Here is a 144,179-nt window from a genome sequence, read left to right on the forward strand (position 1 = left end):
GGAACTAAAGGGGTGACTGAACAACTCTGCTACATAAATTAAAGGAGGCCTCATGGGCCTCAACCATACCAGCAGGGCATTCAAGGGTCGTCCTATTCATATAACAACCCTAATCAAAACACATCCATTCCCTCTTGATGCCCCATGCTCATCCCTATTGGTCTACACATTCTCCCTGGTATTTTGCACCTCAATAGCATTCCTAATAGGCCAACTAACCATTTCAGCCATATACTCCTCCACAACCTCTGTGGAATGCACCACCCCAGGGGTGGAAGCCCCCATACAACAATGCTACAGTTGTATTCCCTTCACCTCCATATCAACCATAACTTTTACACCCTCATCCATCTAAACAACCTCAGATTCATGCCCAACCAAGCCCGGACCCGAACAACAGACAGGCACAACAGGCCTACAATGGAGAGACATCCTAGCCTGCCTTTGCTGTGGAAATTCATGAAATTAACCTTAGGTATGGGAAAGTGCTCCTAGATAACCAATCTCCATCTCCACCTAGGGAGAGTGAGGAGGAAAGAGAGGAACATATGCCTAGAGTAAATCCACAACCCTTTCCTGAAATATTAACCCATCCAGTCCAGCATACCCCAGAAGAGACTGAATTTCTAGGTGAGTTGAAAAATCTGTGTCAAAATCCCACTTCTACACGCTATTAAAGGTGTACCCATTTACAACAAGCTGATTAAAGAGAAATGTTTCAAACATTCAAGAAGGAAACAAAGAGACACCCCTACCACTAATGTTATTGGATAGTTGTCCGAATTAATGTTGGGGTGGGTAATTTGCTCAAAGTATCTATAACCTGGGAGCATTGTAGTAGATGTACACATCGATGGCACCATTGTCCCCCATACCTTGATTGATCTTAGGGCTGCCATCAATAGAATGACTAAGGACACTATGCTCAATCTGAATCTCCATGGATCATTAAGGAAGACCACGATACTCTTGCAGCTTGCAGACCGATCCACAATAGCCCCTCAGGGGATTATTGAGGATGTGATGGTCTCATTGATTCCAGGGAATACCCTGCAGAATTCTTAGTTCTCCAGCCTAAGACCAAATTAATGGTTCTCCTCTCATCCTTGGGAGGCCTTGGTTAGCCACTGTCGATGCCTACGTAAGCTGTAGGGCTGGAAATATGACTATAAAAAACAAGCATCTATCCAAGCAGTTGGTCCTATACCCTCATACTCAACCATCTATGGAACATGACTTACCTTTATGGCTAGAAGAGGAGGAAGAAGATGCATTCTACTCCTCCCAAATCTTTACTCTAGAAACTGCCATAGGAGAAGGACAACTTGATGAAGATGATTTGATTGAACATATCGTCCAAAATAAAACTCCCGACACCATGTCTCTGGAGGAAGTAGTGAAGGAAACCATGGGCAACCATCAAATTGATCTATGATTAGCTAAATCAAACCCTACTCGTGTTAAGACAATAGAATTCGGCGCTGAAAGAGCATTGAAAATCAACCCCTCTCTGTCTGTACACCAAGAAGAAGAGTTATGTAATATGCTAAGAGAGAATTTGGATGCTTTTACCTAGAATTACAAAGAAATGAAGGGAGTGCACCCCTCAGTGTGTACTCACCACATTTACATCAAGGAAGGTTGCAAACGAGTCTGAAAACCCCAAAGGAGAATGAATCCAGTGCTCAAAGATATAGTCAAAGAAGAGATGAAGAAGCTGCTGGATGCAGGATTCATTCACCCTATCTCAGACAGTGAATGTGTGTCGCCTCTAGTGTTGGTTCGAAAGAAAAATGGAAAGTGGAGGATTTCTGTCGATTACCAAGAGTTAAACAAAGCCACAAAGAAGGACCATTTTCCTCTACCTTTCATTGAACAAGTGTTAGATGGGCTGGTAGGAAATAAGTTCTTCTCTTTCTTGGATGGATTCAATAGGTACAACCAAATCCATATCAGCCCAGAGGACTAGGATAAAACCACCTTCACCTTTCGTTAGTGTAATTTTTCTTATAGGGTCCTTCCTTTTGCTCTATGAAATGCCCCTGCCACTTTCTAGAGAGTAGTCCTGAGTATCTTTTGCACAAATAGTCCATGATGTAGTAGAAATTTATATGGATGACTTCACACCCTATTGGTGTGATTTCTAGGAGGCTCTCTCTGACCTAGGAAAGGTGCTAAACAAATGCACTGAAATGAACTTATCCCTTAGTCTCGAAAAATGTGAGCTATTGATGACTGTAGGGACTGTTCTAGGTCACTCAATATCCTAGGAAGGACTCCAGGTAGACCCAAATAAGATAGCCATCATCAAAAGGGTCCCGACTCCACAGAATCAGAGGGATGTCAGAAGCTTTTAGGTTTATCTAGATACTATGGGATATTTATAAAATATTTTAGCAAGTTAGCTTCTCCCTTATTTGGGTTATTGGCCAAAGACTGTGAATTTTTGTGGTTATAAATCTGCCAAGAAGCCCTGCACACCCTAAAGGACAAGTTGACTATTGCACCTATTCTCTGAGGCCCAAATTGGGCTATTCCTTTTCATATTCATGCCAATGCCTCTCAAAAATCTATAGGAGTAGCTCTATGGAGGATAGATGACAAGCTACCTTGTGCCATTTACTTCATCATTAAGTATCTATCGAAAGTCGAGTTAAACTACACAGTAACTGAAAAATATCTCCAAGGTGTTGTGCATTCATTGAATAAATTTAGACATTACATTACTGGTTACCAAACATTTGTACATACCGAGCATGTTGCAATTAAATACTTTATGAGCAAACCTGATGTAAATGCCCGGATTATTAGATGGTTACTTTTATTGCAACAATTTGATTTAACTATTATTGATAAGCCTGGAAAGGAGAATGTAGTTGCAGATTTTTTATCCAGATTGACTTTGCCTGCAGGGTAGGAAAAAACGGTTGATGATCAGCTATCGGATGAACTTTTATTTTCCATTTCAGTTCTCTCTCCATGGTTTGTTGACATAGAAAACTACGTGGTTTCTACCCAGTTCCCTCCAAACTTGTCTTGCAAGGAAAAGAGAAGAATCATAAGAAAAAGTGCCCCATTCACTTGGATTGGGAGCAATCTCTTCAAGCAAGGTCAGGATCAAATTCTGAGAAGATATGTCAGGGAGGAGGAAGTCTTCGACATCCTTCTAGCCTGTCATGATGGGCCTTGTGCAAGTCACTTTGTAGCCAAAAGAACAACATTCAAGGTACTACAAGTTGGTTATTACTAGCCCACTCTTCATCACGATGTAAGGAGGTATACCAGCCAGTGTGATCGGTGCCAAAGGATGGGGAAACCTACCCAAAGGGATGAAATACCTCTACAACCTAAAGTGACTTTCGAGCCATTTGACAAGTGGGGCATGGCTTTCATCAGGCCCATTGGCCCTCCATCCACCTGGAATACCACCATTGGCTTCACTCCTTATGAGCTGGTCTATGGGAAGAAAGCCTTGTTCTCCATTGAATTTGAATATAACACCTTAAGGATGGTAGCACAACTGGATCTAGATATAATAAGGGCACAATAGGAAATATTGCACTGGCTGAATGGGTTATATGAATTTAGGATGCAGGCCCTCCTGCACACAGAAGTGACTCAAGTACAAAGGAAAATCTGGCATGACAAGAATATAAAAGACAAACAGTTTCAAGAAGGTGATTGGGCTTTGCTGTATGGTTCCCAGTACAAAGATTTCAAACACAAATTAAGGACTATATGGTTAGGGCCCTATGTAATAGAAAAGTGCCATGATAATGGTGTTGTTCAAATAAGAACCATTGATGTAGAGGCTATCCATTTTCTTGTCAATGGGTATATGATAAAGGTCTATAAGAAGCCCTTATGAAAGTAGGAATTCATCAGTAGCATCAGCAAGACAGTGATGGTGGCTGAGGAAGTCTCAATTTCCACCCTACCAAGTCGCTGAAAAAAAAATGAATAAAAAAAATAAAGAGACTCAGGTGAAAACGTCCATGAGGCACATGAGTACAACTATTGGGTTGAAAACCTCTTGAGGCAGCCCAAGAGTGTTAAAAAAAAAAATAATAATAAAATAGCTTTGGGTGAAAACCTATTTTGAGGCACCTAAGGCAGGCAACTAGAATGAAAACCTTTTTGGAGGCAGACTGGTTGTTTTTAAAAAAAAAATTAAAAAAAACAAGAGAAAAGAGAAAAAGATACAAAAATGACAATTCTGTTTTGCAGAACTGCAAGAGGAAGATAAGCACATCATATAGAGGACAATAGGCCCTATAAAAACTATGTTTTTCTTCACCCATATCATATCCTCAATTATCTCCCTAGTCTTCCATCTATACTCCACTCCAGATCATTTTGAGCAGTTCTTTGTTTTCTACAAGATTCCCTATAATATTACAAGAGTTTCTAGTAGAAATTACATGAGGTACTAAAAACTACAGGAAGAGAAGTGAAATGGCAAGGTGGTGACACAAGTCTGTGTTTGAATGAAAAAAACTATTTACCTCACCACACCTCAACAATTCCTTTCCTAACCATGTCGCCCATGTATCCATGAAAGAAATCAAGCTCAAAGAAAAAATTATAAAAAAAAAAGAAAAAAAATAAAATGAAAAAAAAGGAAACAGGAGGCATACCAAAATCAACATCCATCACCTTCCATTCCATAACTCCATCTTCCACTCATTTCAACACCCTTTCTACTTCAAAGCTGAGGAAAATTGCGAGAGTTTAAGGAAAAGGTAGCTACAAGACATCCTATATACATCATGTAGCAGCGTATCCCACAAAAAAGACCACAAAAACTGCAACCATCTTTAGCACAGGGTCTCCAAGGATGAGAAAGGTTCTCCAGATCTTAACACCAGTAGGAAGACCAAAAACAACAAGTTCTAGCACCCATACATCATTAAAGGAACAAGTCATTAGAAGGGAAAATATACAGTGGAAAATATGCAGCTCGAAAAGAACAACAAATTGGCACCACTCTCCTACATGCATCATCAATGAAGAAAAGGACCCACAGGTATGTCATCTTACCAATACTCCCTCATAGGTATGATGTGATTAAACTGTAGGAATAATGCGGGAGTTGATTTTATAAGTGAAGGTGGCCAGTTATATTGGCCACCCTCGATTAGATAACAAGAAGAAAAGGGTTAGTCCACTACACATGTGGCAAGTTAAAATCAAGGGAAAAGGAGGAGTGAATCCAAAAATGGTTAAGTGATGGGGAATAAGAGTGGGAGATGATCACGAGGCAAGGTGATATGATGAATTGGTAGTGGGACCAATGGTCCAAAAGAAGGTACTTGTACTTGGCTAGCCAACACATCACCCAACAAAATCATCCAAAAATAGAAATAAACACTGACTCCCATACGAAGAAGGCAGAGGGAACTTCAAGGATTCAACGAAAGAAGAGGTTACTCTTGGCATTCCCGAAACAACAACTACAGGAAACAATTAGCACCTACAGAAAGCAAGAAACCTACAGGATACAAGGAGATTAACATACAGAGCTATCAGTTGGCACTAATGGAAATCGAGTCAAGGGTTATCATCACCAGAACATAGCAAAGGGAGGTAGGTGCCATACCTTATATGTTTTTTAGTTAAAAATTTGTAGTGCATATTAAGAATTGGTAGTGCATATAAGGATAGAAAGATTGATTTGAAGGTCAATAAAGGTTAAACTCCAAAACTTCCTCACCTACTATAATTCTTGAACTATATCCACCCAAACCTCAAGAATTAGCAAGGAAATATGACAAGAGGTTTCAATAAAAGAGAACCCACCAACACAGCAAGAATCCACCAGCATCCTCCCGTGGTGGAAATTTTTACAAGGCATCAATGGATGGGGTTCTTTGAGAAGATGAGAGGATATGATGATGATGTGGCCAAAGAATTTTCCATGTCACTCATACCCCTCACTAGAGCCATTTCCATTACTGTAGTGAAGTTCTTTTCAGTAGCAATTACCCCTAAGGTTATAAGCAGGGTAACTACACTCGCCCTAGCATTGTAATGGAGGAAAGAAGACAACACTAGAAACACTCTTGTAAAGAAAGGGTTTTTCTCGGAAGGAGAAGAACCAATGGAAGATAAGAATGTGGTTAGAAGGGAAAGAATTCCATACCCTTGGAATGAAGTCAGTTACCACATAATCAAATATATTTCGTGTGAAGGTAGATAAAATGTAGTGTATGGATACCACTTCAGACTCCTCCAATAACTAAGATTTGGAGAGAACACACCTCTTCATAATAGGCTTAGCATACCTTATTTTCTCTTAAAATCAATGATAGATATAAGAATCAAGGTACAAGAAGGGAAACCGCAGTAGCTAGCACACCATGGGTTGATCAAACTTCTCTTGGAAGATGCCCTAAAACACTTAAGAATCCCCATTGCATGGTAAACATTTACAGACATACATGAAGAAGGTGCAATTCAAGAAATTGAGTATGGAAGAGGCCCTAATTCTAGTCAGGGAGAAGAAGAAACAAAGGAGGAAAATGAAGAATAAACACAGGAGGAAACAAAACAAAAGAAAAAAATGAAGAAACAAAGGAAGAGAAAGAAGAAGAAAAAGGAGACAAAGAAGAATATGAAAAATGAAGTGGAAAAGAGGATGAAGGATAGAAGGATGAACAAAAGTATGCAACTCAAAGAAAGGAAGGAAAATAATCACCAAGGGTGACTCTGGAGCCTGCAGAGAAGGAGGCAGGAGCTGTTGTAACTTCCCTAAGTACACTTGTCAAATCGAAGGTAAAGAGGCAAAGGAAAAATCCACTTTACTTCAAGACAAGGAAGAGCACCAAGATTAGATAAGGGAGACCTCAAACCTCTACCAAAACTCCAATTTTCATTGAGCAATCACTAAAACAACAAGAGAAAGCAATCCCTCTAGGGAAGAATGGAGGGGAAGGAACATAAAAACAAGCCTCTCCCAAGCCTCCAATCACCTATGTTAGAAGGCCTGTCACCAGCTCAACCTCAACAAAAGGGAAAGGTCTCTTACAGGAGACACACTCAGACCTATAGGAAGTAGAAACAATCCTACATGAAACCTTGTCAAACCTACATGAAACACAAAAAAGAGACCAGGAAGGAATTACTCAAGAGAAATAGAGTAAGATGCCCAGGAACTGAAGGAACCTAGCCCACAACCAAACCTCAACTCCTACGATAGATTCATTGAAGGAGGTAGGGCAATACTAATTTTTTTTTCCATTCCTCTATTCTTTGAACTTTAAAAAGAGAGGGCAAGGACACATAGGTGGATGCAAATTGCTAAATCAAAAGGCGAAGAGGATGTAGGCCACATGGAAGAGAAATTGCAAGAAATGGGCAGAGAAATAAGTAGCATAAGGGACAGGGAAACAATAATGAAATCTCAGTTAGAGGCTGAGAACACATGGCTAAGGAAGAAGCTACAAGAAAAGGAAGGCCAATTGGAAACTATGGAAAGTTTATCCATGGAGGCACTTCAGTGTAGGATGCTAGAAAAGTCATATGCCTTATATCTCAAAGAACAATAGCTACAGTTTCAGATAAAAACCCTAGCATAAAGAGGAACTATGCCTTTACAAGACTACAGGAAATTCATTGACCTCTATGATCAAAGTAGCCTCGAGGATAGAGAAAATATATCTAAGTTCTACCTACAATTTAGCTTTGACATATTTAAATGTGCCATACCTAAATCCAAAGCTAGGCGACTTACAATTAATGGCCTTGGAATCTTGGATGAGTCATGAGGAGGCCACAGATATAGAAATTAAAAAGATATTGGAAAAAGAATAAGCAGAACCCCTTATGATCAGAGTAGAACAATCTAACCTAATGGATGTTATCAACACTCACAATCTCATTGCAAATGATCCAAAGCTTGCACCAAGATACCTTGTTGTACAAGAACAAGAAGCCACTCATTATGAAGGCATGCTAAGATTTCTAGGAGATGACAACTAGCAAGCCTACCAAAGGAGATGGAACTCCTTACCCTACACCCTAAAAATCATAGAATATCATTCTCCTTACATAATGAGAGATGCACTAAATAGAACCCCAATGTATAAGAGAGCATTACAAAGACTAAAAGTCAATTGGATTGGCTTGAAGCTTAGCCCTCCATTTCTTTTAGGTATGTTGGAAGGATGAAAAGAAGAAGAAAAAAGAAATAAGTGGGAGGAGATAGAGAAGAATGCAGGGTTTTATTCACAGGAGGAGGAGACTACAACAGAAGCATGGAATGTCACGGAGCCCACCAAAGCAATGAAGGACATGGGAATAGATTGAGTTTCTTAGAGGATGAGAAACCCTTTCAGTAGGGGGTGATAATGAGGCTCATCAATGGGTAAAGAATATGTACCTTAATGCACCTTCAGCTTACTAAAATCAACTCTTCTCATAATTCTTTACATGTTTTAATTATATTTTGCTTAATGAGATGAGTAAAAGTAAGATGTCATGTCTAGTGGTCTAATGTGCATTGATTGCAGGTTTTGGGAGAAAATTGTGGTAATTAGGGTGCAGGAACTCGAATGAGACAATAATGAGAGATTATAGTAGATAGGATCTCCCTCTTTAACTCCTCACTCAATCAAAGATCCCTCAATCAAATCAGATCAGCTCAGATTTGCAAGCAACTGAGCCATGATGATAATTGGCAGCCAAGACAGTGGTAGTTAAGAACCAATGGATATTAAGATTGGGAGCCAAGCCTCCCTAGATTTAAGGAATTTGTTGGCAACTTCAATTGTATAAATAAAGAGGCCTAGAGCCTCATTAGGATTTATATTTTTTGTTCAGTATAGCTAAGCAGTTTTCGAGTTGAAGCATTATAACTAAGCACTCTTGCATATTTCTGATTTCATTAATGATAAAGAGAAACATTCCCTTGATCTTGCATTGAGTTGACTCATAGGGCTGAAGCTCTTGTGTTAGGGCTTAACCCTAGCAGCAAAGGTTCCTCTTACTGTATATGTATGTTTAGGTTATCTCATAGTTAGTTGTTAAAATAATTTTGGTGTTGTTAATTTGCAAGTATTGGTAGATTTGATTAGTTTGCTTCTATTTGTGACTAACTCTAATAGTAGAATTGTAGTGATAAGAATATATTCCAAAAATATTGAGAAAAAGTGGTTTTCATCTCATTTCTCCCTTTGAGGGAGCATGGTTTGAGGAATACTTCTCATGCAGCCCAAAAAGACATAATTTTAGCTCTTTGTGTAATTTATGGGTTTTCTTGCTAATAAGGTCATCATATTTCTATTTTAGAAGATAGGTTGAAATTGAAATTTCTGATATCTTAGGTCTTGCATTGATTTCATGTTGATTTCGTAATGGTTTCAAGCATTCCCATGCATGAACTTGGCAAATAAATAATGAAAATTTTGTTTTCTTCTATTTAAGTAAACCGTTCTTGTTTTGAGATGAATTTATGGATAAATGCCAACAATGATGTATATGTTGCAGGAGTTTCTACATTGCAAGAAGGCATCATATCATCAGCCTCATCCAAACCATATCCACCCATGATCGCCAAAATCCACTAAGTTCTCAATTCAAATTCTGAGTTTTGAGTAAGTGCCTACCACTGCCTTGTCTTATTCCCTCCTTACTCACCTTTTCTATGTTCCATCCCACTTTTTAACCCACTCCCTATGCTTTCAGCCTGTTCTTGTAGTAAAACAAGGGATCCTGTAGGTGAACTAGGACATCTTGTAGACATCCTGTAGGAAAACCTGTAGTGGCCTATTCTGAGCCCGAATTGTGAAAAACTATCACTAAAGCTAGGAATAAACCCCTGCTTTCCTTCCAAGCCATCTCAACCATTGCACTCATCTCCCTCCACACCTATCTCACCTTCAACGGAACTAAGAAGGATTAACATTCACATTTTTCAAACAAAAAGATAAAGAAAAAAAGTCTTTATATTTATTCATGCACACAACAGTTAAGTGCTTGTTTAGATCAAACTCCATGCTTAGAATAGTTAAGACCTCAGATGTGTTAAATTAGAGTCCATTTGTAGAAAAGGTATGTTAACAAATAGCTAGATGAGTTATGCTATTTTGTAGGCATATCTTTCAGTATTTCATTATTGCAGTAAGTAGCATTTCAATTCTCTCAATTAGGGTAAAATTTTACTCTTTAAATTGGTAATCATACTTATTCTAATCAATAGAAGGATGATTTGAGAAACCCTAGCAATCTATCGTCTCAACTTAGTAGTGACAACGAGTGGAACCATTACGTCTATTTGTGTATACAAAACTGTCACCTCCAAGTTTGTACGAACCTCGGGTTGATAAAGTAAAGTTGGTAGCCCGAGGAGTTGCATCATCCTTGCTGAAATACTAGTGCTCATCACTTATGCTTCTCCCATTGACAGTTTGAAAGTCAGATCCTCGACTTCTACACTAAGAAAACCATCTGTTCCATTGTCTGATGTTTCCATCTGCTCTAGTCCTGTTGCGGCTGGAAATGATCTTTGGAAGTCTCCGCTTAGGAAGTTTGACACCCTTGGAAAGTTGATACATCCACTATCTCAAGTTTCATATGAAAACTCTCTTCTGTAACAAATTATTTACTATATTTACTTTTAGAAATAAGTGGTTTAATATAATTATAATCTTCTTGGGCTTGTGAACATATATCATCCCCATCAAATGATCATGTCCACACACAATACAGAATATGGTATAATTGAATTCCATAAGTAACTCCATAACCCAAATGTAAGAGTGCAAAATCTGATTATGAAATGTTAACTTTTTTCTTAAATAACATTTATTTCTTACTGCAAATGCAGAGATTTCATGAATAATGGTTTAGGAAATTCCCTCAAACTGCATCTGATATAAGGAAATGAAACTACATGAAACTTTACATATACATGATGTTGCTCATGTTGAAACACTAATTGCGCTTAAACAAGCATATGCAGGAAGTTTTGCATAGACGTGATGCTGCTAGTGTTGCATCACTGGTTGCACTTAAGGAAGCATCAACAATCGAGAATCTAGTGCAACTTCTAAAGTATGCATATAAGATAATAAAATTTCTTCCTTTAGAGAGTAGATTATTTTGCAAGCAATTTTTTTTTTTATTTAACCATTGCAGGAAGTTTGTAGAATTGTGTTCTATATCAGATCCATAAGTGCCTTGAACTGTTCTTAGATTTACACCACCAATTATCATAGGCTTTAAGGACCATGGAAGAATTGATAAAGACCGCACGTTCAGATAAAATCCAAGCTTTAGAAGACAGAAAAATTTTCCAACTCATCAAATTTAGATCATTCTATTCTCCATGAAATAGGTTACACCTCCTCTCTTCGAGAATCACCATTGAAGAACTCTTTTCTAATAATGTCATCTCAGGATTTATCAAGAAGTTCAAAAGAAAGTGTTTTGTCAAGTTTAGCTTCTAGTCTAGCTCTTCTACCCTCTAAGAGGGAATTAGTACAATCAATGATAGGTTGAACTCAAAGAAATAACACTGATTTGGAGACGTCTAGCTTCCTTGTTTCTTGTTAATATATTAAAATCAGAATGGACACAGCCTATATTATATTTTACTCTCTATGTTTTCTTTTTGCTTCAAGTAATTGTCTTCGGTGTGTTCTTCAAAGGGGTTTCATCATCATCATTGCAGTTTGTTTGGTAATATTTTGGGAGTTGCTATATTAAGATGTTCACTGAAATTCTAGGTTGTTTCTAGGGTCCGTGATTCTTTGATTTCACTCTGGACTGATATTTTGACACCAAAGGTTGGTTCTTCATATTGGAGGAACCATGGATATACTTTAGAGCTCACAATTACCAAAGCTTTAAATATTTTCTGTCAAATCAAGGGTATAGTTCCTCTCGTCTAAGAATAAGTACCATTGCAAAATTATGCAAATACTTAAAATTTAGTAGTTTTTTGAATGGAACTCAATTGTGGGGAATTATAATGAAAGAAATGACATGTTGTATTCAAGGAAACTTGTTTAGTTGAATAGATCAGCTTCATGTTAATTTTGTTCATTTGATATCATCATCTAGACGGACTAAAAGTGTGCAAAATGAAGGGTGGACATGAAAAGTCCCATTCCTGGTGGTGGTACAGTCATATGAGTCCTAAAAATTTCAAATGGCTGGAAGAAAGTTTGGAAGGTATGCTTTCTGCGAATTGTGGTTGATTTATACAATTGAACAACTACATTTTATTTATTTTGGTTTTACTTTGACACGTTTCATGTTAATTGAAGTGATGCACGAAACATTTTTCTGTTACAGGAATGGATAAACTTGTGAAGGCAATGCTGAAACTGGTTGAAGAAGCTGCAGTTTCATTTTCCAAGAAGACAGAGATGTATTACAAGAAAATACCCGAGCTCGTCAACCCAGTTGAGGAATTCCATGGAATGTATCATTCAAGGGCAGAGTGCTACAATCACCTACCAGGAGAGCTTAGAAAAAACATACCATCTAATTTTAAAAAGAGCTATGGTCTAGATGATGATTCACCTCTGAGTTCTCAACACGACACAAAAGTGGAAAAGGAAAAGATACGAGCTGGGTTTTATTTCTTCCACAGGTCTAGAAGAAGTGATGATTCTAAGAAGGGTGATGGCTATAGTGGTGACGGGTTTTCAATCAACAATTATCACGAAGAATCTGAAAATCATCAACGCCTCGCGTTGACTTTCGAGGAGGATAATGAAAGATATAGAACTGAATTTGATAAAGTCGAAGAAGAGTATAACGTTCTTGAATAAAAGACTAGTGAGTCACAAGAAGGCATCTTACACCTTAAAGAAGAAAATGAAATCCTAAGAAATGAAGCACCAGTTAAGTCAGATTACATGGTGAAGCAATATGGAAGAAGCAATGTCATATTGTACAAAGAAGACAATGAATTGGCTGTGGGTTTACAAGGTCTAAGAAAAGGGCGTGTGAGCTTGAAATGAAGATTCAAGACCCGCATAAAAAGTTGCATATATCATAAGAAGAGGGTGATGCTCTAAGACATGAATTTCAAAGCTATCAAAAGGACCATGAAATGGTTGAAAGAAAAAAATTCACAAACTAGAAGTTGAGATTGAAAATATGAAACACAAACTATCAGAGATGCATGAAGAAAATAATGTATTGAGTGTGTAGAATGAAACGAGAAATAAAAAATTATATAATGCCAAGTCATAGATTAAATATGTACAAGAAGAAAATGACAATGAATATTATAAAGGAGAAAGAACAACTTGAATGAGAGTTGTCACTAAGAGGAAGCATACTCGAAGGAATGGAGGAAATTTTAAATAATTTTGAAGAGAAAAATCAAATGTTGTCTGGAAAGTGAAATGTTTTAGCTCATGAGTAGAATGTTCAGATCAAAACCCTCAAAGAATCATTTTTTTGCTTGCAAGACAAGAATAAAGCACTTTCAGATCAATTTATAAAGTCCAGAAAGAAAAGTAGCATGCTTGAAATGAGGTTGATCGAAGTTGAAAAAGAAAATAGACGTTTGCAAAGTGAAATAGAAAATTTAAGAGCAATTTTCCAAAAGGGGGAACATGAGGCACATGCTTTGATGACTGAAGAAGTTGCACTTGAAAATGATATCATTTCATGTAAGGAGAAATTGCATGTTCTAGAGTCAAAATGTGACTTTTTCAATGACAGCACAGAGAAACTTACAGTACAGGAAGTTGAACCAATGTGACAAAATACTTTCAATGAGAATGTCCTTAAACTTGAGTAGTTAGTTGGAAATAATTAATTCCTACTTGTGTATGGTTGTAATTTTCTATTTGAAGAGTTTGTTTCTACATAATAGGAATTAGCTAGAATATAGTTTCTCCTAGTTTAGTGTGTGGTTGAGAGAATCTCTCAACCACACTACTGTACGTCTAAGATAGCATTCCTATCTTAAGACTATTGATTGTATAAATATGTGTGTAATTTCTTCATTCAATAATATAGAATATATATTGAGTGTCTGTAATTTTATCTTGGTATCAGAGCCCTGAGGGCCTAGCCCCTCGTGGGCTTGGCTGCTCCTGGGCTGAAGAGAATAAAGGTTTTGTGAATATTTGTTTGTCCATCATCCGCTGTCCATTAGCTAGGGAAGCGCAGGCCGAGATCCCGACAGAAACATGGAAAGAGGTCGAATCTTTTTTCCACCAGAGGGCTTGACATATTCGAGAGCGTCTGTACCGAGCTCTCTGCTAAAAGAGAACATATTGCGAAGAAGACTGGTGCGCCAGAAAACCTGGTGAGATTTGCTGATTCCATGAACGGATGGAGTCCTGTTGTGTTGAGAGCCAGAGAGGGAACTGGCAAGAAAAGCCGTGGCCGAGATATTGCTGGAGTTGCTGTCGTGGGACCTGTGGGGGATAATAATGGTGAGAAGCATGGGGAATTGACGAGAAAACATGAAGGGAGATGTATTAATGGCGAGGCTGAGAATATCTCAATTTCTGTGTTGGGATCTGCCAAGAAAAATCGTGGAGGAGTCGAGATCAGCGTGGATATACGCAATGGAAGCGTGGATCTGACTGCTGAAGCAAAGGAGCCATGGGTAGCAGCTCTGAGGAGCAGCGTCGTTTGAGGAGGAGATCTGTGTGAGGAGCATCGTCGTTTGACTTGCTCGCTTACAGAGGTCACGCGAAGGAGATGTCGTGGGCGGACTGCTCGGAGTCTGAGCAATGAAGGAGCCATGCGAGTGGGACTATTGTTGGAAGGAGCCCGAGTGAGTGTCGACGGAGTAGTATTTCAACATTGAATCTGCCCATCGAATCTGAGATCCCCTTTGCTGGTGGGTGATGCCCCTGACCAGTTCAGTCGTCGATGCATTCGGTGCAGTTACGTTGGGTCTAGTGCTGCTCTTCGTACTGGCCGGGGTCTGTTGCTTGGCCTATGTTCTGTATTTTCGATCACAGACACGCAGAGAAAATCTTCACAAGTTTCAGGATTTTAATTCCCCATGGATGATTCGGACAGCGCTGATCCTGTTCCAAATATTGTGTGTTCTGGGTGAATTGTCCAGGATTCGTTTGTTCAAAACCCATTTGTTTCTGCATTCATTGAGCTCCAAATGCATTTGATTCCTGGTAGCCAGCTGCAGGTGAACCCGTGGTGTTGGGTAGGTACAATGGAGCGGTGGTGGCTGTGTCAATTCTGAGTTGCAGTTGAGTGGTGGTCATGTCATTTCAGCCCAAACTATGTGTTAGATCTGTGTCGATTCATTTCGGATATGTGCTTGCAAGGAAAGCGGATCTGAAGTCGTCTTTGGGTGGTGTTCAAGCTTCTAGTGAGCGAAGTTTGAAGTGGCGTGTTAGTAGTACTTGCTAACAAACCAGTGATCTACTGTGGTTGGGAGCCGGCGGTGATGCCGAACAGTCAGCAGTCCTGGTAACGGTGGGTCGAAAATTGGGATGGTGCTCCAGGTCGAACATCAAAGATCTAGTAACTGAGGCTTTGGACCTGGTTCCAGGTGTGTTTGAGATCGGTGTTGGTTTGTGTGTTGTTGCCAACGGAATCAATGTGGAAGCTGAAGCACAGGGAGAATGGAGGGGAGAGGGAATCCGGTGTGGTTCTAGTTCCGCCTCCTCATTATCCATCGATGCCGAGGTACCCCATCGAATCCCCCGGGGACTTGTCAAGGCAGCTGCTGGGGATCCGAAAGGCCCTCTTTAAGGTCTCTGGCATGCAGTGCTCTGCATGTGCTGCCTCCAACGAGAAGGCTATCAAGTGCCTCGAAGGATCGAGGATGCCACCGTCGATGTTCTTCATAGCAAGGCCCAAGTTTTCTACCATCCTTCCTTCGTCGATGAGGAATCGATTAGGGAGGCAATTGAAGATGCAGGCTTTAAAGCTACCTTAATAGAAGATGATGTTGATGAGAGATCTGCAATAACTGTATGTCGTCTTCGCATAAAAGGAATGACGAGCACTTCTTGCTCAAACACCATGGTATCTTGCTCAAACTTGGTCGAAGAGTGCTTCTTATGGAAGCAAGAATACATATGTTCAGTTCACAGGTGATTATTGGAATCCTTTTGGTGACGGGATTGAAGGACGGGCATCAGCTTTCTCAAGTGACGACCATTGTGATAGCGTGACGGTGTGCGTGAATCTGCTCTTCACATTTGGTGTTGCACAGGCTTTTCTGTCCATGCTTTGAAATTTCGGCATCTTCTTCTTCTTTGTTGGTTGGGTGTTCCTTATGTCCTTGTCCTTTTTTTGCATTCTTCATTCAAGGAGGAGAGAAACTTTGTGTTCAATTTGAAGGGAGAAGCATGTTTTTTTTTGGTGCATACTTGGGTAAACGTTTTTTTTGGAAAAGTATTTTTTTTGGAATTTAAATTGATATACATATTGAGATTAGCCACCTCAATATGAACTTATTTTGTTAGAAATGGCTATTCTAACAAATGACAGGTTAAGCATAGAGTTCCAAAAGTTATTTAAACAGACAAGGATGCCCAAGATGTGAATAATGAACAGATGAGGCAAAGCAGCAGTGACAACGTTTTTGGTGGACAGAAAAATAGATATTTTTTTGAGTTAGTGTGGTTTGTGGAATAGACTCCCTTGCATGTTATTGTAATAGTCATTGTATGTACCCAGAAACTCCAAAATGTGGAATTAGATGTAAGATTTTTAAAAGGCATCTGAAAGTTCATGGTGATCTTAAAACCACTTTGTAATGGTTTATGGTTAGCCTGAAACCATCTTTTGTCACTGTAAAGTGATGGTTGGTGGTGAGCCAGAAACCATCTATATAGTCTTTATGACTGAAGTGCCTTTGTGGCCAGCTTGCCTTTGTGGCTGAATCGCCTATGTGGCTTGAGGTGCCTTTGTGGCTGGAATCGTGGATGTCAATGCGTTGTTTGACAAGTTGAGCGAATCTTTTGCCTTTGTGGCTGTGTGTACATGAGAGCTTTGTGCTCAATTGAGCAGGTGGACTGCAGAACACCTGGATCGGACTCAGATGATTTTTTTCTGAGTAGAAGGGGATTGACGCGTTTTTCGCGCTAACAGCAGCTCCAGGAAGGCCAACTAGCGTGTCTGTTAGGCCATTAATCGTGCCAATGGGCACGGGTTTTTTGTTAAGGATCGCGCCAATTCACCTTCAAGGGGATCTGCGAGATCAGAGAAGTTGTGGATCTGTCCGAGGGTGGCAGATTGTGTTTTTGGAGGTTTTGTACATGCAATTCGTCTGATGGTGGTGGATTTGACTATCATGACAAGTAGTCAACAAGGGGGGGAGTTGGAAATAATTAATTCCTACTTGTCTATGGTTGTAATTTTCTATTTGAGGAGTTTGTTCCTACATAATAGGAATTAGCTAGAATATAGTTTCTCCTAGTTTAGTGTGTGGTTGAGAGAATCTCTCAACCACACTACTGTACGTCTAAGATAGCATTCCTATCTTAAGACTATTGATTGTATAAATATGTGTGTAATTTCCTCATTCAATAATATATAATATATATTGAGTGTCTGTAATTTTATCTTAGTTCACCCTTCAGATAAAGGAGGAGCATGCCAATCTCAAAATCAAATTTCATGAAGAAGTTGAAGAAGGTCGAAAAAAGAAGAACTTGAAAATTTGCAGAATGAGATCACCTATTTTAGTGCTAAAAATAGTTCACTCAAACTTGAGATAACAACCAAGGAAGAAGCGCTAAAGAAACTGGATGGGTATGACAGTTACTTATGCGAAGAGAATGAAATGCTTAAAAGAGACATTCAAGTGAAAGAGGAATACAAACTTTTGTTGTAGAACTCTCTCCATACCCTGCAACAAGACAATGAAAAGTTGAAAGATAACCTTCGAAAACGCCTGCAATGAAAGTGATGATCTCATGAGAAAGATTTTTGTTATCAAAGAAGAACTTTTACAACTACATGAGAAAAACATGAGCTTGGAAGAACAAGTTTCTTCCAACCAGTTGAGAATGAACAACTTCAAAACCAAATCTCAGTAAAGCTTGATACCATACAAAGCCTTGAGAAATTGGTGTTTTCTTTAGAACATGAAAAGACAAACCTTAACTCCGAGGTTGGATCCTTGACAAATTAGATTCGAAACCTTCTACTGTGGGTCAATACACTTGAGGATATCAAGGAGAAGAAAACATACGGTATCAGTATAATTCATGAATAGATTGAATGTTTGCATTGATGTAGTTGTCAGTTATTCGTACAAAGATTTTGGGGAAATTTTGGGATCCACATTGTCAAATCTGCATAGCCCCATTGATGCTAAAAACTTACAATGCCAGTGACCAATATTCCCCTATTTATTTGAAATAAAATAATGAAAGCTCCTATCCAAATTCCCCAATATCTCTTAGTCGTTCTTTTAAAAGGAAAGAATTCATTTTTGGGTCATAATGTGAGGATGAAGTTTAGATTCTTTGACCTTATTATTAGGTTTTCAAAATAACTGGGAATACCACATATGAGGCTTCCAAAATGGTTGTGAAGAACAACTATGCTTCTTAATTTGAAACTCATGAATAACATCAAAATTTATATAATCATTAAATTATTGAAAGTGAATAAACTAATAAATATTTTATTTCAGATGTTTAGAAATTTTTTCCCAAAATAAAATATAGTTAATTAAAATTTTCCATATTACTCACTATATATGAAATTTTTTTACATAGCAAGTTGCTACTGGATTGTTTTTCATATATTAATGTCACAACCAACTTCATAATATCTTTTGACAACTTGATGTTGTCAATAAACATTGTCAAAAGATAAAACCTTCAATTAAGCATTAATATGCTATATGTTATATTTAGAGGAGATTTATAATAAAAAATATAGTATATAAACACTAAAAAAACTAAAATTTAGTATATCAATTGTTATTTACTTGATTGTGGAAACTAAAGTTCAATTGAAAGAACCTACAGAGATTTGTCTTCTTGTACCTTTTGGATTTGTCCTTGTAAATTGTTAGTTTAAATCATTAAGATAATCATATTTATAATTGGTTTATTGAACATTTTTAATTTAATACTAAATATTTTTATTATATATATAATAATGAGTACATTCCCATTTTGGGGAAATTGCTAGTTTAAACCTTTAAGATAATCATATTTATAATTGGTTTATTGAACATTTTTAATTCAATAAAAAATATTTTTATTATATACATAATAATGAGTACATTCCACTAGGAACAATGCCACTATTCCATCATTAGTAGACCTATTTCATAAATGTCCACTATTCCACCATTAGTAGACTTATTTCATAAATGTTACACGGGCCAACATGTCTCTAGAGATTTGAACGCATGCCTCTTGGAAGACAAATTGTGAACCTTACCACTTGAGCTAAAATCTTTTTACTTAAATATATAAGTTATAATTGAGAATAATATTTATTTTAAAAGTCTAAAATTATTTCCCAACTATATTTAATATAAAGTAAATTTTAAAATGAAAAATTTAATAATAATTTTTTAAAATTAGAGGGATAGTAAAGAGATATTGAAAATTTTTTTATTTTAATTTTAATATTTAATTTTTTCATAAATTTTTATTAGTAGTGGAATAAAAATAATTTAAAAATGGAGTGAATTAATAATCTAAGTTGGTTAGAAATTTTAAATAATTTAAAGATAAATTAAAATTTTAAAATAAATGATATAGATGTTAGATATTATTTTTGAATTTTTGAATTAAATGTATTATAATTTAATTCAATTACTTGAAATTTTGATAGGTCAGATTAAAATGGATCATAATTTTATTGAGTAAAATTTCATTTGCCACTATTTCATTATTAGTAGACCTATTTCATAAATGTCCACTATTCCACCATTAGTAGACTCATTTCATAAATGTTACACGGACCAACATGTCTCCAGAGACTTGAATGCATGCCACTTGGAAGACAAATTGTGAACCTTACCACTTGAGCTAAAATCTTTTTACTTAAATATATAAGTTATAATTGAGAATAATATTTATTTTAAAAGTCTAAAATTATTTCCCAACTATATTTAATATAAAGTGAATTTTAAAATGAAATATTTAATAATAATTTTTTAAAATTAGAGGGATAGTAAAGATATATTGGAAATTTTTTTAATTTTAATTTTAATATTTAAATTTTTCATAAATTTTTATTAGTAATGAAATAAAAATAATTTAAAAATCGAGTGCATTAATAATCTAAGTTGGTTAGAAATTTTTAATTTAAAGAAAAATTAAAATTTTAAAATAAATGATATAGATGTTAGATATTATTTTTGAATTAAATATATTATAAGCTAATTCAATTACTTGAAATTTTGATAGGTAAGATTAAAGAGAACATTGTTAAAATTCTCTTCAATTAAGTGAAAGTACAACTTTTCACAAAATTTGTACAACATTTCACAAAAAAAAATATTTGATTTGAATACTCTATTTAAAATTATAAATATAAAACTAATAATTATTAGTATAATTTTATATTACAAAATAATATATTTCTTAAAACCGTTATTAATAAATTATAAATAAATTATTATTAATATTGGAATATATTTATGTTAGCAAAATCTACATTAAGAATGCACTTAAATTACTTAAAACTTGAAATTCACCATATGTTTTGTGGCTTCTATAAATATATAGAAAAGAAGTACATATTATCATGTATTAAAATTAACTTCATAACATAGGTGTACAACATAGCCTTTGATGAGTTGCACCACAGAGCGTAGAGCGGCACCCCGGATGAGCATGCATCACATGCGTGCTTGGAAGAATGGGTGATTGTGTGAGATGTACAGAGACATCCAGCCACCTTGGCCGTTTCTACAAAGGCTTATGTCGAAGCCACTAGCTCGAGTGTTAGGTTCTTGATAGCAGAAAACTAGCCCATGGCTAAGGAGTTGCAAGTAACCAAACAAATGTGTAATATGAGGATTATATATATTAGAGAGACTGAAAACTATTAATCTAAGTTATTAGGCAATATAGCATGTCCCATGGGGCTAGGGAATTTAATTTTATAATAGAAAGTTCAACTTAGTCTCATGATGTTGATTTCACAGGGATAAAGGAGAATTAAATTGCACGCCAATTAATTATTGCTCTATGAGGTATTTCCTTTGAATTTGTAGGGCATCAGATTCACCCTGGATTTGTTGGATGGCCTAGCAATGCTTGATTGAAATATTCATAGATGTTTCTACCTAACTGTCAAATTAGAAAGTCAGACTTAAAGGTGGTTGAGTGAAGTATATAGATCCTCAATTTCCCTTGAAGGCTAATGGAGGTTGGACTTAAGGCCTAAAAGATCGTCCACTTCCATGGGCATCAGATTCACCCTGGATTTGTTGGATGGCCTAGCAATGCTTGATTGAAATATTCATAGATGTTTCTACCTAACTGTCAAATTAGAAAGTCAGACTTAAAGGTGGTTGAGTGAAGTATATAGATGAATCTAATGCCCTAGATGTAGGGCATCAAATTCACCCTGCATTTGTTGGATGGCCTAGCAATGCTTGATTGAAATATTCATAGATGTTTCTACCTAACTGTCAAATTAGAAAGTCAGACTTAAAGGTGGTTGAGTGAAGTATATAGATCCTCAATTTCCCTTGAAGGCTAATGGAGGTTGGACTAAAGGCCTAAAAGATCGTCCACTTCCATGGGATTATTAGGGGAGGATTTCAATAGATGCAACATGATAATGAAATCAAGAGTGGAAGGAGGGTAAGATAGGCTAGTGAAAAGATGAAGAAAAATATTCGAAACTATTGCAAGGCACTGGGCAGAGTCCCATTATTAGACCGACCCATAATTACCAGTCCCATTATCATAGATGTGTTTGCCTTGTAATGGTGGAGATGATAAACCAAAGAATCCTTTGGCATAGCGGAAATCCCAACTTGGTAAGGAGAAAAGGGTGGGAGGTGTTTATCACAGAAGCTGCATCATAGGTAATTAATGCCTAGAGGTGATGAATGTGTTGTAATACCATACATTGTGTGACACATTGAGGCAATGTAGAGATTGTGGAAATTCTAAGTAATTAGAGGTGAGGTGTTTATGCAATTATGAAGGTGGAACTATGATTGTTTATAAATAGTTCTCTTTTCTTCCCTAGAAAATCTAAATTATCTTGATGATAGATGAGGTAATTATTGATATGAAGAACATGGAAAAAGGAGATAAGAAGGAATTGTGAAGGAATAAGCTTATATGATGATAAAAAATTGAGCACAATTCAATTGTGAAAGAATAAGTTTATATGATGAAAAGTTGAGGATAGTTCAATGTCAACCAGAGAGTAATCAACCAAAGCTGTTGGATTGTATTTTTGGAGTCTTCCATGATGATGAACATAGGGATGTCAGATAACAAGGAAAACTTAACTGCTAGGTACAAATCATATGCTTATTAATATTGATTCTATGTTCCATGAAAAAAATATTCAATATTTCATGTGGAATCAAAAAACAATTCTACCTTTCAATACTTAAACTATAAATATAAATAATTTTGCTGGTTCAAAATTATTTAAATTTTTTATTTTAATTTAAGTGAACTAAATCTTTAAAAAGAATTTAGAATTTTTTTTTTTTGAATTTATCTTATTCTCCAAATTCACGTATGTATATGTAACATTTTATTTATTAAAGAAGTAACTTTTAAAGATTCATCTCATTCTTTCAAGCTCATACCTTTTAAATGGAACGTGACCTAATCTGCTCGAAACTCTTGTCCCATATGAAAGGAATCAGCAGCCATGAGATTTTTGGATCCCAGTCAAATGCAACCAAACGAAGTTGGAAGACCTGAGCTTTCGTTTATATGGAAAAATGGAACGAAAAGTCACACCAATCTTTATGTTGATCCATGCATAATTATTGTTAACGTAGATGCCTTAACAACTACATAGTGGTACTTCGTGGAAGTAACAATTATACATTTTACTATGTTAGAAAGGTATACTAGCGTATGATTGAATTTATTATGTTTTTTTTATAATTTTGATTTTGGGATCCAACTCAAATGCAACCAAACGAAGTTGGAAGACCTGAGCTTTCGTTTTATATGGAAAAATGGAATGAAAAGTCACACCCATCTTTATGTTGAACCATGCATAATTATCATCGATGTAGATGCCTTAACAAATACATAGTGGTACTTCATGGACATAACAATTACACATTTTACAATGTTATAAAGGTATATTATCATAGGATTGAATTTTTTAATTTTTTAAATATTTTTGTTAGTTTTGCAAGTGTTTTAATGATAATTTATATATTGATTTATTAAGCATTAAGTATTAAGTGATCAAATTTTTTGATGTGTAAATCTCTTTTAAAGTGTAAAATTTAAAAAAAAAAATTAGAGATGAGATCCTGTCGAGTGTATAACCTGAAAAAATATTTGCACCTTGAGAGATTGTATCCCTCTGTGCTCTGAAAATATCTTTTGACACTTCCATTAATAGAAAAATACCCCTGAAAAAAATAAAGAAATGTGGAATAATAAAGCTATTTCACTTCTTGAAATGTTATAAACATAAAAATTTATGTTGTTCTTTCAATTACTTTATATAACATATACATATATTTTTTTAACCATATAATATATACTAAGTTGAAATTGAAATATTTTATTTGTAAACCATTTTATCTATATTAAAATGATTTTTCTATTATTAATATATTTTAAATACATATGAACACTATTTAACCCCCCTCTTATTATTTTTATTAAGGAGTAATTCAATTTTTTCAACTTCAAATTAGTTTTAGTTTAGGCTTTTGTGATATGAGAATTTTGATATGATGCTTCTAGATCCATCACATTATATTTTTGAGCAGATGTTTCAATTAGTTCTTTTCTTTAAGAATTGAGATATTTTACTATGGTTAACATTAAAATAATTTTAAATTAGTTAATATGGATATTTTCATTGCATCTTTTTCTTATTGGGTTGTAATATCAACAACAAATTAAGAAAATTAAGCAGCCGTGGTATTATTGATGTTTTAAATTCTATGTATATTTATTTTTGTTTTTGAATATAGTTGATATTGTTTATTTATTTCTAGATAATATTTTATTTCTATTGTAAAAAGGACAGGTGTCAACTCTACATTGAGCAGAGATGAAATCACAAATTGCCTTTATATTGAGCTGTAAAATATGCTCTGAAGCAATGGAAGAAATATATTTAATAAGTATATATTTTTTTTATTTTAGTGTGAAATAATTTAATTATTTTATTTTTGATTATAAATTAATAATTTAATAGGATATATAATTAATTTTCAAAGACATGATATAACTATTATTAGTTTTTGAAGATTGTTATTATAAGTTTTTGAAGATTGTAACTGAAATTTTCTAAATAAAATTTTGTTAAATCTTGATTGTTATTATTTAGAATAGGATTCAACACTCCTTATAAAACCTATTAATACTTAAATGGTGAAAAAAAAAACCATTCCCCCAATTTCTCCAAAATTATATGAGAATTAAACTAAAAAGTATTCCTAATAACCCTCCAATGAAAACCTTTTAACCAATAGACTTCGTAGGTTGACAGACAACCAGGTTAAAAAAATATCCTAAGATCTGCCGACTTAACAACGAAGTTTTGAATCTCCGATTCAAACCTGTTGAAAATCTGATCGGGCTAATTTAACGGAGTTTAACAAGATGGCTCCTTCAATCACGCCGCGGCTCTCGTTTCCTTCCGAGAAATGGCCTATGAATATAGTACAACTCTCAACCATGTCGTACTACCTGAGACGTAAAGGTCCTTGTCTTCTTTTGCTTCAAGTCTTTCCAGCCATCTCCAATCAGCTTTCCTATCATTTTTGAACGTTGAATGACACCCGCTAAAGCTGCCCAGAGCTCTACTCTCTATGGGGATGGCATATATATATGAATGCATGAATAAATGACAGACCGTCAATTGTGCAGTAAACTGCCATTGATTGGAATTGAATTGGCGAGATTAACATTATCTATTTGTTTTCCTTTACTCGATTGAGTAAATGGGCAACTGTGTTGCGATTTGTACGTCTAAATCTGCTTTTACAGAAGCCCATGCTGGCCTAAACGAGCAGCCGCTTCATTCCGTTGGGGAGCAAAACAGTAATGGCCGAGATGTAAAGAGGCACAGAGACAGAAGCAGATCAAGCAGAAGCAGGAAAGTAGAAGCTTTCAGTTCCTCAAAACCGGCGGGCTCGTGTAAGAACACAGGAGAAGGTGTTGTGAGGGTTAAGCTTGTAATTAGAAAGCAAGAACTGACGAAATTGTTGTCGAATGGTTTGGGTAAGAGGGCGGCCATGGAGGATCTGTTGGTGGAGCTTCAAGCTAAATTAGGTGATCGGAGTACCGCAGTGTATGATCCATATGAAGACAATTCTTGTATTGCACCGCGTATGAGCAGTCACAGTGTATGGAAGCCGTCATTGGATAGCATTCCTGAAGACAACAATCCTAATAATTGATACGCAACTGGATTACGATCTCCTCATCTGAAATGAGGTGCCAAACACTGCTGATCTTGAAATGATGTCATGGTGTTTAAGAGGTGAAATTTTTAATGGTGGTATCATGCATCATGTGATGATCTTAGGTATAGTTATTATGTAAGTTTTGCCCAGAAATGGAGATACGGGGACAGTGACAAAATACATTTATCATATAGATTTATTGGTGTGAAGAAAAGCCAGAGAAGCCATTTCCTTATTTCAATTGCCATTGCAGAGTTACGATATATATTGGGATCGTCTGGATAGCAGCAGAGTCAAAGTCAATTGTTTGACGTGATTGCTGTCCCCAAATTAAGAAATATTCCCAGAATTCGCCATGGGTATAAGTTGATTACCAGAGAACAGTGGGACTGCTATCAACTGTAGTTTTTGGATTTGATCCACATATTCAATGCGAATTACAATAATAATGTTAGCAGACATAATTTGTGAATTGCGAAACTTGCATTGTGAGATTGTTGTAATGATAGTGCTTTCTGTTTATCTTCGACGTTTGTGTTGAGCTCTTAGATGCAAGCTAGATGCAAGCTGCGCTTTCGTTAGAGTTAAATAAACAGAAGATTTTCATAACTCTTAACGGATTTAATTAGGTGTTACAAGGACCGCTGTACTTAAAATGCATGTACATATCCTTCAAGACTGCAGTGAATTTATTAAATACAATCAATATCATATCATCGCAGTGCATTATATTAGATATCATTTTCTGGGATAAAAATTTTGTGAATAGTCTTACGGAGCTAATATTGTGAAGCGGTCTGGGATGGGTGACCTCTTACCGGGTGCAAGCCCCGGAAGTGATGATTGACTCTATGTGATTCATTTCACTAGTTTCAATCCTACTTCTTCACTCTTGTGAGCATCACCCGATGCAATGAGTGATAAGTGAACTATTCAAAAATCATGAGAAATTAGTCAGTTATGACTACCTCTCATAGAAATGGTCATAGATAAATGACTTCAGTTGAATCCCAAAAAAATATCCAATATCATATAATTAATGGCAAAATCACTTCATACTTCTGAGGAGGTAATTTAAGAGTATTACAAATTTCAAAATATTTCAAAATTCTAAAAACCAACATTAATTTCCATGCACATTGCAAATGTGTCAGATTGAACTTTTTTTTCGCCAGTCATATGAAACCTTGAAACAGATCCTGGGAAATGGACATAATGCTTTCGGAAAGATTGTAAGTGATAATCAAGTTGTTTGGTTTATATATGAGGGCCGAGGCTTAGTTTTATGGAAACATTTAAACAGATCCTGGGAAATGGACATAATGTTTTCGGAAAGATTGTAAGTGATAACCAAGTTGTTTGGTTATATATGACGGCCGAGGCTTAGTTTTAAACCATATATAGTTGGCTGTAATTCTGAAAGCTATTTTGGCTTGGATGGCTTTGGCCAAAGTCTCTAATTCGCTATGGATCTATTCTTTTGAGGATTCAGGTTTGAGGATTAAGGAGTGAAAGATTGTTATTGTCCTCCAAGAAACAATTTAGGGTTAGGCTGTTGTGGAGGAGGTTCATGCCCGTTGGATAGTAATCAATTCAATCTGAAGTATATCTCTTAGAAAAGGCTCTACCAGCGCAGGAGGAGATATGGACATTAAAAAAATGTTAAAATTGGACATATATTGACTATTTATCAGTAGTAGCATCGATTTGTTAATAACAGTATAGATTTAGTAGAACATCAAAAAAATTTATGTGAATTTTTTTTTAAGTGTAAAATATAATGTGTTATTTTTCATTGTTTAAATTTTATTTTTGAATCCTCAATAGAGTATATAAGGACCAAATAAATGTTTTAATCATAAATATATATACATAAATTTTTTAAATGATATAAATATATATAAAATTGACATTAAAATGTTTTAAATAATATGTACATCCAAATTCTATAAAGAAAAGTAAAATAATATTTTATTATTAACCTACTTTCAAATATATGTCAATATTAATTAGTTTTAAAATACTTTATCACTAACCAAATTATATTACTTCTAATTTATATATATATATATATATATATATATAAATCCATATTATTTTTCTATTAAAAATATAATTTTTAACTTTTACTTTTATTTAAAAAAAAAACAAACAAACGTATACATCTTCTTATAAAAAACTATACATACTTTCAATTTTTTCCTTATAATCTATCTCGGCATAAAATCAGTGTTCGTAAACTGTATCTTGGAGAGATGCGACCGGGAAAGATTTTCCCCTTTTAAAAGTATTTGATGGTAAACAAAAAATTTGGAAGTCAACCGTGACGCGTAAAAGGGATTTTGAAACAGAACGTCCAAGCATTTATGTTACCAGTCATAAGTTTTACTGACTGGTTTATAGGCAGGGAAGGGTTAAAATGAGACAGAGAGCTGGATATTGATCTCAACAAGTTTGCACCTGTTTTTGCTTGACAAGAGATTAGGTACAGGTCTTCTCTTTTCGATTTTGATATGCAATACGAAGATCTTGTTGAGGAAGCAGCTTCTTGCTTGCAAGTCTCCGACGTTGAATACAAACACAACAATATATGGTTAATTTTCTTGATACAAATAAATTTGCCATTTTTTGAAAAGGAATTTACTGTTATAATATTTATTAGTATAACTTTTCTAATTATAATATATATAACAAAAAAATACACATTAATATTACTGATATAAAAATAATCATAAAAACAAATAATAACCATCAAATTTTCACACAAAGTAAATTTGGAAATACTCCCCAAGCTCTTGAGGCCTTCGTACTAAAAATCAATTTGACTACATCTAAATAGCAAAATTGAAATTCCAACGAGTGTAACTGAGACAACATCATACTCTCCCAAGGTCTCTAGGCCTTCGTACTAAACATCAATCTGACTATATCTAAAAAACAAATTTGAAAATTCCAACCGAGTGGGACGGAGACAACACCATACTCTCCCAAGCTCTTGAGGCCTTCGTACTAAACATCAATTTTGACTATATCTAAATAGCAAAGAAATGTGTTTTGTTTACCGTTACTCTATTATTCATTAGTTTAGCCCCCCACTCCACCTTGGCTTGAAACATGGAGGTTGCACGTGTTGAGAGTAAGAACAAGGTAATCTTGTGTTGCAGCATAGTCCTTTTTCATACCACTAATTGTGCATTTCATTAGCGTGTTGAGAGTAAGAACCAGGGAATTTTGTGATGCAGCATAGCATTGGTTTGCATTTTTTTATTATTCAAAGATATTTTTTGAATTTGCAATATGACATCATTTTCTTTCACTTCTCCATAGTTGTTTTGTTGTTTAATTGTTATTTAATTCATTCTTATTCTAGAATGCTTTTCTCTCCACAATATTTTTGAATTTGTAATATGACAGTTTTGTCCACTCAACTATTTTCGCACTCAATAACGCCCATTTGATCACCCACACAAGCTAAAAATAACAACGTGTTAAAAACATATAATGTTAAGGTTTTGCATTACTAAACTAATAACAATAATTCATAACATTGTGGAAGAAATTCATTGTCTGGAGGTGGGTTGCATTTGCATTCTCAACATAAGATAATTAGCTAAGAAACTACCAAATGAGAATCGAAATCAACAAAGTACCTGACCTCGTAACCCCTACAATTTTATCTTTTTCTAGAAGTGTTGTAACCATTATTAATTAATAGCTAAATTCTTATTTACTTACTCATAATTTACACATGTACAACCATCTCCGCACAACTACTTCTGCGCTCAATAATTCGCAATAATTCCCGCAGTCATTGACATTTGAAACTAATATTAATTAATAATTATACGTCCCACAACAACCACCTTCGTCTGCACAATTACTTCCACACTCAATAACGCCCTTAATTGACATTGGAAACTCTGCATATGATACCTCCGAACAGCTAGCTTCGAAAATAATATTAATTAATGATTATACAATGTGAAATACATTGCTAAATAAGAATTAAAAAAATAGATTTGTATATTTATTGTCTTAGTAAATTACACATTTATTCGAGAATGTTTTTCCCTTCACAAAAATTTATCCACACAACTACTTTTGCACTCAATAATGTCCGAGTCATTGACATTAGAAGCTTCACATTCAATAACACCCACTCAGTTATCCGCAAAAGTTAAAAATATCATCTCATGAAAAACATATACTATTAAAGCTTCCCATTACTAAAAGCAAAAGATAAAAATATCTTCTCGTTAAAAACATATAATATTAAAGCTTTCCATTCTCAATTCTGATATTATATTAAATATATAATATCATTTGCATTTCTTTGCACAAGATAGTTACCTAAGAAAATGTCCAATGTGAAATGGAAATCAACAAAGGTAAATGGTTAATGTGGAGTTATCATTTCATTCTTATTATTCTGCATTTATTTGATAATGATTTTCCCACGCAACTACTTCCACACTCAATAATGCACTGATTCATTCACATTGGAACCATTCCATTACTCACACATTCTACAAATAAAACATCATTAAAAAAATATATAATATTAAAGTTTTGCATTTCTAACCTAGTAACAATAGTTCATAATACTGTGAAAGGAACTTATTGTGCGGAGGTGCGAAGCATCTACAGTTATCCACACAAAATGGTTAGCTAAGAAACTGCCAAATGAGAACCAAAAATTGGTAAAGGTGGATCATTAATGTGGAGTTCAAATTTCATTCTTAGTATTCTGCATTTGCAATTTGTCATAATTACCACCCGTGCAAACAACATAAGTCACTTTCCAATATCTTATTTATGCAGTGCAAAGCTTCGATGATTTCAATAAAAATAGATAAAAATTAAAGTCAAAGTTGAATTGTTTGATAATACGGATAATTCAGATTATTACCACCTTTGCACAACTTAATTGACATAATCATATGGATATGGTATTTAAAAAAATAACACTCCTTTGTGCAAAATTCTATTTCGAATTTCATGTACGTAGATAGCGAAGAAGTATAATTATTGTGCGGAGAGAAGTTCAATGTATAGAAGTTCATAGTGCATACAATAATATTTTTAGAGTTGACATTTGTGAAAAAAGATAAATTCACCATTTTTAAAATAGAAAAATAACTTTTAATTTTGTAGGTATTTGAAAAACTCTCAATCTTTCGTTGTATAATAATAATAAAATAAGTACACACAACCACCTCTACACAACTACTTCCGCACCCAATTATGCCTAAATCGCATAAGATCCACACATGCACCGTCATATTTGCATAACTTAGCGGGTACAACTATCTTTGTACTCAATAATGTGTCTTTGTTCTCAATAATGTGCTTCTATTATTCCACAGAACTAATTCCGTGGTTGGGAATAAAACCTTCCTAAATCATAATTGAAAAAGAAACTTGTATTTTTACTATTTTAATAAACATTGCACAAAGCCTTTTGCACATTCATTTGATGGCACAACATTTTTTCCTTCACATGTTCCGCACACACATATTGTACCAATGATCATAATAATCTAGCCATTAGAAATAGTGGTGGCCAGAAAAACATATTATTGCACGCAGTATCAATTACACTTTCTCACATGGACGAAATAGAAGAAAGATAAATTCCAGTAGGAATGTGAACTAGTTAGTCTATACAATAGACAATTAAATAAAATTTGTGCACATTGCAAACAAAAAATATGTACAAAAAGCAGATTTCATTGAGCAAAATATTTCTACGCTCTCATGCAAAACCACCTCCTCATAGCTTCATCAGCAAGCTCATATGGATATGGTATTCAAACAAAGTAATGCTCTCGTGTGAAGTAACGCTCTCGTGTGAAAACTACCATTTCAATTTCGTGTAAAAAGATAGCGGGGAAGGAAAATGATTGTACAGAGGGAAGTTTAATGTGTGGAAGTTCAACTCATTGTGCGGATCTCTTCGCATTGAATTTCTATCTACACAACAATATTTTCGGAGTTGACGCTTGCAAAAACAAAATAAATCCACTATTTTTAAAATAAAAAAAGAACTCTCAATTTTCATTAAATGCACTTTGACATTCCGTAGAATCTATTAATAATAAAATAAGTACACACAACCACCTCTTCATCTAAATAATGCCTAAGTCACATAAGATCCATACATGCACAGTCATCTCCGCATAAATTCTCCCATGCAACTATTTTTGTACTCAATAACGTGCTACGATTATTCGAGATAGCTAGTTGTGTGATTGCGAAGAAAATATTCCTAAATGATAATTAAAAATATATTTGTATTTTTTGCCTTCCATACATTCGTTTTTCCCAGCAACACTTAATAGAAGCGAGATACATTATAGTATGAATGGAAGCAGGTTTATGATAGTCAATTGAATAAAGGTTGTGCATAGTGCACAGAAAAATATAAAAAATGACATTTTATCAAGAAAATTTAGCTAAGTGCCGAGAAAGTTCATTGTGCAGAAAACATTTTCAAGCTTTCATTATTCTGTTGTCTACCACGGAATAACATTGTTTATTCTTATATTATTAATAATATTTTAATTGTAAATAATAGATACCAATGTTATTTAATTGATTATCTTTGCGTGAAGATTTCTACATAGTGGAATTAAATGATAAATAGATTTTGCTAACATATATTTGTTCATGATTTTGTGCGGAAATGCAAAGGAAATCCATTGTATGGAGACAATTTATTGTGAGGAATTACACACTTCACATTAAGGGATTTTATTACTAATATTATTGATAATATTTTAGAACTAAATAATGCATATCTTTGTAGTTCTTGGTCGTTTTATTTTAGCGATAAATAAAGTGTTCATTGTGCCAATCCCTGTAACTTTGCAGTAAAAGATTCTATTGTTAATATTTTAGTATTAAATTAATGACAGGTGTTGTTGGTGAGTTCAACTTTGGTATCATTGAACAAATTCATAGTTGGAACTAAACAATTTGTTTAGTCAAGCGCAAAAAATTTCAAAGTTAATATACCATACCACAAAAATTTATTGACTACAAACTTTTTTCATATTGTTAATAATAAAAAATGCATATTTTGGTAGTCAATTTGCATAGAAGTGTGAATAGAACTCATTATTAAATAATTTTTAATTGGTTATAAAGAAGATTTAGTTTAATTTATATCTATGATTTTTAAATTTATTCTATGTAGGGAGGTCCTTATGCAAAAGTTTTACTACCCTGTAAAGCTCTTTCTTCAGAGTGAAGTGTTTTATTGTAACTTTTGAGTAACTACAATTGTGTACTCGGAACGAAGCAATATCAAATAAAATAGAATTAGTAAATGAAACTCATTAATTAGTAAATGAAACTCATTAATTGATTAAAAGTTTTAATGACCAAATGAAATTTTAACTGGAATGAATTGCAATTTACTAATTATATTCTTATGAGATCCATGCCTTAGGTCCAAAACTAGAGTGAAGTGTTTTATTGTAACTTTTGAGTAACTACAATTGTGTACTCGGAACGAAGCAATATCAAATAAAATAGAATTAGTAAATGAAACTCATTAATTGATTAAAAGTTTTAATGACCAAATGAAATTTTAACTGGAATGAATTGCAATTTACTAATTATATTCTTATGAGATCCATGCTTTAGGTCCAAAACTATGGTTAAATGTTAATTTTTATCTTCATCAATAATGTAGTATGATATATAAAGCAAAGTTTCAAAGCATATGTCTAAATACAAATAAAAATATTTATCATAAAATCGATACAATCAAGTAGTTTTAAATGGAACATTTCTGGTAGTTCAATGTGTAAATATGATAACTAGTCTATACAATTAGGACTTTGTACAAATAAATAAATAACACAGAATGATCACATGGATCTCAACATGATTAAAACTCTATTACAGAGAATTTTTTCACTATAAAAAGAAAGGGTGTATCAGAAACATAATTGATTAATTATTCTACTGAATGAAATCTATGTAGGTCTGAAGACATGTCAGTATTCTGCTATTAAGAGATATATGTCTAACATGTAAAAATATTGTTAACTGTTCAATTTCTTTTCAAGAAACAAAATAGCATTGAATATAATAAAAAAGAAAGTTTTTTTTTTGAAATTAGATTCAATAAGAATTGTATGCAGAATAAAATGTCAATAATGATGGCCATACAATATTTCTCTGAGTAGGGATTTCATTATGTGGAATAAACTTATGAGAAATATGTACAAGGAACTAAATAACACTGTATTAGAAAACAAAGTTCAACAATATGGGAGCTATAATACCAAGAGTTATTTCTCTATGGGCAGAAAGGGCATATCAGAAACATAATTAACTAACTGCTCTGCAGAATGAAATTTGTTCAGGTCTCAAGACATTGTGTTAGTATTCTATTATTAAAATATATATGTCTAAAATGTTAAACCATTGCCAAATGTTCAATTTTATTTAAAGAAACTACACAACACTTAATGTAATAGAAAATATGAAAGCATATTTTTTGAAAGTTATAGAGAGCACTATCATAACATTGATATAGAATCAGATTCAATAAGAATTATGGTCAAATTAATATGTCAATGTCCATGACCATATCTCATATTTGTATGAGACCGTATTCAATACATAGAATTAAAAGGCAAAATATTTGAATAGAATCGGAATTGCGCAAAGAAAACTGTAAATTAGATAGATTTGTTGTAGAAAAAAATTGGTGTTCTACTTCCTTGAACGATATCTGAAGTCACAAAAAACAATATGTAACATGTACTACGAGTCCATGACTCGTTTAACAAACATGTTCACCACTTTTTTTAATGTAGTCTATGTCGGGGGCAACTGTAACTACCATTTTCAAGTTTTTAGTGAAAATCTCTTTCTTGATTTCCTTAGTTCCTTCCTACAATTCGAAAACCGACTTAAAATTCTGGTTATTTACCTTGGAAAAATTAATTATCCATATGTTAATATGTTCTGCAGTAAATTTAGTGAAGCTTTCAAACTCCACTACCATTTCCGCTTTTCCTCCTCCAATTAAGTTTGTAACGTGTCATTTGAAATTAACTTGGAATCTTGCACCATTCACAGACAGTCTAAGCCTTTTATAATATCCATTTCCCTAAGATAGGAACAACCTCTCATTTTGCATAGGTCACTACGAGAAGAATTGATATTCTTAAGTGTAGTGACCCTTTTCGCCCATCCAACTTCCAATTGCCTCACTCGTTCACTATCTCGTAGTTGTGGTTTTTCTTTTTGAAAACAAAGAGTAGTCTTAGACTCTGCTTAAAAGTATCTAATTCATTGTCAATGAATTTATTTTCTTCTGTAAGATTACTATCAACCAAGTTCGTAAATATCATCAGTTGCTTTTGCAAATGCTTTAAATCACAAACTGTTTTCCATGCATCATGAATAATTTCTAATCTTTGACGTATGTTATCGAGGATATACACCCTCATTGCATTAAGCTGATTTGCACCCTGGTTAAATGTTTGTCATGTCGCATCAACATAGCTTGAAAATGAAGGTGACCATACTTCCAAAAATTAAATGAAGGTATTAGTGAACGAATTGCAAGTTAGTTTACGTATTCTTATTCAACGAATCAAAATTGTGAAAACACATAAACTTGATAAAAATTTGCAGCAAAAGGAAATAATGGAGACTAAAAAATAGAAGCAAGAAGCAAGAAAAAGAAGACAAGTTGATTGATATAGAGTTCACCCCTCTTGGGCTATGTCTCTAGGTCCACTTCCAGTGTGATCACTTTATTAAGATGCTAGAATTATAAATTACATCTATTTAAAACATAGTTACCGATCAAACGAGAAATGACCTAGTTCCCGTTTTTTTGAGGTAAGAAAAAATCACTCGATTTTAAAAAATGGTGATTCGAATACACATTTTTTTTGGAGCATATGTTTGCCACTTTAAACTTTATTATGTATCAAGTATGAACAATTTTTTTTTTTTGTTAGTGATTTTCAGCTTGATTTTGAAAAGCCGTTTTTGTTTAAAGGGCCTAGTTTTTACACTTTTAAATTTTCTAATGAATTAAGTGTGGATAATTTTTTTTAAATGTTAGTGATTTTCATGTTAAAAAAAAAAAAACGTATAAAATGTAAAAAAAAAAAAAGCATTAAACAAAAAAATAAAAATAAAATAAAACATGACAAAAATAAAAATAATAAAAACATGTTAGTAATAAAACATAAGAATATATAAAAACAAAAAAACATAACCAAAAAAAAAAAAAAAGCATAAAACATGAAAAAAAAATAAAAAATATGACAAAAGAAATAAAAGAAAATAAATATATATATAAAAATGAAAAAAAAAAACCTATAAAAATAAATAAAAAAACAAATTGAACCACAAAAAATATCTAAAAACATTTTTTTCTTGTTAAAAAAACAAATAAAAAAAAAAAAAAAAAAACTTAAAATAATTACCAAAAAAATAAAATAAAAAACTATTTAAATTAAATAATTGAAATAAAAAAAATTAAAAATAAAAGATAAAATAAAATAAAAATTTAAGAATTATTTTTTAAAACTAAAATTATAAAAATAAAGAAATAACAAAAAATAAAATTAAAATAAGATAACAATAAGAAAATAAGAAAATTTAAATTATAAAAATTTAAAAAAAAAAGGAAAAAAGCATTAAAAAAATTTCAAAACAATTATATATATATAATAAAATTAAAATTATTACAAAAAAAAAATTCAAGAAAAAAAAATCAAAACAAATTAAATTAAAATTAAAAAAAATTATATTTTAAAATTAAAAAACAAAAATTGACAAAAAAAGCCAATTAAAAAAAATTAAAAATAAAAATAAATTAAAAAAAAAACAATTAAAAAAAAATTAAAATAAACAAATACCCTAACCCACCCCCGTTCTCGATCCCTCACCCCCCCTCAGCCCTCTCCTCCCCACCTCACCCTCAACCCTCTGCCACCCGACCGCTCCCCTCCCCACTCCTCTCTCCTCCACCCTCTCTCCTCATCCCCCCACCACCGACCAACCTCCCTTCCCTCACCCCCTTCTCCCCTTCTCCCCCCTGACCCCCCTCGCCTCCCTGCCTGGGCCCCCAGCCAGTGGCCAAGAGGCCACAACTCAATTCCGCGAATCAGCCTGCAACCTCTTGGTTGCTGGCTGGGGGCCCAGGGGGGCGAGGGAGGGTTGCGCACAGCCTCCCCCAACCACCCAAGGCCCCAGCCAGCGGCCAAGAGGCCGCCGACGAATTCTCGGATTCGACCTGCGGCCCCTTGGCCGTTTGCCTAGCGACACAGGCAAAGAGGGGGTTGGGTGGGGGAGAGAGGGGAAGGGCCGAGGGTGGGGAGGCGAGGAGGGTGAAGGAGGGCCGAAGGTGGAGGGGAGAGGAGTGAGGTCGGGGCAGGAAAGGAGAGGGGAAAGGGGTGAGAGAGGGAGCGCGGTAGGGTATTTGTTTTTTTTTAATTGTGTTTTTATTTTTTAATTTGTTTTTTAATGTTTTTTTTTTAATTTTATATATATATATATATAACTTGTTTTGTTTTTTATTTTATTTTAATTTGTTTTTTGTAATATGTTTTGAATTTTTTTTTAATAATTGTTTTTTTTAATAATTTAATTTTTTTTTCATTATTTTTTAAAATTTTATTATATGTTATTTTTTTATTTTTATAGTTTTAATTTAAAAAATAATTCTTAATTTTTTTTATTTTATTTTATCTTTAATTTTTAATTTTGTTCATTTAAATTATTTAATTTAAAGATTTTTTTTTTTAATTAACTCTTTATTTATTTATTTATTTATTTTAATTTACTTTTTATTTATTTATTTTTTTTAATTGAGATTTTTCTTTTTTATTTGTTTTTTTAACTTGAAAAAAACAAAATGTTTTTAGATTTTTTTTGTGGTTCAATTCGCTTTTCTTTAAATTATATATATATATATATTTTTTAATATTATATTTTTTGATATACTTTAATTTATTTATATTTTTCGTTAATTTTTTATTTTTACGAGTTAATTTTGGTTTTTTTTTTTTACATTTTTATAGGCTTTTTGTTTTTTTTTTCCTTTTTTATATATTTTTTTGTATTTGATTTTTTTCATCATGTTTTTTTTTTTATCTCAATGGTTTTTTTTTTTGCTGCTAAAGCAAGAGTGTTTTCTTCTCATTCATTAACTAAAAAGTTACAAAACTATGTTACAAATCCCGACATTGATGCCTACAGGAACATCTAATCTCTGCCATGCTTCGAAAATCAGGCCTAGGGCCCACAAAACTTTGTGACCGCCATCAACTGTAGGATTTGATTCTAAGGATCTCACAGTCGAGGGGTAAATTCGGAAAATCAATTAGCACACAAATTAACAAACACCTTGGACCTAAAGGCAAATTAAACCCATTCAAGAGTTCAAGCGGGTCCACCCAGGGAGATAAATCCCGAGCTACTTTAACATTTGAAACCCTTGAGACACCACCAGGATCACGATAAGCTCGGAGGATAACGCTACCAACAAGCTCGATGAACCGTGGCCATAGATCTTCACAAGCCAAATCTGATGGTTGAGGAGAATATCAGGCAGAGAAGAAGCACAAGGAAAACCCACCCGATATAGGTGGTTTTCTCTCTCCTCCCTCCGCCACGTGGTGATTGATGAGTGGCATGGGAGGCAAACCATGAAAAACCGCTTGGGAGCTTGGGGATGCCCGATAAACGACTAAACCGCTAAACCTCTATTTTATTTGAAAAAGAAAGCCGCTCTTTCTTGGCATCCTTCCATCTTTCTGAAAGATACCCTCGTGTCGATTATGTGGTCTTCTGCTTAATGAACCTTTGTCCTCCATTTGCTTAATTTCCCAATTGTTGCTTCTCCTTCATACTGTGATAATGTTCACTGTCTGCGCACGCCAAACTGTGGCATTCCTCACGCAATTTCCCTGTAGGTGCTAGCTCCCACCTATGTATACTATGATCTTTTTTATAGAGCACCCCTTCATTTGCCAGCCGGTCCGCTAATTTGTTGGAATTTCTGCGCACATGTACGAAACTTAGGGTTCTCAGGATTCTTAGATGAGATTGAATACGATGATAGACCTACAAAAGTCGCCAATGGTTCAAGACTTTCTCTGGTGCTGAGCCATTTGCTATTTTTTTATTGAATTAATTGTTAATTCAGAGTCAGCCTCTATGATAGTGTTCGGCATATTGAGATCTCTCAAAATCTCTAAGCACTGCTCTATGGCCATTAATTCCGCCATATTGTTGGTAGCATTCCCTAAATGACTATGGAAGATAACTATAATATTCCCCTTTTCATCTCTTATAGCTCCACCATAACCCGCAACCCCTGGGTTTCCTTTTGAGGCTCCGTTTGTATTAAATTTCAAGAAGCCGGGGGGGTGGTTGCTAGTAATCCTGCTCCATTGTAGAGTGCGTTGTAATCCTGTTTGTGCCCTGGGGGACAAGCTTCTTGAGGCCCAAAAGCAAAAGAGTGCAAGCCTCCTGGTGAGATGGAGGATACTCAGGAGGTTGCTTCTAAAGGATATTTACAATTTCTTTGAGTTGCCTTAAGAGCTGAGCTATTATGTTTTGGGCTGATCCAGATTTATCATTGAAAATTCTGTTATTGCGTTCTTTCCAAACATTCCAGATCAAAAAGCATGGGATCAAAGTCCAGGCTATGTTGACTGTCTCATTCTCAGAACGTTTTCTCCTCCAATTCTTTAAAGTTTTAGAGATGTCATTTTCATCCCGGTTAGTTTGCCTGAAGATAGAGGCAACCCAATTCCATAAGGTCGAGGTGAAAGTGCAGAGGTTAAGAAGGTGATCCATCATTTCTTCCTGAAGACCACATTATTGGCATCTAGATGGTCTAGCAAATCCTTTCTTTCTAAGATTTTCCCAAGTCAGAATCTTTTTGTGTTGCACTATCCACACAAACAACTTGATTTTCATCCAGTGAGGGTTCTTCCATAGGTCCTTCCATATTTTATCAAGGTTTGTCAAATTATGTCCAATGGAAATTTCTTTGGCTTCTTTGAGGTTGAAGTTGCCCTCACTGTTTCTTCCCCATCTAAGTTGACCTGTGAAAGTTGAGATTAAAATTTTCCTCTTTTCCAAGATTATTGCAAGAGCTTCAGCCTGGGCCTTGAGAGGAGTCTCTTCACTGTAAACTGGTACCTTCCATGTTCTCCATTTATTATTGTTCCTTGTCTAATCCCAATAGTCACTGACCTTTTTTAGTCCTTTGTTGATAGTATCATATTTGAGAATATCCAGTCCTTCTCTGCATAAGTTGGGTTCCTACTGCCAATTATCCTCCCAAAACTAGGCTAGGTTCACATTTCCAATCTCCCAGAAACTATGTTTCTGAACTAATGCTCTGTTCTCCCAGGCATTGTTCCAAATATGGGAGCCCCTGATGTGTTCGATCATTCTAATATGGTCCCATTCTTGACAGTCCTTTGCATACTTCTATTTCAAGAGCTTGGCCCATGGGTTTCTTGTTTCCTTAAGCTATCTCCACCAAAGTTTGGCCCCCAAAACTTTGTTGAGAGTATTCAGGTCATGGAGCCCCAGACCTCCATGAGTTTTGGGTTTGCATAGTTCGTCCCAAGCTACCAGAGCTCATTTCTTTTTTTCCTACCCTTTTCCCCAAATAAAATCTCTTTGAATGTTCCTGATTTGCTGTACTACTCCTCTAGGGACAGGAAGAGCCAAAAACATGTAGATTGGAATAGTTTGCAGGACTGCCTTTGTGAGAACTAGCCTACCTGCTAGATTTAGAGATCTGCTTGTCCATTTGCTGACTTTGTCCTTCAGTTTATTAGTCAGTGGCTCCCAAACTTCCTTGCTCAGAGGTTTGTCCATGAGAGGTATTCCCAGATATTTGGAGGGAAGATGATCTCTCTGAAAGCCGAGAATTCTGGAGAGGTTTCTTTGAATAGCAATATTAGTGTTGAAAAAGAATACTTTTGATTTTGTGAGACTTACCTCTGTACTAGCTGCCATAGCAAAATCTTGCAGAATTTGTTTGAAAGCTTTGGCTTCTTTGACTGTGGGTGTGCCCTGTAGCATGGTGTCATCTACAAATTGTTGATGAGTCAAAGAGTCTCTATCCTAGGTAAGCTTGAGACCCTGGATTTTGCCTTCCCCCTTGTTTGAAATGATTGCTTTGCCTAATCCTTCCATCATAAGGATGAAGAGAAAGGGAGAGAGTGGATCTACTTTCCTGAGACCCCTCGAGGGCCGAAAGGATTAGGATGGAGAACCATTGAGAAGGATAGAAAAGCTAGCAGATGTTACCAGATCCATTGCCCATCTTATCCAATTATGGTCGAAGCCATACGCTTTTAGAACTTCTCTGATGTATGACCAGCTTAATTTGTCATAAGCTTTCACTAGGTCAAGCTATATGATCATACCTTCTTGCTTATTATTCTTGAGAGAGTGCACTATCTTATTATTCTTGAGAGAGTGCACTATCTTGTGAGCTTGAATGATGTTATTGAGGATTTTCCTTCCTTCCACATATCCAGTTTGCTCCTCAGACATGAGAGTTGGAAGAAGGGGCTTGAGTCTGTTTGCAATAACTTTAGAGATAATTTTGTATACTACATTACAGAGGGCTATTGATCTGAATCAGTTTGGAGTCATTGCTTTATCCTGCTTAGGAATTAGGGCTATGAAGGAAGCATTTAACGCTTTTAGGATTGTTTTTGAGATTCTTGAATCCTCCACCACCTCCAGTATGTCATGTTTGACTATTTCCCATCCTGCCTTGAAGAAATATACACTGAAACCATCCGGGATTGGAGCTTTCCCATTGTGCATCTCTTTGATTACTTCTTTGACCTCCTCTTCTATCATTGGCATGTTGAGATTATAATTATCTTCCCTGGTCACCAGTTTTGGAATGTGCTGAGTAAATCTTTTAATAAATAAAGATCTGTCTGAGATAGGCTCCTCTGCCATATTTTGAAAATTTTGTACCAGAATGGATTCCATGTCTTTGTGCGTGCTCAGCTCTATCCCTTGAGGATCTATGAGTTTTGTAATCTGATTATGAGCCCTATGCTCCATGGTATATTTGTGGAAAAACCTTGTATTTCTTTCTCCTTCTTTAAGCCACTGCACTCTTTATTTCTGATTCCAAAAGATTTCTTCCTACTAACATCTATTGTCCCAATCCCGTTGGAGAGAGTCAACTTGCAATTTCTTATCCTCAGTGAAACCTTCCTTGATGAGAATTTGGTTAATTTTTTGTAACTTTTGTTCCACTTCTTTTTTGGGGTTAAAAATATTTCCAAACTCATTTTTGTTCCATTCTTTAAGTTTGATCTTTATGTGTTTGAGTCTTTGTTGCAGAAGGAACATTTTCCTGCCTTTAATGGGCAAGTCTTCCTTCCACCATTTACCAATATTGGTGATGAAGTCAAGGTGAGTAAGCCAAACATTTTCGAACCTGAAAGGTATGTTCCTCGGAGTGCCAATAAAAGAAGCCTCTAACTGAATAGGCCAGTGATCTGATCCTCCAAAAGGAAGGATAAAAGCATTCAAGTTAGGGCCAGAGAGAAAGAGGTTCTCCGAGATGATGAATCTATCTAGTTTCGAGGCAACTTGGGAAGCTCCTCCCCTCTTATTGTTCCATGTGAAGGTACCATTTGCTGTTTCCAAGTCCACTAGCCTCATGTCGATTAGGAAGTTTTGGAAAGCAATAGAGTCTCTTCCTATTGTTCTGGTTCCTCCTTTTTTTTCTGTGAGAGATTTGATCATGTTGAAATCTCCACCCAGAATCCAGGGCATTACTGGGTATCTCTCCCTAAGCTCCTTAAGTGAAGTGAGAAGCTTGAGTTTGTCTTCAGGTTTTTGAGGACCATAGACATTTGTGACCATATAGATTTCCTTGTCACCCAAAGGTTGGATAACCATTGAAAGGTAGTTCCTGGAAGCTTCAGCATCCAGAATTCCAAATTTCTGAGGGTTCCAAAGAGTAAGAATCCCACCCGCTGTATTATTGGCTTTGACTTCTAGGTGCTCATATTTACTAAGCCATTTGCTATGAATCTCCTGGACTTTATCTATGGAACATTTTGTTTCCTGTATAAACACCATATCTAGGTTTTCTTCTTTTATTCTATTGTTGAGATTCCTTTGTTTTCTTTTACTTCCTAGACCCCTAATATTCCAGGTTGTGAGCTTCATAATGATGGGTTTTTAAATGAGTAACTGGTGAGATCTTTCATCTTACCTGAGTTGAGCATGAGTTTCCCACACTCTGTTAGCAGCTCATTTTGTCTCTTCCTTCCTCTTTTCTTGCCTGGGTTCTTGGCCGAGTGTCCTGACACTTCCTCCATTGATTTGACCCCTCTATGTTCCTGGCTATCATGGCTTCTTTTGAATCCAGTGGTTTTTGTATGAGATCTCCAGAGGAAGAGCTGTTGTACTCTGTCAAACTCCTCTTGTGGTAGGGAGTCTATCCCTTTGTCGGTTCCCTAGTCTAAGAATTTTTCTAGATGGAGATTCTCCCTCTCAAGAATCTCCTGTAGTTCATGGTCCTCTGCTCCAACTTCACTTGAGGTCATATCCTGGTCCCTGCTTGATTCCATATTGCTTGGTATAGTCTCCCTTTGTTCGTTGTTTTCCTGTATTATTTCCATACTGTCCTCATTTTCCTTCTCTGTGGGATGGTTGTCTGGTGTATCGTATTTCGAATGTTCCCTCCTTCTTCTTCTAAAATCTCAAAACTGTTGCAACTTGGTGTCTTGTTCTCACTGGTTTTTTTTGGTACTTTCTTCCCCCTCCTTTCCCTCTGCCTCCCATATTGGTGAATCCTTCGGGATCTTTACCTGTATTGGTTCTCGGATTATCCTCCCTTTTGTTTTGTGGGCAGTCCCTAAAGAGGTGCCCATGTTAATGACATTTCTGACATCTAAATGGGACATGTTCATAGTCCACCGCCTGTACCCATTCCTCATCATAAACTTCTAGGACAACTTCATCCAAGAATGCTCTCGATAGATCCATTTCCACACATATTCGTGCAGAGGAGGTATATTTACCTCGCAGAGTTGCCTCTGATATTTTTAGAAAATTTCCTAATTTATTTCCTATTGCTTTTAAGGATTCAGGCAGCCAATAATCTAGAGGTAAGGAGTATAGTCTTATCCATACCGGGACTGATGTGAACGTTTCTCATTCCGGGACAAAGTTCATCACCCAGGGTCACATGTATAGGCCTGCAGCAGCATAGAAATAGGGTCCTCCTTCAAACACTCTATCTTTGTCGTCTAGGCTAGCGAAAACCACTGTGATGAAACCCTTGGAACCTAGATGCAGATTTATTTCTCCCTTTGGTTTCCAGTTGTTTCTTATCCATGTGTACAGATTCTTCACTGTAGACCATATACCCATAAACTTGCATATAATGGCATAAGTTGCATGTGATCTCTGTGCGCCTACAGTGCAGGATCATTCAGAACCACCCGAGGTTTGATGGTTACCTTGGGTTTACAGGGTCCCGTTGCAGATTTGTATTTCTCTGACTGCTATCCCCTAGTCTCTCCTCCCTTTTGACCTCCCTGTGAGTCTCTTCCTGTTCATCGGAATTGCTGCTTTCCGGTTTTTTGTGTTTGTCTTCTTTTTTCCTGCCTCCAAGGGTTTCCTGAATCCATTCAAAATCGTTTCCTTGCTTCTGTTTGATACGACGTTACTGTAGGAGGGAGTGGAACTCCCTCCTCCCAGTCCCTCCATTGCTACCAACTCACTCCTTTTGTTGCTCCCTGTTCTAAACCCTAACTCCTTCCCACCTTGATATAACTCTCAATCTTTTTTAATGGTTTATTACTAACATGTTTTATTTTTATCTTTTTTTGTCATTTTTTTTTTAATGTTTTATTACTAACATGTTTTTATTATTTTTATTTTTGTCGTGTTTTATGTTTTTTTTAACATTTTTAATGTTGTATTTTTTTGTAATTTTTTTTTATTTGGTTTATATTTTATTATACTCTTTTTTTTTTCTTTTTTAATTTTACATGGTATGGTTAATTTTTTTTTACATTTTATAGTTTTTTTTTTTTTTTTTTTATGTCATTACTATATATTTTTTATATTTGATTTTTTTGTCATGTTTTTTATGTTTTATTACTTGTTATTATTATTAATTTTTTTTTTTCAATATTTGAATTTTTGTTTTGTTATGTATCTTTCATATATATATATATATATATATATATATAGATATATTGTAGGATCCGTGTCAATGCTTGTCTAGCAACCCGATCCCATTATGTGCAAGTTGATAGTTGATTTTAAATTTTTCGTTATAATGAATTGAGTCTGCCACACAATGTGTTAATTTGATGGTTGGTCTTTAAGTTTTCATTACAATGGGTTGAGCTCACCTACACTGTGTGTGAATTTGATAGTTTATTTTTAATTTTTTTTGCAATGTATCAAGTTGTCTTAGGCTAAGATTTCAAAATCGCTATACATTTAGCATTTAAAAAAAAATACTCATGGTATAATAACTCTTTCATTAAGGTGTTCATTTTTAATGTTTTTTTAGTCATAAATTTTTTCCATAATGTCATGCTTGAAATATTTTGAAAAATTAAGATTGTTTTGTAGTCATAATCTCTGGTTTTAATTCCATGGTTGAAAATTTGTCAAGATTTTGATGTTTTTCTAAGTTGTGATATTTTATCTTTAATGTTATGGTTGAAAACAATTATAAATATTTTTTCCTGAGCACCATGCTTGAAAATTGTTGGAATTTTAAGGTTTTTCAAAGAAGTGATATTTTAAATTTAATGTCATGCTTAAAAATCGTTGGAATTTTAAGGTTTTTCAAAGACATGATATTTTATCGTTAATGTCATGCTCGAAAATCATTGGAAATTTAAAGTTTTTTAGAGTGACGATATTTTACTTTTAACATCATTATTAAAAAATGTTGAAAATGTACCCTGAAAAAAAAACGCTATTCCGGCATCAACACTTTTCAATTTCAAGGTGTTTTTTGCACCAAACAAAATGACTTTTATTGTTTCTTACTATTATTTTTTAAAAAATATTGAAAATTTTACTCTAAAAAAAAATGGTGATGCAAAATCATCACTTTTTATTTTTGGGTTGTTTTTTCATGTTTTTTTGGGATTTTTGGGCTCGACTACCCGTTTTGAGGTAATAGTTCCTGTTTGATTGGTAACTATGTTTTAAAAGATCCAACTCATCAAAACAATGCTCCTAATGCATTTAGAAGGCCCAAAACCCCATGTTTAGGGTGTTGAAATCTTAAAAAAGGCTTCTATGTGGCCTTAAAAAGAAAAAAATACTCTTTGTCTGCAATACAAAACAGCTTGTTCCTGAAAATTATTCAAAGAAACCTGCACAGGCGGGTCGGTCGGGTGTGTTGGTTATTGTTGACAGTGCTGGACCTACCAACATGTCATGACATCTCCCATCTAAGAAGTCCCAACTAGACCTCAGACCGTTTGGTGTAGGAATCCCAACAGTGGGTCGTACAGTATCGCCTTGACCACGGTTGCGTGCAGAGGCAAGTAAGATGTTCATGTTGGTAGCAAGGGTGTGACATGTGCAACAAGCCAAGGAGGTGTATGACCGATTCTAACACACGAAAAGTGAGGTGCATGCGCCCCTTGAAAACCTGTGAAAGCACGTGGTTAAGAAGGGAACACACGAGCAAGGATGCATCACAAACTGGAAGGCAAGTAAGCTGAAAATCCAAAGTAATGGTTAAACCAACAACACATTTCACTAAGATTCATATGTACATATACAAAAAGAGTCTATATACACATGCTTAAGAAAACATACACATATATCATTTAGAGTAGACAAGATAGCTAAAATACAATAACGACATATGCATGAAACGTGTTGCCTCTATTATATTAAGAAGTGAAAGTTCCAATCACACGATACAACCATGACCGACCACTAGTCTCGATAGTGGAACGTTATAGTCACTGCTACCTGCTCCTCCAAAGAGATGTACTATCTCTGCACTGTGGAGAAGCCAAGGCTCATTACAATACTCTCCAAGCTTTCTCTAAGATACTCCTATCGAAAGCTTGGCTGATCAAAAGCCCCTACAATGAGTTATGAGGTACTATATATAACAAAGGGTGGGGTGACCCTTGACATTCCCCTTTTTTATTTTTCACCTACCCTCATGAATCTTCAACTACTCTATGATTTTTACATTCAACTATCGACACTTGAACTTCGACTTGACAAGATGTTATATACAATCTCCACATATACCCATGTGAGACAAAATAGGCTTGAGAAAGCCATGCAAGCTATCACTAACACTCTAACAGTTGTGCTGAGACAAACTCTTTGACATCCTTGCGGTGATCGATGGTGGCAAACTGATGCCAAGCTTGGTTGTCTGTTATGGTGTATGTGCGCTTAATGGTGACATCTTGCTGAAAGTGAACTCTTGCCTCTGTTGCATCCAGGTACACTGATATGGCTCCTTTGTCCAACTCGTCTTATAACAAGCGCATCATTGTCTTGAGTGCAGATGGACCAACAACATACTAATGCATAGTGTCTGTGCTGATATCCAAGTATGTGCTAGTGACCACGTGCACCAACTTGCTGAAATACATGTTCAGCTCTAGTCAGATTTGATTGTTGTCTTCGCCTCCATGAGTGTGCCGAATGGGTGGGATCGCATGTGTGTGCACAATGACATGCTCCTGAATGCCCTTGCATGCGTTTGACAACATTGCTCACCCTGTATGCTCTATGCCAGCTACTAGATGGGTCCATAACCTGTATGGGGGAAATTTCATCAGTCTGTCCATGTTGCGCCTCTTGTTGTGCATGTTCCTGCTCTGAATCCTTCTCTCGTCTGTACAAATATTGTTCTTCCTTGAGTTGTTGCTTCAGCACTTGTAACTCGTTCTTTGTTTCTCTCTTTGCCTTCGCGCGCGCGATCCTCTTGTCATGCTATCGCCTCATAGCCACCATCTCCAAAGCTACTTTCATCACAGGGGAATCTGCTTGAGCTTGCAAATTTGTTCTGCCTTTGAGCTGTCAACAACGCTCCTCTTGCATTTGTCCCATGCAGGTGTGCTACCTTCTATTGTTGCTGATGGTGTTGCTTGATGTGATGCTGCTGCTATTTCATCTTGATATCCTTGTCCATGAACAACTTGATGTCTTCATAGATAGGCAAGTTCATAGACACTTGATCAACTGCATCCATAGTTGTGATTTGAATGGTGTCATTGACTCTACTCTCCTAGAATCCAATGTACCTATGCTACCGAGAGGCAGACGAACACCTCTGATACTTGTGTGACTGTCTGTGAAGATTACATAATTTTCACAGGGATGTTGGGAGACTGACTGCAAAAAATGCGTAAGGTAGAGTCTGGGCTATCGGGAGGTTGAATGACTGCTGGAACTGCGCAATGCATAGTCCAGCCTGGCCTGCTAAAGAGTGAAACTGCGCAATGCGCAATTTGAGTCAGTAGTGACATGCAAACCAGCAAACTGCATTGCGTAATTTCTGGGGCCAGAAAGGCACTGCCTCCCAGAATTACGCAATGCGAGCCTAGAGGTTAGTGCTGGGCTAGACTTGCAAAATTTCTAGAGGGAAGGCAAAGCCTTCGCTTCCAAAAATGTGCAATGCTAGCCGGGCAAGGAAAGTTCCAGGCCAAGGTAGCGCAGACCTGCCGACGAGCGACTAAAAGCATGAGAAGTATGAATGCATGGTGAAACTGAGTGTAAACAAGAGTGAATGATCATGCATGCAAACAGTAAGTGTAGGATTCAGAAACGGGAAAGCTTCCATGTGTGTGAAGCGATTCGCTGAAACGACGACTGTTGGTGCAAAAACAGTGTCATGCATGTGACAACAGTGAGATGCAAATGAAAACTGAAATGGTGCTTCTGCAAGCTAACATACATTAAATCAACAACAAGTGCTCATTGAAATCAAGGAGACAACACTCACACAAAGCAAACACAAAAAGCGACAGAAACACAGCGCAAGACATGAAAAGAAGACTTACCCTAAAACAGTTAAACTGAAAGTGCCAAAGACCCCTGCATCCAATGTGGGATGTTAGAGCTACAAGATTGATGTTAGGAACGAGATCTATAGCGTTCAATTCATAAGTTTTGATAAGATCAAGGTTATGACGCTCATGCCACAAATCTAGGAAAAAACGACACTTGGCGAGAGCTTTCTAAAATGAGCTTTCCATGTAACCTTAGGCTGCTAAGAATAGATCCCTAGATCTAGGGATGCCTTTTGCATGCTGCCCTTTTCTATTTCGAGAAGAGAAACCCATGCATGCAAATCATATTTGCTCGGTCCTAGAGGGACCTGGTCAACCTGAAGGGATATGCAACAACCTGCTTGACTGAGAGAGGGGTTTGTTCAATTTCTCGAAGGAACTGGGCTAGCCGTCCTAGAGGGATTGCACAATTTCTGGGAGGAGTTGGTGAGTGCTACCCAGAATTGTGCAATTTATGGGCTAAGCTGCAATGTTGGGTCAGATTGTATAGTTTTTGCAAGGAACCCTGTTTGACTACTCTGCGCAATTTTGGAGCTTAGCAGTCTGCCCAACTGATTTTCGCAATTTCTTGGCTGAGTTATAGTGCTGGGCCAGACTGAGCAATTTTCCCAAGGAAGACTGTCTGACTACATTACGCAATTTCTGAGCCTAGCAGGCTACCCAGTAGATTTGCGTAATTTATGGAGGCAAGGATGGTTCCCCTCCAGAATTGCGTACTTTTCTAAGGGAGCTACTCAGCCAAAAACTAGCCCAAGTCCAGAGTGGTAGTCTGTGAAGGGAGTGAAGCAAACTGACATGCACAGGCTGGCAAGATGCTGAAAAATCAATGAATTCTATGTACTTGATAGTGTAAGACATGCTGCTAAGGATGGTTGGTAGGGAGGCTCCAAAACAAAGCTAAGGCAAAATTTTTGAGGGTGGTTGTAGCCTCTACAATAGTTGGTGTCACACTGGTAGAACTCCAGCTCTCTGAATGGACCTTGTTTATGAAAAGCAAGTCTAACACCTCCGGAAGTATTGTTCAGTTCTCTCTTCAACTTGGTTTCCACACTTGCTTGATTTTAAGATGTAGCATCTACCAAGCTCTTAGTCGGTCGACACACATCCAAGCCAATACAACACAATTGTTTCGATTAGGAATGAGGGGTATATTAGTGCACAAGCCATATGATCATTAGAGTTTTAGTTTCATCTCTGGTGTTGCTCCGTTGCCAGCAGTCCTGGACAATACCCTGGCGGAGTCACGTAGGAACACAAGCATCGCTTCGCTGCCAGCGAGCCTGGTCAGTACCCCAGTGGAGTTACTTGCGTCACCCCTTTGCATAGGAAGCCTTTCTCTTCTTTCACCTTATTCATTTTTCATTTTTTCAAAAAAGTTTCACTTTTTCATTTTTTCTAATTTTTCAATTTCCGTAACTGTGCATAGCACTTATTCATTTCAAAGGCGAAAGAGGGATCCTGACTTATTGAGAGCATAATAGGTTGTTCCTTCAGAGAAGTAGTTTATATATACCTCTGACATGCTTGTTAATGTTTTCCCCTCACCTTAGTCTACTTGACAGAGTTGACAAGGATTAACCCAAAAAAAACCTACTAGAGTTGGTGACATTGGTTAGTGTGCAAGTGTCGTGTTTTCACCAAGGTTCACTTCGATCAATACGTATTTTCCATCGACGTATCATGGATTAAAGATAAAAAGTTCTTCATAGAGAGACAAGACGACAAATAACCAGGTATTGATAACTACACAAGTCCTCTTGTACTTTACCCGGCTTGTTTCAAGAGTCGCATATAGTTCCATGTGAAAGTAACCTATGGATGTAAACAAGCAAACAAATGACAAAACAAATCAAAATAAGAAGAAAATGCCTAAGAAAAGTGAGTAAGAAAATAAGCAGGCAAACAAACAAACATGCAAAGTAAGAAGCAAACATGCATGCAAGGAAACAAACCGAAAGCAAACACTACTCCTACTCCTAAGGTAATGATGCATGGGTTTGCTTATGTAAAGTGATACTTCCAATGCAGCCACCGACACATTAGTTGACCCATGTTGGTGAAGGAATGTTACACGAAAAACACAGTTGCGCAAACCAGTAAGCATGAAAGATATAATGATGAAGACAAACACACCCTGGGTTTAAGTGCGTCCACAGAAAAGAAATGAGTGAAAGGGCATGACATGCTCTCTGTGTACTTTCCATGGTGTTGTGCTACACTGAGTGTAGATGTTAAGCATACACATTCTCTTTACTGTGACATGCAGGCAAACATGAGAAAGGTAGACTGCTTACATTGCGCAAATGTGCTTGCTGTGTAAGATTCCTCCAATGCAAGAGCGATAGGGTTGTGTAGTTCGAGTGGAGGAAGTGAAATTTGGGTGTTTGGTTTATGTACAATGCAAAGAAAATAGTGATGAGGAGCCTTGCATGTTTCAACAATTTCCTGATTGGAAGTGAAACCAACCTTAGGGAAGCGAGGACCTTACATAACCATCAGCTTGCGCTGAAGTGCCTCGACAGTCTGTGGGGTTTCGACTTCTTCGACAGATAGATCATTGTATATGAGTGTCATAGATAGATTAACAATGATTGAATCAATATCGTGATCAGATGAAGAAGTAGAGAGATCATGACAAATACGGTTAGAAAATTCGAGATGTTCGTCGGAATTCTCATGATTTGATGAATCATGCATAGGTGTAGATGAGAAGCAACGATGTTCACCCTCTATGTTTTTAGAAATGATAGATGACAGATTGGACGGATTTTCAGAGGAAGATGTGTACTCTCCACAATGTAATGACAAACTAGCATCCTACGTGTCCTGTGAACGATTGGAAGTAGAAACAACTGGAAATGAGTTTTCACAGGGGAAATCAGCAGTGGAAGAATCACAAGGGATGTCAGGATTGAGGCAGGGATGGAAGGGATTCATCCTTCACCATGAGTTCTTCCTTAGATTCCCACACACACTCATCATGAATAATGGCACAGGTTGGCTGCATAACACCAACTCCGTCGACAACTTGATCCTCGTTCACAGCAGGTGAGGAGTCCGGAACGAAAGATCACAAGACAGTACAATCAGGAGGATCAATAAAACACGAGGCAGAGTTTGAGGAAACGAATCAACGTGACAACCAACAGGCTTGCAAGCCAAATTTGCACAGATATCAAGAGCAGGCGGTGTGGGAGGATATGATAGTTCAACCACTGTGTGTGCATGTTCTCCCACATCACTTTGTGGTGGTGGTGGAGCTGTTTGATGAGGTGAAGGTAGACAGTCACTTGTGACAACAACTGTGTCTGCCTATGATTGCGCAACTCCATCACCAAAGTGAGCTGAGCAGGGTTCGGATGATTTCAAGAATTGCAGATTTTCGGACATGTAAAGAAGATAATAAAATCTTCCATCGAGAAATTCCCAATCAATTTCATCTTCGGGAAATTGGTATGCAAGATTATAAAAGTGTGTGTGAAACTATTTAATGGATTCATTGGGTGCTTTTCGTAATTCCAAAATTTCCTTTTCGAGTGCTTTACGGTTAAAGTGATTGAAAGCACAGTCTATCTCTACGACTAGATGAGAAAGATAATGAATATATTTTCCAGGAGGCATGGCACACCAGTGCATTGGGTTCCCTCGAAGCATGTAGACGAACAACGTGCAGGTCATGTATTCTTCAAATATTACATGTCTTTTGCATGAGCCTACAACACCGACCACGTGCCTAACCAAGGCTATGTAGCCTCCATCATCTCATGTTTTATGTGACAAGTTATTCCAGAGCTCTTCCAAGATTTCGAAGTTGTTTCCATAAGACATGCACTCCAAAAGAGAAACTTTGTAGTTAGTCATGATAGATATGTAGAGATTCAAAACATATTTTGAGGACTAAGCTTGTCATCTGGCCCTCCTTCTAGCGACAAAATGTTGATAGTGCTAGACCCGCCAACATGTAATGGGATCTCCCTGGTAAGAAGTCCCAACTAGACCTCATATCATTTGGTGTAGGAGTCCCAACAGTGGGTCATACGATATTGCCTTGACTGTGGTTGTGCACAGAGGAAATTAAGATGTCCCTATTGGTAGCAAGGGTGTGACATGTGCAACAAGCCAAGGAAGGTGTATGACTGGTTCTAACACATTGAAAGTGAGGTGCGTACGCCCCTTGGAAACCTATGAAAACACGTGGTTAAGAAGGGAACACATGAGCAAGGATGCATCACAAAATAGAAGGAAAGTAAGTTGAATCCAAAGTGATGGTTAAACCAACAACACATTTCAATAAGATTCATACATACATATACAAAAAGAGTCTATACACACACGCACAGCCAAATAGATACATATATCATTTAGAGTAAAAAATATAGCTCAAATACAATAATGACATATGCATGAAACATGTTGGCTTTATTATATTAAGAAGTGAAAATTCCAATCATACAATACAACCATGACCGACCACTAGTCTCGATAGCGGAATGTTATAGTCACTGCCACCTACTCCTCCAAAGAGATGTACTAGCTCTGCAATGTGGAGAAGCCAAGGCTTGTTACAATACACTCCAAGCTTTGTCTAAGATACTCCTATCGGAAGCATGGCTGACCAAAAGCCCCTACAATGAGTTATGAGGTACTATATATAGAAAAGGGTGGGGTGACCCTTGACATTCCCCTTTGTGACTGTTCACCTACCCTCATGACTCTTCAACTACTCTTTGGCTATTACATTCAAGTATTGACACTTGAACTTCCACTTGACAATATGTTACATACAATTTGCACATGTACCCATGTGAGAGAAAATATGCTTGAGCAAGCTATCACTAACACTCAGAAAATTGTGGTGAGACAAACTCTTTGACATCCTTGCCATGATCGACGGTGTCGAACTAATGCCAATCTTGGTCATCGGTGCGTTTAATGCTAACATCTTGCTGAAAGCGAACTCTTGCCTCTGTTGCATCTAGCTACACTAATGTGGCTCCTTTGTCCAACTTGTCTGATAACATGGGCATCATCATCTTGAGTGTAGCTAGACCAACAACATATTGATGCATACTGTCTGTGATGATATCCAAGTGTGTGTTGGTGACCATGTGCATCAGCATGTCGAAATACATGTTCAACTCCAATCAGACTTTCTTCCTGTCTTCACCTCGGTGAGTGTGCCGAATGGGTGGTATCACATGCGTGGCACAATGATGTCCATTCTCCTGAACACCCTTACATGCGATCGACAACACTGCTCACCCTGGGATCTCCATGCTAGCTATTGGATGGGTCCATAACCTGTATGGGCACAATTTCATCAGTTTGTGTATGTTGCACCTCCTATTGTGCATGTTCCTGCTGCAACTCCTTCGCTCGTCTGTACAACTCCTGTTCTTCCTTGAGTTGCTACTTCAACTCCTGCAACTCCTTCTATGTTTCTCTCTTTGCCTTTGTGCGATCCTCTTGCCGCGTTGTCAGCTCATAGCCACCATCTCCAAAGCTACTTTCATCACAGGTGGATTTGCTTGAGCTTGCCACTTTGTTCCGCCTCTACGCTGTCAACAACCATCCTCTTGCATTTGTCGCATGCAGGTGTACTACCTTCTACTGCTGCTGATGGTGCTACTCGCTGTGACACTGCTGCTATTTCACCTTGATATCCTTGTCCATGAACAACTTGATGTCTTCATAGATAGGCAAGTTCATAGACACTTGATCGACTGCATCCCTAGTTGTGCCTTGAACGGTGCCACTGACCTAGGTACTCTTCTGGAAGCCAATGTACTTGTGTTGCTGAGAGGCAAACGAACACCTGTGATACTTGTGTGACTATCTGTGAAGATTGCGCAATTTTCATCGGGAGGCCGGGAGACTACTGCCAAAACTGCGCAAGGCACAGCCTGGGCTATTGGGAGGCTGGCCGACTACTGGAACTATGCAATGCATAGTTAGCCTAGCCTACTAAGGACTGAAACTACGTAATGTGAAATTTCAATCAATGGTGACATGCAAACTCCATTGCGCAGTTTCTGGGGCCTACAAAGCACTGCCTCCAAGAATTGCACAATGCAAGCCTAGAGGTTAGTGTTGGGACAGACTTGTTCAATTTCTGGAGGGAAGGCAGAGCCTTCAATTCCAGACATGCACAATTCTAGCTAGGCAAGGCAAGGTTCGAGCCAAGGTAGCCCAAACCCGCCGACGGGCGACTGAAAGCATGAGGTTCTAAATGCATGGTGAAACTAAGTGTAAACGAGAGTGAATGATCATGCATGCAAAGATTAAGTGAAATATTCAGAAATAGGAAGGAATGCATGTGTTTGAAGTGAGTCGCCACAATGTCGATTGTTAGTCCAAAAACAATGTCATGCATGCGGCAGCAGTGAAATGCAAATAAAAACTAAAATGGTTCTTCTACAAGTTAACATACATTAAAGCAATAGCAAGAGCTCATTTAAATCAATCAGACAACAATCAAACAAAGTGAAACACAAAAGGCGACAGAAACGCAGCGCAAGACATGAAAAGAAAACTTACCTTGAAACAACTAAGCTGAAAGTGTCAAAGACTCCTGGATTCAATGTTGGATGTGAGAGCTATAAGATCGATGTGAGGAATGACCTCTGTAGCATCCAATTCATAAGTTTTGATAAGATTGAGGTTATGATGCGCATGTCACAAATCTAGGAAAAAGCGACACTTGGTGGGAGGTTTCCAAAATTAGCTTTGCATGTAACCTCCAGTTGCTAAGAATAGATCCCTAGATCTAGGGATGCATTTTCCATGTTGCCCTTTTGTATTTCGGGAAGAGAAGCCCATGCATGCAAATAAGGTTTGCTCGGTCCTGGAGGGACCTAGTTAACCTGACGGCACATGCAACAGCCTGCTTGACTGAGAGAGGGGTTTGCGCAATTTCTGGAAGGAAATGGGCTAGCTGTCTCAGAGGGATTGCACAATTTATTGGAGGAGAAGGTGACTGCTACCTAGAATTACACAATTTATGGGCTGAGCTACAATGCTGGGCTAGATTGCACATTTTTTGCAAGGAAGCCTGTCTCAGTACTTTGTGCAATTTTGGAGCTCAACAGTCTGGCCAATTGATTTTCACAATTTTTGGGCTAAGCTGTAGTGCTAGGCCAGATTGCACAATTTTCCCAAGGAAGATCGTCTGATTGCATTGCGCAATTTCTGAGCCCAACAGGCTGCCCAACGAATTTGTGCAATTTCTGGAGGGAAGGCTAGTTCCCCTCTAGAATTGCTCAATTCTAGAGGTATCTTCTCACGGAGAAACTAGCCTAATTCCGGAGTGGCAGCCTATGAAGGGAGTGAAGAACACTGACATGCATAGGTTGGAAAGATGCTAAAATATCAATGAAGCCTATGTACTTGACAGTGCAAGAGATGCTACTAACGATGGTTGGTAGGAAGGCTCCAAAATGAAGCTAAGAAAATTTTTTGGAGGTTGGTTGTAGCCACTACAACAACTATATAGCTCAAGGTTGGGGGTTCAATCCACATTTTAAGCAATATTTTGAAAATTTTGTGGGTCGGTCCATCACATGCGATGTGACCTGACCCATTATCAAACCATATGCATTTAACATATATAATTGGTCCTATAATATATTAACAACCCAAGGTTTTAGGTGGTAAATCATAATGCTCCATTGTTGTATATAGTGTCACTGCTATCCATAATCGTGGATATGGCAGAGTCGCTAGATATGTCACTCTCTGCCATATCCATTTCCGAAACTCGATGTCGAATAAAATTTAAATGATACATTAGTTCCATATATATCGAGTAACACCAGTAGTCCAGAGGTAAATCATGCGGACTGTGGCCGACAGGTTTGATGTTCAACCCCTACTAAGTGAATCATAAAAAAAATTGGTCCTCATGATAGGGTCACGTGGCAGCCCCGGAGCGGGAAACTTGTTGCCCTTAAATTGGGCCACCTGGCTCCATTGCATTGGTCCACATCCCACCAACCACACAGTGACACTTGTCAATCTCTGGAGCCACCACCTGTCAGCCAGAACCATGAACCTGGAACCTTGATTGCCGGAACCTTACGTCTTGACCAATGACTAGTGGAATCTTTAGCGTTGACCATTGACATTGACCTATTTCCCTTTAACATTTTTTCCCTAATTTGAACTTACATAATTTTTTCATTCGATGTATGCTTTTTTCCCATTCAAGTTGCGTTGGAATCAGAGTGACGAGCACTACACATTGAGCCTAGTTTCAACTACATCTGACAATTTTGATTTTTGAGCATTTTCTGGCACTTTGAGAATATTTTGGATCCTCCGGATCACTCCTCCCCATTGGAAGCTTTTGGAACACCAAAAATCTAGTAATACTCAAAACATAAGTGAGGGTAAAGCTCCCTCACCTTCTTGATCTCGTTCCATCGTGCTTTTCTTGGAATGGTACCTTTGAGCCTCACATGAAGGTACTCCACTTCACCCCTGCGTGAAGTCCTTATCTTTCTATCAATAGTGGTGTCTTCCCATAGCTAATACATGTATTCAAGAGAAAATTATTTTATGGAAGGTACCTAAATACTTTCCTCTGGATCCATTATCATAGGAGGCTCATACAATCTCAAGTTTTCAACATTTACAATAGAGTAGATTTTCATATGAGAAAAATACAATCGAAAAGAATTATTACCTATCTTTTCTAAGATTCTAAATGGACCATACCTAATCAGTTTGAGCTTTATATCTTCCCCTTGCAGCCTTTCTTTGCTGATGTATAACCAAACATGGTCTCCCACATGAAAATTGTGATCAACACGATGCTTGCCATGCCTAGATTTTTATTTGGCTTGGCTCTTTTCTAACTGTTCCTATATTTTTTGATGTTCCAAATGGATCTATTCAATGAAACGTTTGGATTTCTCCGCATCACTATGTCCATCCACTACAATATCTTTCCAAAATATGAAATATAAAGGAGATTTTGGCATGGGGGCTTCACTGGGGGAGCAATACCATACCATGTGGGTTCATATTGGGGGATATATATTGAGCAAAAAATGGCATAATATATTGGGGCATATATAGGGGTAAAGAGTTTTTATATTGGGAAATAAAAAACATGGAGTTCAAATTTTATGAAAAAATATAAAGGGGCATAAAAAAATGTTAATGAAAAAATGGATACCTACAATATCTAGTGAAAGTAGGGGTATTTTAAATTGGGAAGGTTTATTGGGTTCATATTGGTAGGGGGTTAAATAATATGATTTTTAGAGGGGTTTTCCAATATGTAGTCAAATTAAGGGTATTGTTTAATATGCCATGAACGCATGTGATATGTCATAGGTTCACTAAGTGAAGACCCCGTGGATTTTGGTAAATAACCATAACCTGTTTCGAAGGGATACTTCTGAATTGATGAATGCTTGGAATGATTGTAGGCATTTTGAATGTAGTGTAATTGCTCATCCCAAATCTTAGGATGTTTGCTACAATATCCTCAGAGTAGATGTACCACTGTCCTGTTCACCACCTCTGTCTGGCCGTTAGTTTGTGGATAAATCAATTCCCATAGACTTGACCAAAATTTCCCGATAAATCAAGAATATTGATCAGATACAATAGGTGTGGGTAACCCAAAATGAATCGATACATTTGAAAATAACAACTGTGATGTTTGTTCAATTGTGTCCTACATTTTACAAGGCATTAAGATACACATCTTACTAAGCCTATCCAATACAACATAAAAATAATCATGACCTATCCTATACATAGGTAATCTGCCCACAAAATCCATGGACACACTTTCCTAAGGATGTGAAGCAATAGGAAGTGGAGTATACAACCCAATTTCCTATTACTTGGCTTACTAGTAGCACACATAGAACACCCCTTTACATATCTTGATACATTTTCCTTCATTTGAGGCCAATAACAACACATCTCCAATAGAGAAACTATTTTTCCTACACCAAAATGACCAACAATAAGAGATGTATGTGCTTCCATTATAATATTAACTCTTTCACCTTGTAGAATGCATAACTTGCCAAGATTATATAATAGTTTTTCATGAACATGATAATCCAGTTCTTCAATTTGATTGCCTTTACTCAATGTTTCATATAGATCTTTAAAATCTTCATCTTGAGCATATTATTCAATGTAGCTTTCACGTGTGATTGTTTTATGCTTAAGAATTGTGGAAGCATTGATTATAGGCCTTGATAACATATCTACAACTTTTTTATATGTGCCTTTCTTATATCTGATGACCAAGTGAAATTGTTGTAAAAATCCCATCCATCTGAGGTGCCTTGATTGTTGTAGCTTAGTTTGTGATTGAATATATTGTAATGGTTGATGATCTATATGTATGATTGTTTCTTTACCCATTAAATATTGATTCCATTTTTTCACACTTTGTACTAGAGCATAGAATTCCTTATCATATGTTCGATAGTTAATTACTACAGTTGTAAAAGTCTCACAATGAAAGAAGATAGGCTTACCATGCTACATCAATACTACCCCCATGGCATAATCACTTGCATTTGTTTGTCTTTCGAATGGTTTCTTGAGATCTAGAAGTGTTAGAACCGATGTTGTATTGATATTCTCTAGTAATGTATCGAAGGAATTTTATTGTTTGCCTCCCCACTGAAAAACCTATTTCATACTTTCCAAAGCATGTAGCGGTGTTGTGATAGATGAGAAGCATCCAATGAACTTCCTCCAGTATTGGGCTACTCCAAGGAATATTCTGACTTTAGTTACATTTTTGGGCTTAGGCCAATTTAGAATAACCTCAACTTTAGAGGAATCAATTTTCAATTCACCACCCCCTACAATATGACCTAAGTACACCAAATATGTCCTTCCAAATTCACATTTGGACATCTTTAAATACAATTTTTTCCTTTCCAACACATCCAAAAACTATTTTACATGCTTTACATGCTCTTCACGAGTCTTACTGAAGATTGAAATATCATCTAAGTAGGGTATGAAAAAATTATCAAGGAATGGTGACAATACATCATTTATTATTGTCATAAATGTTGTGGGTGCATTACAAATCCCAAAAGACATTAGTAACAATTCAAACAATCCTTGTTTTGTCTTAAATGTAGTTTTCCAAATATCAGTTTCAACAACTCTAATTTGATGATAATTTCTTCTTAACTTAGTGAAATAAACAACATGCTTCAATTGATCTAGAAAATCATCAATGTGAGGAAGAGGATAATGATTCTTTACTATGATTTTGTTCAAAGCTCGAAAATCAATGCACATGTCATGTACCATCCTTCCTTGGGATCGAAGCAATAGGATACTCAAAAGGAGATGTAATTGGTCTCATGACACCTTTTTCAAGAAAATCTTGAACCTACTTATTAATCTCCATGCTTTCCAAAACTGGAATTCTATACATGCCAATATTAGGAAGTGAATCATACTGCTACAACTGAATCTCACGTTGAACTTCTCTTTTTGGAGGGAATCATTCAAGTTCCTGAAACATCTTTCCATAAGTATCAACAACTTCACTCAATTCATAGTTAGGTTTAGGATCACATCCTAAGAACGATTTGAATTTATCAACATCCTTAGCTTTTACAGTCAACGATACATAATTCTTGCTAGCATTAACAAGTGTTTTCATTTGTCTTGCACTAACAAGAGATAAATTTGTCTTCTTATGGTGTGCTCTTACAATTTATTCAATCCCTCCTTTAAAGATATGATATTTGTTCTCCTCACGATATAATATGGCTTTTCGATCATACAGATAGGGACTTCCCAAGACAATCCCACAAATGTCAAGAGGTACAACATCAAGTACAACCTCATCTACAAAATTAGTAGTGATGGAAAACTTAAGTTTATATTGTCTTATTAGTTGTAGTTTGTCATCATCACATACCCAACCCAAATGGTAAGGTTTAACATGAGGTGCTATTTCTAAGTTAAGTTTCTTAACAATTGCTTCAGCAATAAGTTTGACTTGAGAACCACTATCAAAACGAGTATCGACCTTATTATGTTTTATGACCACTCTAATATGAAAAAGTTCATTACTTTTATTATCATTTAGATATTTAGAGAACTCATTAGAATAAATAGTACTTGCATTAGAAGCTATATCTTTCATTCCCATGGATGTGATCTTTGTTTCTTCAACTAAATCAGATCCCAAATCCTGTTGAGTTTTAGTATCATTATTTTACTTCCCCTTGTTATCAAACTTCTTTGGCCTCAATTCCGGATGTTATTTCCAACAATGGTCTTCATTGTGACCATCCTTTTGCAATGTTTGCAAGTGAGTTTCATTTCCTCTATCTTAACAATGTTTGTCTTCTTCCCCTTTCCTTTGCCTTTCCCCTTTAACTTATAAGAAAATGGAATTGATGGTTTCTTTGAAGTATCTTCTCGTACATTCTTTCCTCGAATTTCAATATGTGTAGCTTGTACACACACTTCATTTAACTTGGTTGGGTTAAGAGTAAGAATAGTGTGTCTAATACAGCTATGTAGACCACTAATATACTTCATAAGTTTCTCTTATGTATCTAAAGAAATACTCAAAATTACAACTTGTTTATGGAATTATTGAGTATAAATTTGTACATTTTGACCCTTAGATTGCCTGAGATTTTTCCATCTCATCATTTCTTGTTGTTTTCTCAAATTAGCTACAAAAGCATTCCAAGAAGAAATATCCTAACATTATTATTGAAATCTTCTTGCATTTTTTCTTCCCACCATATGAGAGTTGTTCCTCTCAACCTAAGAGAAGCAAGTTGGATTTTTGTGACATCATCATCAATGTTTTGGATCCTGAAATATACTTCAATTTATCTCACCCAACTATCCAACTTGTCAACATTCAATTCTCCATCATATATTGGCAATTCAAACTTTACATCAAGCTTAATTAAAGGGGATTTAGCATGTCCTTTATGTCCTTTTTGTGAAGAAGTAGGAGATGAAGGAGAAGATGGTGAAGAATGAGGTGAAGGAGGTGAATGAGGAGGAGGCCTAGCACCATCACCACTATTATGATTACCATTATCATTACCATCTGGTGGCTTATGAGAAGCATTACCTTCCTCTATTGGTTGACGAGAAATTTCAACTTGCAAACACATTGTCCTGTCATCAAACAATACTTTTACGATGTCAACCATATCAAGAAAAATCCTTTTGAATTCTCTCTCTACTGGAGAAAGACCATCATCTTCTTCACCTGACATGGTTTGAGAAGAATGGAAAGGTGGTCTTCTTGAGCCAATTTTAGGATTCAATTCTTCATGTGATCCTTCTCCTTTCTTGAGCTTAGATCTTTTGAGCATATGAAAACTTGCTATCCATGTCAAACCTTGAGACACCTAAGAGATATGATACCAAAATTGATCCAAAAATGAAATGAAGGTATTAATGAATGAATGGAAATTTAGTTTATGTATTCTTATGCAAGGGATCGAAATTTTGAAAACACATAAACTTGATAAAAATTTGTAGCAAAAGAAAAGAATGGAAACTGAAAATAAAAGAAAGAAAAAGAATACAAGTTGATAACGAAGTTCATCTCCTACGCTACGTCTCTGGGTCCACTTCCAGTGTGACCACTTTCTTAAGATGTTGAAATGATCAATTGCATTCTTTTACAAGATACAACTCTCAAAACAACACTCCCATATTCAGAAAGCCCAAAACCTCCTATTTAGGCTCTTGAAATGCTAAAAAAGGCCTCCATATGGCCTCAAAAAGATAAAAATACTCTATTTTCAATACAATTGGGCTTGCCCCAAAATTATTTAACAAAACCCACACAGGTGAGTTGATTGTGTGCGTTGATTGTATAGCCCCGGGTCGCAAGTTCGATCCACATTTTATGTGATATTTTGAAAATTTTGGGGTTGGCTCGTCGCATGCGACATGACCTGAGCCATTTTCGAACCATATGAATTTAACATATATCATTGGCGCTATAATATATTAACAACCCAAGGTTTCGGGTGGTGAATCATAATGGTCCATCGCTATATATAGTGTCGCTGCTATTCATAACCGTGGATATGGTAGAGTCACTAGATATGGCAAGATCTTCCATATCCATTATTCCAACTCGGTGTTGAATAAACTTTAAATAGGACATTTATTCCATATATCTCAAGCAACACTAGTAGTCCAAGGTAAATCACGCAAACTATGGCTGACAGGTCTGAAGTTCAACCCTTGCTAACGGCAATCATAATAAATTTGTTTCCTCATCACAGGGTCACGTGGCGGCCCCGAGGTGGGCCACATGTTGCCTTTCTATTGGGCCACGCATCACCCATCGATTGGGTCACATGTCTCCCTTCGCTTGGTCCACGTGGCTCCATTCCATTGGTACACATCCCACTAACCGCATAGTGACACTTCTGAAACTCTGGAGGCACCACATGTCAACCAAAACCATGAATGTGCCTAACTATTAGAACCTTGTGCATTGACCATTTACCTATGGAATCTTGAGTGTTGACCGTTGACCTTGACGTGTTTCCATTTGACCTTTTTTCCCTACTTTGACCTGAACTTTGACCTTACATAACGTTTTCATACGATGTATGTTTTCACCTGATCAAGGTGTGTCAGAAAAAGAGTGACGAGCACTATGCATTGAGCCTAGTTTCAACTGCATCTGAGAACTTTGATTTTTGAGTATTTTCTGGAATTTTGAGCATCTTTTGGATCCTTTGGATCAACAATGTCTTGCAGTTATTTTCGTTTATTTTTCAACATCTAATTTTATATAAGCACGATGGTGGCATTTTGTGTAATTACATCATTCATAGATTGTTGCATTATCATGAGCCCCATCGTGTCAATTATAGACATATAAATATCCATGTGCTCTTGATTTATAATTTTTTTTATTTGCAACCTTTACCTTTTCAACTCTCAATTATTGTTGGTCGTATCACATTTTGAATTTTTCAATGTGACGGGACATTCATTGAAAATAATGTCCTCTTCTGCAATTTTCTCCATTATTTTCTGATTCTCTGTTAAAAAAGTTACAACCCAGTTAGGTGGTTCATTGTTATAAATTTCCACGTCTATAGCTATTGAATTCTTTCTCTATTCATGGCATTTTAGTTTCCACATCTATAGCTTGTTGAATTCTTTCTCTATTCATGGCATTTTTGGACTTGGATATTTGAACTGTACACATATGATCTGGAAAGAATTTGCAAGAATTATCTTGCACATATGGACGACTTGTTGAGTCACCAATAATGAATTTTCTAGAACCAAGATTTCTCCTCTTTCCTTGAGCCATGAATGACGCTAACTGGTAATAGGTTTGGAAGGTGAATATTGTTGTGTAGGATCTAGGGATTTTTGTTTATGTTTTTCTTCAACTACTCTTGGCACGTTCGTTGTCGATAATTGATACTAGATTTTATGCAATTTAATAAACACATTTTGAATTAGAAAGATATATAGAGGCACTATGTGCTTACACATTATAGCATGCAAAAATTACATAGGTTCTTGGTGCTAATGCAATTTAAGTTATTAGGGAAAATCAAATGCAGGGAAAATTTTAAGAACCCCCCCAAATTTACATGTATAATAAATGGGAGAATCTCCATGGTATATAGGAAAAATGGAAGGCGACTTTATCAATAATATGACATGTATATATAATTTTTTGGCGAATCTCTCACCAGGCAGGGCGAATATTTTACTCAATTATAAAATCTTGTGTTTATTGAATACACAAATGAAATCATTGCATTTCTTTAAAATATCTTTTGAAATCAAAATTACCGAAATTACATATCGATAACCTAGTGGGTGTAGGATAAAATTCACCCGTGCCATTCACAGAAAGCATGAGAAAAAACCTAATGCTATATATAAAACCAAGAAAAATTCAAATTTATCACTTCTACGGACCTCGTAACCACCTTGCAAATACACAAGTATGTTCCTGTTTGCAATTAGAAAAATTACCCAAATTACAATCTATTTACTCCAGCATATGTTGGAAAGTTATAGAATGATGACTAGTGCAATCAATCCATTCCTTTTAGCCCTAGATTTGTTTGAGTTTAAAATAGAAGTATACAAATATACTTGTACAATGTCTATGCTTTAACCATTCACCTTAAGATGTTTTTACAATATAATCTCCGAAGTCTATTTAATATCTTCATTATCATAAAAACCAACCTATATCCATCTTAACTCCACATCTACCACTCTTGGGGGGATGAAATATATTTATCCCTCTGAGCACTTGGTAGACCTAGAATTAAGATGGATCTAAGATGATAGAATTTCCCCTTTAAATAGTCTATGCTCACATGAATACCATGGTATTACCATGCGTCAATACCATGGGTTATCATAAACGTGGAGCTTAAAAATTACTATTAGTAATTTATAAAAATTAATAAAATTAATAGTTGATTTTTATTTTATTTTTTATTTTAACGAAGCTAAAATGTTTAACATACATTAAATTACAACATCCATTTTTACTCTTCATAGGATCAAATATTTTTTCACTCTATGCTAGTTTGCATATCACGATATTTGATACCTCTCGGGAGTTAGTAGATACAGAGTAAAGATGGATCTATGCTGGTTTAATTCCCCCATTTAAATAGGCTACATTACAGGTGAATACCATGGGTCAATACCATGTGCGATTTTTATTTTTATTAATACTAATATTAGGGTTAATAATGTTTTTTTGCATGGTATTAATAACAATCTAGTCCATGGTATTTGTCCCATAGTATTTTTCCCATAGGTTTCACTTAAATATAACGCATTTTTTGAGTGTTTGTAAATATAAGGTGACTTACGGAGTAAATATAAAAAAATATTTTATTTGTTTACTATACCTTTCATTTATTTATATTTTTATTAATTTACCATACCTCTTTTACAAATATGGTATTTGGCCCATAGGATTCACTTAAATAAAACCTCTTTCTTGAGCCTTCATAAATAGAACGAGGGTTATGGACTAAATATAAAAAGAGGTTTTATTTATTTACCATGCGTCTGGTTTATTTATATTTTTATTTATTTACCATACCTTTTGAGTAAGCATAAAAAGACGTTTTATTTATTTACCATACCTCCACTTTACTTATATTTTTATTTGTTTACACCCTTGCATGTATATAAGGTGACTTATGGAGTAAATATAAAAAATGTTTTATTTATTTAGCATACCTCTCATTTATTTATATTTTTATTAATTTACCATACCTCTTTTATAAATATGGTATTTGGGCCTTTGGCCCATAGGATTCACTTAAATAAAACCTATTCTTGAAAATGGGCGAATGGATTCACTTAAATAAAACCTATTCTTGAAAATGGGCGAATGGAAGGTTGTAACTCCTAATTTCAAAGGCTAAATTTACCTTTTTTACCCTCTCCCTTAAAATAAGGTGGACTATTTGAGGTGATTTGTAAAAATGTACTATGATACAAAATATTTGCCCACTAAAAATTTAAAACCCCTAATTTCGCCAAAGGGCAAACATTCGCCCCTAAAATTTTCTATGATCAAATGTCAATGTGAGAGGAAAAAGAGAAAGTAATAGTAAATTGATAAGATGCAACGATTACTATATGTGTTAAAAAATTTGCTAAGTTCTTGTGTTCATAAAGTGTGAAACGAGAAAATGCAAATCCCTAAATAATTTTGTAGAAAAGGAAATACATTGTAGAGAAAATTACAAAAGAATCTAAGCATTTGAGAAAATGAATTGTTGAATAATGATGAATTGGCTGCGATATGAGACTAGGAAAGTATTTGCTAGTGAAAATGTCTATATTTTTCACTATTTTCTTACACATTATCACGTGCAAAAATTGCATTGGTTCTTTGTTCGGATGTGTTGTAGGGAAAATCCAACACCCCATTTTTACTTATTTATTTCAAATAATGGGAACCCTTTCCATAAATTTTTGGCTAAATCACTTTTTATTATTTTCTTTTGGTTAAGCATCCTACAATTTTTCCATTTTTTCATTTTTGTCGGATTTCTATTTTGATTGTTTCATTGATTTCAACTTTTAGCAAGATTTCCATCGATACTTGTTTCGACTCATTTGGTTACCTGGTTTGCAAATGAAACTCCTCTAAATTCTGATCATTTTATCGTCCGGGTTCAAAAATGTACAAAATATATATTATTTTAATTTTTGTAAATACATTAGTAATTGATTGTAAATATTAATTCCTATTCAATCTTCACTAATTAATTCATTTTTCACTAACTGTCCTACAAAATCGCCTAGCTAAATTGTAAAATAATTAAAATTAAGTGCTTTCAGGATCTCAGTAATTTATTCCAATTCCTAATTTTAAAAGAAATTATAAGACCTCAAATCTCAAAAATACAAAATGGATGTAGTTTATTTTGTCATATTTTTAATTACCAAAATAATTGTAGTTTAAATTTCCACCTCATCCTCATTAATTTAATAACCCCGAAACAAAAAACTTTAAATTATAACCAAAACCATTGCAATTTCTTTAGAGAGAGGAACCCACCTCCACCACGTAAATCTCACCTCCCGTACCATACCCACCCACGTGGGCTCCACTTCACTCTTCCTATCAAAACCCCGACATTTTTTTACAGAACGGAAGTTTTCTTTTAAAAGTCCTGTTATAACAAAATACCGCTGATAATATGAATTATCAGATATCAGAATTCTTATGAGCTCATGTTTAAAAAGTTCTGATATGGGACCATTTCCGATATCCGATACTTCGTTGTGTTGAGGTTTTATTTAATACTTTATGCGTGAATTGTTTGGGCTCACATTTTAACATACTACTATCCCAACATGACTATTCATTATATTATTCGATGGTTCATATCGGGGTATCAGAAATTTTTATGAAGTAACTTTGAAGTTGTTCTGATATAACCTCATCTCTAATGCCCGATGCCATAGCGAGACCTCGTAACTTTTGGGCATCGGGGCATTGTTTCAAAACCTCCGATATACAACCATCTTCAGATTACTTAATACTTGTTTAATTTTACGGGTTTAATAAAGCTCCCTCATGTAAATAGCCTCTTCCTTGTGTTTTTACGATCCATTCAAATGGATTAAAGCCATTTGTTAAAACACATTGTTAACTGTTTTATGATATCAAGTTTGTTTCTAATATTATTATAATTTAATTATAATTTTAATATGATATAATTTTAAATTTAATTAATTTTTAAATTTATTTTAATGGTATATAATTAATTTGTAATTATTTTTAAGAAGAATGTTGGCGTAAATCACATGTGGAAAACTTTTATCGACGCATTTGGAATCAACCAGTGTGATTCATCGTCGGGACAAGTTAAAGAGTCAGATCATGGCTGCATATTAAATGGGGAGAGCAGATCATCCAAACGGCTAGGTGTGACCATTAACAACTAGATTATATAATAATATTATAATGTTAATTATGGGTTAATAAGTCAAAGGGTAATAACTCATAGTAATATAATATTATAATCATAGTAACTAATTTTCTTCTTAATAAATAATTCAGTAATTTATATATTATAATATATTATATATTTGAATCTTATTCTATTTCATTTTATTTATAAATTTTATTTGGTTATTAAATTAATTTATTTAATTCATCTCAATTTATTTAATCATTTAAATCCAATAGGGATAAGATATAGTCAAAGTAGGTCAAGTAAAGGTGTTTGTTTTTTTTTTTTTTAATATTGATTTAATATAACTAATAATCGAATGGAATTAATAAATTATTATTAAATATTAGTTAAAATTTTTTGGATTTACTAAGGTAGTAAGTAAAGCCATCCAATGGATCTAGGGATGTTAGTACCAGCTCGGATTGATAATATTAAGATATTATTGATATGGTATAAGTAATAACAATATTAGAGCGAGAGACAAAATTCTAAATACAAGAAGGTCAAGAATAGGACAATTAATAAAACAAATTAACCAAAGGAGAAACCTTAGGAGGATAGAAAAGTCAAGGCTCAAAGGAGAAGGATATGGCATAATATTGGGAAATACGGGGAAACCTAGAAAGCTAGAAAAGGTCAAAAAAAGGAGGGGGAGGGGGAAGGGGGAGCGGGGAGGGGAAGGCATTCAAGGAAGCTATTGAAATTGAAAGAAGGCCAAACAATCTCAATAGAGATGACGGCGGAAAGATTAGTAGTTGCTGGATCCCTACCCTTTCTTCCTAGTCATGGCTTCCCCTTACCACATTAGTTAATTACCACATTTGGGCAGTGTTCTGTCCTATGAGTGTGGGAACCACACTTCATGCATTGTATTTGTCCCTCTTGCTTGATATTTTTACCTCTCTGAAAAGAGGCTTGGGACTTCTTCCCTCTGTTTTTCTTAGATTCTTCTCCTTCTGGACATCTTGAGGATGTATGTCTAGTCTTGCCACATAACCAACAAGTGAGATTGTTCCATTTCTCTTGTTTGGATGTATGTAAATGAATGTCAGAGGGTCTATAATAATGTGTCCTGGGGACATACCTGTAGTAGCCCTTCCTGGCTTTAGAGGAGTGACTTTTAGGCCACTGAGAATACTTTCTTCGATCTTTGTAGCCTTTTACATTCTGTTTATACTCCTTTTTAGCCCATTTCTTTGCTTTTCTTCTTTTGACCAAAGGGTCATCAACTATAAGTCCATATTTACTGCAAATGGACTTCTTGTCTGGGAGCTTTGAAAGTTTTTCCAAAGATTTGTTTACTTTGGAGCTTGTGCATAAGCTCACTAATGTTTTTGTAATGTGAGAATAAATCTCACCCCATGTATATGATTCAAATGGCAACTAGAAAAATTCTTGCAACCTGATATAATCAACATATATGGATGGAAGAGCAGCAAGATATACCTGTTTCTATAACAGATTCTTTAAATCTTTCACTTCATAGATTCTTTGCATCCAATCCCTGTGAAAGTCTTCATATTGTGACATCTTGTGACATTTGAGGTTCATGAGGATGACCTCATGCTTATCTGCAATCTTTGTTTCACTGCCACACCAATGTTCTAAGATCACGGAGGTTAAAGCTCCAATCATGTTGCTTATAGTTGAGCCATCTGCATTATGAATCACATCTTCTACTTCGTCTTTTAGCACTTCTGCTTCCATTTTTATCAGCAATTTTGGAGACAATTAAGTCTCCCACCACCTGAGGAGTGTTCTTATAAAACACTGAATAAAAGTCTTGCATGCTTTTATCTCACTTTTTCCTCTAAGACACATGAGTTTATATTCTATGAACATCATATCAATTAATTGTCTAATCTAACCAACACTCAGATTATCAATATTCCACTCTCTATGTGATTCTGGGAAAAATGTATGAGCTTCAGGAAGCTTGCTTTTGCCTTCAAGATCAGGTGCAGGATATTTATTGAACCTACTTTCAAGAGGTTCATATATGGGAAAGATTTGAGACTCAGATTCTTTCTTATCATCTTCTTCTTCCTTAAATAAGGAAGCAATGGTGACTTTTTCTGTAGCCTCTGGCTTTTCTTCTGAAGATGTGGCTACTTCTTTGGGGAATAGTGCTAGGAACCTGTTGATTGCTTTAACAAAATCCTGAATCTTTATATTTCTTTTATAGAGAAAAGAGGTAGGAACTGGTTTATCTGTTTTTGAAAGACTTATCTTTTCAACCCTTTCAGTTAAACTAGATATCAGATTTTTAGTAGTATCTATGTGATCTACTATTTTTTCTTCCACTTCCTCTATTTTGTTTAAAGATTCTTTGGCATAAGATCTAACAACAGATGAAGTATATTGTACGTCATTGAGGTTTCTGTTTACCTCATTTAGTGAGACTTGAACAGTATCAAACTGTTCCTTTATTTCTACAGTGTTTGTTGTATTTATCTCCAGACCCTTTATTGGTGTATTGGTCCATTTGATTTGTTCACTGGCTTTTTGAATCCTTCCATCTATGCCTAAAGCACTATCTTCTTTTTCAACCAAAGGAATTGCCTTTGCTACATTTTGAGTTTCTCCGATGATAATTCCTCTGTATGGAGGAAAAGTAGATAGTGTCTCTATTCTACTGCCATCTAAGGCTATCCAAGCATGTTTGGTGGATGAGGAAAAAGATGATCATGTGAACACAACTTCAAGGGAAACATTTTTCTTCCATTCATAAAAGGAAATCCAAGAATTTATAATTTCCATATAATGTTTCCAATCTTCAGCTAATCTCTTCTTCTCCTAAATAGTATGACTTAGGCCAAACTTCTCAGCTTCTGGATTGGTAAATAAGTCCCAGTTTAACATGGCTTTCATCCATTTAGAACTTATTTCTGATTTCAAACAGCCATTCATTAGAGTAAAGAACTTGTGCATTTCCATGACTGCAGGCTTTTTACAGTCATTTGGAACACGACCAAATCTACATGAAGGAATTATGCATTTTCCTTGCTCAAGATAGCCTAATCCAAATTTGGGCTTGGCTGGCCTCATTACACTGAATATTTCTATCAATCTGGGATCTTCTCCTTCTAAAGTGATAATCTCATGCATCATTAGAACATGGTCAGACTCTGGCTCATGAGGAAAAGGGATGTCTGAACATTTTGGGTTAGGACATGGATTGACTGATATAGAAGGAGGAGCTTCACTAGTTCTTGGATGGTGATTCTTGTGAATGACAGATTCAGCAAGGGTACAAAAATTTACAGCAGCTTTACATTCAAGACATGTAACTTCTAGGGAATTGAAATTGACTAGCTGGGAAAATTCAAACAAAGAAATATGTTTACAAGAAATTGAGCTAGAACAAACGGTATCAACAGTGGATGGATCTCTATAAAATCTAGAACTTTTGCAGGCTCTTTCAATTCCTCTCTAATCAATAATAGATCTTCTAGGGAAAGACAAAACAGCAGAGGATTGGTTTTCTTGGATATCAGTAGAGGTTATTCTTTTAAGTACTGGAGGCTTGGAATTAGAAACTACCTAGTGTTCAGGGAATGTAAGATAGTGTTCAGGGAATGTAAGATCTTCCCATCGAATTGTCTGATGTTCTATTTTCTATGTTCCGGCGGCTGCACCATTCAGATTCTAGTATACTTCATTGCCCCGAGCCTACAACACGCTTCACTACTCCGAGCCTCCAATTTCCCATGCTCAGTTAATGACATCTACCATATGCATTCAAAGTCACCTATGCGTGGATGACTTCAAACTCAGTAGCGACCGCAAATTTTCAAAATGAAATGGAAAAAGAATTCAAACTCAGCAATCACGCGGTCAAATTTTTCAAATGAAATGAAAATAGTAGAGCACATGGTAATCGCCATTTGGATGGGAGCAGCCACGATCCAGGGATTCCAGATGCGTCAGGTTGTCTCAAAGCTTGTTCAGGTGGACATCCACAAGCCGATAGTTAGCAATCTTGAACTGCTTTCTCCAAAGTTGAACCAAATCTTTCGATTATCGCGCAAACTAGAAATCTGCTCAGGTCAAAGTTGATGCAAATATGCGAATTAGCCGGTCAAGAATAAAAATAGAGCGATCTTGGAAGATAAAATTACACACACGTGAAAGGATTTCTTTCATGAAAACCTTACAACATGTATGCCAAAATGTGTCAACAAAAACTCAGGGATTATTCCATGAAAAATTGCATACCTGAAACAAGTGATTAAAGGTGTCTTTTAATGCAATTCAACTGGAATCCCTCCATACCCAGGGTTCCACCGTCCATTTCCATGATTCTCTTTTGCTTCCTATTTGCTTCATTACTACCTTCCCATTAATCCTTCAACTCCGAGTATTCCAAGGGAATTCAACCCTGTAAACAATTCAGTTCAGAAACCCATCCTATGCAATCAACTGACGCCGGATTGCTTTCATTTATATTTAGATGAAGTCCATGCTCGGATTGGTATATTTAATGTGAATTGCTTGAATTGCCAGTCCACTGGTTTAACCTGTGAAAAGAAAGGTAGCTCAGTATTGAAGTTGGAGAAGAGTTTACGGCATGGCCACGGTGGCGAAAACCTTTTCCGTTAAGAGGAGCAGAGTCCATGAATGTTCAATCTGTCACAGGTGTTTCCTGTCAGGTCAGGCTTTGGGTAGTCATAAGAGATTCCATTGGGTTAGCGCAGGAATTTCGGATACTACTAGTACTATTAGAAACAAGGAGAGCCCTATGCGGCAGATGCCTACAAGAGTGGAATTGTTGGACCTAAACTTGCCTACAAGAGTGGAACCCTTGGACCTAAACTTTCCTGCCCCTATTGATGGTGATTTTGATGCTGGAAACCATAATCATCTGAATGATGTTTCAGTGGGTTCTCAGGGAGCTTCCCATGACCAAAGCCAGGACACTCCTTACTTGCAGTCTTTGTTGATAGGCATGAGAAGCCCAAAACGGGGATTGTTGTTGTGCAGAATTAATACCCATTTAAGTAAAGATGATGAAGTAGATAGTAAGAAAGGAAAGGAAATTGTATTGGGCAGACGATGTGATTCAGACTTTCCAATGTTGCCACAACCTTGGTTGTAATTGTAACCCAAAAAATTATCTGTAATGGATGCATTCTGGTACATTCTTTACAGCTCCAGATATGTAGGGAGTGAACTTGGAATTATAATATATACCAATATATTGATATATCAACTGTGACACCAATTAGCCCAGTTCATAATGCTTGAGATATAAAACATTTGACCACTGGAACTGCATTATGAAAATATTTAACAAGTATATTATATCCTTCACATGAGTATGTTTCAAATATACTCAAATGAGTGCGTATTAGCTTGCATGAATAGGTTAAGGGGATATGACGGTTAATATACCAAGTAAAACATACTTGGTATACGAAATGTATAACTCAAACTGTGTGGGAATGATTTCACCAATATGTTATATAAGTAAATTTCCATCGCTATTGTATATGTTTTTTAAATAAGTTCAGTTCATTTTCCACTCAGGATAATTCAAAAGATTATAATAAAAAATTCAAAAAGCTCGTGATTTTGAAATTTGTATGGTAAAGATGATGTTACCACTTGGTATAAGCACCATAGTGAAATGTAATTCTGTAAATGGTAAAGATAAAGTTACCACTTGGTATCAGCACCACAATGAAACGTAATTCTATAATCTATAATTTTCTTAATTAAAATGGAATGTAATTATGAAATCTACAATTTTTTTAATTAAAATTTTCCTTCATGGGGATGTTTACATTTATTAAGTCATCATTATGGTTATCACATTTTCAGTAATAACATTCCAATCTAATACTTAAAGCATTCTCAAAGTCAAAGCTGCAATTTTGTAACATATTATTTTCTATGTTTGTTTGTTGTTGTTGGTTTTTTTTTTTTAAATGTTTACACATACTATGGAGACAGTTATGAACTAAGTATTTATGTTATTCATATATTATTTTGGACTAAAAGCTTATTCCTTTTTTCATAGGCTTAATTTCCAGTAATGTTATAGGAAGAAGATTAATGTATAATTGTTTTGGTTGATTAATGAAATTCCATATCTTACTCAAAAAAAACAAAAAATCATTTGCTCATTCATTAAATAAAATTTAAAAATAAGCTAGTGAATCCAATTAAATGCCAAAACACTTACTTCATAATACATTACAAATCTTTAAAATTATTAAAAAAATCATAAAACTAACTAAATTATAAATTTATTATTATTATAAAAAAATTAATATATAAGTTAAAGATATAAACAAAAAAACATGGGACTAGATTTTTAAAGATTTATTCTCACTTTACTATGGATATTGTTAATCTGTAAATAATCTTTGTTAAAATACTATGGGCAAATGCCATGACTTATCAATACCACATGCCCAAAAAACCATAACTCATTTGATCGACACTTATTCATACACCTTTTTTTTATAATTAATCAATTTAATTAAAAGAGTAAAAAATTCATATCTACTCCAGAGATAAATCTCAAACTCTCATTTGTCTATATTATTAAGAATATTTTAGAATATTTCAAAGTGGTTAAATCCCTATTATCTACTATATATTGATTAATAATTAAATTAAACTTCTCTAAACTCTATTCCAAAATACAAATGCCTATTAACATTTTGTTTATTTTTATTTCAAAAATAAAATAAAAATAAATATTTTAAAATATTCAAATTTTTAATAAAAAATATAATTATTATTATGATTACAATTATTTTAATATAATAATGAGTTTTTTTAAATCAATTTATGACATATTATTTTAAATGATATTTATATAAAGCATATTATTAATATGTTTTTTTCAGAAACATATTAATATATAGATAACATATTAATAATAATAAAGCATATTATTAATATGTTATCTATATATTAATAATAACTTATCAATTTTTAATAATTTTTAAAAATAATTAGATAATGCTCATCCAAATAAATTGTAAAATTAAATTAATAAAATAAATAATATAATCTCAATCATAAATTTAATATCTCTTCTTATCATAATCCAAACTATATACAATATAATTAATATAATTATATAATATATTTTTCAAAATTATTCATAATTGTTATATATACACGAAGAGAAAGAAGCATAATACATATGCCATATGCTCTTCTTCCATGTATTATTAAACAAATATGTATTACAGATGGTATACGAATTAAATAAATAAATATAGTATGATTACCAAACATAGGATTTAACCCATCAAAGACAAGTTTCTTAGTCCTTTAGAAAATAAAATCCTATGGTTCGTACAAGCTACATTTTCTTAATCGTACAAATCTACCTCAACTACTATAGAGCATATGATGGTTACCTTTCACCTAGTATTGAGAAGCTTGCTGGTATATGAGTAGCTATGGTCTTAGGAAAAAAAATAGCAACTAGCTCCTAGCTTCTTTATAATTTATCTGATAAAACACTAATATTTGATTGCAATTTTGAATTGCATAAAAATATTTATTACTCATGCAAATACGATTATAGTTCAAATAAATTAGATGAATGATCATATCTTTGTAACATGACCCATTAATTAATTAATTAATTATATATATATATATATATATATATATATATATATATATATATAATTATTTAGGAGAAATATTAACTTGTTCCCCAAGGGTTGTTTTATGGTTTTACCTTGACTTAATTCATTATCTTGACCGCACTGTAAGAAGTTATAAAAAATAACATTTACACACCCCTCTACGGTTTTATTGTGGTTACATGCGACTCCTTGTTAGCACATAATATTATTAAGGTGACTTTCTTTCGGGGTCTAGGTATATAGAATACTCCAATTATTAATCGATTTACATTATAATGAGAATATTAATTCTTGTATTTTACTTGTATATATTTATACTTACACTCTTGTGCTTGTTAAAATCATAGAACTCGTGTTGACTGTATTGGAGGTTAATCCAAACCTTCACAATGACCGACTTTACAACACCCACTATTTGATAGGTCTAACTTGCTTGGATATCCATGGAAACCGTAGAATCGTTGATCCATATCCGTTTGGAAAATCCAACAGGTGTGATGTAAGATGGGTGGTTACAAACATAAGCACCTCACTCCCCTTGCGTGGCTCAGGCTCAGTCATCTCCTCGCTCCCGAGGGCTGCTATGCAATGCTTAGGGAAAACATCAGGTTTATTTGTTTGACTTGCAATTGAAAACTTCTACCAAGTATCATATCTGACATTATTAGATTATTTTAAGAACATAACCTGTCGTTTCTCCTTGCTCTCATTTTCAAGGAGTTCATTAGATCACAATTGATTATTGCAGGTTTTCATCTTCGACCTATGGAGTCATGATTGACTTATGGGATTTAGAGAACCTCCTTACTAATGACCCACCTTCTTACTACATTGGAGGTAAGACAATATTCATGTTCCTTCTTTTGACTTGTTTTGTCTTATTAGGTAATATCTGTAAGGTCTTCAACTATTTCCCACCCCTTGAGAAGGTAGAAGGCTTCGTTGTCTCAGCGATTCCTACAAATGGTTTCCTCCTAAACACTAATCAATCAAATTTCATATTTTATTAATTGAGGGTTTCAACTGAACCTACTTGCTTGACTTTTGAAGTAGATTTTTTTCTCCACATAAAATAAAGAAACTAAGTTTACTTAGACTCTATGTTCAATGATGTTGAAGATGTAGAGCGTAACATGAGAGTGTATGGGATATAACTCAAGACTAGGGATGGAAAGCCCACATGAAAAGCATTTGTGGGAGGTACAACCGTCTAGATAAGAATGTATAGGAGGTTACGTATGTAAGGTAGGTGGATGTTTAGCAAGGTACCCCATAAGTTTATGAAAGCGATCAAATATTTCAATCATGTCTTCTCCAACGAGCCCTAGATAGTTGAGGCTAGAAGTAGAACCAAAAGAGTTGTCTTAGATTTTTTGCATGCCCAAAGTCTGGGTACCATTTTTTCCCCTCCCAACTATGTTATGTTTCTATTCATTATCAAGCATCCCACTAGAAGAATCCAAATAAAAAATATTTGTTTGGATTTATCCACGATTTATCCCAAGATTCCAAAGACTATTTAATCAAAACAATCTTGCTTTCTACTTGAATCACAATATCCTTCTAAAATAGGATTTGAGAAAAATTGTTTGTGCATCATGGTTGACTTATAACTATGAAATGTAGTAACTACACCCCATATCTAGTCCATCCTCCAATATCATAGATTTGGACAACCAAAGTTTAAAGACTAGGTCATCAAGAATGAGTCCCTGAATACAGTCCATAATTATCATTTTTAGAATTTCTTGTAGAAATTTGGAATTTGAGATATGTCCATGGAACTTGTCTTTTGTTTATGCAATAAATAAAAAAAACATTATTTGAGTAGATGACTCATGTAAATATCCTTAAGAATCAAAATTAGGAAGACACATTCAATGTTTTACCTGCAAAAAGAATTTATGGATATCACCATGAAAGTTGATAATTGAAAGAGAGATCATTTCAAACGAAGAACCTTTCCAAGACAAGAAGGGTTGAATATTTCGTAAGTCTTTCAAATTCCTTAAATAATATATGTTCCCAAACTTTAACCCTCGAGAGAGTAACCAATATTTTTGGGCATAAATTCCTTGCTAAACATGTTTTTCTCATAATAGCCATTATCTTAAGCAATATCAAAAAAACACCTTATAGGCTTGATTTCCTTTTACCGCTTAATATATCCACTTAACAAAATATCTTGGTATGAACTTAGATTTCATAATAATACCTAATCCACCAAACTTTTAATATAAATTCCAATTCACCAAATTTAACCTAAGTTGTTAATCATATTTCACCTAGGAAAAGAATAAAGCAACACTCTCAAGGAAATTATAATTTGTATGATGTGGAACCCAATGGGATGAAGAGCACATATTGGCCATTACCTACACATTGGTGTGTAATTGGATTTTTTTCTACACTCGTTATATGTTTGGTAATCCATTTATTAATATTCTTCTCATTCACTATAAAACCAATAAAAATAATAAAATAATAGTCAAAATAATAAAATAAGAGATGAATTTTGGAGGGAGAAAAAGAAAACTATTTTTTTTTTAATTGTATTTTGGGCTTATCTCCTTGTAGGTTTATGTAAATTTCAATTGTAGACACTCGTTGGATGAAGAATTAAATTCCAAATCCAATGAGTACCCATTATCCATACTTTCGAGAAGACCCGCATTGATACAAATTGAAGATACATTAAAAAACATGTTCAACACGTTTTTTTAATGTGTATTCATTTTTTATCAATGTGAGTCTTCCCAAAAGTATGGATAATGGTTACTCGTTAGATGTGGAATTTAATTTCGCATCCAATGAGTCTCTGCAATTGAAATTTGTGTAAACATATATGGGGAGAAACTAAAAATACAATTAAAAAAGTAGTTTTTCTTCTTCATGAAATTTGTACTCACTTGTAACAGTTGATCATTACCATATTGGACTTACTTATACCTGAGTTATACTATTCACATATAGTTTTTTTTGTCTTCACTGTCAATGTTCACCATTTTATTAGCTAAAGCTTAGTTTGGTAAAAGGGGTTCCAACCATTCCCAGCAAGATAATTCCAAAATAAGCATAAGGAGGTAGACTATACCAATCAAGTAATTATTTCCCAATATAATTGATATAATTAGTGAAATATTACCTGCATGGCACCAATGTTATCGTTTACCCATTTTCATACTTGGCTTCTTTTCTAATAATCCATATTAAAATTTTTATTTAAAACATCCTTAAGATTATTAATCTTATAAACTATATGTCAAAACATATTTTTTTTTGCAATTTAATGAGATGTATTCATCATGCAAATAACCCTAAACTTTTCAGGTTGATTCTATGTATAATATCCCACCTTCTCTTAACATAGCCATGAGATGTTTTTTAATTGCTTAACAATATGGAACTTAATATTTTATTTCATATACATGTATGTATCTCCCAATTTATTTAGAAATATACTTTCTCAATGTCATGATCATAAATTCCTTTCTGATCACTATCCCACAGTCACAGGATATCATTTACTATTTAACACGTGTTAATACTTAAGTTGTCCACACAATTTTATGCTCTCCTAGGCACCCAACATATTAGTTATTATAGTTAAGGGTACCCTTACAATAATTCAATAAGTATTATGTTAACTTGACTTTCCAAACCAATATAATAAGTAATATAGGAACTATATTTTCAATAACCAATAATAAAATTTATGACCGTGACCAATGAAATTTTCTTGGGATAAACAACTTTCCACCCAACCACGAAACTTAAATCACAGGTTCTCCCCTGAGCTGAGATCTTTTTACCTCCAGAATCAAAAACCCCCTGTTGATGCATTTTAAAGGTATTTAATACATTTCCTTCATGATAGATTTTCTTTCAGAGGCGCCCCGCTTTTGTGGAATTCCTTATCCACTTGCCTAGGTTTTTCCATAAAATCTCTCCTTTCTCTCTCACGAAGCTTTTATGTTTTTCTACGTTTAGCCTCTTTCTCCAACTAAACAACTTAATGGATCATTCTCTCCCATCCATTAAGCTTATCTAGAATTTCATCTAGAATCTTATCATGAAGGCATGGTAAGCATCTCATTTCTAAGTGTCTCAATCCTAGGTACATACATCCTATTTATTTATTAATAATTATCCTTTCACAGAATTGTTCAAACACGCACACACACACACATATATATTTCCATGGATTTTCTGCGATAACTTAATCTAACTAAACAACATTAATGCAAGGAGGGGTATTACATTCTCCTCCCCTTTTTTCAACACCGTCCTCAGTGTCTATGTTCTAGTTTATTTATCCTGAAGTCTTACTGGATGAAGTTTCCACTTTTCATATTATTGCTCTGAGGCATCACCACATTTTTTTAATATTCGGAGCAATATCTTAATTTCGCAGTTGGGTTCCCCTTTTTGGGTTAAGATACCATGGATTTTGCCAGAAGATCTCCCTCATTGTTTGCTATAGCAGTTTCCAACCAATTAGTTGAGATTATCTTGTACTTGTTTTGATAAGTATGATATATACAAAGAATTTTCAATTTTGAACATGACAACAATAAAAAAAATATTGATTAGTATGTTACGGTGCAATTTGGTGGTTTCTAAGCATTTTTAGTTTTTTATGAAACCCTTCACATGGTTAGACAAATTCTATCTTCCCTCAACCAAAAGGAAATAGCTTCCTATTTTGCATTATCGATTTCACTTACAAACATCTTTTTCTTTTTCATTTGGGATGAAAACTTAACTTGAATTCCACCACACTTTTACCTTCATTCCATGCCCTTTTTCCAGCATACACATTGAATGTATGTTTTATAACTTCCACCTTTATTCAACATACTATTCACATGCATCAAAATGAGGTCAGCATCATTTTTATATTCATTGTTCCGATACTCAAGGCCATGCTCATTACCATAAATATTTCTTATTTGTAACTTCAAATACAGAATTGAATTTTGCCTTGCACATTGATCATAGTAAGATAACAATTAGCAAGGACTTTTTTGTAGCTTATTATAATTTTAGATATTGAAATTTATAATGTTCACCCATTAGGAAGTTCTATATAACTTCTTGAATCGAGGAGATCATCAATTCAACCATCGGTTTTCTAGTAGCAATTTTCACTTACATCAAACAAAAAATAAAAAAACTATAAGTTTACCAGGACCCTTAAATGTCAATATTTTTGCATCTCATAGCGATATGCCATTATTTTACCCATATGTAATACATTCTTTATCGAGCCTTCATCTATGTAATTGTCTCTTTCGTAGTTATGTACATATTTAAAGAAGATGTTTGGTAATAATTTCTTATCCTGTAGGTGTGAGTAGCTCTTCATTACATCATATTGGCTATTTAATCAAGTGATATTCTATACTCTTATGGATGGCGATATTATGTCCTTATTTCCTCCTCCTTCTTTTTTGAATCTTTTAACTAGTTAGTTGATATGTTCACTCTAAAGCATATTGTTGGTGCCATAGTTCAATTGTTTGTACTTGGTTACCTGATCTTAATATTGAATTTTTGAACATGTGACCCTACTTAAATTGGAGGAATTTGTACTTAACGATGCTTGTATCCTCCCTTTAATCCTTACCTATCGTACACTTTCCTAAATACATTCCTAGTAAGATATCTTTATTGACGTTGGTAGGATCACAATACTTTTCATTGAACCATTCCTTATAGATAACATGGTTCTTTTTCCATTAATTCTGTATCTTTGTATACTTTAACTATGAGCCAATAGTTCTTAACTCCTTCTCTAACACCATTTTATATATATGTTGATATACATCATTTGATTTGTGTCTTATAGACACCCTTCATACCTTGACAAGTTCATATAAATACTTGATGTTCTCAACTTCTTAGTTCAATTTTTTATTTTATTTTATTTTCTCTTAATCAATGATGACTCTTGCACATCATACAATTATTGTGCGAAGAAGGCACATTTCAACCTTCATTTCTCCAACAAAATTATATTTAGCACACCTTTCCTTTTAAAGTCATATTTTCCACCACCCATATCACTAATTTGAGTGATTATTTCCACCTCTCAGTGCCTTTCACTACTTGTCTCAACTAATCCTTAAAGCACTACTCAAGACTAGAGGTGTTAATAAACTTAAAGTGGCGCATACATTGTTGGTCAATTTAAATTCAACTTCCAGCAATTTATATATTATATTTTTTTTATTTTTTTATTTATATATATTTTTTAATAGTGGTACACACTTTCCTTAGAATTGGCATTGATATCCCACTATGTCCTTAACAATTAGATCGTCATCATTATATTAGACACAATCTTAATTGGTAAAAACAACAATGGTATCACCTTTGTGTGCTATATAAAACAACAAATATTGTATGTGCAACATTGCCATACACTTGATTCTGCTTTCTCCTAAAATTCGATGCATATTCTTTCAAATTTATCACTACAACCCTCCTAAAAGGTTCCATCACTAATTATTCAACAATCTATTCATATAAAGCCCAACTTTTACCAATATTATCTCTTGAATCCTAATATTACAAAATTGCAATCCTTAGCAAAATCATGGGAGAGAGTCATTGTAGACTTTAGCCTTAAAACAACAAATTTCAAGCCACCTTTATGGGGATCCTACACCACTATTTAAACATAATACTACCAAGGGAAGGACACGACATTAAAAGATCAACTCAAGTGAGATTTCAAGGATGTTCAAAATCACATCATTTCACTACTAACAATACACTAATTTCTGTATGGGCTTTGATGAGTTTTAAGACTAACAACCCCAAGAAACCTATAGGCTCTAAAAGATAAATGAATTGACAAGTTTCATGGTTTTTTTCTTCAGTTCTTTTACACATGTTCCAAGTTTATTTGTTTGAGAGAAGGTTCAACACTCTTTTGTGTTGTTTCCTACTCTGACTAAACACAATCTTAAAACAAAGCAATGACAAAGTTTGTAATAAAATATAAAATGATCATACATGGTCAAAAACCTTGTTTTGTTTTCAATATCATCAAGCCATTCAACATCTGGTCCAAACCTTAGTTGGCCACCCATATTCAATGTCACATGTACTCCTATCCCACCATCCTCTAGAACTAGATAAATCAAATTGTGGAAAGGAGCCTTGCCGATTTCAGAAAGAGTAAAATAACAACCATGAACATGATAAGTATTATGAATATCTTCATAAGGAAAATCATTGAATCTTCTAACATGAGATGGCGCTCTCAAACCAACAAAATGTATTACAACGTTGGAATCCAATATTATTTGTGGTGGGATATTAGGTTTGTCAAAAAATGTATGCATATCCTTTGAAGACAAATGTCACCTTCATTGTTCTGGCCTCCAATCACTGAAGTGTTAAAAGAAAAAATTGTGTTATTCTCAATAGCTTCTACCTGCAAAATGAGCATGAGGGCATGGCTATCGATAATTCCAGTAGAAGGAGACCACAGAGCCCTGAAACAACGTAACTCAAGCTCAATTTCCATGGCTTCCTCTACTTTAATCATGCGCAGATTTGTGACCCCATTTTCGATACCCAGCCTCCTCAATTTCTCTAACACAAGATTTTGCAATGAGTTTAGGCGCTATGAGATTACCCACCTACCTATGCAGTATGCCATGAAGACTACAATATCCATATAGTAGATTCCTCCCTTTTCACATAGACGGGCCTACCCAACCATTATTCAAGGAAATCAACATGCATAAACATTGGTTACTGGAAACAGATGAATGCACTAAAACTTACCTTGAGCGAATGGAGAGGATAATGTGCATATATGTGTATCCGTAATTCCACTCTCCTTTATGTAGACTACCCACATTATAACTTAATAGGTTTATTCCTTCAATACATCAAGAAGGTTTATTCTAATTATCGGTTTCATATATGCATCGAGTAAGGTAACACATTTGATAATTGTACTCCATTAAGTGATATATAGATATCCCTATACGATCCACGTCTTAGCACTGTGAAATGTGTAATACAATTTATACAATCCTTTAGGCACCAGAATTAGGTGATTCTTATTAATGCTCCTCAATAATTTCAATACAACTTAGGCCACCCACATCTTAGAAGTTTACCAGAGGTCCTCATCGAGCTTTTAATTTTATTTAATACTTTTGATAATTGTTCATATGTATATATATTTAAATCTTCCCCCACCTACTCCAAGCTTCCAACATACATAGACTAGTTAGTGGCAGAGGGTCGTAGGTCAAGGTTGACGGTCAACCAATCCAAATGAGCCACGCAACGAATTCCAGGAACGTATCACATGGGGGTTTCTAGACCATTGTTTTTGTGAATGGTGGGGATGAAATGAAATGATCCAATGGTTTGTTGTGGGTAATTAAAACCCTAAACCCTCTCAACAACTTGTCTTTTGAAATTTATGGGTTCTTCTTTCCTGTGTGTTGAAAAGTGACAACGAGAGAATCACACACCTGCCCTGGTGTGACTATGTATTCTTGCAGCCTCCCCTCCTCCTTGCTTCCACAGTTGGATAAATAACTACATTAGGTTTCCATGGCGCATAAATGTCTCTGGTTATGTCAATATTTTTCTATTATGCTCATTAAGACAACATGGTGTGTTTGGCAAGGAAACTTGTTGTTTTTTCCTCTAATAATATTGACCTCAACCTCCACCGCCAGGGAACCTAGTGACTAATTCTCTTGGAGATCATTTATTCGCACCCCACAGGCAAATCTTCTTTTTGATGTTTTGGATTGTTAATTTTAATTTTATTTTTTTTAACAGCTCATGTACTATTCAAGTTTTTCTTTCCCCCTTTAACATTCCTCATTTTTCACTTAATGGTCTACATTCAATTATGTAGGAAAAACGCAACCAAAGTTCAAGTTGTCTCTCCTCCTCAGTTTATCTCATTCATAGGAGCCCAACAAGTTGGTGGATTCTCCCAACATCTCGCATTCAACTCCTCCGTCAGGTATGCCCTCCTTATCTTCCTCTTGGTTTTATGTTAGAGATTTATATTCATTATGGAATACACCTAATTTGGTATACCTTTGTTGACCCATCTTCAAAGGAACGAGGAAAACTCTACTAAAGATATTACTAAAGTTAAGCCTTATATTCATGTATTTTATTTTATTGCATTTGAATGATAATTAGGTTTGGAAGCCCTGTCTGGTTTCATTCTTTTCTTTTTCCTCATTTATTTTTTTCTAATAGCAAGTTTATGTTTTGTTACTATTCATGTAGGTATTGAAACCATATAAATGTCTAGCTTAATTACCTCATTCTCCCATAGAAAGAATTGGTTTTCTAATAGAGCTCCCCACTGCTACAGATCGGTTCAACACTTCTATTCCTGTGATGGGTTTTATAGAAAATTCTCGAATGAGGTCCATATATGGTTTAATATTACTATTACATGACTTAAAGTCATGCCTATGCTTGAAATTCTCTCTAGTTCTTCTTGGGAAGTGGAAATTAAAAAATTAAAAAATAAAATAAATAATTAAATAAATAAAAAACAGATCGTACTCCCTTGAGGGGTTTTGTGTTAGTTTTTGCGGAACTACTTGAGCATAATTACTACTGCCCACGGAAGCTATTTCATTCAATATCTCATTTTGTAATGACAATTCTAGTGTTGGTTTTTTTTGGTCACCTTGGAAAAATGCACTGAAACTGAGAAACGAGATGTTAGTCAATGGTAAAGCCTGTACAACGTAGTTAGTTTTACTAAATACTTTTTTCTTACATATGTATTCACTTCTAAGAATTATTTTTGGATTTTTCCCTTTTACATAGTTTATTTAGTTTGTGAAATATAAAAAGGATATTGAGCATATCATTTGATTCAAAGATTAAATTACATCCCCTGTTTATAGTGAAGGAAATATTCTTTGTTATTCCTTAGAAGTAAGATCGTCGACATATGTCTATCTACATTTTTAATTCACCTGGTATCAGAAAGGTGGTCTAATGACAACATAAATCTTCAAGTTTAGTTGTAGCGCTCATTTTTGTTGATTATACTCATTTTGTTCTCAGACTCGGAGTTTACTTTTTCATAATGTAACAAAGAAGTGAATTGTTTGTTGTTGTTTTTTATTTGAGCACTTGTAACACACCTATAATTTCCTCTAAGCTTAATGCATTTAATGTATGAAAGGAATTTGTGACCATCTAGCATGTAGCATCATGTTTAGTTCAATTCCTACTTAGTACAACAATAGGGAAATAAATTGTGCAATTTTATTAATTTTCTGAGTATGCATTTGATTATAGTATTTCTCTATATGTATCTTAAATGTCATCGTATATATCTAGTATCAAATTATTGGTTCAACTACAATTTCCAGTTCAGTCTCTCTCTCTGCACAAGTTCGAAATTCTTCTTAATGACGACTCGATCTTAGAGTCCTTTTAGTTGTATAATTTATTAAATATCACTCATGCTTTACCCTAGAATTGGAGCAAGTTATTAGCAGTCCCGGTTTCAAATCTATATTTTCTCCTGTTGCACTCATGAATTTGGTAATTATGATATCTTTTAGCCATAAGGAAGGAGTAAATATACCAATTCAAAAGCTCATTAAGTCATAGGAAATAAAAGTATCTCCATTGTGCATTTAATTCTCGTCCCATAATGCAGTTTCCCTCCTCTGCGCAACACATAAATAAAATGTTTCCATGAGGAAGTAGTCAAGGATTTTGGCCTCAGTCTGATTTCAGGAAATTCATAATAGATTTTCACTATGGTAATCTATACTTTTAAGTTCTATTTAAGTTCCAAACTTCTAGATTCGTAATCATTGCGAAGTTACCTCATTAAGATAACTTTCGGCCTTGTTAATCCAATCTGGCATAAGAAATTATTAATATTAACACATGATTACCCTGTATGTGTAAATAAAAAAAATAAAATTCACTAACTATGCCATTTGTACATTCATAATGATCTATATACAAATAATCGAACACAATTCCTATTGTACCACGATACCATAAAAGTATTCTTAATTCCAGTGAACCCCCTTTCTTTTAATCAGAGATGAGGAATAATGCATAAAATCCTCCTCAGATATACCTCCTATACAAAACTTGCTTAGAATAGTACTTCTAGAAAGCATCATAATTAGTTCTATAATTCAGAATGAAAAAGAGTTTCAAATGATAGATATGGGTACAACATGCAACAAAATTCTCAGTAAAAACTATACATACTGACTGCATTGGAGTTTTTCGATTTTAATCATCTAAACATAACGACTTTCCAAACCAATATAATAAGTAAGATAGGAACTAAATTTTCAATAACCAATAATAAAAGTTCTGACTGTGACCAACAAAATTTTCTTGGGATGAACAACTTTCCACCCAACCACTAACCTTCCATCACAGGTTCTCCCTCGAGCTCAGATATTTTTACCTCCAGAATCAACAACCCCCTTTTGATCCATTTCAAAGGTATTTAATACATTTCCTTCATGATAGAGTTTCTTGTAGTGGCATCCCTCTTTTGGGGAATTTCTTATCCACTTGCCTAGGCTTTTCCATAAAAACCCAGCGTTCTCTCCCACAAAGCTTTTATGTTTTTCCACGTTTAGCATCTTTCTCCAGCTAAACAACTTAATGGATCTTTCTCTCCCATCCATTAAGCTTATCTAGCATTTCATCTATAATATTATCATGAAGGCATGGTAAACATCTCATTTCTAAGTGTCTCAATCCCGAGTACATACATCTTATTTATTTATTAATAATTATCCTTTCACTGAATTATTCGCACACACACACACACATATTTCCATGGCTTTTCTACCATAACTCAATCTAAGAAAACAACACTACTGAAAGTAGGGGTATTACATGATTCATTTAATCCTTGCAAACATCCCCTACAAAGCCAAAATCACTCTTTTTCCAAAAGTTACAAGAATCCTGGATTACATTGGCTTAAAACCCTAATTTATGGGATCATCACACTTACCCTTAAGAAAACTTGTGATGGTTCAGTTTTCACACATGCATCTTGCATTGGTCATCACAATTTTCCTTCATAAAAAGTGAAACTGCGACGACACTTGGAAATGAGGAAAAATAAAAAGTAATTTCAAATTTTCTCTCTATAGAAGCTTTGGGAGTGGAGTTAACCATTTATTATTGGATTTGATCTCGTACTCCTACTAATGAGTTCTATATTGTTAAAAAATTATAAAACATTTGATGGTTATGTTAAAAGATAAGGTGTGGTATTGTAAATAGAATTAACCTGAATCAATCTTATAGTTTATAAGATTAATAATCTTAAGGATGGTTTAAATAAAAAATTTAGTATGGATTGTTAAAAAAGAAGACAAGTATGAAAATGGGTAAACGACACCATTGGTGTCAAGTAGGTAATATTTATTTGATTATACCAAATACATTGGGAAAATAATTACTTGATTGGTATAGTCTACCTCCTTACACATACTTTGGAATTATATTCTTGGGAATGGATGGAACCTGTTTTACCAAACTAAGCTTTAGCTAATAAATGGTGAGCATTGAAAGTGAAGACAAAAAAGAACTATATGTGAATAGTATAAATCAGGTATAAGTAATTCCAATACGATAATAATCAACTAGTACAAGTCAGTACAAATTTCATGACACATGAAAACAAACAAGGAATTTAATAAACCTTTCAACTAGAAAGTCTCTTCATGAAGGAAGCCACAAAAAAAAAGGAGAAAAAAGAAGGACTAGTTACAACAATGGAATAAATGGAACAAACTGTTAGCATTAGGTTGAAAATTTTCAGTAATTGAGAATTGTTCATTGTTTAAAAAAAAATACAGTGAAATGTGAGCAAGAGGTGATAAGCTATCAGAATAACATGTGATGGAAGGAGTCTAGTCATAAAAAAGAGAGTGAAATAAGCAGCATATTAAATATTTTTAAGTTGGAAGCGACATAATAATAGTATTTGGGTCACTCTAAGACACCAAATAAATATTAAATCACCTTCAGAATAATGTTGCCGATACTCAAAAGACATTATCCTTTTACTATATATATGGAAGCTTCTACACATGTGTGTATATACAAAAGCTTCCGTTTAGGTGGGCATATATGAAATCTTTTGTATATGTGCACATTCCATGTGTAGCTTCGATATAAGTGCACAAATTTACAATTATGCACATAGATGGAAGCTTCTATATATATGCATATATGTGCACATATATAACTATGTGCATATATGAAAGCTTCCATATATGTGCACATATATGAAAGCATCTGTATATGCGCACATATATAGAAGATTCTGTATGTGTAGCTTCCATATAAGTGCATACATATACAACAATGCACAAAGATGGAAGATTTTGTATATGTTGATATATGCATTCATATGCATACATATACAACTATGTGCACGGGTGAAAGCTTCTATATATGCGCACATAGACAAAAGTTTCCGTATATGCCCATATATACGGAAGTTTCCATATATGAGTACATATACAAAAGCTTCCATATATGGAGACATATATGGAAGGTTTTGTATATGTGTGCATATATAGAAACTTATTTCTATGTGCACATATATGGATGTTTCCATTTATGCACATAGTTTTCCATATGTGCAGCTTCCATATAAGTGCACACATATACAACTATGTTCATAGATGGAAGCTTTCGTATATGTGCATATATGGGCACATATACAAGTATGTGCATAGACGAAAGCTTTTTTATACACATACATAAACAAGATCTTTTGTATATGCGCACATATATGGAAGCTTCTGTATATGAAGATAGTTGTATATGTGTGCATACGTGCGCATATATGAACATATACGGAAGCTTCTATCTATGCACATAATTCTATGTGTGCATTTATATGGAAGTTGAACATATGGGAGCTTTCAATATGTGAAACTTCCATATAACTGCAAACATATACACCTATGTCCATAGATGGAAGCTTCTATATATGTTTATATATGCACACAGAGGTGCACATATACAACTATGCACATAGATGGAAGCTTCCATATACAACTCTGTCTGCAGAATGTACCGGAATGTATATGCCTACATATATGGAAACTTATGTATATGTGCATAGTTTTATATATGTAGCTTTCATATATGCGCACATATACGGAATCTTCCTTATACACACATAACTATATATTTGTAGCTTCTATATATGCGGACATATACAAAAGATTTTGTATATGCGCATAGTTGTATATGTGTAGCCTCCATATACGCACACATATACAGAATCTTTCGTATATGTGCATAGTTGTATATGTGCACATATATGGAAGCTTCCACACATGTGAACATATATGAAATCCTCCATATATGTGTGCTTCTATATATGTGCGCATATATAGAAGTTTCTGTCTATGTGCACATATACAACTACTATGTGCATATACATAAGATTTCGCATATGTGCACGTATATGGAAGCTTCTGTATATGTGTGCATATATGAAACCTTTCATATATGCATACATATATGGAAGCTTTCATATATGAGCACATTTACGGAAGCTTCCATATATGGTCATAGTTGTATATGTGCACAAATATGAAATGTTATGTATATTCTCTAGCTAGTCTACTTCTAAGCAAACTTTTAGAGAAAATATCAAAATTACTATATGTTATTTGTGATTTATAGTTGACCATAGATATAATATAAAAAATTTATGTTCTAAAACCAAAACATGGAGCAAGATGACTAGAAGAGCATAATTTTTAAGAAGATGTTACTAAAATCAGGTCTTAAGCACTTGTGCTTGCTGGAGGTTTGAGACCACACACATTAGAAGAAATTTCAGCCTAAAAGTGTCCACGAAGTATTCACTTAATTTTCATGTCATAATCTATAAACCACTCAAAATTATTTAAACTTAGAAAAATGTACATGTAAATATTTTGGGGGGGAATGAAGAAAAACTATTTTTTAATCGTATTTTAGCATCTCTCATTATATGTTTACTCAAATTTCAAGTGTAGAGGCTCATTGGATGCATAATTAAATTCCACGTCCAAAGAGTGTCTACAATTGAAATTTGTGTAAACCTATAAGGATATAGGCCAAAAATACAATTAAAAAATTTGTTTTATTTTTTTCCTTCCAAAATTCATCTCTCTTATTTTATTATTTTAACTATTATTTTATTATTTTTAGTGGTTGTGTAGTGAGTAAGAAGAAGATTAATAAATGGATTACCAAACATATAACGAGTGTAATAAAAATCCAATTACACACCAATGTGTAGGTAATGGCCCATATGTTCTCTTCCTCCCATTGGGCTCCACATCATACAAACTATAATTTCCTTGGGAATGTTGTTTTTTACTTTTTCTATGTGAAATATGATTAACAAATCAAGTTAAATTGGGTGAATTGGGATTTATATTAAAAGTTTGGTGGATTAGGTATTATTATGAAATCTAAATTCAAACCAAGATATTTTTTTAAGTGGATATATTAAGTGCTAAAAGGAAATCAAGTCTAGAAGTTGTTTTTTCTATATTCCTTGAGTTAATGGCTATTATGAGGAAAAATATGTTTAGCAAGGCATCTATGCCCAAAATTATTGGTTACTCTTTCCAAGGTTAAAGTTTGGGAACATATATTATTTAAGGAATATGAAAGACTTAGGAAATATTCTACCCTTCTTGTCTTGGAAAGGGTCTCCGTTTGAAATGATCTCTCTTTCAATTACTAACTCTCATGGTGATATCCATAAATTCTTTTTGGAGGTAAAACATTGAATGAGTCTTCCTAATTCTTAGCCTTGAGGCTATTTACATGAGGCATCTACCCAACCAATGATTTTTTTGATTGCATAAACATAAGACAAGTTCCATGGATATATCTCAAATTCCAATTCACTATAATAAATGCTAAAAAGTAAAATTATGGATTGTATTTAGGGACACATTCTTGATGAATTCGTCTTTAAACTTTGGTTGTCCAAATCTATGAGATTTGAGGATGGATTAAATATGGGGTGTGGTTAATACATTTCATAGTTATAAGTCAACCATGATGCACACACAATTTTTCTCAAAGCCTATTTTAGAAAGTTATTGCAATTTAAGTAGCAAACATGATTGTTATGATTAAATAGTCTTTAGAATCTTGTGATAAATCCAAACAAAGGTTTTTTATGTGGATTCTTCTAGTGGGATGCTTGTTAATGAATAGAAATATAACATAGTCAGGAGGGAAAAAAATGCTACCCATATTTTGGGCATGGAAAAACTCTAAGACAACTCTTTTGGTTCTACTTCTAGCCTATACGATCTAGGGGTCGGTGGAGAAGACATGATGGAAATATTTGATTGCCTCCATAAACGGATGGGATACCCTGCCAAACACCCACCTACCCTACATACCTAACCTCCTATGCATGCTTATCTAGATGGTTGTACCTCCCACAAATGCTTCTCATGTGGGCCTTCCATCCCTAGTCTTGAGTTGTATCTCGTATGCTCTCATGTTACTCTCTAGATCTTCAACATCATTGAACATGAGTTTAAGTAAAATTAGTTTCTTGATTTTATGTGTAGAGAAAAATCTACTTCAAAATTCAATCAAGTAAGTTCAGTTGAAACCCTAAACTAATAAAATATTAAATTTGATTGATTAGGGTTTAGGAGGAAACCTACCTATAGGAATTGCTGAGATGACGAAGCCTTCTACCAGCTTAAGGGGTGAGAAATAGTCAGAAACCTTAGGTATTTTACCTGATAAGACAAAACAAGTCAAAAGAAGGAACTGGAATGTTGTATTACCTGCAATGTAGTCGGAAGGTGGGTCGCAAGTAAGAAGGGTCTCTAAATCCTATAAGTCAATCATGACTCCATACGCCGAAGAGGAAAACCTGTAATAATTAGTTGTGAGCTAATGAACTCCTTGAAAATGAGAGAAGGGAAAAACGACACACTATGTTCTTAGAAGAATATAATAATGTCAGATATGATACCTGGTAGAAGTTTTCAATTGCAAGTCGAACAAATAAACCTGACTTTTTCCCAAAGCATCACAGAGAAACCCCGAGGAGCGAGGAGATGACTGAGCCTGGGTTGCGCAAGGGAAGTGAGGTGGTTACATCCCTAACCACCCATCTTACATCAACATCGTTGGATTTTCAAAAGAGCATGGATCATAGATCCTAGGGTTTCCACAGATACCCAGGTGAGTAAAACCTATCAAATGGTGGGTATTGTACAGTTAGTCATCTCAAAGGTTTGGATTAGCCTCCAATACAATCAACAAAACTTACATGATTTTAAAAAACACAAGAGTGTAATTATAATTTTATATAAATAAAATACAATAATTAAAATTCTCTTTATAATATAAATCGATTAATAATTGGAGTATCCTCTTGACCGAGACCCCGAAAGAGAGTCACCTTATTAATATTATGTGCCAACAAGGAGTCACATATAGCCACAATAAGGTCATAAAGGGGTGTATAATTGCTATTTGTTATAACTTCTTACATTGCAGTGAACAATAATGAATTAAGACAAGCGAAACCATCGAACAACCCTTGTGGGCCAAGTTAATCTTTCTCCTAAATAATTGAATATTTTTTTTTAATGAGACATGTTACAAGGATGTTACATTATTTAATATCATTCATCTAATTTATTTGAAATATAATCATATTTGCATGAGTAATAGATATTTTCTCAAATGAATTATAAAAAAAGTAAGATCTAGCTGTTGTGTTTTTCGTAAGAACATAGCTACACTTGTACCAGCAACCTTCTCATTACAAGATTAAGGGTGAAACTTATGTTCTAGAGTAGTTGAGTTAGATTTGTACGATTAAGGAAATGTAGCTTGTTCAATCCATAGGATTTTATTTTCTAAAGGACTAAGAAACCTTGCTTTGATGGGTTAAATTCTATGTTTGGAAATATAGTCATACTATATTTATTTATTGAATTAGTACACCATGTGCAATACATATTGTTTAACAATATATGGAAGAGGAACATAGGTATTATGCTTCCTTCTCTATGTGGATATATTTATTATATAATTATATTAATTATAATATATATAGTTTGGATTATGATGAGAAGAGATATTAATTTTATGTTTGATATTATATCATTTATTTTATTAATTTCAATTTTACAATTTTATTTTAATGAATATTATCTAATTACTTTTTAAAATCATGATAAGTTATTATTAATATTAATGTATATAAATAACTTATTAATAATATATTTTATATAAATAATATTTCATAAATTGAATTGAAAAAACTCATTATTATTAATTGTAATTCCAATAATAATTATAAATATTTTATTTATTTTTATTAAAAAAAAAATTAAAATTAAAATTTTATTTAATTTTAAAATAATAAGTTTATTTAATTTTTAAAAATAAATAAATATATTAATAGGCATTTATATTTAGGAATAGAGTTTGAAAAAGTTTAATTTAATTATTAATTACTATTTAGTAGATAGTAGAGATTTAACTTCTATGAAATACTTTAAATATTCTTAATAATATACAGAAATCAGAGATTGAGATTTATCTTTAGAGTAGTGATATATTTTTTGTTCCCTTAATTAAATTGATTAATTTTAAAAAGATTTTATATAAACAACTCTCAATGAAATGAGCTATGCTTCTTTGGGCATTGGTATTGATAAGTCATGATATTGGTCCAAAGTATTTTAACAAAGTTTATTTATAGATTAAGAATATCCATAGTAAAATAGGAATGAATCTCTAAATATCTTGTCCTGTACTTTTTGTATATATGTTTAACTTATATATATTTTTTATAATAATAATAATAAAATTAAAATTTATTTAGTTTTATTATTTTTTTAATAATTTTAATCGTTTGTAATGTATTTTTTTTTTTCTCGGTAAAAACTATCTAGTCTATTATATAATATTTACAGGTAAACTTTACATGCAGAGAGACAGGCCATCCAGGGCCAGCTGTGGCACCTTGGATAGCTTAGCTTGACACAAAATGCTCCCTCGCAGGGGCAGCACCTACAGGATTTATCAAAACTCCTCCAAAGCATATTAAAGCAAAAGACCAAAATGACATGACTATACCAGCACATGGAACAGCATTGAGCTAAACAGTATCGAGACGACCCGCACAGGGGCTTCCATCAAAAAACTTACAATGAACCTTGTCCAGACGCTTGACTGACATAAATATGACACTATTAAGAACTGAAAATTAAAAAACACAGTAACGAGCAAAACCCAAATACCCGCTGAGACCTTTGACTTGGACCAGAGCCGAGAGAGAAAGGAGTATGCCGGGGAGTGCTTCTGGGGATCAGTCTTCGGGCTCTTCCTCAATGATGTAGCCCCAACCTTGGCATTCAGGGACCCCTGCCCCCATGTCCATAGGATCCTTTGCAATGTTCTGAGGTTCTAGCTCCTGAGGATGGGAAGGGGCTTGCTGGATTTCTTTCCCAGAGGTGCCAGTTTCGATTGGTGGCTGCAGCACTGGACTTTCCTCACCAGTGCCTTCTGGAAGTGGCTCAGCCGTAACTGGTTGCATTCCACCTTCATTTCCCTCAGGAGCCTTAGTAAAGAGAATTGAGATATGAGCACTGATACCTGCATTATCCCTCGAGCTGCCCAAGGTGAAAACGACTGAGCCGAATGGTGGAAGCACTGGCTCTCCTTCACTTGAGCTGCCAACCTCCATGAATTGCCCGGCCTGAATCGGTGTGGCTCTCGCCCTCCTGTGGCAGTAGCAGCAACAGCAGTGGTGGTGCTCATCTGCTGCAGGGGGGCGTGAGGATGCACCTCGCCCAGGTCCTCTTCTGCTCGGTTGCCTTTCTCGCAGTTTTTCCATAGACTCCCCGTCGCCTTCCTCTTGTTCCAGGACCATTTTCGTGGTTTTGAGGTCCCTGCGGAGACTGCTAAAGGATTGCGGTATCTGAAATGAATCGTCAGAACAAACACAGAGCGGACTTTGCCACAGATCACGCTCCGGAATGACAGCCTCAGAGCGGACTTTGCCTGAGTGGGTATCTTCGCTCCTCGCCTCCAATTTACCCCAATTGCCCTTAGAAAGCCACTCCCATCTGAGGCAGTCGCCTGAGTTGCAGCGACGGTATACTGTGACTGCGTTGTGGGGTGGTAGAGCACCCACCCGTCCAGAATCCTTATGAGCCTGCACAACCCCTGCCTCCCCATACCAATGAACTTGTAGTGCTCCGTCTTCCCCTTGAAGACTCGCGACATTCCCTCGATAAGAGTAAGCAATAACTGCGTTCTGCCTACCCATCGCTTCACCCTGCTCGGCATTGAATGCCAAGAGCTCGGGCAGCTGAACCATATACCTTGGCGGCGGAAAACCATTACGCTGTGTTGTTAGCACGGGGCGGCACATGCTGGGCCTGTGGCTCGTCCCTGTCTGACGTGCCATCACCCGCATCCGGGGAATCGTTTGTAATGTATTATGAAGTAAGCATTGTTTAATTTAACTTGACTAGCTTATTTTTAAATTTTAATTAATAAATAAGTAAATTATTTTTATTTTTATTGTTTTTTAACTTACGAAATTTCACTGGTTAACCCAAAAAAATATATCAACAAATATTAGTCTTTTTCTTATATTATTACTAAAACCATGACAAATGAGTAAGTTTTTAGTTCAAAATAATACACAGACAACCTTGGACCTGCAAGAGTGGAATTATTGCTAAAATGCTATGAAGAATAGGTTGGAATGTAATTACCCGAAAGTGTGAGAACATAATGATGACTAAATAAATGTAAACATCATAATGAAACATACTTACGTTCCATTTTAATTAAGAAAATGGTAGACTACAGAATCACATTTCACATTCCATTTTAATTAAGAAAATGGTAGATTACAGAGTTACATTTCACTGTGATGATGATACAAAGTGGTAACTTTATCTTTACCGTACAAATTTCAAAATCACGAGCTTTTGAACTTTTCATTATAATCTTTTGAGTTATCCTAAATGGAAAATAAACAAAACTGATTAAAAAACAAAAACAAATACAATAGCGATGGGAATTTACTTATATAATATATTGGTGAAATCATGCCCAGACCGTTTGAGTTATACATTTCATAAGCCAGGTATGTTTTACTTAATATATTAACTGTCATATCTCTTTAACCCAGTGATGCATGCTAATGCGCACTCATTTGAAACTTATGTGAAGGATATAATATACCTGATAAATTATTTTCAAACCTACATAATGCAGTTCTAGTGGTCAAATGTTTTATATCTCAAGCCTTATGAACTGGGCCAATTGGTGTTAGAGTTGATATATAATGCAGTTCTAGTGGTCAAATGTTTTATATCTCAAGCCTTATGAAGTGGGCCAATTGGTGTTAGAGTTGACATATCAATATATTGGTATAATGCAAAGTTCACTGCCTACATTTCTGGAGCTCTAAAGAATGTAGCGGAATGCATCCATTACAGACAATTTTGTGGTTTACAATTACAACGAAGGTTGTGGCAACACTGGAAAGTCTGCATCACTTCGTCTGCCCAATCCAGTTTCCTTTCCTTCCTTACTGTCTGCTTCATCATCTTTACTTAAATGGGTATTAGTTCTGCACCACAACAATCCCTATCAACAAAGACTGCGAGTAAGGAGTGTCGTGGCTTTGGGCATAGGAAGCTCCGTGAGAAACCACTGAAATGTCACTCAAATGATTGTGGTTTCCAGCATCAAAATGATCATCAATAGGGGCAGGCAAGATTTAGATCCAACGGTTCCACTCTTGTAGGCAATTTTAGATCCAACAATTCCACTCTTGCAGGCATCTGCCGCATAGGGCTCTCCTTGGTGCTAATGGTACTAGTAGTATCCGAAGTTCCTGCACTAACCCAGTTGCATCTCTTATGACCACCCAAGGCCTGACCTGAACGGAAACACCTGTGACAGATTGAGCATTCATGGACTCTGTTCCTCTTAACGGAAAAAGGCTGTCGCAACTGTGGCCATGCCGTAAACTCTTCAACTTCAATACTGAGCTCCCTTTCTTTACACCGATTAAACCAGTGGACTGACAATTCAAGAAATTCACCTTAAATATGCCAATCCGAGCATGGACTTCATCTAAATATAAACAAAAGCAATCGGGCATCGGTTGATTGCATACAATGGGTTTCTGAACTGAATTGGTTACAGGGTCGAATTCCTTTGGAATTCTCGCAGTTGAAGGAATGAGAAGGTAGTAATGAAGCAAATAGGAAGCACGAGAGAAGAATCATGGAAATGGAGGGTGCAAACCTGGGTATGGAGCGATTCCAGTTGAATTGTAGCAGAAGACACCCTTGATCACCTGTTTTAGGTAAGCAAATTTTCATGGAACAAGCCCCGCGTTTTTGTTGACACATTTTGGCATACATGTTGTGAGGTCGTCATGAAAGAAATCCTTTCGCCTGCGTGTAATTTTATCTCCAAGACGGATATATTTTGATTCTGGACGGAATTATTCGCATATATGCAACAACTTCGACATTAGCAGATTTCTTGTTTGCGCGATACTCGAAATATTTAGTTCAACTCTGGAGAATGTAGTTCAAGAATGGCAACTATAGGCTTGTCGATGTCCACATGAACAAGCTTTGAGACAAGCTGACCAATCTGGAATCCCTGGACCGTGGTTGTTCCCATCGAAATGGACATTACCATGTGCTCTGCTGTTTTCATTTCATTTGAAAAATTTGAGCGCGTGACTGCTGAGTTTGAATTCCCTTTTCATTTCATTTTCAAAAATTGCGCGCGCCACTGAATTTGAAATCATCCACGCTGAGTTGACGTTGAATGCATATGGTGTCATTAACTGAGCACAGGGAACTCCAAGGCTCAGAGCAGTGAACCTTGCTGGAGCCCGAACGGTGCAGCTGCCGGAAAATTCCGAAGAATGCATTGTATGTATGAGCACATAGACTTTTTAATATCATAATAGATGGATGAGCACATAGACTTTTTAATATCATAATAGGCGCCCTTCGGAGGTCGCTGACGCCCTCCACCTGTCGCAGATATGTGAGTTATCTCGCCGGATATGCGACTTCTTCTCCGTTATCCGACTAAATTCAGCGGAATATGCGAGTTATATAGGTTGGATATGCTAGATATCATTGTGAGATACGTGGAATCTCTCCCGATATGCGTACTCTAAGCTGAATACGCGGATTATCACGTCTGATATGCAAGTCTCTGCGGAATATGCGGATTATCCCCGCCTGATATGCAAGTTTCTGCGGAATATGCGGATAAGCACCGCCAGTTTCGGGGCTTTAGCTGCCTTTGATACGCGAATTATCACGGAATATTCGAATTTTTACTTAATACGCGAGTTACCATTGGATATTCGGATTCATTTCACCCGTTATGCGAGTTATCACTGGATACGCGGGTTATCAAAGCAAGAGATTCAGATCATTACATTAATACGCGAATGGTCCCGGCGGTTTATTCGATTGTTTAAAGACGGGTATGCGAGTAATCACCGCCGAATATGCGGGTTATATTCTGTTATGCGAGCTATAACGGTCCATACGCGAATTATCAGCGATGGATATGCGAATTATCACTTGATACGCGAGTTATCAGAAGATACGCGAGTTCTAAGTGGATACGCGAATTATCACCTCTAGATATGCGAATTATCATAGGTTATTCAGATTATCACCGCGGATTTGCGGATTATTACTTCCGGTTACGCGGATAATCATCGCCAGCACATCGAGTTTTTGCAGGCGCAGGTCTTCCAGCACATTCATGGAGTTGGAGCTGGAGCTGGACGAGACAACTAGAGAAAAAATCCTGAGGCCACGAGACGCCGAGATTGTGGAGTGGTTCGACGGGCAAAAGCTGTGCTCCGTCTTATGTGTTTCGTTCGGCTCGGAGTCGTATCTTTCTCCGGTGAAGCTCACCAAACTGGCGCTGGTTCTGCGGGTGGTGAGGCCACTGAATTCGACATTGGGCGGTGACTGTCGCGGTTGGTTGAGTGGAAAGAAGAGCCTGCCAACGCTGTGTTTCTAGTGGATGCAAAAGTGGCAGTGGAGATGCAGATGAGGCCGGTAGCGTGCAACAACTTTATTGTATTACAGGAGAGGGAACAAAATGTTATTACCAAAGATAAATGTACTCTCATCCGACTCACATCATCACAGCAGAACTGTTGAGGCTCGACATTGTCAATATATAACAGAAAGGTAATGCATAATAATAATATCTATGTTGATGGATTTCACTGGAATGGTGTTTTCAATATTTGATGTTTTCTGTGTCGTAAGGCTGATGTCACAAGGCTCGCGCCTGCAAAAATCTAGAAAAATCGTTGTCTAGAGAGGGTTCCCTCATTTTAAAAAGCAATTTTCAATATTAACTAAATTCAAAATTAAAATTTAAGATTATTTTTTTTAATTATAATTTTTTCATTACAATATGTTTATCCCAAAAACATGGCTAAATTTTTTAAAGTTTTCATGATGTTTTTAAAATAGGCATCTTAGATTAGGGGTTGCAGTCTCTTTTTAACGCTTTTATAGACAGTTGCTTTATTCAAGGGAAGCAAGTGTTTGCATATCCCAACTTTTCAGCCTTTCTATATGTTAACTTTGAGTTTTCGAATTTGAGTGTTTGTGGGAAGGGAGTTTTTGTGTTCATGTGCTGCTTATGTGTTCATAACGGAAATTTTATGAGATAATTTGAGAGTTTGTACTAAGAGAATCTTTGTGTTTATGGGCTGTTTTTGGGTTTCATAATGGAATTTTTTTCTAGATACAATTATGTTTTTTAGCATATTTTTATGGGAACATATTGGACACTGAAAAATGAAAATGTACATAATGGGAAGATGCCATTTCCAAATTGGATTTGGGAACATCAAGGGCTCTTCAAAATATTAGTGTCCTAAAGCAGACAAGATTAATAAGAAAGTTTATTGGGGCTCTAGCCCAATATTAAGGTTGTCTCTTAATGGACTGCTAAGGATTCAGGTGGTCAAGGCTCTGTTGGAGTGTTTTATATTTATGATAAGGGTGTCTTTCTATTGATCTTTTGAAAGCAAGGAAGTTAGGGACCCGATCTTTAGCTCTATCCCTTACATCATGGGTTACAAAGGAATACTCCTATCCCACTAGACAATTAGACTTAATCTAGACATGGAAATCTCTCTTCCGCTTTCTCAGTTAGACTTTTGTGCCTCCCCATTTTCCTTTGTGTTGATAAGATCCTCAAACAAATCAGAAATCATTATATAACCTATACAGAGTCTAGAGGTAGTGTTCTCACTTGTATAGGGGTATGGTTTGAATTGATTTTAATAAGGGTTTTTTTGAGAAAATCCAACAGGAATTAGAGAGTTGGAGTCACCTTCAATCTTTTTATTATGAACTAGTACCTTTTAAATGTAACTCTTGCCATGAGTATGGGAATCTTGCAAAAAGTTGTCCAAACACCAAGAAATCTTTGTCATTTTCAAGCCAAGTACAATACCTTAGAATAATGACAAGCAAGATACCAAGAAAGAGAAAGGGTAAGGCTCCAAGGGGATCTCAAGGTGCCATTAAGCCTCAACATCCCTCCAGGCTTGAATCTTACTCCAATAACATATTTAAAACTTTTCCATCTCAAGAGGGAGTAGAAGAGATTTAGGAGCCCAATGGTGCTAGGATGCATTAGCTTGAGTGCAATGAGAAAACACACATCATAAAAAAGTAGATGTAATTCCCGTATTGGGTTTTTTGGAAGCTTCACAAGACAAGGGCCCTATTGTAGAAAAGGAAGATTGTCCTAGAAAAAGGAGATAGAGAACGATGACAATAATGGTCTCTCCATTTTGTCGTTTTTAGGTATTTTAAAGAAAATTTAGCATTCGAATTATCCGTTGATGAAAAAAAACACAAAGAAAAAATTCCATTTCTCTACAAACTCTAGATTCTCTTAGTTTTAGTGGGAAATGAATTCTTGTAATTTACCTCAAAATTCTTTAAATTTGAGAGAATATTTTTTTTTTTATAGGATAAGCATGATCAACAACATTATTTTTCTTTCTAAACCCTTATTATTATTATTATTATTATTATTATTATTATTGTAGATGCATGGTTAATATTATTTAAGGTGATAGGGTGTCTAGATCACCTCACCATCAGACCAAATACCTACATAAATGTTTTATTTTGACCATATTATATAAAGTTTTCATACCGTTGAACAACCTTGGTGTAGCCCATTACATCATTTACAAAGTGTTTTTACTAGGAGACTATGACCATAAATGTGAACATGTTCATGTTGACATTAATGCAATGGTGGCAAAATAATTATTTTAGAACATTATAACCTCGCTACCTTGTTTCTATCAACAATATGATTTACCAATGTGATGTTCATCGCAATATGGTAATGTGTCGGTCCTCCCTTATGATAAGTCTTAGTGTCACATGTTTTAGGTAACATGGTGCTCTGATGTTTTTCCTACCCATGTGCTCTGTCAGATCGAGGATGGTTGAGATCCTTTGGGGCAGCTAATGATGGAAGTTTCTCCATGGGAAGTTATGGCTACTGCATCTCCCTCTACCTACTCTCATCTTCCTTTCAGATGGCAACAAATTGCGGCCATGAGCTCTACAACTCCAAAAAGGGTTTTGCTTATTTCTGGATTGTTCTTTCAACCATATCATTTGGATTTTCATTCAACCTTCACATAGAATATTTGTATTGGTTATTCATGATGAAAACTCATAATATTTTTAATATATGTGATGTGCTCTTTGCATGGCTTATTCCTTAATCACTAGATGTGATCACAATAACCCTTTCAGGTAACAACCATTCTGACCTTACATGGAATTATCAAGAATTCTTGTTGTTGGGTTGAATTTGCTTAGGATTAAATAGTCCTTTCCTTTCTCGCAACTACTCTAGGGTTTCACATTAAAGTTTAATGGACTCTTACATTCTTACATTCCCTTGTTTGCAAGGTTGAACGAGGAATAATAATGGGACCTCTTTCCAAACACACTCTCAATAGCATAATTCCACCAATATGAGATCTTTGTTGGGTTTAGTATTTTTGGTATTCTATTTTTGTTTTTTCTTAGCCCAAGTCTAGTTTGGATGATGTCATTCATATTTTCCTTGATTGTGTTAAAGCCTCACTTAGTTTTACTCGGGATTAATTTCTTACTTTTTTTTTTTCTCTACTCATATTCCTTCTATCCATCTTACTAATGTATTTTTGGATACAAGTATCATCAGGATTTTATAGCTAGATAGGTACCATTAAATTCACAGTTATCATTTTTGTTTTTATTCTTCTCTTCTCAATGTCACATTATTTATAGGAAACCACTTTCTCTGCAGGTACTAGAAATTTTGATGAGCAATATTGGTTCTACAAGGCATAATTTTTGGTTAAAATCCCTCCTTTCTAGTTTTATCTTTTCATATTAATAGGACATGCATACAATTTATTAACAAAGGGTCTCTCTCTCTCTTGTTTGTTATGTGTTAGCATTGTTGTTGTTTTTGAAATGATACAAATTTAGTACTATGTCTAGACATTTTAGGTACCCCGTTGTAACTTAAATTCTTATTATGGTAGGTTCTACCTCAAGGGTTTTTATTCCACTCTTCATGTCCAGGCCTTCAATGATGCAATATATACTTATTAGGTGTACTTATTTTTTTCCTTGTTGCACTAAGCTAGTTGTTTGCTTGATATTGCTAATGTACACAATTATATATTCACACACACACACACACACACACACACACACACATGTATGTATTTATATGAATCAAAATTCAATATTGTGTTTGAACCCCTTTCATGTTCATCTATATACACTCAAACACTTTTAGTTACATATTGTATCTTTTTCTATATTCATCAGACTTCCTGTATTTTAGTTAACATATGTATGCTACTTACTAGCTTATTTATATCATATTTTTCAAATGAAACTTTTCAAGTTGCTCGTTTCATTTTTTGGGTTTTCTAGGTCTCTAAATTATAGGAATGAATTAGTCTTATTTATCAACATGCAATTGTAAATTTAGGTTTCTTGGTAATGTTTATTAGTTTTAGACTATTATATTTATGAGATAAAACTTTCTAGACTATATCCCTTGTTTTTTATTATTTGGAATTATATTTTTTTTGTATTAAACTACTCTACATTTCTTCTTTCTCCATTTTTTAAAAATAGATAACCCATCCCAGTTTCTTCCTTGACAAACAATATTTCTTTAGCCTTTGTTTTCAGCTCATCTTTGTCAAATCACCTTTTACCTTCTTTTATGAACCTTTCTACCTTGAAAAAAATGCACTTCAAAGAATTATATAGGCACAATTGTTTTTAGTAAAAATGTTTCATATATAATATCTCTTACCATGATTCATAAGAGAATCCCTTACTATAGCAAGAACTCATTGTCACTGGGGAAGTATAGAGCCGGATATTATTTCACACCAACCTAGAACTCTGCTAAACTTGCTTGTAGCACCTACAAACAATCATTTAGATATAGTTCTTATGTTTTGTTCTAGAATAGAAAGAAAACCAAAGTAATAATTTTATGTGTTGACTCAGTTACTAAACCTGTTACACCCTAAAATTTTACATGCATAAATTCATTTCCCATTTCAAAGAATGTAATAATTTAATGAAATACTTTCACGAAAAAAGTTATCACTTATGTAGTTACTTGGAAATATAACAGGAGAAACCAAATTCCTCTCAAATAGATGAACCACTACTACATCAGTTCACCCTGAGCCTCAGGTTGTCCTTCTGTTGGAAATATCAATTAGTATTAAATGTTTCACCCTCCTTAAATGCTAGCAGTGTCCTGCTAGTCCAGAGTTAGAATTTTTCTTTGACATATTTTCTTGTTTCATGTCCAAATTTATCTCCACTAGAACTCCTCTTTTCCTCTGATTTCCTTTTTCCTACCTCATTACCTTTATCTCTCTTCATGCTATCTATGGTGGTTGGAAATCTTCGAAAGGGTGGAGGTTCAGTTTGTGAAAACTGTCACTTCAACAATTGTTCCGTTCATGGACTTCAACTGATTTGAACTTATTCCTAACAAAAGGGTAGCCTAACTACTCACATGTTGGATCCTCTAATATTTTCAAATAATTAATAAGTAAAATAAATATTGTTTCATTCATAAAAATATATTAATATTTACATATTTTAGCCAACCTTAGTCTTGGCCACATAGCCAACACGTCCACCATATATACAAATAAATATAAATAATAATGTCTAACAAAGAAACTACACCAATTGTATCACATATCCCCCCCCTTGAATTAAACACCATCCTTGATGTTCCAACTACCTTTATGAATTTTCAAAAGTGAATAAAATACTTCCTATACTTTTCTTTCATTCCCAGGGTAGCCTCCTGAAGGATGAAATGCTTCCATTGCACTTTAACCTAATGATGTTTTGATTTTAAAATAAAGTTTATTCTTTCCTAAAATTCATATTCAATTCCTTCATGTCTTCATTCGTACTAAGAAATTCTCTCAATTTTTCATTCATGCTCCCATCAAGGGTCAAACATATCAGTGTAAACACATCATCAATAGTAATAAATAGAAATAGGTTACTTTGTACTTGTACCCAATGGATATTCCAAGTGACATGGAATCCATTAGATGATTTCCCTGCATAATCTCAAAACATGGGAAATACCTATTCTATTTTTATACCATTCACACGATGATCTATATTGTTTTAAGGGTTAATTAATTATCCTTCTACTTATAATGGATTCCACTAATGATCTATCACATCTGACATCATCATTATGCTTTTGACTTGATTTCACAATATCCAATATTTATTGCCCATGCATTATTAATGTTTAGGATAATTTCCTTGTCATGCCATTTTCATGGCTATTATATCATTGTATTTTTATTCAAGTGCACTCAACCATGTACATTTTAGTTGTTCTGTCATTTTCTTCTATCTGCTTACCATCATTTATTTTATGCATAAGGTTTGACAAAAGTATTTCACTTCTCGTTAGGCTTCCTATTTATCTCTCCTTCTAGAGCTCCTTCTCTTTTTCCTTTCTCACACCCAACAACCAACAAGACCAAACCACAAAAGTAAAAGTAAAAGGGATCCACCATAGCAACACAAACGAAAAAACAAGTCAACAAAAAAAAATAATAAGAAATTTCTAACAACATAGGCATGTAATACATTCACCCCCCCCCCACCCCTGGCATACTGCATCCATGAATTTCCCACAAACTCACTCCCTATAGTTTTCATCTCTTTTTGCATTGCAGATTGATGGTTAAGGTGCATGGAGGTTATACACACTTTTATTCTATGCAACAACCATGGGATAGATTCCTGATCCGTAAAATTCTATGGATATGATTGGATGAAGAGATATCTAGTTGAGCCAATCTATGGTTGGGTGGAACGTGGTAGTCCCATACCGGGTTGACTTTTGCATTCATTCATAAGAGGTTATTTCCTTGGTATATTATATGTGAATGGACTGGTTTATATGTGGATTATATGGCTAATTTATCCTTGATATTTATTTTGTTATTATGTTGGTTATAAGCATGTATTATGATCGTGATGATCTATGGCTCTCTTTGTGTTTTTACTTGTAAATGAACGAACTATGTATCTATGGCCTAATAGATGATAATGCATCTAATGATATAAGGGAACAATGCTTCCTAGTGATTCTCATATAAGTATGAGACCCCTATGCTCAGATCTATTATTTAAATCTGTAGATTACATATTTGTGATATGTTTCACGAAATGCCTGTAGGGGCTAGTAGGGGTCCAATTTAATCCTTGTCAATGTTTTTTAAAATGTACCATTGTTATGTTGTGTAAATTCATTTTTGAACATGTCATTGAGTTCTAGGCGGTGACCTGGGCTCTAGGCCTCAAAAAGTGGCACAAATATCAGAGTCACAAGCATGGGACTGAGGAGAAAAGTCCCTGGAATCTCACTTTCCCTTGTTGTGGGAGTGTCTCGAGCCTCCTTGATGCACCCTAGTTCATATCATGGGAGCATCCAGGGGTTTGATGAATTAAAACTTCAGTTAGTTTCATGGGCTGGTTACCTGAGTGGTTGGGATGGCTACTAGGAGTTCTGTTACTGATGTGGAATGATCGTGTAATGTGTTCTATCAGTTCCACTTCCTTAATTGACACATAGGGAGTTGAATCATATCATAGTAACTTTTCATCACCTGTTTACCCCAGTTGGCCGGTTACTTGGGTAGATGTGGGAGGATGGTGTTACAATAATTCATGAATATATTGAATGTTCACATTGATGAAGTTGTTAGTTATTTGTACAAATATTTTGGGGAAATATTGGGATCCACATTGTCAAATGTGCATAGCCCCCTTGATGCTAAAAACTTACAGTGCTAGTGAAAAATATTCCCATATTTATTTGAAATAAAAGAATGGAAGCTCTTAGAAAAATTCTCAAATACCTCTGGGTCATTTTTTTTAAATGAAATAATTCGTTGTTGTGTCAAGATATGTAACACCCTCCTCCCACATCTACCCATGCAACTGTCCAGTCGGGGTAAACATGCGACGAGAGGCCACTATGATATGATTCGAACTCCTAGGTAACCTTAAAGAAATGGAATTGAAAAAAATCACACACAATCATCCAACATCATCAACAAAGCCCTCAGAAGAAATGTCAGCCACTCAGACAGCTTGTCCCTTGGCCCTACTGTTGTTCTGGACCTCTTCGACCATAGTCATTCTCATGCTATGGGAAAGGGACTGACCAGAAACCCAAAGTCACTCTCATAGGCCTACCTGTTAGAGATTGTGGACCAAAATTGCCAGTTTTGTGCTAGCAACCCTGATATTTAACCCACTTTTTCAGACTGAGAGCCCAAGCCACTTCCTAGAATGGAATGAACGCTTAGAATCAGGAAAATTATAGGGAAACAACAATGCAAAAGAAATGATATTCTCAAGACCTTAGCCAGACCCCTACTCGCCGTGACATACATTTCATCAAACATATTGTGAACATGTAACCTACATGTTTAAACAAGATAATTAAGTGTAGGGATCTCATACTTATTTGAGAATCGTTATGAACCATTGATTCCTCATGTCATTCACTGCATATTCATCTATTAGGTCATAGACACATTATCCATTCACATACAAGTAAAAACATGTTGAGAGCCATACATAGATGATGTAATAAAATATACATATAACCAACATAATAGGGATAAAAACATTTATAAAAACATAGCCATATACACCACATATAATCCATCATAATACTCATATATAGACTTGGAGATATTTCCTTTCATTAATGATGCAAAATCCAAACCTAGGATGGGACTTCCACATTCCACCTGACCATAGAATGGTTGAGCCAAATCTCTCTTCGATAATTCACCCCCGTGCCATATTGCAACCATGAATGTGGTATCTCATAGAACGCATCAATCAAAACTCATCCAGGGCTTCTAGAGGCCATTCACCTCAGCCCATCAAACAATCATTCCACCTCATGGTTGGACATAACAAAACCATCACGAGATCAGTCTCTATCCTAGGCTTTCAGGGCTCTAGAGCATTTGTTCCAACTCGGCTCCTAGGATTAGTAACTCAACCCATGGCTGTCATTGGGCTCCAGAGCGTTTGTCCAACCAAGACTTCCAGGACTAGTAATTCAACCCACAATTGTTGTCGGGCTTCCAAAGCATTTGTCCAACCAAGGATTCTAGTATTAGTAACTCAACCCACCAAGGGCTTCCAGAGCGTTTGTCCAACCAAGGCTTCTAGGACTAGTAACTCAATCAAAGTTGTTATAGGGCTTTTAGAGTGTTTGTCCAACCAAGGCTTCCAGGACTAGTAACTCAACCCAAGTCGTTATAGGGCTTCCATAGTGTTTGTCCAACCAAGGCTTCCAGGAACTAATAACTCAACCCAAGCTAAGGAAACATGAGAACCAACCAAAATAAACAAGGAAACAAACCCACAATCTCCATGGCTATCCAGGAAATGACAAGGCTAGGAAACCCACTGCCAATCCAGGAAATCCTTCATGCCAATGACATATCATGACCAAGAATCCACATGCATGTGTCATGCATGCCAAAACTAGTGAAGAAATCATACATGCAACTTAGTACCTACAAGAAAAATTGTTGTAGATGTTGGCCCCAATTCCCTCTTGTGCTTTCCTTCTCTTGCTTTCCCTTCTTTCTCCAAGAATCCAAATATGCCACACCCTCCAAGAGTGCTCCAAGAAAACTCTAAGTATCCAAGAGTATGAGAGAGAGAGAGAATAATGAGAGAGCTCCAAAACTGAACTGATCAAGTCTTAACAAAGAGCCTACCAACTGATCCCCATAAGCCTTTTTATTAATGAGGCCTATATTTTCTTCATTTTCCATTAATTTCCTCCTCACATGCAACCTGTGACCTTTCACCTTCCTTTTCTCCTAATTTCCATTATTTTCATAAACAAATATGCCAAAATACCTTTTTGCCTCTTTAATGCCTTAACCATTGCCTTTTCCAATTTCCTTAGCCATAAACAACCAAATGAAGACCCACTAGGATGTCCTGCCCTCGGTTCATCCTGGAATACATGTCCAATCATCCGTGGTATTCATATATTTTTACATGTAATTTTCATGAGGGCCATTATAGAACCCTCCCCCCTGGGGGTACACTGTCCTTGGTGTTCAATGACACCTATAACCAACAAGACCACTGAAAACAAAACATACTTTCCATGGAGCTTTATAACATAGCTCGTTGCATTATTTATAATGACCACTGTTGAAACATGACAATCATACCGTTATTAGAGCTTTATAGAATAGCTCGTTGCAGTATTTACAATAACCACATATGCGCATACACATTTGCTTCAACCAACAAATAATCATACTGTCTATGGAGCTTTATAAATCTAGCTCGATACAGTATTTACAATAATACACACATATACACATATGCACATTTGGTAAATAAGAAAATAAAAGAATATGATGTTTGCATCCACAACAAGGGAATCTAGAGGCTCACACCTCCACCCTCAAGTAATACCAGGATTCACCTCCTTCCCAGGAAGTCTAGAATCCACTACCACAGTCAAACTGCATCCAATGTCCAACGTTATAATCCCACACCACGTGTCCTCTTAGTGAACAGTTACCGACTCATTGTTCCAGTGTGCACTCCCAATGTGCATCTAATTCCATCTAACAATGCTCATGACAAAAAAAAAACCATCCTTGACCTTCCCTTATTTGCTACATAGTCCCTCAGGCAATCCGGTCAACCCTTTCATGCAATCACTCACCTTCCAAGTTTCAATGGCACCCCCATTCCGAGTAGTCCATCCCTTGATAAGGCTTCCTCGCATCGAAAGATACAAAACCAAGGCATATCCCTATTGAAAACCATCATGCTATTCATAGCATTCTCGTGGCAACCAATGGAAACTCTTGGGTACCAATGTCCACAATGGCCCTGCTCCTGAAGTGCTCTACTAACATACTGCTTCATGTATCAATTCCATTTGTTGTTGCAAATTCTCTTTTTCGATTTCAATCACCCAACCAGGAATTTCATGCATTCTTGTACCAAGCACATAAGTTCCATTATATTTAAAATAAATTGAAATAAATTCACATCATCCCTCATTGGTATCTCATCAATAAGGTATATTTTCAATCTTATTCACTTCTTGTCACAACAAGTCAAACTAGCATATTTGACCACAACATCTATAAAAATATCCCATGAGGTTAGCTCAAAACATAACCATCAAAATCATATATCACATGTAACCATCATAAACCAGAATCATAATTCACATGTAATCATCATATACCAGAATCATAGATCACCTGTAATCATCATAAACCATAATCATAAACCACATGTATAATAAATATGGAATAAAATATCGATACTTATCCTTCATTGGTCCTTACTTCTGCCTTTGTTATTATTTTGTACGCACACCAGATCGATTTCCACACCCGACAAACACCCAGTTCCTTCTTCTCAACCAAGTGCACATATACATAGTGCGCATCACACACATACAACCATACATGACATACAACTCCATGCAATACATGCACCTACACCTAACATACAACACATACACCTACACCCAGTGCATAACACAATACATCTATACCCGATGTACAACACCACACAATACATGCATGTACATAATGCACATACATAGTACCACATGCCCTCAACACAACATGTATGACATGCACACAATACCACATGTGCACTAGTACCATATGTACAACATGTACACAGTACCACCCATACACCACACCACCTGCACTATGTGTGCACAACATCACATGTACACGGTGCCACCTGCACAACGTGTACACAACGCCACATGTACACTACACCACTTGTACAATGTGTACACAATACCACATGTACATAGTACCACATGTACGCGATACCACATGTCCATAGCGCCACATGCACACAACACCACTTGTACAATCATGCACAACACACCATATGTACATAACACCACATGTAGAACATGCACACAAAACCATATGTACCTAGCACTGCATATCCAACATGTACATAGCACCATTTGTACACAACACTGCATACCTAACACACGTAGATCACAATATTCACATAACATTGTATATCCATCATGCACACAGTACAATATGTACACAACACCGTATATCCAACATGTACATAGAATCATTTGTACCTAGCATTGAATATGCAACATTCATACAACATTATTTGCACTAACAACCTGTACATAATATTTAATAAACAACATGTACACACACTACATATGCATAGTATTTCATGTGCACAATAATTCCAGATGCAACATGTACACCATCTACAACAGTAATACCTCACACTTGAAAGCACGTTATCTCTACCAAGGAACCTTGCTTCCAGTGCCTTATCCATGTTTATCCTAACATGTCGTAGACCAACCTGCTTTCATTTCGCTGATGTATCCTTCCACATTACCTATCATAACATAAACATAATATAATCACATAATATCAACTCATAACCACATGATGTTGACCTCATAGATGTGTTAGGCTACTCTTCCCACTTGATTCCTCATGAACCAGGAATATCTTCATGCCATTCACCTGCATAAAAAATCATTCCTCCGCACGAAAAATCCCTGACAACCCTATCAGAAAGTGACATAGATACATACATACATACATATATAATCATTAGCATAAAACAATCATCATCCTTTCAGACAATGACATACACACACATACATGTATACTTATAAACATCGGCATAATCATGATCATAACATAATTACTAGATATCAAGGTCAAGGTTAAGAGAACTTCCTTTATTCATGCACAACATGCATGACTTTGAGAAAAACAGTTCCAAACATAGCCAAGGCATCTAACATCTCATATCCATTTACTTTAGCTTTTCTTCTTACCTTCCTCATGTCTACACTACCACCATCCATTTACCATAATGGACCCAACCAGTCCAACCAACTATCATAGTCTTACCTTCCGATGCACTTACTCATGCATAGAGCTTCATCTGAGTCTTACATTAACTGTTGGGTACCACACAACTCTCCCACGAGCACCATTAACCTTCCTCTTTCCCAACCAATTTTGAATACTCAAAACATAAAAGACAACCCAAGAAACCAATAAGAAGAAAACCATGGAAAACCAACAATAATATGACACTACGAACAAAGTGGCATAGCTATGCACCAGACGCATGAAAAATCACAAATCAAGCGCAACCATCACAAAATACCAAAAGCACAAGAGTAATAATAGATACCATTACTCAATCCCGATGGTTCCCAAGGAAAGCTCAACTTGAACCTTCTTCGAGTTTTCATGGCAACCTCTCTTGCCATGCAATCCCCTACATCATATTTCCATAAACACATAAATGTCAGTGTATAAATAAACATAACAATACATCAGTTACCTTACCTTGTTGTGCTAAGCACATTGTTTGTAACTGAACACATCCACGTCATCTCTCAAGGGATTCCAATCATTTGACAGATCCACCTATAACTAAAGACTAGCTAATATCCCTTTCAAGTACATGTTCATGAATATAGCATGTATCCACATAATGTCAGACAAGATTAAGGGTTAAGAATATTTCCTGCATGCAATGAACTCATTCATTTGTAATTAGGGTTTCCAAGCATAGCCAAAGGAATTAGTACCCCAGTCCTTTCCCTTACCATTTATCTTGCTACATTTGAGTCTTACTATGTACCATCACATCACTCAACTATTAGTTACATAGGAAAATCACTTACTACCTTCCCACGCTAATACCAAGCATGTTTCCTGCAACCATTCACACATGTTAACCACATGTTCCAAACATCAAGACAATCATATCTATCAAGTTAAAATAAATCCATACCAAGACTAACAATCATGTCATAATCCATAGTCAACTCATATTCATTATACATAATGCTACAACTGCCACCTACTATACTCGAGTACATATCAACTGTCTCAACACATATATGTTAGTAAAACCATCATAAATCAACATCATTGGAACACATACTCATATTATGAAGTTCATCAAAAATTCAACCAACTTGCAAACATACCATGTTAAATAAATCAACATGGCACCAAACACTCAAAAACCAAATATACACCATAATAAAACAACCAAGCATAAATATATGACATAAGAAAACTCATATCTTAATGTATATCAAGGGAGGCTATCTTTTCTACAGAATAAAGCTAGGTTAGCACAATACAACTTCACAACATATCAACTCAAACATAAATCATGATATCCATAACAATAACTAACTAACATGTCCAGGTCATAAGATCATAAGCATTTGTTGTTCATGCTTAACAATCACATATGTACAATCAATCTAGATTAGTACGACACCATATAACAAATATGTCGGCTCATACTTGAATATCGCAACCATAACCATCTGCATAGGTCAAACTAGGTTAACAAAATACATATAACATCAAGATTTCAATGAAATGAACATAACCATCACGCATATGACCAATCCAATTTACAACATCAATATCTCAATGAAATAACCCTAATCATCAAGTTAATAGCACATAACAGCAATAAGCTATAGATCATGCTCATCAACAACATAAAATCAATTGAATCATCAAGCTAACTATCATATAGCAACAACAAGTTAACCTATAACATACTCATCAACAACATATCATATAACATAATAATTAAGTTATCTAACCTAACTAATAATAGCAATGCTTACAACCACATGTTACTGTTATTCTTGACTATATGACTCATGTGCATATGACTATGCTAATCAATTATCATCTATCATGTATGTGACCATAACATCAAAAGGAATGTGCATAAACCTAATGTATACAACCCTAATTCATATAACAATCCTTAACCTACATACCTACATGCCCAACATACAAACCTATTTGATGACATGCTCTCGCCTTGAGGTCCAATGCTACTACTTCACTTTGATGATCTTGCATCTCCTGCTTTACTTCATTCAACACATTAGCATCATAATAAGCCAATACAACCATGATGACCTAAATTTCATACCATGACTTCACAAGTTATGTTTTACCTACTATTCATCCATAACTATAACCAAGATCATACATGCATAACAACTGTATATAGACATATAAAAATGAGTACAAAATCATATACACATCATTCTAGCTAGAGTCTAGTCATCAATGCATGTCCATATCCACTACACAAACCATGACCTCATGCATGAAAACAACAACCACATCACTTTCACTTGATAATATGTGAACACTGACATGCAATAAATGTATAATCAATGATACACACATGAAGACATACTCCACAACAACACCTTCAACCTTGACATGGTGACGTCACTACAACCATGATCAAAATCATGCAAATGAAACAAGAACATGGACTACAAGCATAAACAACACATATTCCAACATGAAAACATGATCAACGCACAGCCCAAGGAGAGTGCAACCATGCTCTAATACCACTCTATAGCACCCTCCTCCCACATCTACCCAAGAAACTAGCTAGCCGGGGTAAATGTTGGGAACAAGTTCCCCCAAGAGCAGTTTTGGGGCTAAAATCCCATGTTTTGGGACAATTTTGTAATAAAGTTGTAAAGTCTCCGCATTTTGTGGTCGTGGAGCACGAAGGTGTCAAGAGTCATAAAGGGTTGCCCACCCTTATTTTGTAAATTGTCAAGTTGGTTGTTAAGAGTCATAAAAGGAGCTAAGTAAGTAAGCTCTAGTTAGGGAGTTAGAAAAGAGTTAACCCTTGGAATTTTGGTAGATAAGTCTAAGTGTTTTGGGTCTTAGCATAGGTAGAGACTCTACAACTGAGTGCGCAGAGGCCTAGGGTGGAAGTCTGCAGCTGAGTGCGCGGACCCATGCAGTTGTGTGTGCAGGGTGGATAGAGTTTGTATTAAACTTGAAGATATAAATATACAGAAGTATTCTACAATTACTATGTATTTAGTCTCTTTTAATGCATCTAATTATATTACGCTCTGGGTTTAGTTTACAATGTTTATTTGATGCGTGAATGTATGTGATTATATCTATTAATTAAACGCAAGTAAATCTATCAGTTTCCGTGATGCTAACTAAGATAAGTAAACACTTGAGACAACTTGGGCACCTATAAAATACATTGTCATAGCTACGTGAAAGTACCTGAACCACAGGTTAGGGTTACATGAAGGTCAATCATACTCCTTCACAGAGGTACATAAGGGCGGAATAAAGGGTAGATTGATAGAGCCTTAAGGCTTAGCGACCTGCATGAAAGCAAGGGCAGGGGGTATAAACCAACGTCACAACCATCTTAGGGTGCAGAAACTTGGTTCTAGCATCCCCCCATACTTCTTCGGGTGATACTTCGGTTCGTGCTCTGTGGGATGATGCCGAAAGGGCCAGTAGTGTAGGGATTTGTTTGGCTGACTAACACTGAACCTGGGTCAGGGCCCACAAAGCCAACAAATGGTTCCGTTGTCGGGGCCTGGAATATGCATGAGAGATGTGTGATGTTGTATTATTAGAGTCTAACTAAGAAAGAGATTAGATATTGGTTAGATAGGAAGATCCATGAATTCACAACGCATGAGAACAGAAATCCGTGGCTAACAAAGGAACAATAGCTATACAAATACCTGTATACAGAAATCACAAGATCTTTTTTTTTCCTTTCCAGTTGAGTTATACGAGTGGATCACGAAGCTAGCGAATAGTCAAGGAAGGTGGAGTCTTGACGTTCCTATTGTATGGACCCCAGAGTTAGTACAGAGACTGGAAGCCTAAGGATAAGATCACCCATGTTGTCGATCATTGGCTCGATCGTAGCATAGGAATGTTTGTGATAGAATTCACGGTCTATACCTCAGTAAGTTACAGCGAGGTAGAGCGGCGCTTCTTCAATGGTCCACGAGGTAAGTACTTGAAATCCTTAAATACTTAGATTAAGATGTTATTGTGTCAAAAATGGTTATGCAACTACCTTGATGTTGAGAACTACGTGAAGTGGAAAGACTTATAGGAACGAAGCAAGAAAGGGTCTTGAATATAGCCCACTGATTTCACCTCCTTTGAGTGAAGAAGAGGGAGTAGTGTAGGCTTCTCCACGAAGTGTAGTTCAGTTGATAAAATAAGGGTTCCCGTGACTATCACCTCCACCGCAGTTCAAAATGGTGAACTCAGTGAAGTTGACTTTGTTTAAGGACTTGGGAAATGAGGACCCGGACCAGTTTTGGTTTATTGTAAACACCATATGGGAATCTCAGGTCGTCATAGACGATCACATGAAGAAGGAAACATTGGTTAGTGCTTTGCAAGATTCCGCGCTAACTTGGTACATGAAGTACTTTAACAATAACCCAAACAGTGGGTTTGCAGAGATCCAGACCATGTTGAATAAAGAGTTCAGTAGGCCTAAATCAAAGGCCTAGTAGATTGTGGGGTTCAAGGAAATTACGATGAAACCAGGTGAGACACCTTGGGAGTTAGATTAGAGATTGACGTGTTAAATTTGTGAAGCTAATATGAACTTAACAAATGGACAACACCGCAAGTGGTTTGTGGCTTCGCTCCTGCCTCACCTAAGGGTTGCACTGTCACAACAAAAGATTATGACTCAGGCAGAGGCCTTGGAGATTGCAATAAGACTACATGAAACACCGATGTAAGATCTGAATTTGGGGTTTCAGCAGATCCATGCACAGTTGCAAAATATTTGCCTCAAAATGCAAAGTTTGAAGCAGGACAGAACAGTTTGACCGGAGGCGCGCTAAAAGATATGGTGCTTGAAATGTAAAGGTCAGGGGCATGAAAAATACCACTTCTCGGTCTTTTCAAACTATATTGCAAGAGGAGGATCGATTCCTTTGAGGTCAGAAGGCCAAGCATGACCGAGAATGGGGCCTACATTGTGGTGTGCTATATGTCAGGTAGCAAGGAAACATACGACTAATAATTGTCATTTGTTGCAAAAGTTTGTACAAACACTGCAACAACTGTTATGAAACTTCTACAGGTTAGTAGGGCATGATGAGCGCAATTGTTGAAGTTATGAATTGATGATGGACAGAACACTCGCCTATGGAGTTTAGGAAGAAATGTGGCCTCCTAACCAAAGCGTTGGGATGGCGCAAACAGGCTTTTAGGGGCATGGACGAGGCTGAGGTGGAGGAGGACCTGGCAGAGGTCGAGGACAACTAATTTTTTACAATTGTGGAGGACCAGGACACTATGCCCATGAATGCACTAACCCAACGCGTCCATCGTGCAAATATCGTACTCAGTTTGATCATGAGAATGAGGACTGTCCTATGTTAATAGCGAGGATACATGACAAAGGGGTGCTACCACCGCAACTGACTCAGAACTTATAGATGATGAGGGCTGAGCCTCGTGAAGAGGATCTGAATGTGAATATAGTGCTTCGAGGTGGAACTGCAACAGGCGGCGATAAGGGGAAACAACCTGAGGATAGTGCATGGGTTCACAAAGCTCTAGAGATGGAGGTTGAATTTGATTTGGAGTGCGTGCATGAAATGTTCATAGAAGCAAAGAAGAGCTTCGCTGAGGCCTCTATCTTAAGGAGTCAGGATAAACCTATTCACGAAATGGAGCCTTCTATGCTTACGACCTTTCTAAAGACCTGCATGAAGCTATTGCGCGATAGCAAGGCTATGAAGGGGTTACATGAACTTATAAATAGATGCACCAGAAACACTCCCGGTGAACTGCGCATGGTACAGAAGATTGGTAAGCACAAGGCAAGGATAGGACATGAGATGAGAGTGACTGCGCAGATAGGAGAATACGAAATGAATCAAGTCATTCTGGATCTGGGGTCAGATGTGAACGTTTTGCTAAAGCAAACTTGGGAGTGGATGGGGAGACCCGTGCTACAATGCTCTTCGATTCAGTGAAGAATGGAAAATCAGCGGAACATCATCCCCATGGGATGGCTGCAAGGAGTAAATGTAGATGTTGAAGGCGTAAGCATATTGGCTAATTTTGAAGTAATAGAAATTGTGGATGACAATAACCCCTACCCTGCTCTCTTGGGCATTTATTGGGCTACTGACATGAACAAGATAATCAATATAAAGAAGTGAAAGATGATATTTGAAACTAAATCACTCCGCGTAATAGTACCCCTAGATCATACTAAAGGATCACACTATATTGAACCAGTTCGTGGTTACGAAAGCGATGACAATTTGGATTGCATATATAAGATAACAACGCGAGACCAAGATTGGGTGAATCCGAAAGCAGATGGACGAATTATACAGGATCGCGAGAGTTTCTACAACTCAGACTCAGACAAAGAATTAGAGCGCTGGCATAATCGGCTACATGAAGTAACCACGTTGAGCTGTAACATGATGACCCAGTCGCTGTGTTGTGTGTCATCAAAGGTAATAAATCTGCCCACTTATGATGGATTGAGTGATGTGGATGTGTTTTTGGATTCATTTGAGAGGGAAGTAGCAGAGAAGCAACGCTTCCAAGCTTTAGACTGGGCCCTGCGCGGTACACCTGCGAGATGGTGGGGTACGCACAAGGGTAGTTTTGATGATTGGCACGAGTGTAGGAGGATGATGAGAACATGCTTCGGGAAGGCAAAGGTATGAGTGACAGACAAGTATGATGGGAAGGATGATTAGTGTGCACACTTGGCCAAATCGGCTAGGGCCTATGGATCAAAGCCCCAACCTAAATGGGTGCACTTGTTTTGTCACACCCTATATGTCATCTTGATGAACTGGTACTTGGAGATAGAGGTCCGCCATGGCACAGGAGAATGGGATATTCTACACGAAGGGTTCATAATGACATTCAGCTTCAAATATGGGTTTGACTATATTGACAAAGCGCTACAAGATGTTAAAGCAATGATCTTTAGGATATTGCAGGATCCTTTGGATCTGATTCAACCCGATTGGACTACTCAAGTGAGCCATGCACTGGAATGCTATAACATGACTACTGAAGAAGAAGATGAGGATCCACGAAAGATTAATATTCCTAAGACTGAGGTCATTGCGAGGTCGAGGGACCACCGATCGAGAATCCTAACATAACCACGTCGTTGGACTAAACAGATAAATATTGGTACTGAGGAAGAGCCCAAATTCGCAAATGTTGGAGATTGCTGGGATGACATGATAGTAGATAAGTTCGTTTAATTGCTCCATGAATACCCAGATTTGGTCCCTACCAAGGCTACAGAGTTAAATGGGGTAATAGGAGACCTGGGCATTATGAAGATCATGTTAAAACCTGACACGAAGCCAGTTAAGCAAAGACCTTACCGTCTCAATCCAAAGTATAAGGAGAAGGTCTACTTAGAGTTAGATAAAATGCTCATGACACGCATCATTGAGCCCGTAGAAGAATCTAATTAGGTAAGCCCAATGGTGGTACAAGAAAAGAAGTAGAAGGATTAAATGAGGATATGCGTAGATCTCAGGAAGTTGAATGACACTTGCATGCATGATCCTTTCCCGAATCCATTCACTAATGAGGTATTGGATAATGTAGGTAGCGAGGAAGCATACTTCTTCACTGATGGGTTTTCTAGGTACCATCAAATCAAAATCATGCCTGAATATAGAAGAAAGACAACCTTCGCGACTAAATGGGGATGTTTTCAGTACACCATAATTCTTTTTAGATTAAAGAATGTGCCTACTATTTTTTCACGTGTAGTCATTGTTGCATTCAAAGACTTCATTCATAAGTTTTTGGAGGTGTACTTTGATGACTGGACTATGTTTGGATTGGTAAAACACCATGTGGCCAGTTTTTTCTTAATGCAAAACACCTATCGAAGGTACCAGATCGTGCTCAATTTGAAGAAATGTTTGTTTTGTGTCCCTTTTGGGACCCTGTTGGGTCATGCGGTTTGTAGACAGGGACTGATGGTAGATCCTGCGAAGAGCGCATTGATACTTAACCTAGAGGTGCCAAGGAGTGTGAGACAGCTCTGTGCAACCTTGGGACATACTGGGTACTATAGGAAGTTTATTAAGGGCTATGCCCAGATCACGTGCCTATGGAGAAGCAGTTGAAAAAGGATGCCACGTTATGTTGGAACGAGGACTGTCATAAAAACTTAAATGTGCTGAATGGAAAATGATCACCGCATCGATTTTAGTATTCCTGGATTGGAAGAAGGAATTTCATGTACATGTAGACGCATCATGTATAGCACTAGGAGTAGTACTGGCTCAGGCTAGTGTAGGATAATTGGACCACCCTATAACATTCCCAAGTAGGACACCCAAATATTCAGTACATACTAGCTATGGTATACGCGCTCCAGACGTTTAGACACTATTTGTTGGGTGGACATTTTAAGATGTATACGGATCATTCTGCGTTGAAGTACTTGGTCAATAAGCCTGTGTTTGGGGGGAGAATATGTAGGTGGTTACTGATGTTCTAGGAGTATGATTATCAAGTTATTGTGAAGCCTAGACGATGGAACGCTAGATTAGACCATATGTCATGCATCAAAACAGGGGAAGAGCCCACTAATTTGGAGGAGGGATTTCCTGACGCGCATCTCTTTACAGTACACATCGCGGATGGTAACTTTGAAGACATCATGCACTTCCTAGCGATAGGAACTGCCCCGGAAGGCTACACCATCCAGCAGGAAAAGGAGTTAGTGGTGCACATGGCAGACTTTTCTGTCATTGTCAAACATTTGTACAAAATGGGGTCTAATGAAGTATTGCGACAATATGTACCAAAGTTTGAACAAAGCATTATCCTCATGGACACTCATGGGAGTATCACGAGAGGCCATTATTCAGGAGAGGCGACTACACAAAATATTCTACATGTAGGGTTGTGGTGGCCAACCCTCCATCAAGATTCAAAATCCTACTGCAGGGTATGTGACGTGTGTCAGAGGACCAGTAGGCCATCGCGTAGGGATCAGCTTCCTCTAAAATCACAAATGACATTGCAACCTTTCGAGAAATGGGTGATAGATTTTGAGGGACCCATTCAACCTCAAGGAAAGAAAACGTGTGCATGATACATTATCATCGTGACTAAGTATTTGACTCGATGGGTAGAGGCACAGCCTGTAAAGGATTGAACAGGTGTGATCGCTGTGAAGCTTCTCTTTGAGTATGTACTGAAGTGATTTGGGTGTCTAAATATTTTGATGAGTGGTCATGGTATGCACTTTCTAAACGAAAAGATTAGTGCGCTTATGGAGGAATTTCAAGTATATCACCAAAAAAGCACACCTTATCACCCATAGGCTAATGGGGTGGTTTAAGAATTCAATAAGGTACTAGAGAATGCGCTAACCAAGGTTTGCAATTCTCAGCAAAGTGATTGGGACCTGTGCATACCCACAATATTATGGGCCTATCGAACGACGTGTAAAAAGTTTACTGGACAGACACCCTTTAGTCTTGTATATGGTATTGAAGCAGTGATGCCAATGGAATACATTTTGCCTAGTTTGTGCATAGCGGCACTCATGGGTGTCACAGGTCACGGAGCCCTGGAAGAGAGGCTCGCGTAGCTTGTTGAGCTTGTGGAAGAAAGGTTTATGGATAGATTTCACCAATAGGTCCAAAAGCAACGTGAAAAAGCATGGCACGATTGGCACATTAAACTGTGCACCCTTAAGGTAAATGATATGGTTTTGTTATATGACAACAAGTTTGATAAATTTCAAGGGAAATTTAGGATGCACTAGATAGGGCCCTATGTCATTAACGAAATTACTGATGATGGAGCAGTTCAGTTGGTTAAATTGAATGAAGAGCCCTTCCTAGGAAAGGTGAATGGTAGCCGATTGAAGCCATACACTAGTGATCCGGCTAGATGACTATATGAAGGTAGCCTAGGCTTAGCACTCCAAGAAGTTGAAAGGAGGAATGGGACTATAAACTACACTACCCGGGTTGGGGAACTGCGTGATTGGAGGATTGTGTGGAACGAGGAGATGTCATAGGATTTGTGACAATGTGGAGAGAGCTGCGCTACCCGAGGAGAAATCTCCTAGGTCAGTCGGAAAGTGACCGTTAAAGTCACTGTTCATGATTTGACGATGAGAATGCAGCCAAATGGAGCAGGCAGCTGACATTTAAGATGAAATTTATGGGTAAGATCCTTGGAAATATACTGCCAATCCGGCATTAGTGAACCAAATATGGGGGGAATGGTCAGAATTGAATTCAAAATGGCCTATAAATTACACGTGCCTACCCAACGAAAAACACTTGGCATTTTTAACATTGAGTTGGTGAGCTCTCAGACGTGCATCATCCACACATTCTTCGAAGAATTGCTTGGCTACCAATTATTTGATCAATTTCCAGAGTCCAACCGCAATTTCATCCGTGATTTTATCCCAGGATCCGAAGCTATGGACGCTGAAGTAGTGACAACATAGGGGTTGTGCCGGAGGTTGTTATGGAGGTAGAGGGAGCTACTCGAGAGGTTGCATAGGTACTAGCTGAAGTCCCCATGTCACCACAGACACCTAGGCTGAAGCCTACCCCAACCAAGGAGAGTGTGAAGGATAAGAAGGGAAAACAGGCTGTGATACAGGTGCGCACGCTGCCTATAGGAAACCCACAAAAGTACAAGCCCATCGCACAAGAAAAGGGAAAATCTATTAAATTGGAGCCAGAGGAGGAAGAGATTGAGGAAATCCCGATGGATGCTGACGATATAGGGGTGGAAATGGAGGACGTTGAAGTCGAGGGTTCTGACCCTATCACTAAGTTGCCCGAATATGTCCCTCCATGCAAAGGAAAGACCAAGGTGCTGAAGGACATCGACGAAAGTAAGGTCGCCCTGCACATACCTCTACTGCCAGATGAGATTGTCCTTGAAGGATCGCACTTGGGGTGGGTCCCACCATTGAAACTAGAATATTGGGACTTATCTGACACTGAGAAGTTCCCTCACTTGGCGACAGAAAAACTAATGCACTGTGTTGTTCACACAACCACCGAGATGACTGCATTGGAACTACAAAAGTGGCTCAGGCGTGTAGACAAGGTAGGTATGCTCAACCTGCTATGGGTGTCACACTACAATTGCACACCCATTAGAGTATTGGTCATCAAGCAGCTGTTATGCTTGGTGCACAATGGTTGTCTATGGCTGGAGGAGCTGATACCCATCACTGACAGGTTGATCCATAGGATCACATGACTGCCCTATACATGGGAAAATATGGCCATGATGTTTGGTAGAAAAGGTGGCGAGCAGGCCCTCGTGGAGGCCATGAAGGAGAAATTCAAGCTCGTGAAGAAGCCACAAGGCTATGCCATCTTGAGTATCTATGACCTTGCAGTCAAGGTTTCCACGCAGATTTTGGCAGGAGAAGTTATGAGGAAGCATCACGCAGATGAAGTGCCAACACCTATCGTTACGCTAGCAACCTAATGCGCTGCAAGAGTTCATTTTAATTGGGTGCACTATCTCTATGGCGAGTTCCTTGTGAACTATAGCGAGGCACAGGAGCTCAACAAGACCTTCCACTATGTGTGGCTCTTGCTGTCCATCGTGCTGGTAGACTAGGAGTTGCTTGAAGACAGTCAATTCCCCTCGGTCGTGGACGTACTAGAAGCAACAAAGTACGCTTCATTGTGGGTGACCAAGGATGCTCAGTGCATCAATGATAGCAAGATCTTCTGGATCTTGATGGAAACGAATATACGCATGGCTATCAATTACAAGCCGCAATTGTCACCTACTGTGTTTGCCAAATTGCAGGAGTATGTGGAGTTCAAGGCAGGCTTTCATCGCATATCGATAAGGGTATGGAACGACCCTGCACAGTAGTGGCATGACTTTCCTTACATTGGTATTCGATGATGTGATCGATGTATTTCTTGATCGTTGGCCGATAGAGTGACACACTGCCTCAGACTCGGTGGTGGGATCAAGCAAGTTCGTCACACATCGCAAAAGGGAGGATGCCAAGCTCAAGATGGCATAGTTGGATGAGAAGAGGAAGAAGGAGGTTGTTGACAAGGCTTAGGTAGAGCACGACACTGCACAGCAGGCAGAAATGCAGATAGGCGGAGCAAAGCATTTCTCTGACAAAGGTGCGAGGTTGGCTTCGCCCGAAACAAAGGAATAAATGAACGAGAAACATAGCAGCATAGACCAAACCTACAGATGGTGTCATACCACATCAAACATCCAAGAGAACAAGAGAAAGTCACGCCGCAAAAGAAATCCAAGACCAGTAAGATGTCATTGGACCCAATCACCCTGACAGAGGGTGATTTGAATGACATTGGAGACACAGTGCGATATGTCACCGCGAAGGTACTGCAGTAGTTTGAGCAGTGGCAACAACAACTAATGGGGGCCATCCAGATGGGTCTACATGAGCTACAGATTTGTGCATCACAAGATGGTGTGGCATCCACCAGCCTCACCATCGGTACTTCAGAAGCCACCGGGATGCTGCGTGTGAAGGACTCCTAAGCGATAGTGTTGCAGATGGAGCACTTACCATAGAAAACGAAGCTGACAGGCCCACTGTTAGCACTGTCAAGGGAGTGGGGCTGAGCTTGGTAGTGCTTCCTGGTGAGGCTCTCCACCTACTGCAGGATGGGTTGATCGCATAGTTGAGGGTCCGAGAAAAGTGTGCTATGTAGGTGATCAGTGAACAATAGATCAATAATGTGTGATTGGCCCTACAACGAGACTCTGCCATCTCCACCGTGATTGAAGTAACCGACTGAAACAAGTGCGTAGTTCAGGTCATGGAGGAAGCATGCCGGATGGTCCCAGAGTTGGCCATTCCTGAGGTAGAACCAGTAGAGGTGCACGTTCGCAAGCTTGCTACAGGGGTGTGGGATTCTCGCATAGAGTTGGCTAAGGTTCAGTTGGAGCTAAACCGATAGATTTCTGATTTGTAGTTGAAGGCCCAGCCTTCAACTCCAACGGAAGTAAATGAGCAGCGTGCAGCCGCTGTCATAGAGGTGATAGCGGCAGTAGACGGTGTAGTAGCAGACTGCACATGGCTATTTGAATAGTCATTCGAGGTCCTGACCAGTTTGCAAGAGGATCCTAATGTACAGTAGCTGGAGACAGAGGTGCGAGAATTGCAGCAGCACTATGACGAGGTAAAAGAAACAACGTGCATCGTCGGTCTCACACAGAGACTAGTGAAGCTGCAAGAGGCCAAAACATTGAAGGAACAGGTAGATGCAGCACAACACAAAGAGGCAGTGCTGATGGCATTAGTGGTGCACATGGCAGACTTTTCTGTCATTGTCGAACATTTGTACAAAATGGGGTCTAATGAAGTATTGCGACAATATGTACCAAAGTTTGAACAAAGCATTATCCTCATGGACACTCATGGGAGTATCACGAGAGGCCATTATTCAGGAGAGGCGACTACACAAAATATTCTACACGTAGGGTTGTGGTGGCCAACCCTCCATCAAGATTCAAAATCCTACTGCAGGGTGTGTGACGTGTGTCAAAGGACCAGTAGGCCATCGCGTAGGGATCAACTTCCTCTAAAATCACAAATGACATTGCAACCATTCGAGAAATGGGTGATAGATTTTGAGGGACCCATTCAACCTCAAGGAAAGAAGACGTGTGCATGATACATTATCACCGTGACTAAGTATTTGACTCGATGGGTAGAGGCACAACCTGTAAAGGATTGAACAGGTGTGATCGCTGTGAAGCTTCTCTTTGAGTATGTACTGAAGTGATTTGGGTGTCTAAATATTTTGATGAGTGGTCATGGTATGCACTTTCTAAACAAAAAGATTAGTGCGCTTATGGAGGAATTTCAAGTATATCACCAAAAAAGCACACCTTATCACCCACAGGCTAATGGGGTGGTTTAAGAGTTCAATAAGGTACTAGAGAATGCGCTAACCAAGGTTTGCAATTCTCAGCAAAGTGATTGGGACCTGTGCATACCCACAGTATTATGGGCCTATCGAACGATGTGTAAAAAGTTTACTGGACAGACACCCTTTAGTCTTGTATATGGTATTGAAGCAGTGATGCCAATGGAATACATTTTGCCTAGTTTGTGCATAGCGGCACTCATGGGTGTCACAGATCACGGAGCCCTGGAAGAGAGGCTCGCGTAGCTTGTTGAGCTTGTGGAAGAAAGGTTTATGGCTAGATTTCACCAACAGGTCGAAAAGCAGCGTGAAAAAGCATGGCATGATTGGCACATTAAACTGTGCACCTTTAAGGTAAATGATATGGTTTTGTTATATGACAGCAAGTTTGATAAATTTCCAGGGAAATTCAGGATGCACTAGATAGGGCCCTATGTCATTAAGGAAATTACTGATGATGGAGCAGTTCAGTTGGTTAAATTGAATGAAGAGCCCTTCCTAGGAAAGGTGAATGGTAGCCGATTGAAGCCATACACTAGTGATCCGGCTAGATGACTATATGAAGGTAGCCTAGGCTTAGCACTCCAAGAAGTTGAAAGGAGGAATGGGACTATAAACTACACTACCCGGGTTGGGGAACTGCATGATTGGAGGATTGTGTGGAACGAGGAGATGTCATAGGATTCGTGACAACGTGGAGAGAGCTGCGCTACCCGAGGAGAAATCTCCTAGGTCAGTCGGAAAGTGACCGTTAAAGTCACTGTTCATGATTTGACGATGAGAATGCAGCCAAATGGAGCAGGCAGCTGACATTTAAGATGAAATTTATGGGTAAGATCCTTGGAAATATAATGCCAATCCGGCATTAGTGAATCAAATATGGGGGGAATGGTCAGAATTGAATTCAAAATGGCCTATAAATTACATGTGCCTACCCAACGAAAAACACTTGGCATTTTTAACATTGAGTTGGTGAGCTCTTAGACGTGCATGATCCACACATTCTTCGAAGAATTGCTTGGCTACCAATTGTTTGATCAATTTCCAGAGTCCAACCGCAATTTCATCTGTGATTTTATCCCAGGATCCGAAGCTATGGACGCTGAAGTAGTGAAAACAGAGGGGTTGTGCCGGAGGTTGTTATGGAGGTAGAGGGAGCTACTCGAGAGGTTGCATAGGTACTAGCTGAAGTCCCCATGTCACCACAGACACCTAGGCTGAAGCCTACCCCAACCAAGGAGAGTGTGAAGGATAAGAAGGGAAAACAAGTTGTGATACAGGTGCGCACGCTGCCTAGAGGAAACCCACAAAAGTACAAGCCCATCGCACAAGAAAAGGGAAAATCTATTAAATTGGAGCCAGAGGAGGAAGAGATTGAGGAAATCCCGATGGATTCTGAGGATTTAGGGGTGGAAATGGAGGACGTTGAAGTCGAGGGTTCTGACCCTATCACTAAGTTGCCCAAATATGTCCCTCCATGCAAAGGAAAGACCAAGGTGCTGAAGGACATCGACGAAAGTAAGGTCGCCCTGCACATACCTCTACTGCCAAATGAGATTGTCCTTGAAGGATAGCGCTTGGGGTGGGTCCCACCATTGAAACTAGAATATTGGGACTTATCTGACACTGAGAAGTTCCCTCACTTGGCGACAGAACAACTAATGCACTGTGTTGTTCACACAACCACCGAGATGACTGCATTGGAACTACAAAAGTGGCTCAGGCGTGTAGACAAGGTAGGTATGCTCAACCTGCTATGGGTGTCACACTACAATTGCACACCCATTACAGTATTGGTCATCAAGCAGCTGTTATGCTTGGTGCACAATGGGTGTCTATGGCTGGAGGAGCTGATACCCATCACTGACAGGTTGATCCATAGGATCACATGACTGCCCTATACATGGGAAAATATGGCCATGATGTTTGGTAGAAAAGGTGGCGAGCAGGCCCTCGTGGAGGCCATGAAGGAGAAATTCAAGCTCATGATGAAGCCACAAGGCCATGCCATCTTGAGTATCTATGACCTTGCAGTCAAGGTTTCCACGCAGATTTTGGCAGGAGAAGTTATGAGGAAGCGTCACGCAGATGAAGTGCCAACACCTGTCATTTCTCTAGCAACCTAATGCGCTACAGGAGTTCATTTTAATTGGGCGCACTATCTCTATGGCGAGTTCCTTGTGAACTATAGCGAGGCACAGGAGCTCAACAAGACCTTCCACTATGTGTGGCTCTTGCTGTCCATCGTGCTGGTAGACTAGGAGTTGCTTGAAGACAGTCAATTCCCCTCGGTCGTGGACGTACTAGAAGCAACAAAGTACGCTTCATTGTGGGTGACCAAGGATGCTCAGTGCATCAATGATAGCAAGATCTTTTGGATCTTGATGGAAACGAATATACGCATGGCTATCAATTACGAGCCGCAATTGTCACCTACTGTGTTTGCCAAATTGCAGGAGTATGTGGAGTTCAAGGCAGGCTTTCATCGCATATCGATAAGGGTATGGCAGGACCCTGCACAGTAGCGGCATGACTTGCCTTACTTGGTAATTGATGATGTGATCGATGAATTTCTTGATCGTTGGCCGGTAGAGTGACACACTGCCTCAGACTCGGTGGTGGGATCAAGCAAGTTCGTCACACATTGCAAAAGGGAGGATGCCAAGCTCAAGATGGCATAGTTGGATGAGAAGAGGAAGAAGGAGGTTGTTGACAAGGCCTAGGTAGAGCACGACACCGCACAGCAGGCAGAAATGCAGACAGGCGGAGCAAAGCATTTCTCTGACAAAGGTGTGAGGTTGGCTTCGCCCGAAACAGAGGAATAAATGAACGAGAAAACATAGCAGCATAGACCGAACCTACAGATGGTGTCATACCACATCAAATGTCCAAGAGAACAAGAGAAAGTCACGCCGCAAAAGAAATCCAAGACCAGTAAGATGTCATTGGACCCAATCACCCTAACAGAGGGTGATTTGAATGACGTTGGAGACACAGTGCGATATGTCACCGTGAAGGTACTGCAGTAGTTTGTGCAGTGGCAACAACAACTATTGGGGGCCATCCAGATGGGTCTACATGAGCTACAGATTTGTGCATCACAAGATGGTGTGGCATCCACCAGCCTCACCATCGGTACTTCAGAAGCCACCGGGATGCTACGTGTGAAGGAATCCTAAGCGATAGTGTTGGGGATGGAGCACTTACCATAGAAAATGAAGCTGACAGGCCCACTGTTAGCACCGTCAAGGGAGTGGGGCTGAGCTTGGTAGCGCTTCCTGGTGAGGCTCTCCACCTACTTCAGGATGGGTTGATCGCATAGTTGAGGGTCCGAGAACAGTGTGCTATGTAGGTGATCAGTGAACAATAGATCAATAATGTGAGATTGGCCCTACAACGAGACTCTGCCATCTCCACCGTGATTGAAGTAACCGACTGAAACAAGTGCGTAGTTCAGGTCGTGGAGGAAGCATGCTGGATGGTCCCAGAGTTGGCCATTCCTGAGGGAGAACCAGTAGAGGTGCACGTTCGCAAGCTTGCTACAGGGGTGTGGGATTCTCGCATAGAGTTGGCTAAGGTTCAGTTGGAGCTAAACTTATAGATTTCTGATTTGTAGTTGAAGGCCCAGCCTTCAACTCCACCGGAAGTAAATGAGCAGCGTGCAGCCGTTGTCATAGAGGTGATAGCGGCAGTAGACAGTGTAGTAGCAGACTGCACATGGCTATTTGAACAGTCATTCGAGGTCCTGATCAGTTTGCAAGAGGATCCTAATGTACAGTAGCTGGAGACAGAGGTGCGAGAATTGTAGCACCACTATGACGAGGTAAAAGAAACAACGTGCATCGTCGGTCTCACACAGAGACTAATGAAGCTGCAAGAGGCCAAAACATTGAAGGAACAGGTAGATGCAGCACAGCACAAAGAGGCAGTGCTGAAGGCATTAGTGGTGCACATGGCAGACTTTTCTGCCATTGTCGAACATTTGTACAAAATGGGGTCTAATGAAGTATTGCGACAATATGTACCAAAGTTTGAACAAAGCATTATCCTCATGGACACTCATGGGAGTATCACGAGAGGCCATTATTCAGGAGAGGCGACTACACAAAATATTCTACACGTAGGATTGTGGTGGCCAACCCTCCATCAAGATTCAAAATCCTACTGCAGGGTGTGTGACGTGTGTCAAAGGACCAGTAGGCCATCGCGTAGGGATCAGCTTCCTCTAAAATCACAAATGACATTGCAACCTTTCGAGAAATGGGTGATAGATTTTGAGGGACCCATTCAACCTCAAGGAAAGAAGACGTGTGCATGATACATTATCACCGTGACTAAGTATTTGACTCAATGGGTAGAGGCACAGCCTGTAAAGGATTGAACAGGTGTGATCGCTGTGAAGCTTCTCTTTGAGTATGTACTGAAGTGATTTGGGTGTCTAAATATTTTGATGAGTGGTCATGGTATGCACTTTCTAAACGAAAAGATTAGTGCGCTTATGGAGGAATTTCAAGTATATCACCAAAAAAGCACACCTTATCACCCACAGGCTAATGGGTTGGTTTAAGAATTCAATAAGGTACTAGAGAATGCGCTAACCAAGGTTTGCAATTCTCAGCAAAGTGATTGGGACCTGTGCATACCCACAGTATTATGGGCCTATCGAACGACGTGTAAAAAGTTTACTGGACAGACACCCTTTAGTCTTGTATATGGTATTGAAGCAGTGATGCCAATGGAATACATTTTGCCTAGTTTGTGCATAGCGGCACTCATGGGTGTCACAGATCACGGAGCCCTGGAAGAGAGGCTCGCGTAGCTTGTTGAGCTTGTGGAAGAAAGGTTTATGGCTAGATTTCACCAACAGGCCCAAAAGCAGCGTGAAAAAGCATGGCATGATTGGCACATTAAACTGTGCACCTTTAAGGTAAATGATATGGTTTTGTTATATGACAGCAAGTTTGATAAATTTCCAGGGAAATTCAGGATGCACTAGATAGGGCCCTATGTCATTAACGAAATTACTAATGATGGAGCAGTTCAGTTGGTTAAATTGAATGAAGAGCCCTTCCTAGGAAAGGTGAATGGTAGCCGATTGAAGCCATACACTGGTGATCCGGCTAGATGACTATATGAAGGTAGCCTAGGCTTAGCACTCCAAGAAGTTGAAAGGAGGAATGGGTCTATAAACTACACTACCCGGGTTGGGGAACTGCATGATTGGAGGATTGTGTGGAACGAGGAGATGTCATAGATTCGTGACAACGTGGAGAGAGCTGCGCTACCCGAGGAGAAATATCCTAGGTCAGTCGGAAAGTGACCGTTAAAGTCACTATTCATGATTTGACGATGAGAATGCAGCCAAATGGAGCAGGCAGCTGACATTTAAGATGAAATTTATGGGTAAGATCCTTGGAAATATACTGCCAATCCGGCATTAGTGAATCAAATATGGGGGGAATGGTCAGAATTGAATTCAAAATGGCCTATAAATTACATGTGCCTACCCAACGAAAGACACTTGGCATTTTTAACATTGAGTTGGTGAGCTCTCAGACGTGCATGATCCACACATTCTTCGAAGAATTGCTTGGCTACCAATTGTTTGATCAATTTCCAGAGTCCAACCGCAATTTCATCTGTGATTTTATCCCAGGATCCGAAGCTATGGACGCTGAAGTAGTGACAACAGAGGGGTTGTGCCGGAGGTTGTTATGGAGGTAGAGGGAGCTACTCGAGAGGTTGCATAGGTACTAGCTGAAGTCCCCATGTCACCACAGACACCTAGGCTGAAGCCTACCCCAACCAAGGAGAGTGTGAAGGATAAGAAGGAAAAACAGGCTGTGATATAGGTGCGCACGCTGCCTAGAGGAAACCCACAAAAGTACAAGCCCATCACACAAGAAAAGGGAAAATCTATTAAATTGGAGCCATAGGAGGAAGAGATTGAGGAAATCCCAATGGATGCTGAGGATTTAGGGGTGGAAATGGAGGATGTTGAAGTCGAGGGTTCTGACCCTATCACTAAGTTGCCCGAATATGTCCCTCCATGCAAAGGAAAGACCAAGGTGCTGAAGGACATCGACGAAAGTAAGGTCGCCCTGCACATACCTCTACTGCCTGATGAGATTGTCCTTGAAGGATCTCGCTTGGGGTGGGTCCCAACATTGAAACTAGAATATTGGGACTTATCTGACAGTGAGAAGTTCCCTCACTTGGCGACAGAACAACTAATGCACTGTGTTGTTCACACAACCACCGAGATGACTGCATTGGAACTACAAAAGTGGCTCAGGCGTGTAGACAAGGTAGGTATGCGCAACCTGCTATGGGTGTCACACTACAATTGCACACCCATTACAGTATTGGTCATCAAGCAGCTGTTATGCTTGGTGCACAATGGGTGTCTATGGCTGGAGGAGCTGATACCCATCACTGACAGGTTGATCCATAGGATCACATGACTGCCCTATACATGGGAAAATATGGCCATGATGTTTGGTAGAAAAGGTGGCGAGCAGGCCCTCGTGGAGGCCATGAAGGAGAAATTCAAGCTCGTGAAGAAGCCACAAGGCTATGCCATCTTGAGTATCTATGACCTTGCAGTCAAAGTTTCCACGCAAATTTTGGCAGGAGAATTTATGAGGAAGCGTCACGCAGATGAAGTGCCAACACCTGTCGTTACTCTAGCAACCTAATGCGCTGCAGGAGTTCATTTTAATTGGGCGCACTATCTCTATGGCGAGTTCCTTGTGAACTATAGCGAGGCACAGGAGCTCAACAAGACCTTCCACTATGTGTGGCTCTTGCTGTCCATCGTGCTGGTAGACTAGGAGTTGCTTGAAGACAGTCAATTCCCCTCGGTCGTGGACGTACTAGAAGCAACAAAGTATGCTTCATTGTGGGTGACCAAGGATGCTCAGTGCATCAATGATAGCAAGATATTCTGGATCTTGATGGAAACGAATATACGCATGGCTATCAATTACAAGCCGCAATTGTCACCTACTGTGTTTGCCAAATTGTAGGAGTATGTGGAGTTCAAGGCAGGCTTTCATCGCATATCGATAAGGGTATGGAAGGACACTGCACAGTAGTGGCATGACTTGCCTTACTTGGTAATTGATGATGTGATCGATGTATTTCTTGATATTTGGCTGGTAGAGTGACACACTGCCTCAGACTCGGTGGTGGGATCAAGCAAGTTCGTCACACATCGCAAAAGGGAGGATGCCAAGCTCAAGATGGCATAGTTGGATGAGAAGAGGAAGAAGGAGGTTGTTGACAAGGCCTAGGTGGAGCACGACACCGCACAGCAGGCAGAAATGCAGACAGGCGAAGCAAAGCATTTCTCTGACAAAGGTGCAAGGTTGGCTTCGCCCGAAACAGAGGAATAAATGAACAAGAAAACATAGCAGCATAGACCGAACCTACAGATGGTGTCATACCACATCAAACGTCCAAGAGAACAAGAGAAAGTCACGCCGCAAAAGAAATCCAAGACTAGTAAGATGTCATTGGACCCAATCACCCTAACAGAGGGTGATTTGAATGACATTGGAGACACAGTGCGATATGTCACCGCGAAGGTATTGCAGTAGTTTGAGCAGTGGCAACAACAACTATTGGGGGCCATCCAGATGGGTCTACATGAGCTACAGATTTTTTCATCACAAGATGGTGTGGCGTCCACCAGCCTCACCATCGGTACTTCAGAAGCCACCGGGATGCTGCGTGTGAAGGACTCCTAAGCGATAGTGTTGCAGATGGAGCACTTACCATAGAAAATGAAGCTGACAGGCCCATTGTTAGCACCGTCAAGGGAGTGGGGCTGAGCTTGGTAGCGCTTCCTGGTGAGGCTCTCCACCTACTGCAGGATGGGTTGATCGCATAGTTGAGGGTCCGAGAACAGTGTGCTATGTAGGTGATCAGTGAAAAATAGATCAATAATGTGTGATTGGCCCTACAACGTGACTCTGCCATCTCCACCATGATTGAAGTAACCGACTAAAACAAGTGCGTAGTTCAGGTCGTGGAGGAAGCATGCCGGATGGTCCCAGAGTTGGCCATTCCTGAGGGAGAACTAGTAGAGGTGCACGTTCGCAAGCTTGCTACAGGGGTGTGGGATTCTCGCATAGAGTTGGCTAAGGTTCAGTTGGAGCTAAACCTATAGATTTCTGATTTGTAGTTGAAGGCCCAGCCTTCAACTCCACCGGAAGTAAATGAGCAGCGTGCAGCCGTTGTCATAGAGGTGATAGCGGCAGTAGACAGTGTAGTAGCAGACTGCACATGGCTATTTGAACAGTCATTCGAGGTCCTGACCAGTTTGCAAGAGGATCCTAATGTACAGTAGCTGGAGACAGAGGTGCGAGAATTGTAGCACCACTATGATGAGGTAAAAGAAACAACGTGCATCGTCGGTCTCACACAGAGACTAGTGAAGCTGCAAGAGGCCAAAACATTGAAGGAACAGGTAGATGCAGCACAGCACAAAGAGGCAGTGCTGAAGGCATGCTTAAAGCCTTGGTTCAACGAAGCTTATTCGGTCACGACCTCCATTGAAGGCAAGGTTGCTAGTCTGCAAGCGACTTACCAGAAGCTTCAGGATGATAGTTCAGGACCAACGATAGAGCAGTTGGTTGAAGAAGTGAAGCAGGCGGCCGGGCAGTGCGCCTCCGAGGTTGTCGTCATACATGTTGAGCTAGGAGGTCTTCGTGCTAAGATCTTCACGCCAATAGAGTGACACGAGTGCAGGTCACCATGTTTGTATTGGGGGCTTGTTGGGAACGAGTTCCTCTAAGAGCAGTTTTGGGTCTAAAAACCAATGTTTTGTGATAATTTTGTAATAAAGTTGTAAAGTCTCCGCATTTTGTGGTTGTGGAGCGTGAAAGTGTCAAGAGTCATAAAGGGTTGTCCACCCTTAGTTTGTAAAGTGTTAAGTCAGTTGTAAAGATCTACCCATGGTCCACAGACCATGGGATTGTATAAAAAGGAGCTAAGTAAGCTCTAGTTAGGGAGTTAAAAAAGGGTTAAGCCTTGGAAGTTTGGTAGAGAAGTCTAAGTGTTTCGAGTCTTAGCGTAGGTAGAGACTCTGCATCTAAGTGCACAGAGGCCTAGGGTGGAAGTCTGCAACTGAGTGCACGAACCCCTACAGCTGTGTGTGCGGGGTGGATAGAGTCTGAATTAAACAGGAAGGTATCAATAAAGAGAAGTATTTTTCAATTACTGTGTATTTAGTCTCTTTTAATGCATCTAATTATATTGCACTCTGGGTTTAGTTTATAATGTTTATTTGATGCATGAATGTATGTAATTATATATGTTAATTAAATGCAAGTAAATCTATCAATTTATGTGATGCTAACTAAGATAAGTAAACACTTGAGACAACTTGGGCACCTAACCAATACATTATCATAGCTACACGAAAGTACCTAAACCACGGGTTAGGGCTGCGTGATCCAAATTGGATCCTCAAACAAATGATTGTTAAGAATGATTGAAAAACTTCAAGAAATCTTATAGCTATCAGAAATAACCTCTAAATAATGGCAACTTGCAGCCAGCATGGAGCAATGAGGACCTGCAGTCAAAGCGCGCTGACCGTTGGCCCATGGAGACCGCGCATGGTGCAAAAATGGCAATTGGGAAGCTCAGATATGGAAATGGAGGCTGTTTCTGATACATGATTAGCGCAAAGTGCTAATCGCATATCGCTAGGCAAAACCCCTCGAAAAGGAAAGGCCCCGAGCTCTTGGTCATAAGGGAAAACCAGAAAACCATGGAAAGTGCTAAAACCAACAAGGCGGGTCCCACGCTCAAATCCAGCGGAATATCAGAAGCATTTCAGGGGGTAAGCAGATTTGGCTGAGGACCCAACGATTCCATATACCAAGTGACGTGTGTCCGGTGGGGAGAAAGAAAAAATACTTACATTGTGGAGTAATGGTCGAGAAACTCAACTGTGTGATAGGAGCAAAGACCGTAGGATTTGGGGGCTCTAGATCAACGGCGGAGGTTCAACCTGATGGATGACCAGACCCAAGGGAGAAATAAACTACGACACATAAGATTTGAAGTCCGATTTGACCCATGTATTGACAAAAGGATCCGTTTCATAGGCATCTGGGAAATAACAGAAAAAATGACCATTCAAGAAGAACTGAAACTCAGCTCGCAAGGAGACAGGTAGCCACCTCTCTGCGAAGCGTTACATAGTGATGATGACACAGGGCAGGAAGTCCCAGCGGACAGAGGTAGGTGATCCAGAGAGCCGAGAAGCCAAAACGAACAATCGAAGGAGCGAACTGGATTTACAGGCACAAGCTGACAGGAAGTAGAGAGAGAGTGAGGTAGAGAAGAACCAAGGAAGCCGAAGGTTGAGAGACACAGAAAGTGAGGCAAAGTTGCAGAGGACAGAGAAGCCGAGCCGACTGTCAAAGTAAGGGCAGCATCGAGTAGATAGAGACCAATTGAGGTCAAAATTTGGTAAGGGGATTCTGTGAACTCTAAGGACTTGGGAATTCCAAGTGCCATCCTACTGATCATCCTCTGTCAAGTGAGACTTGGATTGAGCTCATTATTGTAAGACTCTGCTTTAAAAACATAATAAAAAGGCCACCACTAAAGGCTGGACTAGGAGACATAACCGAGGAGGATTGGGTGAACTCCTTATTAAATTTTGTTATGTTTATGCTTGCTTACTCTGATCTCTTATTGTTTTAAGTGTTTGTGTATTTCAAAATATTATCGATCTGTTACACAAGATAACATAGACACACACACTAGCACATGAGTTTGTAATACATTCATTAATTGCCTGAGGTCACCTAGGGGTGATTTCAGATCAAGTGGTATGAGAGATATATCTTGTTAAGGTTAGACAAGCTTGTGATGGATTTAGTTGTTGAATGCTAACTAGATCAAAGCTCAAATTAGGAGAAGGAGAGTTGGTTGAAACTAATCCCGAAATTGGAAGAGTCTGTCCTCAAAAGACAATGTCGGAGGAAGGTTTTGTGGGGCCAGACCCTCAATTTATAGATAGTTTCCTGGCCATAAGGTCCATGGTAGAAGAAATGTATAAGGAATTTAGAAAACATAAAGATGAGGAATCATCAGGCTACAAACAAGATAAAGGAGAAGAAGAGTCTCTCCTCCATGACCACTCAAAAGGCAAAGGGAAAGAAGAAAACTTTCTCACACCTCCTAATAGCCCTGAACATAAAAAGAAGACATCTTTGATTAAACTAGATGTTAAATTTGATTTACCAATATATGATGGAGAGTTGAATGCAGAAAAGCTATACAATTGGATCAGACAAATTGATGTCTATTGCAGAGTGCAGAGTATCAACTCAGACAAGAGCAAGATTCAGCTGGCCAGCCTATGCCTTGGGGGCACTGCCTTGGTTTGGTGGGAAGGCAGGACCCAAGTTGACATGAAGAGACATTACAAGACTCTTTCTGTTTGGAGTGAATTTGTTTCTAAAATAAAAAAGTAGTTCTATCCACTGGCCTACATGCAGCAAGCCATGATGAGCTGGCAATCTCTTTGCCAATTGAATGGGCAAAGTGTACAAGGTTACACCCAAGAATTTAGAAGAGAGCTTTGATTCTAGGAATCTCATTAGACTCACCTGAGACCTTGTTGAAGTACATTGGTGGTCTACATAGCTACATGAGGCACACTATCCTCATGTTTAATCCCACTAGTATAGATGAGGTACCTGTTCAAGCTACGCATTTAGAAGCTAGAGGAAAGAATGGGAACCCAGTGGTTGGAGGATCATCCAATCCCATTGCAAGAAAGAATAAGGAGAGAAGAAAACAGAAATGGAAAGAGAGGAAGGCCAACACTGCACAGAAAAGCAAGTATTCATGCACTCACTATAAGAAGGATGGGCATGATGATGAGCATTGTTGGATTCTGCATCCGGAGTTGAGACCTAAGAAGTTCGAGGGCAAGAAGAAGAAGACTGCTGCAACTATTCAGAAAGATTTGGGGTCGGACTCAGGAGATGAAACAACCATTGCAACCATAGGTATAAAAGGTAAGAATTCTGAAGCATCTACTAGTAGTTCTGCACAATCTAATATTTATGAAGAAAATGAGAGAAAAAGACATGAGCTTTTCCATATTCGAGTTATTTCCAAACATCAAAATATTTATACTTTGTTTGATAGTGGCTCACAAGTAAATCTAATTTCTGAAGCAATTGTAAAGAAGTTGGGATTACTGACCACACCTCACAAGAAACCATACCCATTAGGTTGGTTAAGTGACAAAGCACAACTACAAGTGACTAGACAATGCAAACTCAAGTTTTCTTTTGGGTCAGCATTTGTAGATGAGGTTGAGTTAGATATAATTCCTTTGGATATATGTGGAATTGTTTTAGGAAGTCCTTACTTCTATGATAGAAAAGTTATTTTCTATAGAGCTGAGAACAAGTATCTACTTGTTAAAGATGGAATCGAATACTTTGTAAGAGCTCATAAGCTCAAGAATAATTACACTCTCATAAATTGAGGGCAGATGAAACGAATTATAAATTCATGCAAACAATTTTTACTGATGGTTGTAAAGGAAAAGAAACCTGATAAAACCAATGTATTTGAGGGCTGTGATGCTAAACAACAAGATGATTTAAAAAAAGTTGTTTCAGAGTATGATATCTTGTTCCAAGAACCTAAATGTCTGCCACCCAAAAAGGAAAGAGTGCATGATATTAATTTGCAACAAGATGCTCCATTGCCTAACATTGGAATGTACAGGTTGTTCACTTTAGAGAATGCAGAAATCAAGAAGCAGGTGCAGGAGTTGCTCGAGAAGGGGTTCATCAGACCTAGCACATCACCATGTGGATCTCCAATCATTTTGGTGAGAAATAAATATGGCTCGTGGAGAATGTGCATTGATTACCGAGCACTGAATAAGATAACAATCAAAAGTCATTATCCCCTTCCTCGCATAGATGATTTATTAAATCAATTGAAAGAAGCTATTTATTTTTCCAAGTTAGACTTGCATAGTGGATATCAACAGGTCAGAGTTGTAGAACAATATGCATGGAAGACTGCTTTCAAAACAAAGCAGGGATTGTATGAGTGGCTGGTTATGCCTTTTGGCTTAACTAATTCTCCTGCTACTTTCATGACAATAATGAATGATGTACTCAGACCTTTTCTTGATGATTTTGTTATTGTATATCTGGATGACATTCTGATATTTAGCAAAGCATGGGAAGAACATTTAAATCATGTTAAGCAGACACTAGATGTTTTGAAAAGAGAAAAACTTTATGAAAACTCTCAAAATGTGAATTTGGTAAAACATCTTTGAATTATTTGGGACATATAGTAGGGGGTGGTGAATTGAAGATAGATCCCTCTAAGGTGGAAATCATTGTAAACTAGCCTAAACCCAAATCTGCTATAGAAGTTAGGAGCTTCTTAGGAGTAGCACAATATTGGAGAAAGTTCATTTCTAACTTTTCCTTAGTTGCAGCTCCCTTACATGCTTTAACAGGATTGAACGAGGTGTTTCAGTGGGGAGGAAAACAACAGAAATCCTTTGACACCTTGAAAGAAAAGATTAGTACAACACCAATACTAACACTGCCAGATCTTCAAAGATCGTTTGAGATCCAAACAGATGCCAGTGACTATGCAATGGGAGCAGTGTTGATACAACACAGTAAACCCATATGTTATCATTCTGAGACATTTAATTCTACAGTAGTTAACTATCCCACATATGATAAAGAATTGTATGCATTAGTACAGAGTGTGAAAAAGTGGAAACATTACTTAATGCGAAAAGAAACAGTTATACATACTGATCATAAACCACTTCAATATCTACACTCGCAAACTAAGTTGCAGAAATCAAGACATTACAGGTGGATGGGGTTCCTATAGCAATTTCATTTAGTCATCAGATATAAAAAGGGCATACATAATAAAGTTGCAAATATGTTATCTAGACCCATTATAAATGCATCTACTATACTTAACCATAATTTTGTATTACATGAAAGTTACATTGAACAATATGCTCAAGATATAGACTTTAAAGATGTATATGAAACTTTAAGTCAAGGCAAACGAATAGAAGAATTGGATTATCATATTAAGGACCAACTCTTGTATCATTGTGGGAATCTATGCATTCCAAAAACTGAAAGAGTAAAGATAATTTGAGAAGCACACACTTCTCTAATATCATGTCAATTTGGGGTAAGTAAAATAGTTGCATGGCTGCAAAGATTTTGTTATTGGCCAAAAATGAACAAGACAGTTTCTAGATATGTAAGAGGGTGTACTATGTGTGCTAAAAGCAAGCCCAACAATAGGAAACTAGGCTTGTACACTCCATTGCCAGTTCCTTCTCATCCTTGGGACAGTGTTTCCATGGACTTTCTTGGAGGACTGCATAAATCTAGGAAAGGTCATGATTATCTGTATGTTGTTGTGGATAGATTCAGCAAAATGTGTATTTTGATACCTTGTAATAAACAGATTACAACTGAACAAACTGCAAAATTTTTCTTTCAACATGTATGGATTCATTTTGGATTACCCACTTCCGTTATATATGATCGAGACACCAGATTTGTGGGGAAGTTTTGGTCAATTCTGTGGGAACTGATGGACACCAAACTGAAGAAAAGCATAGCTTTCCATCCACAAACCGATGGCCAAATAGAAGTAGTCAACATGATAGTGATCCAGTTACTCAGGGGATATTGCAACAAGCATCCTAAGTTTTGGGATGAACATTTGTGTTATGTTCAGCATGCTTACAAACGAGCCAAACATTCTTCCACACAGAGATCTCCTTTTGAGACCTGTTTTGGTTTCACACCAAGGTCTCCCTTGGATTTTGTCTTTGGTAAGGACACAACAGTTGAGGGACATAGCGATGTGGACAAGGCAACTAGGTTCATTGAACAAATCCAAGAGATCCATCAGGCAGTACAGGAACAACTGGAAAAGAGCCAGGCCAAATACAAGGCAAGGCATGACAAGCATCAGATGGAGCATAGTTTCCAAGTTGATGATCAAGTTTGGTTGTATATCAGCAAGGACAGGATGCAAGGTGAAGGTAAAAGGACGAAACCAATAAGGTATGGACCTTTCAGGATCCTTGAGAAAATTGGTGAGAATGCTTTTCACCTTAATTTTCTAGCTTATATTCACATCCACTCAGTCGTCAATGCAGACAACTTGAGACTATTTGAACCTTCCTTAATTGAAGATCCTGAAGAGCAGAGTCAATTACCTTCTATTGATGACCTGTTACCTGAATATCTTAATGAATTGCAGGAAGACACAGTTCTAGATAGGAAGGTGAGAATGACACGCAAGGGAGATGTTGAATACCTCAGAATTGGACTCAGGGGTTCAAAGCCAAGCAATGAAAAACGAATAGAGATTGGACAGGTGAGAAAGTTGTATCCTCACTTAGTCGATGCTTGAAAACCAACTTTTGGTGGTTCAAAAGCATTTTCAATGGGAAGGCCGTGATCCGAATTGGATCCTCAAACAAATGACTGTTAAGAATGAATGATGGAATTCAATAATCTTATAGCTATAAGAAAGAACCTTTAAATAATGGCAACTTGCAGCCAGCACAGAGCAACGAGGACCTTCGGTCAAAGCGCGCTGACCGTTGGCCCATGGAGACCGTGCATGGCACAAAAATGGCAATTGGGAAGCTCAGATCCAAAAATGGAGGTTGTTTTTGATACACGATTAGTGCTAATCACATATCGCTAGGCAGAATCCCTCGAGAAGGAAAGGCCCCGAGCATTCGATCATAAGGGAAAACCATGGGAAAGTGATAAAACCAACGAGGGTCCCACGGTCAAAACCAGTGGAAGATCAGAAGCATTTTGGGTGGTAAGTGGATTTGGCCGAGGACTCACTGATTCCATACACCAAGTGATGCGTGTCTGGCGAGGAGTGAGAAAAACTACTTACATCGCAAAGTAATAGTCGAGCAACTCAACCGTGTGATAGAAGCGAAGACCGTAGGATCTGGGGGCTCGAGATCAATGGTGGAGATTCAACCTGATGGATGACCAGACACAGGGGAGAAATAAACTACGACGCATAAGATTTGAAGTCTAATTTGACCCATGAATCGACAGAAGGATCTGTTTCACAGGCATATAGGAAATAATGGAAAAAAAGGGTCGTTCAGGAAGAACTAACACTCAGTTCACAAAGAGAAAGGTGGCCACCTCTCTGCGAAGAATTACACAACGATGATGATGCAGGGCTGGGAGTCCCAGCGGATAGAGGCAAGTGATCGAGAGAGCTGAGAAGCTGAAACGAACAGTCGAAGGAACAAACTAGCTTTAAAGCCACGAGCTGACAGGAAGCAAAGAGACAGTGAGGTAGAGAAGCAGCAAAGAAGCCGAAGGCCGAGAGACACAGAAAGAGAGGCAAAGTTGCATAGGACAGAGAAGCCGAGCTGACCATCAGAGCAAGGGCAACATCGAGAAGATCGAGTCCAATTGAGGTCGAAAGTTGGTAAGGGGAGTCTGTGAACTCTAAGGACTTGGGAATTCCAAGTGCCATCCTACTGATCATCCTCTATCAAGTGAGACTCAGATTGAGCTACTTATTGTAAGACTCTACTTTAAAAACATAATAAAAATGCCACCATTGAAGCTTGGACCAAGAGACATAGCCCAAGAGGATTGGGTGAACTCCTTATTAAATTTTGTTGTGTTTATGCTTGCTTACTGTGATCTCTTATTGTTTCAAGTGTTTGTGTATTTCACAATCTTATCAATCCGTTGCATAAGATAACATAGACACACACATTAGTACATGAGTCTGTAATACCTTCATTAATTTCCTGAGGTCACCTTGGGGTGATTTCAGATCACTACGAGGTGGTCAATTGTACTCCTTCGTGGAGGTATTGAAGGGAGGAATAAAGGGTAGATTAATAGAGCCGTAAGGCTTAGCAACCTATGTGAAAGCAGGTTCAGGGGGTATAAACCAACATCACAACCATCTCAAGGTGCAAAAACTTGGTTCCGACATCCCCCCATACTGCTTTGGGTGAGTCTTTGGTCTGCGCTACGTGGGCTAATGCCGAAAGGGCCAGTAGTGTAGGGATTTTTTTAGCTAACTAATGTTGAACTTGGGTCAGTGCCCACAAAGCCAACAATAACCATGTGATGAGAGGCCACTATGATATGATTAGACCTCCTAGGTAACCTTAAGAAAATGGAATCGATGGAACATCACACACAGTCATCGAACATTATCAATAAAACCCTCAAAAGACAGTTCAACCACTCAGACATCCTGTCCCTCGGTCATACTGTTGTTCTAGACCTCTTAGGCTATAGTTTCTCTCATGCTATGGGCAAGTGAGTGACTAGAAACCCAAATTCACTCTCATAAGCTTGCCTGCTAGTGACTGTGGACCAAAATTTCCAGTTTTGTGCCAGCAACCCTAGGATTTAAGCCACCTTTTTAGGCCCAAAACCCAAGCCACTCCCCAGAATGGAATGAATGCTTATAAAATGGAAAATTACAGGGAAACAATGATGCAAAAGGAATGATATGCTCAAGACCTTATCTAGACCCCTACTAGCCATGACAGACATTACATTAAACATATTGTGAACATGTAACCTACAGGTGTAAACACCATAATTAAGTGTAGGGATCTCATACTTATCTGAGAATCACTATGAACCATTGGTTCCTCATGTCATTCGCTGCATATTCATCTATTAAGTCATAAACACATTATCCATTCACATAAAAGTAAACACATGTTGAGAGCCATACATAGTTGTTGTCATAAAATATACATATAATTAGCATAATAGGGACATAAATATCAATA

Source organism: Pinus tabuliformis, chromosome 1_2 (genome assembly GCF_031772625.1).
Source record: "Pinus tabuliformis cultivar Carrire ecotype Pingquan chromosome 1_2, CPIR1, whole genome shotgun sequence".
Taxonomy (NCBI): Eukaryota; Viridiplantae; Streptophyta; class Pinopsida; order Pinales; family Pinaceae; genus Pinus; species Pinus tabuliformis.